This window comes from Sceloporus occidentalis, unplaced genomic scaffold (genome assembly GCF_023333645.1).
Source record: "Sceloporus occidentalis isolate IW3139 unplaced genomic scaffold, rSceOcc1.0.p SCAF_110, whole genome shotgun sequence".
NCBI lineage: Eukaryota > Metazoa > Chordata > Lepidosauria > Squamata > Phrynosomatidae > Sceloporus > Sceloporus occidentalis.
In genome coordinates, this window is record NW_028317090.1 from 1,227,304 (window position 1) to 1,371,482 (window position 144,179).

Below are 144,179 nucleotides of genomic sequence, written 5' to 3' on the forward strand. Positions count from 1 at the left end.
CTGGCTCGGCATAAAGCGATGGAAGTTAAGGTGTCCAGTGCACCTTAACACCTATCACTATATACTGAGCCAGACAGTGATTGTGGTACCACTATCAGTGTCTGGCTCAGTAAATAGTGATGGTAGTTATGCTGTACCACTGCCAGTGTCTGGCACAATGTATAATGATGGTCGTTATGCTGTACCACCATCAATGTTTGGTTCAGCATATAGTGATTACAGTTATGCTGTACCACCATCAATGTCTGGCTCAGTATAAAGTGATGGCAGTTTTGCTGTACTACTGTCAATCTATGGTTCAGTATATAGTGATGGCAGTTATGCTGTACCAACATCAATATCTGGCCCAGTATAAAGTGAAGACTGTTATGCTGCACCACTGTCAACTTCTGGCTCAGTGTATAGTTATCCCAGTTCTGCTGTACCACCGTCAATGTCCGGCTCACTATATAGAGATAGCAGTTAGGTTGTACCACCATCAATCTCTGGCTCAGTATATAGTTATGGCTGTTTTTCTGTACCACTGTTAATGTCTGGCTCATTATGTAGTGATGACAGTTCTGCTGTACCACCATCAATGTATGGCTCAGTATATAGTGATGGCAGTTATGTCAAAGTAAATATATTTACTTTTTCAGATTAAGTATCTGTATGTATATATACATTGCTGCCAATATTATTTAATATATATTTAGTATATTATTTATATGTATTTTTTATTGTGAAAACCACAAATTAAACTTTGTTTTTATTGTTTAAGAGTGTAAAACACTTTTTTATTATTACAAATACTGAAAAATAGATATCACGGGGTGTAACCGCAAGGGAGGCACTTAACCAAGAAGAGGCATGGTCATGATAGGGTGTGGCTAAGGGAGGGTCATCGCCACGGAGGCCTATTACTTTTTGTTGCCCAGGGATCTGGATGGTTTCAGTCCACCCCTGCTCAGTACCTCTCATTAACTTCTTTTGTAAAGAAATGAGAGATTGAACGTAACAATAATTTCCCAATTGATATTTGGTTTAAATTATGGATAATGGAAAAACAGCAGTGCATTAAATAATTTACAGGAAACTTTTTTTTAAATTGCTTTGTCCGTTCAAGTTTAAATAAATTTGATAAGTCAACTTCCAGCAATTGCTGTAGATGTAATCAGGCACAGTGGACACTATACCATACCTGGTAGGAGTATATAAAGCTGCCATGTTTGAGGTTCTAAAGAAAAAAAAAGAAAAAACCTTACATTTTTTATTCATTTTTTTCTTTAGAACCTCAAATATGGCTCTTTCATTTAGAGCTACCAGATAAATAACAAACAAATCTTGTACATATTTGGTAATCAATATTCTACTTGTAAATCTGATCCTTCAGTGTGAACATATCAAGCTAATATAGAAAGCTATTTCTTCTCCCTTTTCAACTATATGGGGATTTGGTTACCCTGGTTTAATTACATGTTAAGCAATAGATAATAAAATATTCTTTTATTTACAGTGGGGCAAAACAGTATTTCGTCAGCCACCAATTATGCAAGTTCTCCCACTTAAAAAGATGAGAGAGGCCTGTAATTTTCATCATAGGTACACTTGAACTATGAGAGACAGAATGAGACAACAAAGTCCATAAATCACATTGTCTGATTTTTTAAATAATTTATTTGCAAATTATGGTGGAAAATAAGTATTTAGTCAATAACAAAAGTTCATATCAATACTTTGTTATATACCCTTTGTTGGCAATGACAGAGGTCAAAAGTTTTCTGTAAGTCTTCACAAGGTTTTCACACACTGTTGCTGGTATTTTGGACCATTCCTCCATGCAGATCTCCTCTAGAGCAGTGATGTTTTGGGGCTGTTGCTGGGCAACACGGACTCTCAACTCCATCCAAAGGTTTTCTCTGGGGTTGAGATCTGGAGACTGGCTAGGCCACTCCAGGACCTTGAAATGCTTCTTACGAAGCCACTCCTTCGTTGCCCGGGCGGTGTGTTTGGGATCATTGTCATGCTGAATGACCCAGCCACGTTTCATCTTAAATGACCTTGCTGATGGAAGGAGGTTTTCACTCAAAATTTCACGATACATGGCCCCATTCATTCTTTCCTTTACACGGATCAGTCGTCCTGGTCCCTTTGAAGAAAAACAGCCCCAAAGCATGATGTTTCCACCCCCGTGCTTCACCGTAAGTATGGTGTTCTTTGGATGCAACTCAGCATTCTTTCTCCTCCAAACACGACGAGTTGCGTTTCTACCAAAAAGTTCTACTTTGGTTTCATCTGACCATATGACATTCGCCCAATCCTCTTCTGGATCATCCAAATGCTCTCTAGCAAACTTCAGACAGGCCCTGACATGTACTGGCTTAAGCAGGGGGACACGTCTGGCACTGCATGATTTGAGTCCCTGGCGGCGTAGTGTGTTACTGATGATAGCCTTTGTTACTTTGGTCCCAGCTCTCTGCAGGTCATTCACTAGGTCTGGTTCTGGGATCTTCTCACCGTTCTTGTGATCATTTTGACACCACGGGGTGAGATCTTGAGTGGAGCCCCAGATCGAGGGAGATTATCAGTGGTCCTGTATGTCTTCCATTTTCGAATAATTGCTCCCACAGTTGATTTCTTCACACCAAGCCTATTGCCTATTGCAGATTCAGTCTTCCCAGCCTGGTGCAGGTCTACAATTTTGTTTCTGGTGTCCTTCGACAGCTCTTTGGTCTTGGCCATAGTGGGGTTTGGAGTCTGACTGTTTGAGGTTGGGGACAGGTGTCTTTTATACTGATAACAAGTTCAAACAGGTGCTATAAATACAGGTAACAAGTGGAGGACAGAGGAGACTCTTAAAGAAGATGTTACAGGTCTGTGAGAGCCAGAAATCTTTCTTGTTTGTAGGTGACCAAATACTTATTTTACCGAGGAATTTACCAATGAATTCATTAGCAATCCTACAATGTGATTTCCTGTATTCTTTCCCCCATTCTGTCTCTCATAGTTGAAGTGTACCTATGGTGAAAATTACAGGCCTCTCTCATCTTTTTAAGTGAGAGAACTTGCACAATTGTAGGCTGACTAAATACTTTATTGCCCCACTGTATATAGCGCCAACAATTTACGCAGCGCTTAATAGAATACATATATTAAAGGGGAATGACAAGACGAGAATTGAGAGACTAAGACAAACTGATACATTAGGTGGCGAGATCCCTGCTCACAAGCTTACAATCTTGAAGTCAGCCAACGTAATTAATCCCACACACTTATGTTAACATGCTTACACATACACATTCATGCTAACACACACATTTCCACATACACACTCATGCTAACACACACTCTGTCTAACACACACACATTTACACCTTCATTAACACATTCTCCCTAACATACATACATACATACTCAATCCCTCACCTCATCCCTTACCTTTCAAAGGCTTCTTTCAACTGCTCTTTTTGGCAGCTACTGCACTTTTACTGCAGAGTCACGTAACATTATTGCGTAATGTGGCCCCGCTGTGTTCTCGCCTCTGTAAGTAGGCCTGGTACAAGTCGGTCCAAGTTTAATGTTGATCACACATTTCAGGAGTTTGGGTATCTGTCTTTACATTTAGAAATATTGCCCTATAATACCCACCAAGATTTTATGTTTTATATAATTTTATATCTGCCGACCTATAAAATGACTCATTCACAAACTTTCAATAAATGTTTTACTATGGTATGTTTTACCATAACTAACTAATCCAGGTAACAGTCCAGGGGTCAACAGCAGGTAGCAGGAAAGAGTAATCCAAGGGTCAGAGGCAGGCGGCAGGAAAGAAGTAATCCAGGTCACGATCCAAGAGTCAGAGGCAGAAGGCAGACAAAAGGCAGAAGACTGGGTACAAACCAGGTCAAAGAAGCAGGGTTCACAAGGACAGGACTACAGCAGCAGGAAGACACAGAATACAACTAAGCAGCTCTGAATACCTGAGCACCGCCATCATGGTTCCAGGGGCTTTTATAGGACAGACAGGCACCTCCCCCGTAGCTCCACCCCTCTCTTGTTCCAGCAACAAAGGGGTTAATGGAGAAACACTGCCCCCTGCAACGAAGGGCAGAGGAAGATAAATACCGCTTTTCCCCCCTTGCTTATTCTTGATCCTTTCTGCTTTTTTATATTCATATAATGTATCCCATGTACAGATATATGAGATTTCATTTTATTGAGCACAGTTTCTTGGGTTGTGATAATTACACTCCAGTTTCAACTTAGTGGTAATTGGTAAATAATTATAACTTCCCCAATTAATACTATTTGTGAAAGAAACCTTTTCAATCATCAATTTGGAAAATTTAACTTGTATTACAATAATTGTAGGGTATATGTTACAAATACAGATTGGCAGTTTCTGTGAATGGAATTATGCAGCTTACAAAATAAGACTGGTAAATTAAAAGCGTTCCCTACACTATAGTAAAACGTGCACACATGAAAGAATAAGAGGCGGAGAGATAGTTAAAGTGCTTAATGAAACATTAATTTTAATGCAATAAAATAAAACGTAAAATAAAAAAGTATTGCTTCATTCTGAAATTTAAATTTTAGTACCGTGCTGAACCATGAATATTTGTGCTTTAATAATGAGGTGTACAAGTGAGAAACATAAAATGCAAAATGTTGTATACTTAATGTTGAGTGGAAACGCATCTGTGCCTATGAGGTGTTAAAAGGGAATTGTAACCGTAATATTTTAGGAACCAGCAGCAAATATAGTCCAAAACTCTTTTCTATAATAAGGACATTTGGCAACACTACATAAAATGCTTTAAACATGCTTAAAATGAAAAGAAAGGGAATGCAATATAATGATGTTTCTCTCAAGATAAAAATGTATGTATAAATATACACTATATGACCAAAGCAAGTGGACACCCCTCCTAATTATTGAGTTTAGATGTTTAACACACACACGTGTCGCTAACAGATGTATAAAATCAAACACATAGGCATGCCCTTTTCATAAACAAACATTGGCAGTAGAATGGGTGATACTATACCCACAACAACAGTTTTTTCTTGGGTATTGTAGGTATATAAAACATCACTGCTATGCCAATGTTCAATACTGGAACGCACAATCCCATTAAAGTTTAAATTTCATCCAAATTAAATTATAGCCAATCTGTGAGGTTTGTCTTACCAGGAGGAATCCGGAATGCAGGAATGGAGCACACTTGCTCAGTACAGAACACGCACAAGGGGCCTGGTGAGGGTAACAGGGAGCTTGGCAGTGTAGCTGTAAGCACGGGTGGTCAGGACGTAGCCGTTTAGCAGACCAGGGTCAGGATGCCGGAGACACGCAGGAGCCGTTGAGATAGCCGGGGTCAGGAAGCCAGAGGTACTCAGAGTCGTTTAGGATAGCCGGGGTCAGGATGCCAGAGGTACTCAGAGTCGTTTAGGATAGCCGGGGTCAGGATGCCAGAGGTACACAGAGTCGTTGGGATAACCGGGGTCAGGATGCCAGAGATACACAGAGTCGTTAGGGTAGCCAGAGTCAGGATGCCAGAAGTACACGAGAACCGTTAAGCGTTAAGCAGACCAGGGTCGGATACCGGATAAACAGGATAACAGAACTTGAAACACGGAGGGGCTCACGAGATACAGTAAGCACCAGTATAATTGAGCACTGATGGAAGGGAAAACAAGGTTTAAATAGCCCGGGGGGGCGTTCCCCGTGATCGCGTCCTGCGTCGCCATAGCGAGACAGCGGAATCCAGTCGGCAGTCAGCCTCATAAATATTCATGAAGTGGCCGCGCGCGCGAGCGGCTGCTTCATGTGCCAGTGAGCGGTGCCGGCGTTTCTGCCGGGAGGAAGAAGAGGACGTCCGGAACTCAATCAAGGTAGGTAGCCTTACAGGATCCCCCCGCAAGACGCGATGTCCGGGGGCGTGGATGACCCGGCTTGAGAGGGTGCAGCCTGTGAAACTTTTGAACACATATAGGAGTATGAACTTGGTTCGCTGGTTCCCAGGTTCCCAGGTTCTTTTTTCCGGGCTACACCCCTTCCATTGTATTAGGTATTCTAGATGCCCTTGATGGATCCTAGAATCCACAATCTTTTGTACCACGTACTCTTCAACTCCGTTGATGTAAGGCACCTACCTTACACAGCTCCCGGTCGTCCTCTTCTCACCCCCGGCAAAAACGCCGGCAACGCTTGTTGGAACTTGAAGCAGCCGCTCGCGCGCGCGGCTGCTTTATGAATATTTATGAGGCTGACCGCCGACTGGATTCCGCAATCCGTGGATGCAATCACGTCCCGGACGTCGGGGAACGCCCCCCCCCGGGCTATTTAAACCTCTCTTACCTTGTCCTCAGTGCTCAGTTATTTTTTTTATTTTTTTATAAATATTTTTATTAAATTTTATGTACTTTCATTACGGACAGTATTACTTTCAGCTAAAAGTAAGGTTCTTCAACCTATACAACAAAGAAATTGTTATGTTACATACTACTTGTTATGTCCTGTCTACACATTGTACAGCGCTATGGAATTTGATGGCGCTATATAAAACAATAAATAATAATAATTTGATTCGTGGAGGGGGTCTGGATTCCTTTTCAGGAATCTGAATGCACTAGTCTTGTATTTAGACATAAGAGCAGAGCTATAGGGGGTCTCAGTGTTGTTCAGAATTAAGGTAAGACTCAGAACTCTGTTAATGCTACAACCTGATTGTGTAAGGCATCCCGGACGTCCTCTTCTTCCTCCCGGCAGAAACGCCGGCACCGCTCACTGGTGCGCGGCCGCTTCATGAATATTTATGAGGCTGACCGTCGTCTGGATTCCGCGATCACGTCCCGGACGTCATGGAACGCCCCCCCGGGCTATTTAAACCTCGTTTTCCCTTCCATCAGTGCTCAGTTATACTGGTGCTTCCTGTATCTCGTGAGTCCCTCCAGTATTCCTAGTTGCTTTCTCGTTTATCCGGTATCCGACCCTGGTCTGCTTAACGGTTCCCGTGTACTTCTGGCATCCTGACCCCGGCTCCCCCTATGACTTCGTGTACCTCTGGCATCCTGACCCTGGCTATCCATACCGACTACGTGTACCACTGGCTTCCTGACCACGGCTATCTCAACGGTTCCTGTGTACCTCTGGCATCCCGACCCTGGTCTACTAAACAGCTTCCTTCTGACCACCCATGCTTACAGCTACACTGCCAAGCGCCCTGTTACCCTCACCAGGCCCCTTGTCCGTGTTCTGTTCTGAGCAAGTGTGTTCCATTCCTGCATTCCGGATTCCTCCTGGTAAGACGAACCTCACAGTCGATGACAACTGGAGCAGGTGGAGGAGGTACCCGATCAGGAAAAAGGTTGGCCACCCATGGTTTGACCAGCGACACATGGAATATGGGATGAATCCGACAGGTAGAGGGTAGTTTCAACCGTACTGTCACTGGATTGATGACTTTGGTGATGCTGTAGGGGTCAATTAACTTAGGTCCCAGTTTCTTCGATGGCACCTGCAGGCGCAAATTACTTGTGGACAGCCAGACTTTGTCACCGCAGTGGTAAGTAGGTGGACTGGAACGACGGCGATCCGCATATAACTTGTAGGCCTTACGAGCCTTGATCAGGTTTTGTTTCAGGACACGAAATTGCCTTGACTAGTCTGTAATTCCGGGGACCATGGGTTCAGTGGGTAGACCAGGAATCATGGTAGGGTGGTAACCATAGTTTGCAAAGAATGGTGACATTTGTATAGAACGTTATTTTTTATTTTTGTAGGTAAATTCCGCAGAAGGGAGGAACTGAAGCCAATCGTTCTGAAGGTGCGTGGTGTAACATCTTAAATAATGTACTAATATTTGATTTAGACGTTCCGTCTGACCGTTGGTTTGCGGATGAAAAGCTGTGGACAGCATGGGAGGAATATGCAGATTACGACAGAAAATCTTCCAGAAGTGTGATGTGAATTGTACTCCACGGTCCAAGGTGATGGTCTGCGGTAATCCATGAAGCCGGAACACCGTATTCAGGAACAAGGTGGCCGTGGTTGATGCGGAGGGGATGCCAATGGTGGGTATAAAGTGTGCCATTTTGGTGAACCTGTCTATCACCACCATAATTGTGTCCTGTCTTTCTGAGGGTGGTAGATCCACAATAAAGTCCATAGAGATTTTAGACCAGGGGACTGAAGGAGTAGGTAACCGGCGGAGGAGACCCACAGGTTTCCTGCGTAGGGTTTTGGTACGAGCACAGGTGGTACATGAGCGGACGAATGAGGTCACATCTTAATACAACAAAGGCCACCAGAACTGGCGTCGGACGAGGTCTGTGGTTTTCTTAACACCTCCATGACCGGAAAGGAGGGAATCATGGCAACGTAGCAGGGGCATTGCATAGCCCGAAGGGCATTACAAGGTACTCAAAATGTCCGTACCGACTTCCACTCGTCTCCTTCGCGTATGCGAACTAGATTGTAGGCCCCCCGGAGATCAACCTTGAAAATACGAGCACTTTTGAGTCGATCCAAGAGTTCCGGAATGAGAGGTAAAGGATATCTGTTTTTAATGGTGATTTTATTTATTTCCCGATAGTCTACACAGGGGCGCAGACTTCCATCTTTCTTTTCCACGAAAAAGATTCCTGCACCTGCTGGAGAAAAGGATGGCCGGATGAAACCTTTTTCTTGGATATAGTCCTTGAGGTGATGCAATTCGGGTTCAGATAGTGGAAATATTCTGCAAAAAGGAATGAGAGCCCCTGGGAGGAGATCAATGGGACAATCATAAGTCCTTTGAGGAGGAAGTGTGTCAGCTCCCTTCTTGTCGAACACATTGCTGAATTCTGCATATTGTTTAGGGATACGTGGATCAGGAGGAGAGGGCGAACAATCAGGAATCAGCAGGAGTGATGGGTGATCAGAAAGACAGCGATTGCGACAAAACAGAGATTGGAAGGAGAGGGTGACCTTGGACCAGTCTTTTGTAGGATTGTGGAGTCATAGCCAGGGTAGGCCGAGAATAATCGGAAACATGGGTGATGGGATCAGGTCAAAGTTCAGATGTTCCGTATGATTATTCCCCAAAAGTGCATGAAGTGATGATGTTTCTTGTGTAACGGGTCCTGAAGATAGAGGAGACCCATCTACCACTTGAATATGTATTGGAGCCGACTTGATCAAAGTTGGTATGTGCAGTTGATGGCGAAGTCCTGATCCATGAAGCAACTGCTGGCTCCAGAGTCGATGATGGCGAAAACGGTAGTAGAGTTATTGGTCCACTGTAAAAACAAGGAGATGTATAGGTGAGGAGAACCGCCTTTAGGAAAAGAACTTAAGCAAACTTTATCGTGTGTAGGCTTACCCCTAGGAGGGCGTCTTGGGCAGGAGTAGATCAGATGCCCAGGTTGACCACAGTATAGGCACAAATTGTTCTTCCTGCGACGGGCTTTCTCGGTCTCCGACAATGGACCACGTGCCAACCCGATCTGCATTGGTTCTTCTGTGGGTACGGTAACAGGAGGTTGGATCATTGGAGCAGCGGGAAGGAAGTGGCGCCTTGGGATAGGGAAGGCCAAGGCAGCGCGTTCCAGGCGTCTTTCCCGAAGTCTGCGGTCTAACTGTATGACCAGATATATAAGGTCTTCCAACGAGTCAGGGATGCCCACGCGGGCCAGTTCATCTTTCAATCCCTTGGACAGACCCAGACGAAATTGATCCACTTGCTTCCACATATTCTTCCACCGGTCTTTTCCCTTGACGTAAAGCATGTATGGCAGCTTGTGCAGAGGTGGTGCGAAGAGGGTCGTCAAACAGGGTGTCCATGGCATGACTGAAATCAGCCCATGAGTTCAGGACAGAATTGTTGGTGTGCAGTAAGTGATGGGCCCAGATTTGCGGTTCACCCGAGAGTAGGGAGATAACAGTTCGTACCTTAACATGGTCGGAGGCATAGGTTCTGGGATGGAGTGAGAACAAGATTTGGCAGGATGTCATGAAGGCACGATAACGAGTTCTGTCCCCGGAGAAACGTTCTGGTAGAGGTACCTTGGGTTCAGGAGCAGCAGCAGCAGAAGCCCCCTCCATTGGTGGGTGCGGAGCGGTACCAGAAGATGGTCCCCCGGAAGTAGGTGGATTTGTCTGAAGTTCATGAAGCTGGCGCTGCATATGCGTATGGCTGGTTTGGAGGTCTTGAAATGAACGAGTAAGTGCGGCAATCTGTCCAGAGAGCGCTGAGAGGGCATCAGCAATTCCTGCGGATTCCATGTCTGGGCTCAGTTATTCTGTGAGGTTTGTCTTACCAGGAGGAATCCGGAATGCAGGAATGGAACACACTTGCTCAGTACAGAACACGCACAAGGGGCCTGGTGAGGGTAACAGGGCGCTTGGCAGTGTAGCTGTAAGCACGGGTGGTCAGGACGTAGCCGTTTAGCAGACCAGGGTCGGGATGCCGGAGATACGCAGGAGCCGTTGAGATAGCCGGGGTCAGGAAGCCAGAGGTACACAGAGTCGTTTAGGATAGCCGGGGTCAGGATGCCAGAGGTACACAGAGTCGTTGGGATAGCCGGGGTCAGGATGCCAGAGATACACAGAGTCGTTAGGATAGCCAGAGTCAGGATGCCAGAAGTACACGAGATCCGTTAAGCAAACCAGGGTCGGATACCGGATAAACAGGATAACAGAACTTGAAACACAGAGGGGCTCACGAGATACAGGAAGCACCAGTATAACTGAGCACTGATGGAAGGGAAAATGAGGTTTAAATAGCCCGGGGGGGGGGGCGTTCCATGACGTCCGGGACGTGATCGCGGAATCCAGACGGCGGTCAGCCTCATAAATATTCATGAAGCGGCCGCGCACCAGTGAGCGGTGCCGGCGTTTCTGCCGGGAGGAAGAAGAGGACGTCCGGGATGCCTTACACAATCAGGTTGTAGCATTAACAGAGTTCTGAGTCTTACCTTAATTCTGAACAACACTGAGACCCCCTATAGCTCTGCTCTTATGTCTAAATACAAGACTAGTGCATTCAGATTCCTGAAAAGGAATCCAGACCCCCTCCACGAATCAAATTATTATTATTTATTGTTTTATATAGCGCCATCAAATTCCATAGCGCTGTACAATGTGTAGACAGGACATAACAAGTAGTATGTAACATAACAAATTGACTTACAGACACAACAGTTGAGGAGGACCCTGCTCAAACGAGTTTACAATCTATGAAAACTAGCCAAAAAAGGCTCTTGCAGTGTCGTCCTCTCCCCTGATTGGAGGATCAGCAAAGGACGTCACCTCAAGCACTACCAGTTGGCACTTTTGGAGAATAGGAAAGGACGTAACCAAACCGCAATTTTGGCAGAAGTTTCCGAGTTATGTCTGCGGAGAAAGAAGATACCAGATTAAGGATGGAAGATTGAAGATATAGAAGAGAGAGTAGAAGAAAGAAGGAGAAGTGGAAGAGAGTAGAAGAAAGAAGGAGATGTGGAAAAAGATGTAGAAGGGGAAGTGGTCGGCAGAGATAGTAGAGAAACATTTAGAAAGCATGAGAAAGTTAACAAGAGTGAGAGTGTGGGAGAGTGAGTGTGAATGTGGGCATCAAATTTTCATAAGCTAAAAGTAGCAGAATTTTGTTTAAGGTTCTTTTAGTTAAACACAGGGCTTGCAAAATCATTGTTTTACGAGATTAAGTAACAAACACCCTTGCCCGCTGATGCCCACCTGTGCACCTTGTCTCTGTTGCTCAGTGCAGAGATTATCTCTAATAGTACAGGAGACATATGTGTCCAGTGCTGTTGTGCCTCACTTGCATACTTTTACCAAGAATCTCCAAGTTAGACCATGCCTTCCTTATTCTTTCACAAGGTAATGGAGCATTGTTTGGCCACACCTACTCTCTGTCCACTTCCCACTGCTCTTTGCCCACTAAACGCTGTGTATTGCAACCCCGCCCCATCACAAAGCCACTTCCCAGAAGAGGGAGAGCTCTCGAAAGCCCACTCTGGAAAGATTCCATGTATGCCCACTTGACAGCGACTAATAACATCAATAAACATTTACTTTATGCACCTAAATTGGAATAATTGGAGTAATTTCAATCAATTCATTTATTGTTGCTAATAAACAGTTCTCATAGTTACATGGACAAGAGTCACAGAACAGCAATAAGCAGTGTGGTTCTCTGCTGTCTTGAAATCAAATATTTTACTGACCAGTGTTTAGTTGGCTTGTAATTATTTAGAGACATATAAATCAATTTTTAATAATACATTTGACAATGTGTCATGTTGAAGATTGCACTATTATTAATGGTCCTGTCGTGTCTCACTCTGATGGAAACAAACATTATATTTTATTACCTACTGTGAACTGATATTGTGTTGAAAGTATGTCAGTAAAAGTGACACTTACATAATTCAAACACAATAGCTCTTCTAAATACTACACAATATAATTTGTGCTTGAACTTTTCAGTTCAATTAGCACTTGTAGAAGGCCAGGTTAATGTAAAACTAAAATGTTTCACACTAACAGGTCCATTCACTGTAAAAAAAAGGCAAAGAATTAGCAAGTTGAATCTGTTTGTATTGTGAAAATGGAATGTTGGAATGATTGTAAAGTATTTAAAAAGAAATACAAAAAAGAAATACACCTTTAAATGTCAATAACTTCATTTGCTAGACCATTAAAGAGAGAAAATATTAAAACTTATTTTTAACCCAAAGGTTAAAAATTTCATATAAACAACATAACAATGTCCTATATTTTTCTATATTGATCCACAAACACAGAATTATACTTAAGTGTGTTATAACTTATAGTACAATTTATTAAGATGTTACATTGTTAATTAGATTAAAAAAGTCCATCAAGTTCAGCCATTCCACAAATCCATATTAGTTGATCCACAGGGGCGTAACTAGACGCCTCAGGGCCCGGGTGCGAGAATCTGTTAAGGGCTTTCAGCATGTACTGGCTGACTTGGCATGATAGGAGTGTGATTGCTAACAGCAATCACAGTCCCATCATGCCTAGGTTCCAGCACTTACACATCCATCCAGTAAATGCTGGAACCTAGGCATTATGGGACTGTGATTGCTGTTAGCAATCACAGTCCTATCATGCCAAGTCAGCCAGTACATGCTGGTACAGGGTGGCTGTAAGTGCAGACCCCATACTGCTGGCAGCATCACTACACAAGGGGGGCAGCTGGCCAGGTTTCAACATGTACTGGCTGACTTGGCATGATTGCTAACAGCAATCACAGTCCCATCAGGCCTAGGTTCCAGCACTTACACATCCATGCTATCACACACACACACACTCATTTATTCATATAATCATTCATTCACAGATTCATTCCCTCAATCACACAAACTCATTCAAACACCCTCCCCACCCCCTTACCTCGATGCCGCTCACAGACTTCAGCAGGGGGCGCGGCCTCCCTCTGCCTTCTCTGCTAAAGCACAGAGGAAGTAGGATGTCACGTGAACTCCGCTTCCTCTGTGCAGTCCAGAAGACCCTCCCACAAGTAAGTAGCAGGGCTTGAGGTGCGGCTCGTGTAAGATCGGTTGCCCTGGCTGCCGATCTTACGCGGGCCGCACCTCGAGGTCTGCGGGCCGCATGTTGGACGCCCCTGCCTTATTTAAAAAAAAGGAAAAAAGATTTCGGGCGGCCCCTTGGCTTGGGCCCCCCTGCCGCCGGGGCCCGGTCGCAGTCGCGACCCCTGCGACCCCGGTGGTTCCGCCACTGTTGATCCAGAAGAAGGCAAAAAAAACCCCACTGAGATAGTAATGGCAAAGGGGGAAAAAATCCTTCTTGACTTCAAGGCAGTCGGACTCAACCTTATTGCTCATGACAACTGTGTATGCATTTCACATCTAGAAAAACATCCAAGTGTTTTCTGAATATATTAATTTAATTGGTCAAAATGACTTCAGATGGCAGTGAATTCCATAATTTTATAGGTAGAAAAGCATTCTTTATGTTTAAGGCGAAAGCTTCTTTTTTCCAATCTTAGGAGATTCCCACGTGTTGTCTGAAAGGTACAATTTAAAATGAAATCTCCAAAAAAATCTTTGTATTGACCTTGAACATACTTGTAAAGGTTTATCATATCTCCACAAGAGTCTCTTTTCTCCAGAGAATAAAAATACTAATTTGGACATTCCTTTAGTCATTTTTGTAGCTCTTGTCTGAATCATTTCTATTTGTAGTATGTCCTTTTTTGTACTGTGCTCAAAACTGTGCACTGCATATTGTAGATGATGTATAAAGGAGAAAAACTATGTTTTGGTCTCTTAAACCTATTTCCCTTTTAATATGTGCCAACATCATGCTTGCCTTAGCAACAGCTGCCTGAGATTATGCACAGCTGCACAGTCTTTTGTCAATAAGAACACCCAAATCATTTTCCATAGAGGATTTACCCAACACACAACCATTTAGAATATAATCAGTATTTTTGTTTTTTATTACCCTAGTGCATAATTTACATTTAGCTATAAAAAATGCATGCCAGTTTACTGCCCATTTCCCTATTTTGTCTAAATCCCTTTGCAAAGAAATCATATCCTGCTCAGACTCTATCACCTCACATAAATATGTGTCATCTGCAAACATTGATAAATTACTTTTGGTATCTTCTTCCAAGTCATTGATAAATTAAAAAGAATCGGCCCAAGGACCGAACCTTAAAGCACTCCATTTCAGACCTTTGTCCTGCTAGAAAATGTGCCATTTACAACAATCCTCTGTAACCTGTATTTCAGTCAACTCCCTTTACAAGTACAAATGTTTTTTTCCCTCCAATCTGTTATGGCTTAATTTACTCAATACTCTATTGTGTGGCACACTATCAAAAGCCTTTGCCAAGTTTAGGTATATTACACCCAATGCTTTACCTTGGTCTATATTGAAACTAACTATTTCATAGAAAGCTAGTAAGTTAGTTTGACATGACCTATTAGCCAATTTTCTGAGAAGATAATTGTCCAAATTGGTCTCTTCTACTCTTGCAGTATATGTTTATGTGTATCCATCTACACTGAGGCATTCGATCTGCCACTGCAGAGGCAATAAAGGTAAGTATGCAGCACCATCAGCCACTGGCCCACTGGACATTTGTCTAATATGCCTGATGGTCTATCCAGGTTTAAATGGAGTGAATTTAGAATGCATAAATGGCGCCTCGCTCAGTCATCTAATTTAGACTCAAGGACAGAATTTTCTTGAACCTTTTGGGGATATTGTTATCCAGTAGGTCTTTTCCAACTCTAGGTATAATGACTACCATTCTGGAATATTGGGGACCCAGAGAAAGATAAGCTATCAATATGTCTACAAATACATGATTACAAGGAGCCATTCCTGGCCCTCCATCTGTGAGTGCAATCATAAAGCATAGCATAGAGCACACATTGTGTAAGCACAGTGTACATTATGATTTTTTTGTGTTCTCTTTTATTCTTTTTTTGCATATTTGAGAACCATATGAAAAATCAGTTTATTACAAACTTTCTATTTCTTTTTGACATTGACAATAGTATTTGGTTATTTATTTGTTTATTTTCTAAGTGTGTTGTGGGAAAATGCACACTAGTCCTTATAGCAGCTGGTGTATTTCACTGGGCGCTGTGTTCTCACAATATTTATTGTTTTGAATCAAACAAGTCCAATTTGATATAGCTTTTCTTGCAGCTTGTGCTTACATTGTTTTATGGCAATCTTTTTACAATCTCACGGATTTCTCAAGGTCCATGGTTCTTTAAACGTTCCTATGCAAGGTTGTTATATTCCCATAATTCATGTTATACTCTGTAAACCATTGTATGCTAAACTCAAGGAATACAACTGAGTGACAGCCATACCTGCTTAATTTGTACCACCAGTGAAATGTTCTGAAACAGATTCATCAATGTACAAATAATTGACATATAAAAAGAACTGGGAGTGTTATATTACAATTGGCTACAAAGGGTAGATAATTGCATGCAGGTGAAGTTATGTGACCATACATGCTAATGAAAAGAAAACACTTTAATGCCAAATTAACCCACTGAGACTATTAAAACTAATTAAGAACACAACTCAGCATATATAAATATTATATGTGAAACAGAACATTAGTTTTACAACATGTTAATAAAATGTGCCGAACACATGTGGCTTAAACTAATAAAAAGTCCTCCAATCACTCAAAAAGAAAAGAATCTGTTTCACGTGAATAATTTATTTTTGAGACAGATGATGGAAAATTGAATGCACTTATATATACTTAGATATTATATATCTGAATAAACTGTGTATATGTAAGAGGACACAAGCAATTCATGTAACCTAGCCTCACCACCCTTCCGCCGCTGTTTACCTCTCTCCTCTCTAGCAGTTTCCTGTCCAGCTGCACCGTGGTACGGTTTCACCACTAGGTCACGTCACATAACCTGACCCCGATAAGTTCATGTGTCCCCATGCCTGTACAAAATAGTTTAGAAAGGTCGGACGGGACTTTTCTAAACTATTCTGAGCCGGTACGAGGAGACAAAAACAAGGAGTCGCACTGGGTCTCCTAGAGGCACGGGTCCCATTGCAGTTATGACCTCTCTCTATGTTTCCTACAACAAATAAAAATGAATAATATACTTGAAATTTGTAATAGGTCACGGTCTGGTGAGGATGTATGTCAGGTGGGGTACTGGGGCAACACTCTTACAAGTGGCCAGAATAATTATAAATACACATAAATATCATTGTTACATTAGAAAAAAGTTTTGCAGTTACGTTAGCATAGTAACAAATGTCCTTGCTTTCTATGAATGCATTAGCAAGCCATTGGTTGCTCAATGAAGCCCAATTACTACATTTCCTTTTAAACATAAACATGGATTAACTAACACAACATGTCATTGAAACACAGAGTGATGGTTAGTACATTGCCCTTATATATGTTTTTTCACCCATAGACAGTCACAGCACAATTCAACCTGGAAAACCTCCAGACAATATCATGTGCGGACTGGAGGGGGCAAATAGAACATAGGGGCAGTATGCAAAGCAAGTATTTTTTCCCACAAAACTGCATGAACGCTTACCAAGCAGCCATCAGGCAAGACAGTATTAAAACAATTCTTTTCGGATTTCATGGAGGCTGCTTCTGTCCTTTAGTTGATATATAGAGACACACAAAAGGCATAATGCACATGTGTGCATCAACACACAGACATACCGGTAATATTGTTATTTATTGTTTTAAATAGCTCTGTGCAATAGATAATGATATAAACTACAACATAACAATTTGACTTACAGAAACAAGAAGTACGGTACAATAATCACAACCTCATGCATTCCTACAGAGATATCCTCAAATACATACACACACCTGCATACACACTGACTGCCATAAACACAGATCACAGCTCCTACGTGCAGGGTATCTCTCTTCCTGTAGCTACAGACTAATGGATGGAGGATCCTCACACAGTAACCATAATTTTGCCTTTCCTTTACATGCAGAGTCATGCAGTTCCTACTAACTAACTGCAACAGTCAGCGACTGTGACTACAAAAGGAGCTTCCTACATCTCATCACATCACACAGGGAGCAGGAAGCTGACTCTGCCATCACTGATGCCCACAAGGGAGTCTGTCTGTGTCTCTGCAAACACATATGCAGCAGGAGAGGAACCCCATACACCAAGTGAGTCTCCATTTGGGCTCCCATATCGCCCAGCACATGAATTATTGCATGCATGCAGTGTACTGCAGACACATGTATAAATTACACTGCAAGTAAGTGGCCACCAGGTGTTCTGGGGCAACTGCCCCCTTTTTAACTTGTCCCCGGTCACGGTAGGTCACAGGGGTGAGGGTTTAACTAGGGGTAGGCACCACCAGGCTTTGTGACATACATTATACTCTGTACACCATAGGCACCAACAATGTAGTGAAAGTCTGGACCGTTGTACAATAACGTTTTACAGGTATTACATTTCCAAGAGGGTAAGAAAAGTATGGATGACCTCTCCTTTTCAGTTTTTACCATGATCTATATTGGTAAAACATTTTTGTGTTTAGGGGTGGATCAAGTTTAGGCTGGACCATGAAGCTTCTATGGTGCAAGGGATAGTGACGCTGAGTCTTGCCTTTTCCTTACAGCGAGAGAGCCATGTAGTTTATATTCCACATACAGATTATAATATGCAATTTATAGAAGGAGCTTCTTACTGGCAGATCATGTCATTTGGCAGGAAAAAGAAAACCTTCTCTGTCATCACTGATCATACAAATTGAGTCTGTTTCTGTGAATACGTCCGCTGTATAAGGGGATCCCATGTACAAAGTGGTGCCCATTTTGCTTCCCATATTAACTGCCATTATAAGTACTGTGTTTCTGATGTTCAGGGCAGAAAAATACAAAAATTACACCGCAGCATGTAAGCAGCAAGTAGGAAGCCCTCGCCACCAGGACAGCTGGGGCAATTGCCTTATTATTAATCACCCATTGGTTGTATTTGTGCACAACTAAATTGCAACAAAAAATACAGTATGCGACAATAAATTATATATAGTATAGTAGATCCATGCTAGGTTATCCCTGCAGAGGTAGCATTACATTTATTTGCTCAAGTCATACAAATGTAATCAAAAAATTTCGATTTCTGTATAAACACACAAAAAAATTTTTTTGTAAATGTAAGATGTACCTGTTTATATTGCTTTATTTTTTAAATATAAAAATGAGTCATTCCATCTATGGTAAGTATAATGTATTTTTATATTCTATAATACGTATTGCATTTGTTTAACTGAAACATTTTCTCTTGGCTTGTTAAAATTATTACCAGATGTTCAAAGGCCTGTCACAGTAAAGAAAGCATGATAGTTTATGAAACCAGGCATTCACTTTACACTTTGCATATTGTTTTATTGAGGTCAGTAAAGGTTACACTGAGTAGGTGTAGATAAAGCATCTACCAAATTCTCACCAGACCCGTATAATGCTAAGTCTGCAAACTGAGGTTTATACAATATTGTAAAGTGGAATATAGTTATAATTTTATTTAAAATGCTTTTTTCCAAAAGCAGATTTTTTATAGGTGTACAGGGTGATATCAAATTAATTCCAATGTTGTACTGTGACTTACGTTTGCTCTACTGCTCTAAAACATCTGCAAAAAAGGCTACGTTTAATAACACTGTATGATACAATAATAATAGAACATGTTTATGAACACTGTCACTTACAAGACAAAACACAGAACAAAGATATTTACACTGAACAATGACACAGACTTAACAAAGTGCATCACAGCAAAGATAGCAGAACATTGCATTTACGTCTGTGTTTGGGTACAAAATTGAATATTTATCAGTCTAAATGATTTATGATTTTTATTCACTATTTTGTCTGTAAAGCTTAAGTAGGGTTGTGTGCCTTCTGAGAGGGTTTTGTGCCAGATGACTTGGTAGTCACAGCAATGAGCTATGATACTGTTATATTGTTCTGCCGTGTACATAGTCACGCTTAGATGATGCTCGTTATAAAATAGGCATTTTGGTTAATCAATCATTTTCTATTCATCTATACTGATTTCTGCATTTCTTCAATTTAAAACCTTGTTACAAACACTTTCAAGATAGAAACTGAACAACCACAAATTAGATATATGATTGTACTTTTAGTTTGTCAATTAGCGCAGTTGTTTTGGAGATTTAGTTTATAGCATAATAGATTTATTTATTGAGGAACCTGAGAGGAGCCAATATCCTCTAGTGATGCTATTTTCTTTTCCCACGTCCTACCATTACAAAGGTTGCCTGGTCCATTCAACAGTAATGCCCAACTTAACAATACAGGATCAATAATTTAATAGGAATCAGATGATGGGCTACCACTACTTTTCAAATAAATCATCCAAAAGTCTTACTCTCGAAAAAAGGATTCCATTACATTCTGTGTGCTAATGTGCCACGTTTTTGTAAGTACTTTTAATTAATGTTTGTTGCCAGTGCTAGAGTTTAGTGATGCTTCAAATGGAATACAAATATAATACCATGAAATAAATATATCTCATGAGTCTCTGAAAATGCCTAGTATCCAGAGAAAAAGAAAATGTGTCTGCCAATTAGATATTTAATATTAGCTGTTTTAGTCACTATAGCCTTGATTCTGATACAGCTGAAATTTAATAATCCAGCACTGTCTATTCAAAAGTAATAAATGTGATTTTGGTTTATCAATAATAATTTGATAATTTGTATATATTTGAAAAAGTGGAACATGCAAGGTCATTAATAATCCCATTACAATTAAATAGACATATTTCTAAAAAAAAAAAAAAATAAATAAAAAAAGGGATTTTTTATTTTACTTATTTATCATCTTATCAAATATTCTAAGATCATTTTTAAATGCTGTCTCACAAAGGCAAAAGCCTGCAGTAAAATTTCAGTTTCAACTCACTGACTACCTTGAGCATCATACAAAGCTAATCCTATACTCGGTGGTGTGGCATTGTACAGAGTTAACTCAAATATTCTTTATGTATAAATATATATATATATATATATATATATATATATATACCGTATTTGCCTGAATATAGGCCGCACTATATTCGGGTGTAGTGCCCAACGCTCGGGACATGCAGTTCCGGGCGCCGGGCAGGCAGCAGGGTTAGGATACAGATCCCCCGCAGCGGTGCAGGGGACCTGCATCCTACTCTCTGATACGCTCAGACTGCCTCCCCTGCCAGCAACTACCTCAAACTTAATCTTTCTAAAACTGAACTCATTATCTTCCCTCCTTCCATCTCCACTCCACTACCTGAATTCTCTATCACCATTAACAACACGACTATCTCTCCTACTAACCAGGCCTGATGCCTTGAGGTCAACCTTAACTCAAACCTCTCCTTCATCCCTCACATTCAGTCCCCCTCAGAACCTGCCGCTAGCATCTAAAAAAACATCCGCCCATTTCTCACCCAAGAGTACACAAAAACTCTGGTTCATTCACTTATCATTTCCCGTCTTGACTACTGCAACACTTCGACTCTCTCCTCTGCAGTCTGTCCTAAATGCTGCTGCTATGCTTATCTTCCTTGCATGCTGCTCCTCTTCTGCTTCCCCACTCTTTGAAATCCTCCACTAGCTCCCTATTACCACCATACTACCTCTCACCCTTATGTTTGTCCCCCCATTCCCTCAAGATTGTAAGCTTGCGAGGAGGACTCTCTCCACCTAATGTATCGGTTTGTTTTAGTCTGTCAATTCTCATCTTGTCATATCCCTTGAATATATGTATTGTTAATTGTTGCCGCTATATAAATAAAAGATAATAATAAGCTCTGCTTTTACTCTTGTCGCTTCTTCTGTTTTCTTTCTTTGTCCACTTCTCCCCGATAGTAGCACTTCTACAAAAGGACAGCTCCTCCATGCACTCTCTCCCCCAATTGGAGCAATGTCTGTCCACTTGGTGAGCCCATGGTTCCGCCCTTTTGCCGAAGTACTCCATGAAGCCACAATAAGGCAGACGGATTATTGGAGACAGCCTCACCAAACACCCGCAACTGCTGATTTCTCGGGACATGTCCCAGGACAGTTGTCAACTATGTAGCTAGAATTGTTATTGTTACGTTTTTTTATTCACTTTTATAGTCTACTGGGGCTCAGTCCAAAAATAGCAGCAAGCTAAGAAATGAATACAGACAATGTATATACTTAATATGGTAAATCATTTGATTGATCCCAGAAACCTCAAATAATTGAAAATCTTTCCACTTATTTATCAAGCATATTTGTTGTAAATGTTCTTCTAATCCAACAATACCATAAAATCACCTTCCTGCAAAAATCAAATGTGGGATGTGTTGTCTTGATTGACACGTTTTATTATTATTTATTATTTGGACCATGACATTTTTTAGAAAATGAGCTTTTTGAATTTTATTATTACATATTAATTTAGGATTTTGTAGCATGAGTACACAAATACTATTTTGTTTGCTGAACTATTTTCCAGAGCTTCCATAACAGTATTTATTTATATAGCAAAGCAATCATTCCCTGGATGATTAAATGTAAAATGTTATAGTGTTAGCACAACCTTTTATGTAAATGGAAAACCAATGAAAATCTGCTTGAACAAATAACACATTAAAACCACACATTCACCAAGAGAATATACTCATTAATTATTATTTATTATGGGAAGCGTGTACATACAATTTATCAGAATGCATGATTTGAATGTTTTTTTGTGTCAACACACGTCTTTGGGTATGTTTGCACAAGTGTGTGTGTGGGTATGGTAGTGTGTGTGATCATGTGTATTTAGGGATGTAATAAGTGTGTTTCTGGATATTTTAGTATATGTCACATGTAGTTGGGACCCGTTGCTGGCAGGCAGCCACATGTCTACTAGCGTGGAGGTCCGGAGCGAACTATAATTACACGGATTAGGGGATAAGTGTGCCGAACCTGGCTACCTGAGTATGTGTGGGAGTATTTTAATGTGAACAGGTGTCTTATATATGTTGGTATATGTGTTTGTGAGTTTGGGATAGTTAGTGTGTGTGTGCATAGGTATGTCAGTGTGTGAACATGTCTTTGGGTTAGTTTGTGTGCTTGCATAGGTATGTCAGCGTGTGAACATGTCTTTGGGTTAGTTAGTGTGTGTGTGAGTGAGTGTCTGAATGTTTGGTTGTGTAAGTTTAATTGTCTGGGTATGTGTGTGAGTGTCTGTGTGTGTTAATGTTGAGTATCTGTGTGTGTGTCTGGTTATGTTAGTGTGAATCCTTTGGTATGTTAGTGTGAGTGTCTGGGTGTGTGACAGTGTTAAATGTCTAGTTGTGTCTATTTGCATGTGTGTTAACATGCATGTCTGGGTGTGTGTGGGTGTGTACTTGTTTGAGTGCCCCTCTTGAGGTGAGGCTATAGAGCTGCCCCTCTTTCTCGCTCTTTCTTATCCTATCTCACTCTTTTTTCCTTCTCTCCTTCTCCCATTTCATCTCTTTTTACCCTCTTTTCTACATCTATCTTTCACCTACTTTTTTTTACAGTACAGTGGGCTAGTATGCTAGCATAGCTGGGAATTTCTAGGACTGTCTAGAACTGTTTTTCTCCTGAATCCTACAATAGACATGAGGATGTGTGTTTGAGATAAAGGAGCAGGTAAATCCCTTGGAAAGGAGGCAGGAAGAGAACATGGTTAAATGCCACTACCCTGTCTAGAGATTAAACACACAGACCCAGAGCTCTAATTGCCACAGCTACCAGTTAATATTTTGGAGAGTTTCCATGTATGTCTACTAGTTAATGGAAAATTATTGATCCTATATTTTATTTTGGGCATTGTGGGTCTTTTTAAAAAAAATATTCCAGGTTTCATTGGAACTCACAAAGGTCCCAAGAAATATCCTAACATTTAACTGTATCCCAAGGTTGATGGAGAATATGATCGTTATGATGTCCTTAAATAAATCATCTATAATAACAAGAACAGTAATACTACCACAAATAATAATATTAAGGGGAATGAGGGGATATTAAACATAATGTGTTACATATGCTAATTATATTTATTAGTTTAGATATTTTATTCTTTTAATCTAGAGGGAGAAAAAAACCTTCTAAACGATTACTTATATGGTCATTGTGAGTGGGTGACTTACTTATTATTATTCTTATGACAACAAATATAAATCATTAGAACATTAATTTTAAAATTATTAAATCACTTTATTCTCTTCTCTGTTCCTGCTTGCATCAATTTCTTAATGATATGTTCATATGTATAGGGTGATGCAGTGCCTGATGACAACTAGCTTACATGACATAGTTTACATGTTAGTGTACATGATTAATGCAATGAAGTTGGTAGTGTGTGGGTGTGGTATGTCATATGTTTTCTGTAATAATGGAATCCAAGCAGGAAAATTGTGGTAAATCATATGTCAGTAATATACACTATATGACCAAAAGAATGTGGACACCTAACCATCACATATATAGGATCACTAGTCAGTAAGGGGTTAAAGGAATCTAAGTCTACATTTTATACTTTATAATTATTAAAAGTCACTTATCTCCTGCAGTATGAGGAAGGCATGGGGTTGTTTATAAACAGCAATTCTGGTACAGAGTCTTAAAAGTGGTCTTAAAGGCAGTCCGATAGCAACCTATGGAATCATCCCATGGCATGATCTAAGCCGGCAGGGCCATTAGTTGGCATGATGGTTAAGTAATATTGTACAAGAACTTTTTTCATAAATAAAACCGAGCACCACAGCATGTTTCAAAGTATGAAAATGCACAAAAATGTGTTCTGCTCTGTTAGCTGGTAAACCCGACTGCAAGTGAAGAATGTGTTGGGAGTGTGTGAAAACTAGCTCCCAACTGCGGTGCAATACTAGCACATTCATAGTAACATAGATGTTTATCTTTCTCAGACATCCGTGTAACAAGCATGATCACCCCTTTAGCAGCGCAAAGTTAGGGAAAATAAAAATAAAACGGAAACAAAATTTACAGCTGTTTTCTTTCTCCTAACAAGTTAACTCATAAAATTTACAGTAATTGCTTTTCCCATGCCTCGCTCCTATACAAAGACCTAAAGAGAAGTCTGTTTTAAAATGTTCTCACTTTTAAGTGTTATGTTCTAGCCACTAAATCCACATAAATTCTTTAGCCAAGAATGACTGCCCAAATCATAATATTTGATTGTAATTAAAAGATCAAGCCATTTGCACAACACATATGCAATGTTTAGGTTTACACAAATATCTCATTTTAGAGCTTCTGCCGTGTATTAAGTATTATACTGTACATTTTTTCTATTGTCTCAGCATTAATAGCTTTCAAATTCTTTGCTACTCACTCATAAAGCCATTCACAAAGCTGCATTAGGCACATTTAATTAAAAAGCAATAGGAGTTCAATGGTAACTATGGTTTTGTGTATAAGCCATTGTAAAGTCTGATGGCTGTTACACCTTTTTATGGATTGTATGACCCAGTGTGTCATAAAAGAAATATATTACTAGAATAATCTGACTTTAAGCTCTTTCGATTGCAAAGGATGAAATATAAATGTATGCCTTCCATACAATGATACTAGAAGTGCAGCCCATTCTGCATGGATGCAATTGGCTACCTCCAGCTGTCTCTTCTGAAACCAGTGAGCATACTGTACCATAAATCCCAACATCTACCCCCAGTGAATCATGATGCGTGTGGCGGAGATTGGGAGGTGTCATTCAAACATGCGCACAATTCTGTGTATGCGCAGCATGCATTCTTCCGTATCCTTCTGTCCCACCGAGCTCTATCTCTGGCCAGAAAAGCTGATGTAATGACCTAAAAACCAAGGAGATTACCTCTAGCTCTATAGTAGGTTTATTATGGCATGCATCAAAGGCTATAATGTTTTAAAAATCACCAGCAAGCGTGCACGTACTGTCCACAAGCCTGAATTTAAAAACATTTTGTTTGCTTACTGTCACAATACCTAATATCACTTTAGCTTTTGCTAAATAAGCTATTAGGTCACACAATGATCTCAGTAAATTTGGTTTTCTCCAAATTGAAATTGCAATCCAATCCTATATCAAACAGTGTTTAGTTGTACACATCACCAAGTTTGTAGCAGCACAACAGTTTAACTATTATCAACATTATACTGTATTTATCTTTTTTAATGGCTAACTGCTTTCTCTTTTGTATCTAATCTGCACTTAAAATACTTCATATTTTAATTTTTGCTCTCGAAACTCTTCTGCATGGGTTGTGTACCATGGTGCATCTCTGGTCGTGCTGTGATCTCTCAGTGCACTTATAAGTTATATGAATTTCAGTTTTTGGAACTCTTTCAGTTAATGTTTCAATGAACAAAGCTTTCTCTGTTTCCAAATCAGTTTACGCTCTATAGAGAAACATCTATGAAAACTAATGAATTAACAAAACTTCCTGAGAAAATATATGAAATCTTTTCCACCTAAAAGAGGGAAACTGAAATATGCAGCAGTATAACTGAAATAATAATCATGTATTATTTATTATAACGGCAACTGAATTGGGGAATTTGTTACATATTACATGATACTTACTAACTCTAAACAACTAATGTACTTGTCCTTCTTTATAAAATATATTGGCCCATTTATATTTTGTTTACCCTTTTGACAACATATTTCACGGTGCAGTATATAAGCCATTCTTATTTGTGTATACGTTGTGTGGATTTTATTTCCTAGCATGCATTTCCACTTCCAGCTTCTACAATAACCCTTACTTAGCGTTGCAGAGTTGTCACTTCTGCAAGATTTGTACATGTAAGTGTATAAAGCTGCTTTTACTATCTGGGTATAACAAGCAAATTAAAAAATGTTTTTAGCTATTAAGGGTGGAGTATGAGTGACAATGAGTAGAACAAGTCTGTTTGTGGGTAGAGCTCACATTATTTGTGTCTTCTTCCAATGGCTCTATTCGAGATATCCTAACACCTGGAAAACGTTAAGAGCATTCTATCCAAATGAACCGCTTGCTAAACGACTAGATCTTCAATGTGCCATGGTCCTAAACATATCTGCAGTGACTTATGTGAATGCATGGATTCCTTTGACCTTGTTTAAATATTTACATTTTTCTGATATTTCAAATGTCTTTGTAAAATGCCGGATACTAAAATTCTACTTTGCTGTGCAATATGTAATCTCATGCAGTTGCTGCTTTAGTATGTGTTTTCATGCAGGGCTATTCTGCCATCTACTGGATAAAGTGATTTTCTATTAAACAATCACCTGTTTGTGCAAACATTGTTTTGGTAAAGTTACAGTAGGTAAGTAGATGTCCTGAAATGCAATTAAACATCAAATATTTCCCAGTTATGTTTTCAAAATACATCTAAAATAGTTAACATGGACATGGATGGAAAAAGTGTAGCACCTGTGACCAATTTCATTTCATATTCTGAGATACAGCAGACCTCTCGTAATTCATACAAATGTATTGCATTACATACATATGGACATCTGCAGTGGAATGCAGCCATGCATTTTTAAAATCTTTAAATACCTTAAGTATCTTTGGGCATTGGTACATTTGAGCTTTCAAGCACAGGCATTACTGCTTTACCTCTGTTCAAATTCAGTATTATTATTATTAATTCTGAAGACAAACTAGTATATTTTAAATCAAAGTATTTCCTCTATCATACTATTTTTGTTATCCAATTGCTCTTCATCTGCTGCTACACTGTGCAAGTCCTTTCACTGGTTCTCCATACCTTCCAGAATTAAATGTTAACTCTTGGTCCTTGGATAACACTTATATACACTATATGGACAAAAGTACTGGGAAACCTAGCCATTACACCAAGGACTGTGACGACAGTGCATTCTTAATACAGAGACATTAATATGTAGTTGTCCCTCTTTTGCAGCTATAACAGCTTCCACTCTTCTGGGAAAGCTTTCCACAAGATTTTTGTAGTGTTTTTATGGGAATTTTTGGCTATTTGTGAGGTTAGACACTGATGTCGGATGAGAAGGCATGGCTCAGTTGAGGTCAGGGCTTTGTGTGGGCCAGTCAAGTTCTTCAACACCAAACACATCCAAACATATCTTTATGGACCTTGCTTTCTACACAGGGGCACAGTCATGCTGAGATTAAAAGACCTTCCCCAAAGTGTTCCCACAAAGTTGGAAGCATTCAATTGTCTAAAATGTCTTTGTATGCTGTCGCATTAACATTACCCTTTACTAAAGGGGCCTATCTCAAACCCTAGTAAACAACCCCAGACCATTATCCTTCCTCAACAAAGTTTGCAGTAGGCACTATGCAATCCATTACTTAGCATTCTCCTGGCATCCGCCAAACCCGTATTCATCCATCAGAAATGGTGAAGCTTGATAGATCATTCCAGAGAACACATTTCCACTGTCCCAGTGTCTAGTAGTGGTGTGCTTTACATCACTCCAGATAGCGCTTGGCATTGCAGTTTTCTACAGCTTGTGTGCAGCTGCTCAGCCATTGAAATCCATTTCATGAAGGTCCTGACACACAGAGCTTGTGCTGATGTTGCTTCCAGAGGCAGTTTTGAACTATGTAGTGATGCTACAGATCATTTTTACACACTACGCTCTTCAGTATTCCGCAGCCCTGCTATGTTAGGTGCGTGGTCTGCTGCTTTGTAGCTGAGATGCTGCTACTACTAGACATTTCAACTTCACAATAACAGCACTTACAGTGTACAGGGGCAGATTTAGCAGGGCAGACATTTTATGAACCAACTTGTGGCAAAGGTGGCATCCTATGCCATCTTAAAATTCACTGAGCTCTTCAATCACCCTTACTGCTTCCATATGAATTAAGATGCTAAGTAAGCAGACAGGTGCTGTTAATCAAATGCCATTGATTAATTAATCATCATCAAGTGTGACCACGTTTATAAAAGCCAAAGTATTAGCAGTTTGCTGGTCTGGAGCATTCAGGTGTTTGTCGCAATGCCAAGAAGGAAAGACATCAGTAATGTTCTTAGAGAAGCAATTGTTGTAATCTGGGAAGCGTTATAGGGCCATTTCCAAACAATTTAAAGTCCATCATTCTACAGTGAGGAAGATTATTCAGAAGTGGAAAACATTCAAGACATTTGCCAATCTTCCCATCTGTGGACGTACCAGCAAATTCACCCCAAGTCAGACTGATCAATGCTCAGAGAAATTGCAAAAAACCCTAGAAATACATCTCAGATTCTACAGGCCTCAGTAAGCTTGTTAAATGTTAAAGTTCATGACAATAAAGCCTCTTTTCTCTCTAAAAAGAAAATGGCAGCATGACCTGGGAACCTTGCAGTCAGTCGACCATAAACTCCTCTATATCCCAAAGTATTGTAGAGTCAAATTTGAGGTCATCTGTCCGACAGCTAAAGCTTGGCCAAAATCGGATCATGCAATAAGACAATGCTCCCAAGCATATCAGCATATGTACAACAGAATGGCTGAAAAGGAAAAGAATCAAGGTGTTGCAATAACCCATACCAGGGCCCTGACATAGCAGCAGATATCCAGTTCAAAACAAAGTGATATCCTGCAGCAGGCATGAGACATAGCTCAACAGAGAAATGAGCAGGATGCTGCAGGCTGGAAGTAGGGAAGCTAAGCAGAGTAACAGCAGAACATAGCAAGCAAGGGACACAGAGCAAGGAACAGGGAGACTGAGTAAGGAATATAGCCAGATAAGACATACATGGTCCAGGAAACAACAAAGGACAGGGAGAACACAGGGGACGGAGTAAGTAGCCGAGATCCTCAGACGCTTATCCTTTAAACAAGGATAGGATATCTTAAACTGGGACATGGGGAGAGGAGAGAGCAACCGAAATCCTCAGATGATTCAGGGAAAAGAGGGCAAAGGCACATAAAAGACACACATAAATACAGGACTAGCCTAGGACTATATGATAACTATTGGAGATTTAGTCACATCTTATGGCCATAGTATGCTTAGCCCACCACTACGCCAAAGTACTCCAATATATCAGTGGGTCCTAACACCAAACCCTGCCTACTGAATCACTAATTAGCTGAAACTATGCAGTAAATCTAAACACAAAACAGAGAAGGACATACCTTTAGATTGCAGACTGAGACAAACATAACAAACGGGTGGGGCACACCTTATAAAGAAAACAGGAGCTAAAGCTAAGAGCAGGACTGGAATCAAAGAATCAGAAGTACAGGACAGAGCATAAGGAAATCCAGGAATGGATTACCGCAAAGGGGGAACTGTAGCGAGACAGGGGAACTGTAGCGAGACAGGGAAAACCAGAGATATGCAGCTCCGCAGCATGGATGGGGCGTGACACCTCTCCCACTATCCTTGCAACTCACACAGTTCCCCTTCTCTCCCCCTTACCTCAAGTAGAGCTCTGTCTTCACTGCAGCTCACAGTGTCCGTGCAAGATGCCACACTACCAGGCGTCCTGGGTGCTCCTGAGTTAATATGATACCTAGTCTAATATTCTGTGATTGAGAGTGTCTGCCATTCATCTAGTTATTTGTGACAAAAAAAATGCATTTAGGAAAATCAACAGACATGTAAATCACACAAATCCAAAACCATTACGTCACGTAAACTGGTACCATGATTTGTGAATATCTTTTCTGTTTATTTTATCAATGCAAAAGTATGGGTTCTCAGATTCAGTACATGGTATTATTTTAGTTTTATAAATACAATTTCATATGTAATATGATAATAACACTTCATTCCAGAGAGGCAGGTGGTGAAACACTGACTGTTGCTTTCACTGATTTCCTGTCTCCAGCTAGATTCTTTTGGAGACGGTTCCTCAACGGTGAGGCGGTGGTACGCCTCAGTAAGTTAGTGTATTGTTTTCACTAGGGAAGGGTCCCTTTGGAAACGTAATCTGAGTTACGCCAGTCCGCCTGCTAGTGTAGGCTTATGGCAGGCAGAAGTAATGTCGGCACTGGTTACAGTGGCTTGTTGCCATATGTTTTATGAATAATTTAAGGTGGTCTTATGACCAAAAGTTTACTGTTTTTACAAGGTGTATTGCTTGACAGAGATAGCGTCAAGCAGTGTTTGACAAGTATTAACATTCAAGTGCAGTTTTGTCACAGCGTACAATAAAACATCTAACGAAGCGCTGTGGCCATACACTTTCCAACTAAATTTCGGTCTCCTGTGTGTTTTATTATTATTATGTGAACTCAATAAGCGGTACACGGTCATGTTTTCTCAGACAAAATTTGTTTTTGATCTTCTGAGTCTTTGTTTTTTCTTAATGTCTCTAAGTCATATGCCCAGACAGTGTCCACTCCTTCTCCAGAGATGTGGTTCGGGATCCACTGTGGAAATGGAAAACGGCAGGCTATTACTCTAGCACTTTTGTGTAATTCCATCTCTAGCTTCTTTTCCAACTGAGGCATCTGTAGAGACATAACAAAGCTGTTTTATTAAAATCTGAAAGATCCTATTCTCCAAATATTTTCTAAGGAAAAAAAACAATTTGCTACTACCATTAATAACACAATAGAATATTCTTGTCGTGTGGTTATAGCACTACATATGAATTTATAGAAAATCAGAGGATTCCATAGTTCTGTTACAAAAGGGAAGGGACAACTGATAGCATGAAACTGACTATAGTTAAAATACACAATAATATTACCAGCCCGGTAAGACATACTGGTACAGACAAAAAAGATGACTGGTCAAAGGATATGCAATTTTAACCTATATATGTCCTACTGATACAGCATCCTAAAACTCTTCTCAAGTCTACGAAGCACATAAGCCTTTCTGCTAGACCCTGTCATATTTAATAAGGCATTCATAGCATTCATAGGAATAGCAAATAACAGATGAACTGACTGCAAATTGACTATTTTATTATTGACTCTAAAAAAAAAGATGTGATATGTTATCTCAGTTAAGGAATCTGGCCAAATATATCTGGTTTTTTATCATTCAATTCCTATTGGAGACCAAGGCACAAATTCACTATAGCCTACTCCTGAAAAAATAACCCTCAGCTCACTTGCACTCACCTAGAATAGAAAAGGGCCTTCCCATAGCATTGTCCAAAATGTCTTGGCATGTCCCATTCAGCATATCAAGACTTTTTGGACAATTCTATGCTTCCAACTTTGTGAGAAGAGTTTGAGGAATGCCCTTTTACATTCCAGCATAGCTGGCCAGCACAAAGCCCTGACCTCAACCCCATCGAACACCTTTGGTATAAACTGTTAAGGAAATTTACAAGCCATGCCTTTTCTTCCAACACCAATGCCTGATCTCACAAATGCTTTACTAAATGAATTGGCAAATATTCCCACAGAAACACTCCAATAAAGGGGGGGGGGGCAATACATTTTAATGTCTATGTATTTTGGAAAGCAATGTCATTACAGTCCTTGTTGGTATATGGTCAGGTGTCCCAAAACTTTTGTCTATATAGTGTGTGTGTGTGTGTGTGTGTGTGTATATATATATATATATACCGTATTTGCTTGATTATAAGACAAAGTAGAAGATATCCCTCTCCACTTAACAACATGGTGCTTTTGACATGTAGTGTGTAAGATAGTTGAGAGGCAACATAATAAATAATTGTTTAATTAAAAGGTATTATGGAAGGGATAACTTTTCTAAAATTCTGACCTTTGAGAAAATTCTGTATTCTTATTCCCACAAGTCTGATTATTTTGGCATTGTATTTTACTTTGTTTAACAGTATTGTATATCTGCTATATAATAGCAATAAAACCACTGAGCTTGGACAGCAAGCGAGAGTTCAAAGACTTTAATTAGAGCATTCAATGAGGCATATGGTACATGGTTTGATGCAGATTTCATGTGCCCCATGAAGCAGAACTCCAAGGAAAACGGCCAAAAAATATTTCAGACACAAATTATATTATTCGATGCACAATGTAATGAAACCAGATACCTAGGTGTTCATTTATAATAGACACTAATAACCACCCTATTACATATTATTGCACCAATTTTAAAGAATACAAAAATTGTCTGTAACATAAGGATGGGAAACAATATTACCGTATTTGCCCGAATATATATATTTTTACCCCACTTTAAATCTTTAAAGTGGGGGGTGCAGCCTATATCCAGGGTCTAGCACAGGAATGCGCAATTCGTATCGCCTAAAACCCGGGACATGCAGTTCCAGGCGCCGGGCAGGCAGCAGGGTTAGGATACAGATCCCCCGCAGCGGTGCAGGGGACCTGTATCCTACTCTCCGATGCGCTCAGACAGCCTCCCCTTCCCACGGCGGAAGAGCCGGCACCTGAAGTTGAATACGCATACTGCGTATATGTCCCCCGGCGGCCCCGCAAGACCCCGGGAAGTCTGCACCGGTAAGTCTAGAGGGGGGGCACATCTTGGGGGCAGAGTGTCAATATATCTCGGGGGGGGTAGCGTGGCAGCATATCTCGGGGGGGCACATCTTGGGGGCAGAGTGGCAGCATATCTCGGGGGGGGTGGATAGAGTGGCAGCATATCTCGGGGGCAGAGTGGCAGCATATCTCGGGGGGATAGTGTGGCAGCATATTTCGGGGACACATCTTGGGGGCAGAGTGGCAGCATATCTCGGGGGTGGATAGAGTGGCAGCATATCTCGGGAGGGCACATCTTGGGGACAGCGTGGCAGCATATCTCGGGGGGGGCAGAGTGGCAGCATATCTGTCCCACTAAGTGTTTTTTTTTTTTTTACTTAGAAAATGTTTTCTTTACAAAAGCACCTAACTTTTAGGGTGCGGCCTATATTCGGGTAAGGTGTATAATCGAGCCAATACGGTATTTCTCCATTGAATACAGTAATACATAAATAAATAATAATTTTACCACTGTGCTGTACAACGCTAAAGAACCACTTATATTGGGTATGTACCATATATCCCTGCAGGGGACACCAGGCTAAATGATACAGAAGATGGCCCTATGAACAGGGCAGGCCCAAGGCAAAATGCCGCCTGGGGCGAATTTTAAAATGCCGCCCCCCCCCTTATCTACCCTTCCTCTCCCTCCGTCCTTGCCAACCCCCCCCCCCATTATCTACCCTTCCTCTCCCTCCCCCCCTTGTACTTACTTTTCAGCAGTCCTGCGGGGAGTCTCCCTGTTCTGTCTCGGTGCCGGCTTGTAATGCTGAGCGCCGGAAATCTTCCGGCACTCAGCATTACAAGCCGGCACCGAGACCGAACAGGAAGACTCGCCGCAGAGGAGAGAGAGAGGAGCGCCGAGTGGGTACTGACAGCTTGGTAAGCGAAAACCACTCGGCACCCCTTTCTCTCTCTTTCGCTTTAAAAAAAAAAAAAAAAAAAAAGGGCTTGGGCTCGGTTGCCCCACTCGGCTCCATTGTCGGGCCGGCCCTGCCTATGAAGCTGACTCATCAATAGCTTTATTTATGACACATACAGAGGTGCCACTGCTCAATCCACCCTGCACAACCTCAAACAAGGAACAAGGCCTGTGGAGTAATATGTAACCAAATTCAGTCAGCCTGCTGTTGAAACTTTGTGGAATGAAGTAGGGCTGCGACAACTTATCGATTTAATCGATAATAATCGATAATGAAAATCGTTGCCAATGAATTTCATTATCGATTATTTGAATCGATTTTTATTGATTTATTGCAAACGCTCTGAAAAATACCCCTCGTTTTATAATCCGTTTGTGACTCACAGCAGTTTCTACTTACCAGTACCTCCCTGCAGTCACTGCCGACTGGCTGTAAGGAGGGACAGGGAGAAAGAAAGTGGCAGGGCCAATCGGCAGTGACTGCAGGGAGGGACAGGGAGAAAGAAAGGGGCGGGGCCAAATTACAGATATGTAATTACTATCTATGTGAGTATAAAATACATTTTTGGGCTGCTGAAAGGTGGGGGTTAATTGAGGGGCAGTTATGGTTAATGGGGTGTTTAGGGTTAATTTAGGGGCAGTTATGATTGATGGGGTCTTTAGGGTTAATTTAGGGGCAGTTGTTATTAAATAAAAAGTTAACTTAAGGTGCAGTTAGAGGTAAAGGGGGGCAAACTGACGGGAATCTAAATCCTGGGGGCAGTGAAGATTAACCCTGTATTTATTTATAAAAGTATTGTGTTTGTGAACAAGTCTGTGAACGGGGGGTATACGGCATACCTGGGGAGGACGGAGTGACATATCTGGGGGTATAAGGCATATAGGGTATATAAGGCATATGGAGGGTGGAGTGGCATGTCTAGGAGGCAGTGTGGCATGTCTGGGGGTATGTGGCATATCTGGGAGGCAGTGTGGCAAGCCTGGGCTCAAATGTTCATAACTGGGGGGCAGGTTGGGAAATAAAAACAAGAAATGCATTTTTATCAAAGTTTTTTTATTCTGCCGTTTGTTTTTAACATCCTACGTTACTTTATTAAATTAATTTTAATAAATGAAAAATTAAAAAATTTTATCCGATTAATCGATTCATCGAAAAAATAATCAGCCAACTAATCAATTATGCAAATAATCGTTAGTTGCAGCCCTAGAATGAAGTTGCCCTCCTTGACTAGTTCCGTTAAGGTCTGTCAAACTCCTTGAAAGATGAATTAGCCTGTGTGGGAGTAACTCCCCACACAGGTGGCATTTGTCGACTTTTGCGTGAACGCCGACTTGAGCGTACCTTCACTTTATATCACACAAATAGCTACGTTGCAGGGGACCGGGATCCTTCTGCCGGGGGCTCCTATGACGGAGCACCGGCGTTTCGTTACCTTTCGGTGCTCAGTCAGAGAAGCCCCGGCGAAAGTCCGGGTAACAGCGGAGGTTGTCTGCACGCATGGTGCAGACATCCACCGGCTGCCCCACTTGACACCAGGGAGTTTGGAGCATGGGGGACAAGTCTAGGGATGCATCGGTATGTCGGGGGGCATATAGGAGGCATATGGCATATTAGGGGGGAAAAGTGGCATATAGGGAGGGGAAAGTGGCATATCAGGGAGGTGAAGTGTCATATATGGGGGTATAAGCCATACCTGGGGGCAGAGTGGCATATAGGGGGTATAAGGCATATCAGGGGGCAGACTGGCATATCACAGGGGGCAGAGTGGCATATCAAGGTTGAATAAGGCATATCTGGGGGCAGAGTGGCATATAGGGTGGTATAAGGCATATCTGGGGGGGACAGTACCAAGCCTTGGGGCAGATGTGTATAACTGGGGGGCATGTTGACAAATAAAAGGCAATAAAAACAAAAAATGTATTTTTCTCAATCATAGTTTTTATTAAATATGAAAAAGTTTACATGTGAATTAATATTTACTAATAAAACTTTTTTCCTATAGGGTAGCCTTATATTCAGGCTTTTTTTTCTAAATTAATATTCAAATTTTGGGGGGTCGTCTTATAATCGAGCAAATACTGTAGTTTCCCATGGCAGAGATTAGTATCTGATGGCCATCTGTGCCAACTGCAGTGACAAACAGGTACCTCTCTAGTAGTGTGCCTTTCGCTTGGCTGGATTGCTACCTGTTGACATACCCCGTACTTCAGTGCATAAGAGATCAAACATAATTATATTACTGATTTTTTGTCTGAGACTAGTTCTACAGTTAAATAAAGGTGCAGGTGCCCAACTTAGATATAACATGAATTGTGTTTTCTAGTTTGCTGAGCAAATAACCAATAATAGATAAGAAATTTATTTTTTCTCTGAATTTTTAATCACATAAAAACAATCAGAGCTTGTTTTAGCACCAGGCATCCTGTGCAGTTACTGGGACACCTGAATCAGTTGGCATCTGAAACAGGTAAAACATATTCCTCTACAAATTGCCATTTTTCATTAAAAATGTATTCAATATTGGTTTAATATTCTGTGATGTTTTTTCTGTTAGTTTTTTTTAAATAGTTAAAAACACATCATTGTATATAACTTACCATCTGTGGCACCCCAAATATGACAACATCCATATATCCAGAAAAGCGGACCTGTGAAAATAATGACAGCTTCTAAGACTATTTGAATTGCACTTTTAATTTTATATGTTAGTTAAATTAAGTTGTGAGGTTTCAACAATTGCATAGTCTCATATAGAAGCTCACATATGGCATCAATAAAGGTCACTAGCTGAAACGGTATAGCTGATAATCGAGGGAGATAATAGAGCTAATCTTTGGTCCAAGCGCACAAAGACAATTACTATTTCTGAATCCCTTCTTTAACTATTGTGACTTTACGATTGTATATTGTGAATGTTGGCTGGGACTATTTATTCCTAAATTTCACGTGAGCCATAAAAAAACATGTCCATTATCTCCTCTGGGGGGGGATGTCAATTATATATAACATTCAGTGAATGTTATATATAATTTCTTTTTCACATTGCACATATTTGTTTGTCAATCTGCACATATATATATATTTTTTTACTAATTTATAGCGCTCCTTCTTTATTCCTTTTTTTCTTGCATCTTTAGTGTAAAGTGGGCTATTTTTACACAAGTAGTAAGCAGCTAGAAATGTATATTAAATTCACATTTCAGTGCGGAGCAGTTTCTTTTGCGCTTTACTGATTTTTGTCAATTGTTTCAATGTAGCTTTCTTTTAACAGTCATGATCTGGAAGCTTTGATTGCTATTTGGGGATTATTCAGATTTTAAATTGAAAAACATATTTTCAACAGCCATTAACACCAATTAAAATTTTGACACAAATCAATGTACATTGTATTTATATACACTATACGGACAAAAGTATTGGGACACACCTCCTAATTATTGAATTCAGGGTTTGGGCTAGGCCCAGTGAAGGAAAATTTTAATGTTTTATTATACCAAGATACATTAGACAATGCTATGCTTCCAATTTTGTGGGAACAGTTTGGGGAAGAAGCTTTTCTATTTCAGCATGATGATGCACAAAGCAAGGTCCATAAAGACGTGGTTGGATAAGTTTGGTGTGGAAGAATTTCATATTAATGTCTATGCATTTAGAATGCAATAAAAGCCCCTTTTGGTGTAATGGCCATGGGGCCCCCAATACTTTTGTCCATATAGCGTATTATACATATATACATTGTGGGTATTTCCTTTTCTTTAACCCCTTAACGACAATCCACGTACATGTACAGGGTGACGATGCAATGTGTTAGTGACAATGCCCGTACATGTACGTGGTCGCGATATTTGCCGGCGATCGCCACGATCACAAGTGAGGCTGTCCAGGCAAACAAAAAAAAAAGTTTTTCAAACCTTGCGATCACCGAGATCGGCGGTTGAAACAGACCGGTGATGTAAATCACCAATCTGTTAAACACGCCCCCGAGCCCGATGCAAATCGGGTGAGGGTCATTCCAGGCTGCCTCTTCATTGAGGCAAGCCTGCAATGCTCCAGAGGGGGCTTCACAACCTCCCGATCCCCGTGATCCACAGTGAATCACGGCGATTGGTGGGTTAAACGACAGACCAGTGACTGAAATCACTGGTCTGTCAACCCCCCCATGCAAATCGGGTGAGGGGCCTTCCAGGCTGCCTCTTCATTGAGGCAAGCCTGCAATGCTCCAGGGGGGGGCTTCACAACCTCCCGATCCCCGTGATTCACAGTGAATCACGGCGATCGGTGGGTTAAACTACAGACCAGTGACTGAAATCACTGGTCTGTCAATCACGCACCCCCCCCCCTCGAACCAGCCTGCCTCTTCATTGAGGCAATTACGTTTTTTAACTATACACTGAGGTTGTGTAGCCTCAGAGGGGGCTACACAACCTCAGTGTATACTAAGAAAATAAAAAAAAGTTAAAAAATTGTCAAAAAATATAAAAAAAATTTTTTTTAATATATATATATGTATATATATATATACATGGTTACATGTCACAATAATTCCCTACTGTCACGAAAAAAGTGCAAATGGATATATGTATATAAGTTTTTTACGCACAAGTAACAACAATTAGCGCTATATCTTCCCAAAAAATTCCCAGACGGAAAGAGTTAAAATATTGGCATTATAAATGCCCATAGGGCGCCTAGTTTAAAAAAATGTATGATTTGATGGGGTAAATCGAATTGGCCGGCTTCAAAGATGTCCCAAGTATGGGACGTCGGCACAGAGTGACCAGATGTCTAAATGGCAAAAAAATACACACCTCACAAAGGTGGCCTTTTACCTCCCAAATAACACAACAAACCATGCATGTGGGGTATCACTGCGCTCAGAAGATGTTACTGAACACATATTGGGGTGTTGTTTGACACGGACATATACCAAGAGCGGTAAATTTATACCTGAGGAACAACGTGTATAAAAAAAAATACAAAAAAAATTTACTACCATAGAGTTTGACAAAGGCTAGTGGTAGAATTAGTGCATGGAAAGGGTTAAAATACCAGCATTTGAAATACCTTGGGGTGTCTAGTTTTCAAAAATATATGGTTTGATGGGGTAAATTTTATTGGCCGACATCAAAGATACCCGAAATGGCACATGGGGGGCAGAATGACCAGCTTTGGGGGAAAAATAGTTTTGAAATAGCAAAACGCTACTGGTACTTATTGCCCCATAACGTACAGAAAAAAGCAAAAAAACATAAAAACATTGGCTATTTCTAAACTCAGGACAAATAGAATCTATTGAGCAGGTTTTTTCATTAGTTTTTGCAGATAAGTAAAAGTTTTTTGATTAAAAAGTGAGAAAAAGTAATTTTTTAACAAAAAATCACCATATTTTATAATTTTTTTAATAGTAAATTACATGATCTGATAAAAATAATGGTATCTAAAGAAAGCCCTGTTTGTCCTGAAAAAAACAATATATAATATGTGTGGGAGCATGAAATGAGAAAGAAGAAAATCACAGCTAAACAGCAACACTGAAAAATGTTAAAAGAGCCATTGTCCCATAATATACTACGAGTAATAACCCCTATTGTCTTTAAGGGATAAAAAAAACCAAAAATAATACGGACTATGCCTTTAATTCTAAATTAATTGGTAGGAAAATAATTATTACAATATTTGTCACATTGAAAATACTAGCAGGCTAAAGAAATATCAATTAGGTTTATAACTTTTTCTATGAAAAAATGGTTTCAAATATACACATTCTTTCCATACCTTCCATAAATCCGTAATATAAAATTTGGCATTATGATGAACACCTTCTCTCCATGCTCGATATCGGGAATACCACACTAACCAAGGATTTAACTCATAACCAACAGCTTTGAAGCCTTCTTTTGCTGCAGCTATTACCTTCAGCAGAGAAACATAACATTTAGCTATATGCATGTTAAAAAAAATAAACCAACATGTCAAATTGTTGGGAAATCAAAAGGAAATGTTAGCAATACACATGGAGCGGTAATATATAAATATACTCTTGAAGCGAAATTCAGTTTGCATGGCCTTATATTATCTATTGCTTTTGTTTGCATTATTCCCTTAAATCTCTGAACCTTTCACAGATATCCCATTGAACATTAAAGCTGTTACTTTAACAAGATCCCTGCATTTTTTTTAACCATTTATTTAAATGCTGCAATGGTTTAAACAACCAGTTATTTTCAATGCCAGTTATTTTCATTTAATTGTTCTAAACTGTCTTGAACCGCCACAGGGAGTGTGCGCAGAAGCCAGAGGGAAAGCTGCAGGAGCGGTGAGAGGTAAGCGGGGATGGGAGAAAGGGAGGTGGGATGTATGTATATGTGCATGTATATATGTATGTAAGAATGGATATGTACTTTGTGTGTATGAGCATGGGTGTGTAATTGTGTGTATGCGTGAGCATGGATGTGTAATTGTGTGTGTGTGAGCATGGATGTGTAATTTTGTTGGTGTGTGTGAGCATGGATGTATACTTTTGTGTGTGTGAGCATGGATGTGCGTGTGTGTGAGCATGGATGTGTACTTTTGTGTGTGTGTATTTTGGTGCGTGAACATGGATGTGTAATGGAGTTAGTGTGTGTGAGCATGCATGTGTAATTGTGTGTGAGCATGGATGTGTAATTGTGTGTGAGCATGGATGTGTAATTGTGTGTGTGTATGTGTGAACATGGATGTGTAATTGTGTGTGTGTATGTGTGAAGATGGATGTGTAATTGTGTGTGTGAGAGCATGGATATGTAATTGTGTTAGTGTGTGTGTGTGTGTGTGTGTGTGTATGAGCATGGATGTGTAATTGTGTGTACATGAATGTGTACTTGTGTGTGTGAGCATGCCACTAAAACACTGGCAACCGTGAACCTTTAGCCATCAAGATGGCCTTGAAGGAGTGGAGACGCTTTTTTTTTTTTAATGATATTCCTTTGTAACATGGAAAGACCCTAACACTTGTCATAGTTGACTTCTTTTCCAAACAAGCCCTACAAAAAAAGGCTGCAGACAAGACTCTCCTTTTCCTGTTTTTACAACCGGAGACTCTGCATACAGCACGGCTCCAAAACTCTGTGACCCAAAAACATCAGTCCCCAAAAGGTTCGAGCCAAAATCAATGAGGTTTCCTACACTCTTGTTATCCAACCTACTGCGCAATCACAAGGCTTGTCACGTATCACTATTGAAACCTAGTGCAAACCCATTTATCTATGCCTTGTTGTGCACCTGATTTGGTGATTGTCCGTGGTACTGACAACTATGAAATTGAAACCATCTTAAACTCTAGGTTTCACAGAGGACGATTACAGTATCTCGTCCATTGGTTGGGTTACAGTCCAGAGGAGCCCTCCTGAGTAAATGCTTCTGATGTTCATGCCCCTCTCCGTCTTCCACCAACGATATCCCTCTAAACCAGCCCCTGGCCGCTGAGTCAGCGCCCATCGAGGCGCATGTACTGTCACTACACTTACTTTCCAAACTGCTGCCGCAGCCAGAGGAGCTCCTTGTGTCACATTTATTGCCAAAAAGCTCTATTTCAGTTTCATCTGACCATAGAACCTGATCCCAATTGAAGTTTCAGTAGTGAAACTAAAGACGGTTGCGTTTGTGTTTGGGTGAGAGTAGAGGCTTTTTTCTTGAAACCCTTTCAAACAACCTCTGGTGATGTAAGTGACATTGGATTGTAGTTTTGGAGACTTTCTGACCCCAAGACACAACTAACTTCTGCAATTCTCCAGCTGTGATCCTTCAAGATTTTTTGGCCACTTGAACCACAGTGCGTTATAGACACATATCCTCTTCAAAGTTGATTCGTAACATTTAAAGTTGGCTAGAACTTCTTAATTATTGCACTGATAGTGGAAATGGGCATTTTCAATGCTTTTTGTTTTTTTCTTATAGCCACTTCCCATTCAGTGAAGCTCAACAACCTTTTGCTGCACATTACAGCTATATTCCTTGGTCTTACCCATTGTGATGAATGACTAAGGGAATTTGGTGTTACCTAATATCTAACATTCATAGTTGAAGAATTTCCTGTTCCTAGTCACCAAGGTGTACTACAAAATGTAAAATATCAATGGAAATATACTTCAAATATATCTTTCTCATGAATTCATAGGGGAGCCCATAATTGCGCCACACAGACATTTAACATTTTTTCTTTTCTTTTTTTATAAACCTGTATTGTGTTTTGCAAACTGTTTGATATCCCTGAGAGCAGAGTATTTTTGAAGAAAAGTTCAAAAGGTTAAACAATCAAGACAATTTTTCACAACCTTTTTTCTTCATATTTACAAAGGGTGCCAATATTAGTGGAGGGCACCCTATGTGAATATTCTTTGTTTACGGAGGGGTACTTTGACAAGGAAAGCTGCTGATTGTTCGTGACTGATCAACAACATTCTCCCTACAGTCTAAGACTAATGTTAACGCAGAGCATTATAACGGGCAACACTAAAAAAATAATATATTAATTGTTAAAACTTACAATACGTCCATCGCCACTCCCAATATCGACAACAGGTCCTCTTCTAGACCGAAGCATTTTCAGTACATTTTCAATCTGAGTGGTAGTTGCTGGTACATATGGAAGGCAAATTTTTCTTAATGCTGGTGCTACAAAGGGAGTGGTCACTGCGTACAGTGCCACTAATGTCCCTCCAACAACACCAGTGATAACCAATCCCCATTTCTTTTTGTTTGCTTGTTCTGTATTAGATGTTAAATGGCGTTCCTCTTGCATGAAGGTAGCATCGTAAGCGGGTTTTGACATGGCAGGAATGCCTGTAAAGTAAATTATTAAAGTAAGCAGTTATAGTTCTAAAGTATGCAAATGTAATGTTTGTAACATAAAGGAAGAGTAGAGCAATTCAAGATACATTTATAAAACACAGAATATACCAGTTTTAACTCTATGACTTCAACTACTATGGTCCCCAGATAAAGTTCTGGTGGACAGGCATCATTTAGCAGAACACTTTAGGGACATTAAGTGACTAAAGTGATTTAAAACATGAACACAATGACATGGAAGTTATTTTTTCAAAAACACAACTGAAACAGCCATTGATTGAAGACCTAAGCCAATTATTCTAAAGCATTTATATGCTCATGATCTTACTTCACTTCAAGTGATTCCATAATTCTGTAAATGTTTTAATCTAAAAATCAACAGACTACGGTATTTAAAGTTTTGGTATAAAAAGTCATCTATTATTCAGTTTACTCCTGCTTAAATAAACAATTGGTTTTATTTCAGCAATTCAGTTCCCAGGCAACACAGTAAAGTAAAACTATTTTCAATTTAAAGTCACTGTTTTATGTTAGCAGATACAACATAAATATATAGGCAGATAAAAGTGATCGAAGAAATGGAACACTTATGCTCAATTAAGCAAACTAAGAAGTTAAAATGTGTCCAGATCCCACTGAAATTAACTGAAACTGAAATACAGCCTTACCATGTATAACTACTTAAAACCATGCACACAAGCTTCATATGTATAGCTGTTTTGCATATATTTATATATATAAGTAGAACGTGTGGGGGGAAAAAAATAATTATACAATTTGATCATTTTACTAATAACAGCATCAGTGCTGATAATCATTAATGCATTAATAATTATCTGGATTTCATTTTCTACCAAGTAAAAAGGTACCAGCAATGCAAGGGTTTTTGTTTACTGTGTTTTCTACTCTGTGCAGCATGTTGTTAAAATGAGGCATAGAGGACGACAGCCGTGGAGGTAAGTGGTGGGGGGGGTCGGCTGGGGCACTACCTTGGGCCAGATATATGCCATCATTTGCATTCTGGGATTTGTGGCAGAACTGTGTCAATCATTCTTGGTGAAAATCACATAAAGGAAAATAAAATGTTTGAACTTGCTACAATGTTTCAAAGTTACATAAGAGAATGAACATTAGCACAATCCTGGTGGTGTGAGTCCCAGAAGAAGATTATTTTGCCTTTCCCTGCCTCAAGCAGGATTGCCCAACACATTGCCAGCAGCTTGTGTCCATGTGGTGTACTCACTTCACAAAATGGGTTTCAATTGCCGAGTAGACGGATGCAAGCCGAAGATCACAATGGCCAACGCCAAGCATCAGCTGGTATGGTGTAACCTACACCACCACTGGTAGAGCATTGAAAACGTGTTCTCTGGAGTAATGAATCACGCTTTACTATCTAGATGCCTGATGGGCACATCTGGGTTGGCAGATGCCAGGAGAACGCTATCTACTGGAAAAACAAATGATTAATGTAAAGTTTGGTGTAACAGGTATAAACGTCTGCTGCCGTTTTTTTAGGGTTTGAGCTAGGCCCCTTTGTTCCATTAAAGCATCCAAATACATTTTATTCCACTGTACGCTTCCAACCTTGTGGCAGCAGTTTGGGAAAGACGGAAGCAAGGCCCATAAAGACATGGTTGATTCGTTTGGTGTGTAGGAATTTGAACGACCTGGACAGAGCCATGACAAAGAACACCTTTGGGGTGAATCGGAAGCTTGATTGCAAGCCAGACCTTCTCATCCAATCCAACATCAATGCCTGACCTCACAACTGATTCTGTCTGAATGAGCACAAATCCCCATAGACTCACTCCAAAATCTTGTGGAAAGCCTTCCATGAAGGGTGGAGGCTGTTATAGCTGCAAGGGAGGAGCAATTCCATATTGATGCCCATAGTTTTGGAATGGAATGTCAAACAAGTTCATATAGGTGTGTATAAATCTATCATTCCTGCAAAGCGTTACGATTGTTTTAAACTAATTTTAAAATAAGGAATCAGCATCTTGGCTTGTAATAAAATGTAACTGATTTACTGGATGATGATATCAACTTTCTACATTTTAAAAACGAACACTTAATTTACAGAAAATCCTGCTTTCAAATGACTTTTTGTTTTACAGCTTAAGAACAAACAAGGACACTGTCAGCGTCACACAGCTGGAAATGAAAGTCGTGAAAACATTTTTTTTGCAAGGATCATTATTACAACTACTTTGTTTTCAATTAGTGAGTTAACACGTCATTGTGATGGGCTATTAATGAGTTAACACTTGAACTCTCTGAGTGTATGTCAAATAAAGATTAATATATTTGGAAAAAATGCACTCTCGCTTGTAAGCTACATATCATTAAGTGTATCGTTCTGCAGCGATGAGATCAACTAACCTTTGTTAAATCTACAGTGAGTGATCAACGCTAAGGAACCGCATTAACTCTCCAAAGGTGACAGGAAACGGACAGCTTTCTTTGTAACAACAGAACTAGCGGGAAGAGGCGGGGCTAAATACAGAGCACATGGGCAGTGAAAGGGACCGATTTAGATCATAGCCGGGGCTCTATATAGAACTGCAGAATAATCTTCTAAGTAGTTTATTCATTATAATGCAGCGGATGTTTACAATCGTTATAAACACATTCATCAAATTCAAATATCAATTTCACACACGAGACGACGTATCACGATCCTTTATAGCTTTGAGCGTATTGGAGCCCTGGAAACCGCATATATTACAAGCGTACTAGAGAGTGATATGCACTTGTATAGGATTGGATATCCGATGAGGGTCTAGTAACCGTCACCTTCGGTAACTCAGTTTAGCCGTTACATACACACGTCGGAACGATGTGTGGATAGAGACATTCCGTACTTTAAAGCATACTTGGGTTAAACCTAACAAGCGCCATCAATTATAAATGCAGTGGCTGTAGGGCGGGACACCGTTGTCAAGCCTCCTCTGACGTTCAAGTTCAGGCTGTCAGAGGGACTGTTTAGAATATACCATCTTAGAATAAGAGGGTGAGGGTGTTTTTTACATTAATAGAGTTTCCACATTGTGCGATCCAAAACATTTTAATATGACACAATTTAAAGTGTGCAAGCGATTCATTTCCTTAAGGCATTTCTAACGAGGTGCACCCTGCGTCTATTTGACAATGGTACCTTCCTGCCATAGAGGCTTCCAGAATCAGTTCAAGGCGTGAAAATTCAGTTGGCTGCGCGTGCGTGCAACGGAAGCCGGGTGGGTCTCTGAGCCAGCGTGCTGTACGCGGTCCGTTGGTTCTTTTCAGTCCATCCTTTGTCGCAATCATGTCCGCGATGGGGACCCTCGCCTTCGATGAGTACGGGAGACCGTTTATCATCATCAAGGACCAAGATCGCAAGTCTCGGCTCTCTGGGCTGGACGCTCTTAAGGTAGGGCGAAAAGGGCCAATAAGCCTCGTGTGTCGGGTACCGGGCAAAGTAGGCAATGATACAGCGTCAGGCCTCAGACGGCATTCGCGCTGTGCTTTAGGCCGCAATAAAGTAACTTTTTGAAAGAAAAACAATGGGATGGTACAATAATGTAAAAAAAACCAAAAACTTACAAGACGTGAAATTACCCCCGTACGGGGGAAAAGACATCTGTCATGTCAGGGTTGGGTTTAACCCTTTCAGCTTTTATATGTAACCCTGTTACCTTTTTAACATTTAAACACGTGTTTTGTTTTTTTTACACTAACAGATTTGAACACATGCAGCCTATATTACCTAGTTATTGAATGGATTTTATTTATATATATATATATTATATATGCTGTGAGTTGGCTTTGGGATGGCATTGATCATCTTCTGGCGGTCTGAATCTTCACTTCCATATTTGGCTAAACCTCACTGAAGGAGTAAATCTTTTGGTAACACTCATGTACACTGTGCCTGTATCCTCTGTAAAATATATGTATGTTATATACATTTTAGTAGGGCACCTTACAGACTATATTAATGTATAGATGAGATATGCTACGCATACTAAGCATTGAGCACATGCAAGTATTTGAGCAGGTTGTGAGCGTGCTGGAGAGTTGGGATTCCTGAAAAATAATAATGCTTGTAGTAGTATTTTCTTATATTCTATGAAGAAGGTATGGAAAAAAGAATATACAACTTTCCTGCCACATTAAGAATGCTACATGGCAACCACACTGTAGAGTTAACATTGTAGGCAGCCGTATGATAGTTTTTTTTTTTGTTTTTTTTTTGAAGAGCTGACCTGTAAAAGTCTTTTTTTTGCCAAAATATGTTATCCCCTTTCGGTAGAAAAAAAATAAGCAGTATGTCTCCAAAAGCTTAAAGTGTGTACTTCTCTCCAATTATATTTCAGTCTCATATCATGGCAGCAAAGGCAGTTGGAAACACTCTGAGAACATCATTGGGACCAAACGGTGAGTAAGGTTTTTGAGATACAATCGCCATTTCTTCATCTTCTATTGTATTTTCTATTATCAGAACTGTTTTGTTCTTACTCTTACTCAGGTCTTGATAAGATGATGGTGGATAAAGATGGCCAGGTCACTGTGACCAATGATGGTGCAACAATCCTTAGCATGATGGATGTAGATCACCAGATTGCCAAACTGATGGTAGAGTTATCCAAATCACAGGATGATGAAATTGGTGACGGAACCACAGGGGTTGTAGGTAAGGATAATTTAGGGAATATTTGTTTGCATCATACTTTGACACCACTAAATTATAATTTATAATGCTTTGTGCCCATGTTATCTAGTAATTAGCTATATATTTGGAAACTAAAAGAATACATTTCATTTTAGGGGAATGAGCATGACAATTGGCATATAGATAAGGGTAGAGGCAATTATGATTTTCTCCTATACATTTCCTAGCCAATTGCCCAGCATAATGTATAGGTTAAATGTTACCCCCTATAAAGCAGCACCTTGTAATTTTTCAATGACTCGTGCACCTTAAAGAAATATTTAAGAGTGGTTGCACAAAAGGGAGCTTTACTAAAAAAAAAATCAGACCATGTATTTCCTCCCCATGATTTGTCACATTTGTCTCCTGTTCAGTTGCTGCAAAAAATACATTTTAAACTCTCATAGCAAAAAAGTATCCTTGGGTATAGTATACAGTGATATAGGATCGATTAAAAACCTGCCCTTGTTCTCAATCATGTAATATCTACCTTTACTGGATCAACCACTACACTGAGCTGATTCTTTATGGTAATACAACTGAAGTCTGTTTTTCCATGTACTTCCATTAACCCCTTCATTCCCAGGGGGTTTTGGTACCTCAAGTCACCGAGCAATTTTGCTGTTTTTTGCAGTATGTCTGTTCAGCAATTATTCCGCTTTCCTGTGAATAGTGTATCCATGTAAACTATATATAGTTTACATGGGTACACTAGAGAGAGGGCTTTCTTTTGGTACCATAGTTAGGTTATTTTTATAATTTTCGCTAGTTTCTACTAAATTTCTCATTCTAAATATTCAGCTAATAATCAATTTTTATAAATATATTTTCCCAAACAAAACTAGGTAAAGTGATGGAAAATCCCCTCCAAATTTGTCAATTCAGATGTCCTGATTTCGGAAATACCTCATTTATATAGCCTTAAAGGGATGACGGGGCTATATTCGGGCAAATACGGTATTTCGGGAGTATTTGGGCACTCTGCATGCAGTTATTTGGCCACCAATCAAAGGTGGCCGCAGAAATTATTTCCTACACTTTTTTTCACCAACGCTTTTGTGTTGCTTAGATTTATTTTTTTGCACAGGGTATGTGTTATAGCAGAGAAACCTGTCCACAATTGTTTAGTTGCATCTCCTGATTACATCCCTTACATATAGAACCCTATTTTATTTTATTTTTTACGTGCAGTATGGTCAGCGGTACAGTAGCTAATACAACTGATGTCACAATTACATCACTTAGCTCACTTTTTTTTTTTCTTCAGCTTGTGAGAAACAGGGTTTCTCGCTCTTCTCCCTGCGTTTCCCCGTGCACCAAAACAGAGAGACAAAATGCAATCAGTTGTATATTGTTCCTCTGGTCTCTCGTGGCTTGTACACGATTTGACTAGGCAAAAATGCTTTTCTAAGGAAGATTGGTGCGTGGTTAAGGAATAGTAATGTTTTCTGTTCTTTGAGAACGTCAAACAGGTTCGCATACAGATTATTTGGCCCATCTTGACCCTAGAAGTTTCCAGAGATTTATCCAGCCCTTTTCTCCAATACTTCTTGGTTTCATAACAGTAGCTTTCTGCAATATCTCTTCCCTCAGATGATTTAATAGTGTTATTGAATCAAACCGTTTTTATTGTGCTTGCAGTTCTTGCTGGGGCTCTTCTGGAAGAAGCAGAGAAATTGTTAGACCGTGGAATTCACCCCATCAGGATTGCTGATGGATATGAACAAGCTGCACGTATTGCCATTGAGACCTTGGAACAGATCAGTGACAGTTTTCCCTTTGATCCAAATAATGTGGAACCACTTATTCAAACAGCGATGACTACACTCGGATCGAAAATGTAAGAATTTATGTAGTTGAATTTAGTTGAGATCCTGGCAACTCACTAGTTAGTGTCTCTAGATGAGGTTCTGGTATGTTTAGGTGCCTTGTTTTTGGTGGTTTTTATTTTAAGTCAGAGAAGCAAACTCTTTTTGGCTTGCCACACCTGTCTTCTGGTAAACAAAGCAATGTATCTTATAAAATATTATTGGTTTGCTATTGCTAGGCTGTGTCAGTTATCTGCTTTACCTTCAGTTAGGTTCAGTTCAACGCATCGGCTTTCCGTGTGTGTTGTAGGCATAAGTGACTTGGCATTCCTGCAGAAGATTTTGCATAAGTTAACTACAAGGGGACATGAAGTCCAGAAAGACTTCATTTTATTTAATACAAAAGGAACGTTAAAGGACAACTGCCATTTCATCAGATATTGTATCTAGTTGTAGTTAAAACAACCCAGTTAGCAGCTGGACTTTTGAGGGAAAATTTCATCTGTAGTTAAACTTTTTTTTTTTTTTTTTTTTGTGGTGACATTCTCCTTCTAATTAAATCTACTTTTGTTTCTATTTGTCAGAGTCAACCGTTGCCACAGACAGATGGCAGAAATTGCAGTAAATGCAGTTCTGACTGTTGCAGACATGGAGCGCAAAGATGTGGACTTTGAGCTTATTAAAGTGGAAGGAAAAGCTGGAGGTAAACTTGAGGACACCCAGCTGATCAAAGGTGTAGTAGTGGACAAGGACTTCAGCCACCCTCAAATGCCAAAGGTATAGCTTCCCCATCTTCAAAGCACCATTGAGTTGTATGCAGTTATTACAATTGCTGTAATACGTAGTCCTTCAACATTTTGTCATGAGGACAAACTACATGAAATAAATTGTTAATGTCTTTTCTCCATTACTATCCCCTATAAAGGCTAGTCTATCCATTATATTAAGGTGTTTTTGTTAACTTAAACTTTTTATTTGTAGGAAGTTAAAGATGCTAAAATTGCTATCCTCACTTGTCCATTTGAACCACCTAAGCCCAAGACTAAGCATAAGCTTGATGTAACATCTGTGGAGGACTATAAATCCCTTCAAAAGTATGAAAAAGAAAAGTTCCTTGAGATGGTGAAACAAGTGAGTATGAAATTAGGCTTTATTACTGTAAAAAAACATACATGTTATATGGTGTGAATGAAATTCTTGAATAATGTAATACTTAAAAGGGACAGTTTACTGTTCTTGACAGCCCCACCAAAGAATAACTGACTAACTTGCATGCTTCAAAAACAAAAATCTTAAAATAAGAGGTAAGCTGCAGCTACTCATTTCCTCCTGTGGTCTGCTGATTCCAGCCACTAATTCTGCTGAAATCTGTAAGTGCTTTCAGCATGTGTGTACAGGGATCTGGCTCTAACAACTTTCGACAAGTTAACGCTGGAGCTTACTGACAGTAAGTATATCACATGTAAGATGTTTTCGACCAAAAACAGCTCCTGGGAAGGAAGTGGCTGGGGCAAAAATGGGCTGTTACATGGTGGAATTTTGAAGAATTCCTCATATGCATTTGTCAGAGGCAGGAATGTAAAGGGTCTCTCAGCTATTATATGCTCTCTGTGCATTTTTAGTGCATTGCAATGTTAAAGGGATATGTTTGGCTAAAAAAACCCAAAACTTTTTGTTTTTAGATAAAAGATACTGGAGCAAATCTTGCTATATGCCAATGGGGATTTGACGATGAAGCAAATCATTTATTACTGCAAAATGAGCTACCTGCTGTTCGTTGGGTTGGCGGTCCTGAGATAGAGGTAAGAGTTTCCAAAATTGATGACATGCAAATGAAAGTGATAAATTCATATATGCATGTATTCATTTTTTTTTTTCTCTCCTAGTTGATTGCTATTGCGACTGGAGGCCGCATTGTTCCTAGATTCTCTGAGTTAACACCAGAGAAACTTGGCTATGCTGGTCTTGTCAAAGAACTTTCATTTGGAACGACCAAGGACCGAATGCTTGTCATTGAGCAATGTAAAAACTCTAGGGCTGTGACCATTTTCATCAGAGGGGGAAATAAAATGGTAAATATAAAGTAATGTAGATTAGTTATTTTTATTTATAATCACATTGTTGCCTTTTAATTTTTTGGTTTTGATCTTTTTTATTTTAAGATTGTTGAAGAAGCTAAGCGCTCTCTGCATGATGCTTTGTGTGTCATTCGGAACCTGGTCCGTGACAATCGTGTTGTGTATGGTGGTGGAGCATCTGAAATCTCCTGTGCACTAGCAGTAAGCCAAGCTGCTGATAAGGTATTGGAGTTCATGATTTGTTTTAATGCTAAATTACATATAGACTGGGCAATATTACAGTGTGTCTATTTATGTGTGTGTGTATGTATATATATATGTGTGTGTGTGTGTATATAACACACCGTATTGGCTCGGATATAGGCCACCCCCGTATATAGGCCGCACCCTAAAAGTTTGGTGCTTTTTTTAAAGAAAAAGTTTTCTTCTTTAAAAAAAAAAAGCACCAAAAAAACATGCTGCCACTTCCCCCCCGAGATATGCTGCCACTGTCCTCCTCCAGTGTGCCGGCACCGGAAGTTGTATACGCGTATTGCGTAGATGTCCCCCGCCGGCCCCGCAAGTCTTGGGGGCAGAGGTAAAACGCATCGTGCGGACGGTAACCGGCTGCGGCGATGCGGGTAAACAACCTCTGCAGCCGGTGACCGTCTGCACGATGCACTTAGACAACCTCCTGTGCCGGCACACACCCCCCTCCCCTCCCCCGTGGGAGGCTGTCTGAGCGTATCAGAGAGTAGGATACAGGTCCCCTGCACTGCTGCGGGGGATCTGTATCCTAACCCCGCTGCCTGCCCGGTGCGGGGAAAAAAGTGCGGCCTATATTCGAGCCAATACGGTGTGTGTGTGTGTGTGTGTATATGTATGTATGTATATGTGTATATATATATATATATATATATATATATAATATATAAATTTTGCTTAACAAGTGTTTTATAAACGTGCTTGAATGTTTCCCATGTTTCTCTTAATGGGAAATTAATGAAAACAATAGGTAAATGAAAGTATGTCTCAAGCATTTAAAAAAAAAAAAAAAAACTCCTGAAAGCTTGGTGCAGCTTAAAGCATGCACACAGCCATCATACTTGTCTCTGAAAGTGTAACTATGTCGTTCTTAACACGAACAGTCTAACTTCCCTGTTAATGATTTTGTACTTGCGTTTTTGTTTTAGTGCCCATCTTTAGAGCAGTATGCAATGAGAGCATTTGCTGATGCACTTGAGGTTATTCCGATGTCGCTTGCTGAGAATAGTGGCATGAATCCCATTCTGACAATGACTGAAGTACGTGCAAAGCAAGTGAAAGAAAACAATCCAGCACTTGGCATAGATTGCCTGCACAAGGGCACTAATGGTAAGTTGATACTAAAATATATCTGAATATCTGCACTGTTTGGGCACACTGGAGCTGCAAACTGTAGTTTGTAGTTCTTGTTTACAGTTGCTATCTGCCAGTATGCTATATTAATAGCCATATATCCACTTTGTGATATTTGTGTTCTACGAATCCAGCAATAATTGATTTATGTTTAACAAAGTGTTTCCTAAACAAATGTTCCCTTTATCTTAGATATGAAGCAACAACATGTCATAGAAACACTGATTGGTAAAAAGCAGCAAATTTCACTGGCTACACAAGTAGTTAAAATGATCCTGAAGATTGATGACGTCCGTCAGCCTGGTGAAGTAGAAGAGTAAATGATACCGAACAAAGCTGTTAAGCCAACTCCTATCACGCTGAATACTCCTCTATTTATTGTTTAATACAATTTGTTTCCTATACTGTAACTTGTCTCCCAAGCAGACAATAAATTGATGCTCTGTTTGACAAGGGGCTGTCTTAATTTTTTTCAGTTAATGTTTATTATCATAAACCTAATGAAATATTAAAGCATTGTTCCAAGTAGCTGCAAAATGGACTTTCTCCCCCAGCAGAAGTCTGTTACATGCAAGACTTCCATTAACCCTTTCGGGATGTACTGGTGTGTCCTTAAATCCTTTGCCAAGAAGTCCATTAGGCTGTACCAGTACATCCTGATGTTGTGGCAGCGATGTCCCTGTAGCTACACAGGAGTTCAGGCTGTCTATTGACAGCTTGGATTGTCCCCTATCCGCAGAACATAACATCACTGGCATCCTGCCAATGTAACACGCTAGCTGTAATGGCAGATCCACAGTCATTCAAGGCATGCCCAATCACACAATTGGGCATTCCCTTCTGGTAGGTGTGTACAGGTGAGCCTCGGCAGGGTCTTTCTAGACCATGCTGGGCTCTCACATTGCTCCCCCTCAAGGCTATAGACCCCTGTTTGGTGATCAGAACAGGTGGGTCAGGAGGAGCAGAGGAAGAAAAAAGTGTTCCTTCCAAAAAATGATGTGGGGAAAATAAAATTGATGTCACTGCAGTGAAATTTGAATATAATAAAAACAAAGGGTCCCCTTTTGCCTTTCCACTGGAAGTAAAAAAAAAAAAAAAAAATGTGGAAAGCAAGTATGTTTTAGGAATGTCTAGTTGTGAGATGTTGCTGAACATAAACTGGGTCAGCTGTTGCACTTAGTGGCAGTACAGAGTGGTGTTCTTCCCAGGGACAAGGAGCTGAAATAGGGTTAAACCTTCCCCCTCCAACTACTCTTCCTTACCCTGTAAGAACATACCAGACACCACGCAGTCATTTCCTACAAGTTTACAGACAAGTTTAGGCTGGTGGGAGACACGGATTGTGTCCAAGGGGATCCCTCCTCCGATTGCTCCACAGGTGGTGAGCAGAGCACAGTAGTAACATCCACGTTGGCAGATGTTATGGAACAGAATGTTAGTGGTTTTTTTTTTTTTTGGTTTTTTTTTATGCTGGCAAGGGAGGAGCGTGCACACACCGGTACAACGCATGCCCAGGAGGCGTTGCGTTCCACCGAAGATATGTTCGCGCTACGGAGCATGTGTGGATCAGATCTTCGGGGCGTGAAATTCAAAAGCTATATAAGCTGTGCAGTCCAGTCTGACAGCAGTGAGGCTTGTCGGTACTGGATATCTGTGGCACCAGGCCCCCTGCAGGGATTAAGGAGTTCTAAGGTAGAATTTATTGATTTAAACCTTAACAAAAAATGTCTGCATGGTCATTCAGCACGGGGGCGGGGCGTCCTCTGGCGGCAGGTTTAGAAACCCGCCCTGAGTATGACTCAGTGCTCAGTTATTGTGCCTGTAGAGAGACTGGGAGATCTGATGAAGTTGATTCTGTATCTGTCTGCAATGATCTTTAGGATCCAAGTGTTGCTTGTATTTTGTTTCCATTTCTGTATGAACCATTGCAACACTGTCAGAATTTTCTAGTCTTTGTTTCTTAGGATGTTCCTGAAACTTTCTGTCCTGGCCTTGTCTATGAAAACCTTATAGCACTAGGCTATTCTCCTTTAGGAACAAGTCATGGCCTATGCTCAACAGATCCTAGAGGATTCAGCAGCTGCACATATCAGGGGAAGGGACAACTGTATTGCAGATGACCTCAGCAGATCCCGTTGGTCCCTAGACAGAGGAATCTTCTCTATCCTAGTTCTAAAATTCAGCCTTCTAGAGATCGACCTTATGGTGACCATAAAAAACAGTAAACTTCTGTTTTTTGCCTTTCTGTATAGTCGGGACAACCCTCAGGTGTTGGACGGCATGTCAGTGAAATGGAGGTCCGAAATGGCTTTTGTTTTTCCTCCGGTAGCCATGATACCTCGTGTCCTCTTCATGATTCGACCGGACAAAGCCAGAGTCTTGGCAATTATCCTGTATTTGCCAAATCAGAGTTTGTTCTCAGAGCTCAAAATTATGACCGTTGAATTTTGGGAGCTGCCGGTTTCAGCCCAGCTGGTGGAGAACAGGGACCTTCTTCCAGAAGTCCTTCAGATGTCTCAATTGACTTTCCCATGACATGGCTGATGTCCTCCTTAATTCGGTACGAAGATCCACCTCTAAAATTTATTTTTGAGTTTGAAATAAATTCCTCTCCTGGTGCTACAACAAGGGTTATGATTTATTTTCACCAGCTACTAGCTCCATCCTCGAATTTTTGCAAGAGAGATTCTCGGCAGGTCTTAATGTCTCAACCCTAAAAGTTCTCTCATCCCATCTTACGGCTCACTCCACAAGAACTATGTCTGTGTCATGGGCTGAAAATGCGGCCGCATCTCCTGAAGAAATATGTAAGGCAGCTACCTGGTCTTGAAATGAATCTTGAAGCGCACAGGCAGCAAAGGAAGAGAGTGTAGAGGTGTTAGTAAAGCGATGGGAGAGGAAGATAAGTCTGGCAGCAGCATTCAGGGTGGATTGTAGAGGGTCGAGACGGGTGAGAGGGAGACCAGCTAAGACAGAGTTACAGTAATCAAGGCAGGAGATAATGAGGGTATGGACAAGAGCCTTAGTGACATCCTGTGTTAGGAAGGGGCGGATGTGGGCAAAGTTTTTAAGATGGAAACCGCAGTTTTTAGAGACAGACTGAATGTGGGTAGTGAACGAGAGGTCAGAGTCACGGATGACAGGGAGCATGAGGAGACAAGGAGATAATATCACCAATAACATTAAGGGAAACCTTAGATTTGTAGGGAGGGAAGATGTGAAATTCAATTTTGGAGAGATGAGTTTCAGGAAACATGCAGACATTGTCAAGGTTCCACCCTGTTAGCCTGGACTCTGTATTTAGTTATACAGTGGGGCAAAAAAGTATTTAGTCAGCCACCAATTGTGCAAGTTCTCCCACTTAAAAAGATGAGAGAGGCCTGTCATTTTCACCATAGGTACACTTCAACTATGAGAGACAGAATGAGACAACAAAGTCCATAAATCACATTGTCTGATTTTTAAAGAATTTATTTGCAAATTATGGTGGAAAATAAGTATTTGGTCAATAACAAAAGTTCATATCAATACTTTGTTATATACCCTTTGTTGGCAATGACAGAGGTCAAACATTTTCCGTAAGTCTTCACAAGATTTTCACACACTGTTGTTGGTATTTTGGACCATTCCTCCATGCAGATCTCCTCTAGAGCAGTGATGTTTTGGGGCTGTCGCTGGGCAACACGGACTTTCAACTCCCTCCAAAGGTTTTCTATGGGGTTGGGTTCTGGAGACTGGCTAGGCCACTCCAGGACCTTGAAATGCTTCTTACAAAGCCACTCCTTCGTTGTCATGCTGAAAGACCTAGCCACGTTTCATCTTCAATGCCCTTGCTGATGGAAGGAGGTTTTCCCTCAAAATCTCACGATACATGGCCCCATTCATTCTTTCATTTACACGGATCAGTCGTCCTGGTCTCTTTGCAGAAAAACAGCCCCAAAGCATGATGTTTCCACCCCCATGCTTCAACGTAGGTATGGTGTTCTTTGGATGCAACTCAGCATTCTTTCGCCTCCAAACACGACGAGTTGAGTTTCTACCAAAAAGTTCTACCTTGGTTTCATCTGACCATATGACATTCACCCAATCCTCTTCTGGATCATCCAAATGCTCTCTAGCAAACTTCAGACGGGCCCGGACATGTACTGGCTTAAGCAGGGGGACACGCCTGGCACTGCATGATTTGAGTCCCTGGCGGCATAGTGTGTTACTGATGGTAGCCTTTGTTACTTTGGTCCCAGCTCTCTGCAGGTCATTCACTAGGTCCCCCCGTGTGGTTCTGGGATTTTTGCTCACCGTTCTTGTGATCATTTTGACACCACAGGGTGAGATCTTACGTGGAGCCCCAGATTGAGGGTCCTGTATGTCTTCCATTTTCGAATAATTGCTCCCACAGTTGATTTCTTCACACCAAGCTGCTTGCCTATTGCAGATTCAGTCTTCCCAGCTTGGTGCAGGTCTACAATTTTGTTTCTGGTGTCCTTTCGACAGCTCTTTGGTCTTGGCCATAGTGGGGTTTGGAGTGTGACTGTTTGAGGTTGTGGACAGGTGTCTTTTATACTGATAAGTTCAAACAGGTGCCATTAATACAGGTAATGAGTGGAGGACAGAGGAGACTCTTAAAGAAGATGTTACAGGTCTGTGAGAGCCAGATATCTTGCTTGTTTGTAGGTGACCAAATACTTATTTTACCGAGGAATTTACCAATGAATTCGTTAGAAATCCTACAATGTGATTTCCTGTATGCTTTCCCCCCATTCTATCTCTCATAGTTGAAGTGTACCTATGGTGAAAATTACAGGCCTCTCTCATCTTTTTAAGTGGGAGAACTTGCACAATTAGTGGCTGACTAAATACTTTTTTGCCCCACTGTAGGTGTCATATTTTGAGGCTGCCTGTCTGATCAGAGCACTCTGTGGACTAACGACCTGACCAGCTGTATCTCCTTCTCTGGGTACAGCCTTACCCCTTAAGTACCGTCTGATTCCTCCATTCTGGGCCTTTGCATTGTGATGTATCTGCCTGGCCCTGTTCTCCTGTTGTGACCCGGCTTGCTTCTGACTCTTCTCCCGGATTCTGATTTGGCATTGATTTTGTTGCCCTGGCTCTGACCCGGCCTGCCTGACTATGTCTGTCCTGCCTGGGGGCTTCCTGCCGTGTCTACAACCTGTACTTGTCTTCCTGGCTTCTTCAATACAGACCATCTCTTATTAAGATCCAGCCGGTTGTGTTTCATTTTGCCTGTTTGTACCTTCCTCCTGGCAATGATGCATCCTGGAGTACAAACTGAGCCCCTGCAACTGAGCTCCTACCTGACCTGATTACCTATGCCCTGACAGACATCCAGGTAGAGACAGATGCGAGACAGTTGATAACACGGTCTAAGACAGAGGGAGAGAGAGATCGGTAGAGGATAAATAGATCTCGATGTCATCAGCATAACCGTGGTGGTATTGAAAGCCAAAGGATGAGAGAACAGAAGGGGTCCTAGAACTGAGCCTTGGGGTACCACGACTGAGAGGGGGAGGGGAAGTGTTACTGGAGATGAAGATGCTGAAGGTACGATCAGAGAGGTAGGAAGTGAACCAGGAGAGAGACCAAGAGAATGAAGAGTTTGAAGGCGAAAGGGGGTAGTCCACAATGTTGAAAGCAGCAGAAAGGTCCAGTAGGATTAGCATGAAGTAGTGGCCCTTGAATTTATCAGGGAGTAGTAGGTCATTAGTAACTTTAGTAAGGGCGGACTTAGTAGAGTGTTGAAGGCAAAAAGCAGAATGAAGAGGGTCCAGTAGGGAGTTGGAATCAAGAAGCTTAGGTAATTGAGTATAAACAATTCTTTCAAGAAGCTTGGAGAGAGATGGTACAGTAACTGGACAGATCAGGTCCAGGGAGGGCTTTTTCAGGATTGAAGTAATGGTAGCATGCTTGAAGGAGGTTGGGAGAGGTTGAAGATGTGAGCTAGAGCAGGTACAGGAGTAGATGAAAGAGACTGGGTGAGATGGGAAGGGATCGGGTCATCATGTGGTTGGACATACTCATTCATAATTACACACTTACATTCATCAATGAGCATCAACTAGCTCATTGATACACCCATACAAAATGGCTCCCAGAAAGCACAAGGAAACAAATCAGAACTCTAAATGTATAAATAATTATTGTTCACCTAATGCCTCTCGAAATACATCTGCTTATGAACCTATAACTGAAGAGATCAAAGAAATGTCTTATAATGTTACTCAAGCTACATCGAAATCAGCTCTATTATAATCTTTAAGCATCAAGGTGGATTTTTAGGACAAACGTATCTGAACTAAAATTGGAAATGTCTCAAATTTCATCTGATCTTATGACTCAAGATAATGAATTTCAGCTCCTTATGCAGGAAATGTAACTATTGCAGCACTAAAATTGAAGAAGGATATGTTTAAGATTTAAGAAAAAATGGGGTTTGAAAATCGCTCCAGGAGGAGAAATTAAAAAATTAGGGAAATTCCTGAAGATATTTCAAATGATATGCTAGAAACATACTGAATGGAACTTCTGTTACATTTCGTATATAGCAGAGCCGGTGCTACCTATTCGCAAGGAAGGTACTGGCCTAGGGTACACAAGGTTGTTGTTGTGTTGCGTGACCCCGTGGGGGTAGCGCAGCATCACACAGGGCGAGCTGCATCAAAGACAGGCTGAGGCTTTCTCGGGTAAGTGAGCTGCGTGTATGTATGTCTGCCTGGGTGTGTCTGTATGTTAGCATCTCTCTGGGTATGTATGTTTGTCTGTCTGGTTATGTGTGTTATGTGCATTTGCTTGTGTATGTTAGTGTGTGTCTGGGTATGTTACCGTGTTAACATTTGGAGCAGTGTGTCACAAGGATCTTGAGAATACAAATGAGGAACCCAGTATGCAGCAATAGCACTGATGAATTGTAGGAATCGTCAGCAACGGAGATGGTAGTCATACAAGCCGGATCAGGAATGGAGAAGGTAGCAAAAGTCAGGGACAGGCACAATTCAGCAACGGAGAGACAATCAGGTAAGTATTCTGTGATAGGAACTGCTCAGCCAGAACAATAACCAAGCACTGAATGGAAGTCAGTGCTCGGCTTTTGAATCTGCCGCTTCACCCAAGCTCCGCCCCCAACGGATGACGTAACGCTAGTTACGTTACGTTGCCTCCAGGGAGGCATACTATAAGAGAGGGGACGTGGTTCACCCCCGTGCGTACCGCCCATCACTTGTGACGGGGATACTGAGGAGGACCTGCCCCGGGTGCCTGCTGGATCCTGGCACCTCGAAGCAAGGTCCCGGAACTGCGGGAGAGGTAAGTTTCGAGTACCCGCTAAATGCGGGTACTCGGGTGAATTACTGCGTTGCGATCCGTGACGCGGACCGTGACAGGCCCCCCCCCCAAGGAGAGACCTCCGGGCTCTCAGGGGACCAGGCTTTAAAGGATGATGCGAGTGGAACTCATGAACCAACTCATCCGCATGAACTTCTTCAGCATCCTCCCAGGAGTTCTCGTTGATCTCGTATCCTTTCCATTGGATGGGATATTGGAGGCGACCCCGAAATCTCAGAGAATCCAGAATTTGTTCGACTTCATATTCTTCAGCATCATCAATAGAAATAGGAGCCGGAGGATCAGCATGTCGGCCCGGGAAAGGATTGGTGTTCCAAGGTTTCAGGAGAGAAACATGGAAAACGGGGTGTATTCACATTGAACCGGGTAGTTGCAATTCTACGGCAGCAGATGAAAGGACACGAGTAATAGTATATGGACCAATATATTTAGGTCCCAATTTCTTAGTGGGACACAACAGTTTCAGATGAGTAGTTGACAGCCACACCTTGTCCCCAGGTTTGTATACAGGAGCAGGAGAACGATGTGTATCAGCGAACCTTTTGTATCTTTGTTGAGCCTTGGTAAGTGTGCTGTGCAAGGATTTGTGGATAGCAATCATCCTTGTGACCTGTCCAGTGACAGAAGGGACTGAGCTGGGTATCGGAGAACCGGGTAGCATGGATGGGTGGATATCATAATTGGAAAAGAAGGGTGATTTCTGTGTTGAAGAATGTATGTGGTTATTAAATGCGAATTCTGCGAGAGGAAGAAATTGGTACCAGTCATCTTGTAAATGCGAAGTAAAACAACGGAGGTATTGCTCAAGGGTTTGATTTGTTAGTTTGTCCATTACTGTGGAGATGAAAGGCTGTAGAGAGAGAGCGATGTGTGTGAAGCTCATCACAAAAGGCTTTCCAAAATCTAGATGTAAATTGAGTCCCTCTGTCGGACACAATACGTTCCGGTAGCCCATGCAATCGGAAGACCTCTTTTACCAACAACACCGATGTTTCGTCTGCTGTAGGTATGTGTTTAGCGGGGATAAAATTAGCCATCTTCGTCAATCTATCAACTACGACCATAAGCGTGGTGTGTTGATTTGACGATGGTAAGTCTGTTATAAAATCCACGGATATATCCGTCCATGGTTTTACGGGAATTGGCAGAGGACACTGGAGGCCGGCAGGTTTAATATGAGAGTTCTTTGCTCTGGCACATATTGTACAAGAGATTATGAACTGTCGTACATCTTCTTGAAAAGTAGGCCACCAGAACTGTCTACGTATAAGGTCCGTAGTTTGAGTGATACCTCCATGCCCAGCTGCAGGAGAGTCATGGAATTGTTGTAGCACATGAAGGCGGACCCCAGGAGGAACATAGAGCAAATCATTTTAGTTGTAGGACTCTCCATAAGGGTGTAGCTGCGAAAGTTCAGAGGGATCCATGTTCGCACAATGCTGAAGGATGAGGTCCCACAACGATTGTGTGATTGTCAAGAAATGACCTGCTTTCAATACAGTGTCTTTCACTTGTGGATGTGCCGTAGGTATTTCGAACATGCGTGAGAGAGAGTCAGCTTTGGTGTTACTGGAACCGGGTCTGTAAGTTATATGAAGCTGGAATCGAGAGAAAAATAAAGACCATCTGGCAAGCCTGGCTTGTAGTCTCTTGGCAGTTCTGAAGTATTCCATATTTTTATGGTCGGTGTAAACGGTTATGGGATGAAGTGCACCTTCCAACAAATGTCTCCACTCGTCTAAGGCCATTTTCATGGCCAGCATCTCTTTTTCTCCCACACCATAATTTCTTTCGGCAGGGTTCAGAGTTCTGGAGAAGAAGGCGATTGGGTGAAGTTGGTTGTCAGTGTCATCCCTTTGGGACAGGATAGCCCCCACAGCAGAATCAGAGGCGTCCACCTCAAGTACATAGGGCCTTTCTGGCACAGGAAGAATCAATATTGGTGAACCATTCTTTAACCCCTTGATGACAATTGCCGGTCCGGGCACGTCACAGAAAATCATGTCGTTAACGAGAAATGACGTGCCAGGACCCTCTAGAGAACTCTGGCTCCACTTGCAGGTTGAATACAGGTACTGCATTCAACCATGCAAGTCAATGGAGCTCAGCTTTCTAATCACAGTGTGATTAGAAAAAAATAAATTAAAAATAAAATAAAATTAATAATCATTAGAAAAAAAATAGTAAAAAAACCAGTAAAATGTAAAAATAATTTCCCTCTGATGTCACTATCAGGGGAACCTTCAAGTTGAAAAAAAATCTTAAAAATGTTTTAAAAAAGGCAAAAAAAATTTAAAATATATATATAAAAAATATATTTTTGTGAGCAAGTCCTAAAATTAGCACAAAAATGACAAACCCATGCATGTGGGGTATCACTGTACTCAGGAGATGTGCTGAACACATATTGGGGTGTCGTGTGACAGCGGCATATACCAGGAGCTGTAAATTCATACATAAAGTAGGTGTGTGTGGGAAAAATACACACACAAAAATACTACTGCAAACTTTGAAAAAATGCTGGTGGTAAAATGTGTGCATGCAAAGAGTTAAAATACCAGCATTTAAAATACCCTGGGGTGTCTAGTTTTCAAAAATATATGGCTTTATTGGGCACACTGAAATGGCCCGGCTCAAAGATGTACCAAATAGGGCATGGGCAGTGGATCCCCAAATGCCAAAGTTCCAAATTGAAAAATGTGCACGCTCCAAATGTGGCCCTTTTGCCCCCAAACAGCCAGGCAAAATCATTCATGTGGGGTATCACTGCGCTCAGGAGATGTTGCTGAACACATATTGGGGTGTTTTGTGATAGTGACATATACGAGAACTTTTTAATTCATACCTGAAGTAAAATGTGTGTGAAAAAACAAATGCAAAAAAATGACTACCACAAAGTTTGACAAAGACTGGTGGTAGATATGGTGCATGGAAAGAGTTAAAATACTAGCATTTGAAATACCCTGGGGTGTCTAGTTTTCAAAAATATATGACTTGATGGGGTAAATTGCATTGGCCGGCTTCAAAGATACCCGAAATGGCACATGGGGGGAAGAATTACCAGATTTGGAAAAAAGGCTTTGAAATAGCAAAACGCTACCTGTACTTTTTGCCCCATAATGTGTAGAAAAAAGCAAAAAAACATAAAAACATTGGGTATTTCTAAACTCAGGACAAATAGTAGAATCTATTTAGCAGGTTTTTTCATTACCTTTTATAGATGAGTAAAAGATTTTTCAACTAAAAGTTAGAAACAGTCATTTTTTTCTAAATTTTTCACCATATTTTATACTTTTTTTAATAGTAAATAATATGATACAATCAAAACAATGTCATCTAAAGAAAGCCCTTCTTGTCCTGAAAAAAACAATATCTAATGTGTGTGGGTTCAGTAAACGGGAAAGAAGAAAATTACAACTAAACATGAGCAGCGCAGAAATGTTAAAACGGCCATTGTCACGAAGGGTACAAAAAGTAAAATCAGCCTTTGTCACGAAGGGGTTAAGGAAGTCAAATGCTCTCTGAGCAGCTTCCGACCAACAAAACTTATTTTTAACGGATGTGAGAGATGTAATAGGTTGAATAACCTTTGAAAACTTCCTAATAAACTTCCGATAGAAGTTAGCAAATCCCACAAATCTTTGCACACCTTTTTTGTCTGTGGGAGGTGGCCATTGTAGGATGGTAGCTATTTTCTTCGGATCCATCATTACTTTAGTAGGTGTCAGGATAAAGCCCAGAAACTCCACCGATTGAGTATCAAACACACATTTCTCTGGTTTAGCATATAATCCATTTACTCTTAGTCGCATCAATACTTTACATACATGTTCTCTATGTGTTTGTAAAGAGGAAGAGTATATCAGGATATCATCCAAGTACATCACCATGAATTGATCCAACATGTCTCTGAAAATGTCATTCATAAAGTGTTGAAAAGTGGCTGGTGCATTACATAAGCCGTATGGCATCACCATATACTCGAAGTGCCCATATCGTGATCTGAATGCTGTTTTCCACTCATGACCTTCTTTGATACGAACCAGATTGTATACTCCTCTTAAATCAATCTTTGTAAATACTGATGCTGAGTGAACGCATTCCATCAATTCCTGTATTAAGGGTATGGGGTATCTGTTTTTTACAGTTACATTGTTCAGTTCTCTGTAATCTCTGCAAGGTCTTAATCCACCATCTTTCTTTGGTATAAAGAATATACCTGCTCCAGCAGGAGATGTGGAGGGTCGTATAAACCCTTTGGCAAGATTTTCATCTATGTATTCCTTGAGGGTGGTGAGTTCTGGTTCTGACATAGGATAAATTCTACCGAATGGAATGGGTGCACCCGGAAATAATTCTATGGGACAGTCATATTCCCTGTGCGGTGGAAGACGGTTTGCTCCTTTCTTTTCGAACACATTGGAGAATTCGTGGTAATGAGATGGAATCTTGGGAACTGGCAGAGAACTGTAATCGTGAGCCACATTAATACACATAGAGGAGTTGTGATAAACAGAACCTTTATTAGCACAAAAGCGAACAGAGCCCCTCTCCCAATTGACAGCAGGATTATTGGTTCTTAACCAGGGGAGTCCCAATATGACATGGAAAACTGGAAAAGGAACCACATCAAACACAATGTCCTCAATATGATCGGGAGAAATATACATGCGTAAGGGTATAGTCTCTTGGGTGATAGGGCCTGTCTTCAGAGGGCTTCCGTCTACTAGTTGTATGGATATCGGGGTGGTTTTCTTCTCGGTGGTTATTCCTAGGTGTTGAATGAGCTTGGCATCCAATATATTGCTGCTGGCCCCTGAATCAATTATAGCTGCAAAGGCGAGGGTTCTTTCCTTCCACTGTAAGGATATGGAAAGGGACAGATGGTTTGAGAAATGTGGAGGTATTTTGCTGGTATAGGGAGAAAACAGGGGTTTGAGCTTACCCTTTGTAGAACGTGCTTTAGTTCTACATTCGTCGACGTAATGGCCCTTGTTGCCGCAGTAGAGACACAGATCAAGGTTTCTACGACGTTCTCTTTCAGCTGTGGATAGAGGACCTTTGATGAGACCCAATTGTATGGGTTCCTCAGGAGGTTCTTTAGGACTTGTCTTTATGGGGGGTCGCAGGGTAGACCATGTAGAAGAAGCAGTTGTTAGCCGTTCAGCTTTTCTTTCCCGTAGTCTCCTATCAATTGGAGAGTCTAGCAAATTCATCGAGGGAATTCGGGATGTTGGTGCCAGCCAATTCGTCTCTGATGTTTTCCGATAACCCCAACCGGAATTGATCATGTAACACTGATTCATTCCATCTGGTTTCCATGGAAACACGTCTGAATTCAGCTATATATTCTTCCACTGGTCTTTTTCCTTGCTTGAGGGCTCTTAATGTGCTGGTAGCAGAGGTGGTCCTAAAAGGGTCTTCATATAGAGCGTCCATGGCTTGGCGGAAAGAAGCCCATGTCTCCAATATGGGACTGTTGCTATGCAGTAGATGGTGAGCCCAGAGCTGGGGTTCTTCTGCCAACAGAGCAATGACCGTGTGAATTTTAATATAGTCTGAAGTGTACGTTCTTGGTTTCAAATTAAACATTATTTGGCATGATGTCATGAACGTGGTGTATTTCTTGCAGTCACCAGCAAATTTTTCAGGCATAGGTATCTGTGGTTCAGGGGCGGACGCTCCCTGGAAACCCATATTTTCTTGACTCATAGAGGGATCCTGAAACGGATCTCCTGGAACCAGAGCCGGCCTTAGGCGTTGTGGCGCCCTGTGCGGACTACTCCTCTGGCGCCCCCCCTCACTACCCCCCCTCTCTGCCCCTTCAAACTACCCCCCAATGCCCCTTCAAACTACCCCCCCTGCCCATTCAAACTACACCCCCCTGTCCCTTCAAACTACACCCCCCCTCTGCCCCTTCAAACTACACCCCCCCCTCTGCCCCTTCAAACTACACCCCCCCTCTGCCCCTTCAAACTACACCCCCCCTCTGCCCCTTCAAACTACACCCCCCCCTCTGCCCCTTCAAACTACACCCCCCCCCCACTTACCTTGTTGCCGGAGTCCTGCGGTGAGAGCGGGAGGCATCCGTCTTCTCTCTCTGCCGCGGTGCCGGCATTTCATGTTGAGAGCCGGAATAGTCCGGCGCTCAACATGAGATGCCGGCACAGCGACGGAGTCACGGAGAGTAAGGGGCGCCGAGCGGTTGCCGAGAACTTCACGAGCAACCGCTCGGCGCCCCTGACCGGGACTTAGATTTAAGCATCGTTTTTTTTTTTAAACTTTATTTAACATGAATGATGTTAAATAAAGTTTAAAAAAAAACACAAAAAAAAAAACCCGGTGCTTTAATCTAAGTCCCGGTCAGGCGCCCCTGCAACCATGGCGCCCTGTGCGGTCGCACAGGTCGCACACCCCTAAGGCCGGCCCTGCCTGGAACATTAGGATTGGACAGTAGGTGATGCATCTGTTGTCTGAGCTGATTTTGTCCTGTCTGAATATCTTGCAGAGACTGAGTAAATGTAGTCATCTGTTGGGTAAGCGCTGCAACAGCTTCAGCCAATCCTGTGGGTTCCATACTGGCTCGGTTATTATGTCACAAGGATCTTGAGAATACAAATGAGGAACCCAGTATGCAGCAATGGCACTGATGAATTGTAGGAATCGTCAGACAAGCCGGGTCAGGAGTGGAGAAGGCAGCGAAGTCAGGGACAGGCACAAGTCAGCAACGGAGATGGTAATCATACAAGCCGGATCAGGAGTGGAGAAGGCAGCGAACTCGGGGACAGGCACAATTCAGCAACTGAGATGGTAGTCATACAAGCCGGATCAGGAATGGAGAAGGTAGCAAAAGTCAGGGACAGGCACAATTCAGCAACGGAGAGACAATCAGGTAAGTATTCTGTGATAGGAACTGCTCAGCCAGAACAATAACCGAGCACTGAATGAAAGTCAGTGCTCGGCTTTTGAATCTGCCGCTTCACCCAAGCTGCGCCCCCAACGGATGACATTACGTTGCCTCCAGGGAGGCATACTATAAGAGAGGGGGCGTGGTTCGCCCCCGTGCGTACCGCCCATCACTTGAAACGGGGATACTGAGGAGGACCTGCCCCGGGTGCCTGCTGGATGTTGGCACCTCAAAGCAAGGTCCCGGAACTGCGGGAGAGTTAAGTTTCGAGTACCCGCTAGACGCGGGTACTCGGGTGAATTACTGCGTTGCGGTCCGTGATGCGGACCGTGACACAGTGAGAGAGAGGCCTCTGGCTCCCACTAGAGGAAGGTAATTGATGGAGAGAAAAGGGGAGAGATAGTTACAAAATGGGGAGATAAAGAGAAAGATATAGGGGAGTGATGGAGAGAAGGGGGAGATAATGAAAAAGAGATGGGATGAAAGAGAGAGAATGAGAATTAGAGATAAGGAAAAGTTGCAGAGACAACAAGAAGGGGGAGAGATGTGGACAAAGGGGAGAGATAAAGTGGAAGGAGATATAGGAGAGGAAGAGAGGAGAGATAAAGAGAGATGTGATGATGGGGAAGGGGCTAATGAAAAGGGAGTGATAAAGAGAGTCGGAGGAGAGATAAAGAGAAATAGGACAGATGAGATAAAAAGAGAGGAGCGCTAATGAGAAAGAGGGTCTCAAAGAAAAACTGAAGAGATAGAAGAAAGGAAAAAAGGATGAGGTAGAGAGAAATAAGAGAAGTAAAGAGAAAAATGAGGCCATATATAGAAAAGAGAGAATGAGGGTCAAATAGAAGGGGAAAAATAAAGAATGTGGAGAGAGGGAGAAAAAGGAGAGATAAAGAGAGATGGGAGGACATCTGTATGCTGAAGCAAGTCCTATGTGTGCAATCTGGGTGCTGGGTGGCCTTTGGCATGTGCAACTTGTGATCTATGCCTGCAATGTAGGTGCCGTCAAAGTACTGGGGGTTATGTGTATGATGTGCTTATATGACTCTGGCCCAAGGGCGATATACAATCGCTAACAATACAATAGTAATGCTTGTGCTAAATATAAATTTCTTAATTGAGGTCAAAACCTAGATCAGAAACATATAATGAAATTATAATTTCAATATGTAATTACTCAATTATGATAAATATATTTATGATACGGGTGAAATTATATTAATACTTCTTAATGAAACTTAATAATTAATACATTTAAAACATTGAATAGAATCACAATATAGAACTATAAATTTGAGTGAAAAGACTAATTATGATATGGATGAAATTATTGATACTGATAACAGTATAATTGAGGATTCTATGATTTCTTTTCCACATGGGATTATTAAATGTCAGCCATTTCTTCTCCTCTTGACATCACCGGCACTTGTTTGTGCTCCAGATTATTTTCTTCCTTTTGTTTTGGTCTGGAGCAGAGCCGTGAGACACAGGTTCTCTACATGGCTTTTGAGTGAGGAGTAGATTGTATGATTGATTTGTCAAGATGGTTTTTATATGTTTAAGAAACATTTGTGTAGATTTAGACTATGGAAGCCAGGCCTCTCTTCTCTTCAATTGGTTTTTGAAACATAGGGAGTATGGGATGGTTGTAATGGATCTACCCAGTGTTTGAACATTTTCTCATTCTTTATTGAATCAATGTATTGTTAAACATAGTAAAAAACATATCTCCAAGGTGCTAAATCAGGTAATTGAAAATATTTTTGCAATTAAAACATGGGAAAGGGATTACATAACGATTACATAGGTTTCAACATAATGTCTACAGTCAGTGCTGGAGATGTAATAGGCAAGAGGGCACCATTCTCCACATATGGAGTGAAATATAGTTTGAAAAACTTGATGATATAAAAAAGAGACTCTAGAATATTTTTAAACTTTTGTTTAAAATAGACACTTCCTTTGAAGTGCCAACATTTTCTGTTCTATTTGGAACTACCCATATTTAAAAAAATCCCTTTCTTAATCTGGCCATAAGTATCCTTCTAGCAACTAAGATATCAATGGCCAGAGATTGATTTAAGTCAGCTTTTGAATTCATGGAAATGTAATAATAAAAAACGAAGCCAGAATATTTAAGGCCAGTTAATGTCCCTGACATCAACACTACAGAAGAATGTATATTACATTACTTTAATGGGCTTTCTTCCAAAACAACAATACATTAAAAATAAAGAATTTAACTGATCTAGTTAAGCTGCATCTTTAAGCAGTTAATAAACTACAGGAAAGTGTTCCTATTGAAATCAATGGGATGACTTGCCACATATGTCTGAACAGACCCCTGCCTGCAGCATTCTCCAAGCCAGAGTTGGAGCTGACTGGAGGGGAGTAGATTGCGTGCAAGAAAATGTGTTTGGCTGAACACATCTCCTGCACAGCATTTAGCTGAGGCTAAGGAAAATGACAAATGCATGTGGGGGGATCCTGCAGAATCCTCCACGCAGTTGCAAAATGGACCAAACGAAAATTTAGAAGGGGCTATACAGCAACCGTATGCATTAAAATGCAAATGATGACTGGAGTGTCCATTTAGTACTTTTTGTACAAATTATTATGGTTCATGTGTTTTGATAAAGATTGTAATTGAACTTCTTCTTGAATTACTTTTTTTTTCTATCTGCCACCTGCAATCCACACATATTCACATGCTCTGTGCTGAGATTACCCTGAAGAAACCATACACACCTCAACCAATATCAAGAGGATACTCAGTTTCAACCAGGAGCTCCTTATGGTCCTGGAGTAAAAATGCCCAGGATTCATGACAGTTTGTTCTAGTGTCCACAAATATAGGTAATCCGTCTTTGCCTCTGGAGCTAATATTGTATTTTACATAGTTTACATTTTATATAGCTTACCGCTTTTGTAGGGATGTGTGCAGTCAACATCAATACATTAAAGCCAAGATATTTGATGTCCTGAAGGCATAATCTGTTTTTGTGTGATATATCGACTAGTATCACTATTCATACTGTAAAGTATTTTAATCATAAATACGACACTTTTTGGGTTTCTTGAAAATATTGTGGTTGCTCGAGGAGCTGTAATGAAGGTCTTAGGGTAAGGTAAGGATGTCAGGTCGGAAGTGGTGTGTGTGATAGGTGTGAGATCTGATTAATAGATTTGATGGGAGTGAGTTGTGATGGGAGTGTGTTATGTGTGACAGTTGCAAGGAAGTGAGTTGTGATGTGTCATAGGAGCAATCTGTGATAAGAGTGATCTAGCATAGATGTGAGGGAGTGAGGTGTTGTGTGGTGGGAGTGATGTTTCATTGCTGTGATCACAGTGAAGTGTGTGTGTTCTAGTGTGTATATTAGTTAAAGGGAGGTGGGCACTTGGCTTTACCTGCTCCTGGGGCCAGAAGGTACCAGCTCTCCCCTGGCTCTTAAGGGGACAACAAATTGAGACAGAAGCCTAATGTTTTAACTCCTGTGAAACAGAGATTCATGCACCTATTTGACTCCACCACACTTTAATGCATGCAATGAAAATGGATTACACTATTAAAATTACTTAATTGGGGGAGCAGTGTTCCTTTCACCTTTTCAGTACACCCACATTTGTGATACATGGTTGACAACGTGACCCCCGCTTTGATAAATGTAACTTGCTTTCTCTTACCAAAGTGATATTACAGGATGGTTTGGCAACAGCCATACTCTCTTGTGCATTCTATAAAAAGCATGAGACTTGTTGGGGGGCAACCTTGTAATTTCTCAGATATAGGTAAGATAGTATTAAAAGGGGATGCAGTAGGTAAATATAAATTAGAATATATTACATATATACATACATAAATTACAATCTAAGTGGGTTTTTAGGATTCAATATCATAAATCAAATGCTGCAAAGTTCTACAACATTAGATGTTTGGCATGTCCATCATCACTCAGCAAAAAGATCCATACAACGATGCTCTGTCCAATGATGCCTGACCAATTAGAGGTGCAGTTTCAGAAGGTTCCAAATTAGGTGTTTTCAGGCGTGTCCGCTTAATTCCAAAAAGTCTTAGATGCCAGGGCGAAAGGACATCCCTTGGTGGCTTGTTGCACGTGCTGTTAGTCTTATCTCTGTGTTCTCCAAAGAGTGTTTTCAGAAGTAAATTCAGAGACATGCTTAGCATGAATGGTGTTTCATTGGTTTGTAGAACCTTTCTTTTTCTGTGTTTTTATTGCAAACCAGGTACATTTGTACCTAGAATGGTAAGCTGATAAAGCTGTCCAGACTGGAACATTTAAGACAATTCTTTCTCTGGTCAAAAAGCATTTTCCCAAAGATCTGATAACCTGCATAAAATATAAATGGCATGACAATGGGGCAGATAACAGGGAAGAGAGATTAAGTGCAGCCAACAAGTAGAAACAGTGCTATGGAACCTACTGGCGCTATACAAGTAAGTGTAATATAGAAAGCCCTGAAGAGCTTAAAGGCTATTCTACACATATATCCTTGACCTAAATCATAAATCAACATTTCAGAATATATTGCAGGTTTTGGTATATAATAAGGTCTCTCAAAAAAAAAAAAGTATAAACATTTTCTCTGTATTACACCCCAGGTATGTTTATAGGTGTACATTTTTTTAATAACCTTTTATATCTAACAGCACTCTTGAGTGACAGGACACTCCTACGTCTCGGGGACACCCTTTACCTCATCTCTGATGTGGGGCCTTGGTGCCCAGCCGTGGTCAGCATGGAGATGGGAGGCACTTGCTTAGTGTCGGCACACGTGTGCACACACGGTGGTCCACACTCTGCAGTCTGCATGAGCTGGCGGGTGCGCTCAGTTTGGCAGGGTGCACACTCCCCCCAACATGCACATCAGGTGGAGGGGGTGAGGGGGCCACGTCCACAGATCACACTGCTGGGGCTGGGGAGACTCTTGCTTTGTTACCTTAGCAACAGTGTCATTCAGAGACCCAGTTTTTTCTTCTGCTTTCCTGTTCTTTTTTTCCTGCACCCTATTTTGGACTCCTGGATTTTTGACCCTCAGCTTGTTTTCTGTACCTCTGCTACTATACTGCTTCCCCGAACTCAGACTGTTTGACTACAGTTTTTCTCTCTCCCTTTGGATTTGACACTCTTGGACTTTTTTCTGATTTGTTTGTCACTCCTTGCTATTGGGTTCCAGACCAACCCCCTTACACACCTTGACTTTTAATCTATTTTTGTGGCTTTGGCCAAATTTTTGCAATTGGGGAAATAAACAGGACATAAAAATAGTAACAAAAAACTACAGTACAGTATAAAAGTAAATAATGATACAACTAAATAAAATTACAAAACATCTCCACGTGTTATTTGCCAAACACGATGGGCAAGCACAAGTCACCACACAGTATTTGGGAACTATTAAGCTAAAGGTCCACATATAATATATTGATAAATATAGTTCTCTTTCATGTGTAGGATACACAAAAAAGCACCTGGAGCTTGTATAATATCCTGCTGAATCTTTGAGAGGCTGGGCAAGCTAGCATGGACCAAAAGATTCATCTTCTGTGCTAATATAAGCTGAGGTATACCTGTGCCCAGGGGCGTACCTAGAGTATTTGGCACCTGGGGCGGATCCTGTGTGTGGCACCCCCCCACAAACACTTTAAAACTGCATAGCTTCTATCGTTATATACTGGTGCAGACATTGAAGGTGGTACAGCATTACTGTTATCATTATATACTGAGGCAGACATTGACAGTGGTACAGCATAACACCTATCACTATATACTGAGGCAGACATTGATGGGGGTACAGCATAACACCTATCACTATATACCGAGGCTGACATTGACAGGGGTACAGCATAACACCATATACTGAGGCAGACATTGACGGTGGTACATCGTAATCCCTATCACTATACATTGAGCCAGACACTGATAATAGTGCAGCATAACTCCTATCACTACTACTATATACTAAGCCAAACATTGATGTGGTGTAGGCCTACCACTTCATTGTCTGGCTTAGGGATGCACCGAAATGAAAATTCTGGACTGAAAATCCAGCATTTACCTGTCCGAAACCAAATACAACCCCCCACCATAAAAAAAATCTCACACTTTTATTTAAAGTAAGTAACACAGCAAAATAGGACAAAATAAAATTAAATAACAAAAATATATATATATATTAGGGCTGCAACAACGAATCGATAAAATCGATAATAATCGATTATGAAAATCGTTGTCAACGATTTTCATAATCGATTAGTTGAATCGATTTTTATCGATTTATAAAATTATGTTTTTCAGAGCAAACGCTCTGAAAAACTCCCGTCCTTCTATAATCCGATCTCAAATAGAGATCGGATTATAACTGTAGAATCCAGACCCCCCGCAAAGCTGCAGGAGACCTGGATCCTCTCTGCCACCCGGTGAGGGTCTGTGCAAAACACACAGACATCCTCCGCTTCTCCCCTTCCGCTTCTCCCCTCCCGCTTCTCCCCTCCACTTCCGCCGGGGCTTCTATTACTGAACCCGGCGTCATGTGACCTTCCGGTGCGGCTTCCATCATGGAAGCCCCAACGGAAGCGGAGGGGAGAAGCGGCTGTCTGCGCGCATCACACATACCCCTACCGGATGGCTTATCAGTCTTTCCCCCTGCCTTTGGTCCTTCATCTTCCTTAGCTCACCATTCCTTTTTCCTCTCCTGCCTTCAGACAATACTTATACTAGTGTGGCTGGTCCTTCCCTAACAGCGGCACTTTTACCTCTTGTGTAATACGTCCTAAAACCCTTTATATTGTAAGCTGTTTGAGCAGACCTCCCCTTACCTCTTGTCTCCCCTTTTGTTATGTTATATACTACTTATGTCCTGTTTACCCATGGTACAGTGCTGCCTAATATGATGGTGCTATATAAAATAGTAAAACCCATTACACAAAAATCACCTGGTTCCCATGTCAACAGCAAATCAAATCCATATGGCACCAGTGTCACCTCCACTCTGTTTGGACCTGTCAGCACCACTGACAATTCCGAAGGTGACAAGCAGGGCCAGCCCTGCCATGGAGCAGAGTGGGGCAATTGCCCCAGGCGGCACTTTTGAAGAGGCGGCAGTTGTCAGTACCCGCTCGGCGCCCCTCTCTCTCCTCTGCGAGCCCTCTAGCTCGGTCTCGGTGCCAGCTTGTGCTGCTGAGCGCCGGAATATGAAGTCATTTCCGGTGCTCAGCAGTGAAGCAGCACGCACCACGGCAGAGCAGGGAGACTTGCTGCAGGACTGCTGGAAGGTAGGTGAAGTACAAAGGGGGGGGGGGGGATAAGGTAGATAACAGGGAGGGAGGTGGTGGGGGTAGATAATGAGCAGTGGCGTCGGCAGGGAGGGGGCGGCATTTAAAACTTCGCCCCAGACGGCACTATTTCTTGGGCCGGCCCTGGTGACAAGGCTTTTATATGTATTGAGATGAAAAAAGAAGGAAGCTCACCTAATTTAAGGCACACTATGGAATGTTATGAAATACAAATTAAAATATATTTTAATAATTCATTAAATTAATGAGCTTCATGTTTTCATGCATGTTGACAAAAGGCAAGACAAAAAAAAAGGCACCGCTGGGATTCGAACCCAGGATCTCCTGTTTACTAGACAGGCGCTTTAACCAACTAAGCCACGGCGCCGACCTATGCCGTAAGAGGACCGGCCTCTAAACGTACACTAAACAGAAGGTCTACTATACAATACACAGTTTAACTTGTCATAAAGAAAGGACAGTGACACAAGTTGGTTTGCACAGCCTGCAAAGTGTAGGTGCCTTACTTCTGTGCGCTATTCCGGCGTCTGCCAGGAGGGGGGCGGGGTTACGTACAGTTCGCAGCGTGTTGGAGAATATTGTATCCTAAGCAGGCATTTCATTAAAGCGTTGGGAGTTTGCATAACGAGACTTAACGTGCGTATTACCATTACTTCAACAGGGAGCGCGGGAAGTCACTTAGGAGACGCCGTTAACGGTGTTGATGTGCAGCCACTGCGTAGCTAAAGTGCTCGGGAGAGCAGAGCCATGAATTGTCCTCGGCCTTATTGCATCTTCTCAAGAACATTTGCTTCTTTTGTAGGGCAAATGTTATCTCAAGAGCCACGCCTCTCGAGATAGCATTGCTATTGGTTACTGGTCGCCTTAATTTCTAGTAGTTTTTCTACTGCTTTTTCATTAAGTCTGGTGGGCTGTGCTTAATTGTGAGGCTTTGGAGCTAAACCCACTTCAGATAACAGCAGGAAAATCTACTGCTTCACAGACAAAGGTGGGCCAGTGGATACATAATCTATTTTTTCTGTGTGTATATTAGTAGATCTAATATGTGAGTCTGAGTGTCTTTGTATTTATATACAGTTCTATGCAGATTTTAAGAGCCAGCTTATGTTTTTAGGAGCCGGACAGTGATGCTGTCACATATAGTAATATAAGATGGCATAGCAAAAAAAGGGATATTTTCTCTTAAAATGTATGGAGAATAAGGTACTCATATACTGTATATAACATCGCCTTATGTATCTAACCTCACATCACAGCTTCTCTTCTCCAAGTTATTCTTTTAATCATCATGATTATTTGTAATATGATCATTTTTAACCATTTTAAGAAACATTCATTAAAATCTGTCCAGAGTTTCTATATGCCTCTCTGGACACCTTCCACTTTTGTCATTTACTTAAATTGTTAGCCATTTGGCATATTTCTCTAGAAATGTCTACACAAATGTTTGTATTATTGTTAAAAAGACATACCTCACCTTCCATACCTTTTGTAATATTGTTAAAAAAATAAAATAATGATAATCATTTTAGATATGCCACTAGGAAGAAGACCTCCCTCTAAATATTCACATTTAACTACAATCTCGTTATTCAGCTATTGCTTTGTCGGTTCTATTAATTTCCCGTCCTAACACAAGCATTCTATTTATGAGTCTTCTATGATGGTGTCAAATGTTTCACAGAGATCTAGTTATGCTGTGCCTCTTTGTCATTTCTAAACATGTTGTGGGACACAAGATTTGTGCACGCTTGCTGCATGACATGCCAAAGTGCTGATAGAAGAGCTGATACATGGATCAGCACTGTCATAGTCATAGGGGAGAGTTCCAACAGCATAAATGTGTAAAAAACAAAAAAATAATAATTTTTAAAAAAGTAATAGACTTAACTATGTTAAACAGTTTGATCTTTAAAATGAATAGGTTTTTTTAAAATTCAGAACATGGCAGGTCATTGTAGAAAACCAGTAAAAGCTGGTTGTTACACAAGCACACAAAGGGCAAGAGTTGATTTTACCTGATTATATTACCTAGTAAAGGTCATTATTCTTATTGACTTAATGAATTAGGACACAGTCTGCATGGCAAAGTTGTATTTGATCATCAGCAAATATTTAACCTTGAGAACTATCAATGTTGAAGTTGGTTGTATAATAGTCGAACAATGAATATAAGATTCTTGTTTATTATAAAATGTATAATTGTATACATTTGATTCATTCCCATCTTAGGCTTTCATCAACGTGAAACTCCTCAACACCTGTATACCAGAATTATATTTACCTTAAAACTTCACTTGTGGTGTTAGATCACTAGGTAGCTCCTGTAAGTCAGGGTAAAGTCCTCACAAAGCGATTGTCTTGACTTGAGTCTACTTTACATCACTCCCTCTTTAGCTGATCCTTGGACTTTAATATGATTCTGCTGAATTAATGAGTAACTACAACATGCCAAAAAATAATCCATAAAGATTGAGTGGCACCCTGGACATTAGAAAATCTAATGTAATTTAGTGGTAAAGAAAAATGTTGTTTCATTTTAACCTGATGACAAGGATCTCCACTGTGATATTTTGTTTCTTTCTTTAATGAAGAATTTCTTAGTATTTTCACCTTAGACCTACATTGTTCCAAACTGTCTCCACTGGAATTCTGGCCAATTGCAAGGTTTCTTTAGACAAAGAGAAATATTATTTCATATTGTAGTTTCTAACTATAATATAATATATACACATACAAATATTATAATGAATAATAATTTTAAAGAAAGTTGAAAGAATTATGGTTTTGGTGAAATGGTGCAATTAAGGGGTTTTCCAGGATATATACTTTTCCCATTTTACTGCCCAGCAAGTGCTACAGTGTAGTATGCATGGTGTGTACATTCTCAGAAGGAAATCAGTTACACAGTTATTCATCTCACATACTGTAGGGTAGTATGTTACATGTGATGGTCAGCAACAAGTGAAATGTATGTGTTCTGTGAAAATGGCTGATGCAGTCACCTTAGTTCAACTATAGAAACTGGTTAGACTGCTAAGCATTCCATCCAAGTTTTCATCTCATAGAACATTGCTTTGTTTCCATACAGCTTCATAATGGCAAATGAGGCACGACCCTGCCCATGTGACATTGGCGATAAGTTTGAACATGAAGGACAAGGAGAAGAAATACAGATTGAACACATAAAAGCATATGTGTGTAAACCTAAATCCAGCACTGACAAAGCAATCATTGTAGTCCAGGATATTTTTGGATGGGAGCTTCCTAATACAAGATTCATTGCTGATCTACTCTGTGCTCATGGATACATGTGAGATATATAAAAAAAAAGTTGCTTATATCTAATATTATATGACCATGAATTCCTCAGTATCCTCAAACATGGAAATCTTGACTTCTTACTGTACATATGTATACATATGACAGGGGAGGGCTGGCAGTCAGACAAAAAATCACACTCATACTCGCTACTACCTTGGGGTCACAGAACACAGTGTTAACTTGCCCTGCTGAGTCCTGCCTCTGTGGGCCAGCCTTAATTTTCCAAACAGGGCCAGACTGCCCTTGATATGCAGTTCCCTGCCAACAAAAACCCCCTACGGAGGGGCATTGATATGGATTATGGCTAGTGGATCTCTGTGTGTATACGGTGTATATATACACTGCTCAAAATAATAAAGGGAACACTAAGATTATACATCCTAGATCTGAATGAATGAACTAATCGTATGACATACTTGTGTCTTTACATAGTTGAATGTGCTGACAACACAATCACACAAAAATCCTCAATGGAAATCAAATTTATCAACCCATGGAGGTCTGGATATGGAGTCACAGTCAAAATCAAAATGGAAAACTACACTACAGACTGATCCAACTTTGATGTAATGTCCTTAAAACAAGTCACAATGAGGCTTAGTAGTGTGTGTGGCCTCCACGTGCCCGTCTGACCTCCCTACAACACCTGGGCATGCTCCTGATGAGGTTGCGGATGGTCTCCTGAGGGATGTCCTCCCAGACCTGGACTAAAGCATCCGCCAACTCCTGGACAGTCTGTGGTGCAATGTGGCGTTGGTGGATGGTGCGAAACATGATGTCCCAGATGTGCTCAATCGGATTCAGGTCTGGGGAACGGGCGGCCCAGTCCATAGCATCAATGCCTTCCTCTTGCAGGAACTGCTGACACACCCCAGCCACATGAGGTCTAGCATTGTCTTGCATTAGGAGGAACCCAGGGCCAACCGCACCAGCATATGGTCTCACAAGGGGTCTGAGGATCTCATATCGGTACCTAATGGCAGTCAGGCTACCTCTGGCAAGTACATGGAGGGCTGTGTGGCCCCCCAAAGAAATGCCACCCCACACCATTACTGACCCACCGCCAAACCGGTCATGCTGGAGGATGTTGCAGGCAGCAGAATGTTCTCCATGGCGTTTCCAGACTCTGTCACGTCTGTCACATGTGCTCAGTGTGAACCTGCTTTCATCTGTGAAGAGCACAGGGCGCCAGTGGCAAATATGCCAATCCTGGTGTTCTCTGGCAAATGCCAAACGCCCTGCACGGTGTTGGGCTGTAAGCACAACCCCCACCTGTGGACGTCGGACCCTCATACCACCCTCATGGAGTCTGTTTCTGACCTTTTGAGTGGACACATGCACATTTGTGGCCTGCTGGAGGTCATTTTGCAGGGCTCTGGCTGGGTTTTTGCCCTCCTACGGCCTCCTCCACGTCTCCTGATGTACTGGCCTGTCTTCTGGTAACGCCTCCATGCTCTGGACACCACGCTGACAGACACAGCAAACCTTCTTGCCACAGCTCGCATTACCTGAGCCACTTGTGTGGGTTGTAGACTCCGTCTCATGCTACCACTAGAGTGAAAGCACCGCCAGCATTCAAAAGTGACCAAAACATCAGCCAGGAAGCATAGGAACTGAGAAGTGGTCTGTGGTCACCACCTGCAGAACCACTCCTTTATTGGGGGTGTCTTGCTAATTGCCTATAATTTCCACCTGTTGTCTGTTCCATTTGCACAACAGCATGTGAAATTGATTCTCCATCAGTGTTGCTTCCTGAGTGGACAGTGTGATTTCACAGAAGTGTGATTGACTTCGAGTTACAATGTGTTGTTTAAGTGTTCCCTTTATTATTTTGAGCAGTGTATATATATATATATATATATATATATTGTCACCCTATATATATATATATATGTATAACTTCATTGTGTGTGTCTATATGTAAAATAGTCCCATAGCAAAGAAAATCTTTACGTGTTTATCTGTTTCATCTAATAATTCAGAGCAATCTGCCCAGATTTTTTTGTGGGAAAAGACCCTTGGAAACCAACAGATGACTGGTCTGTTTTCCCTGAATGGCTGAAATCTCGACAAGCAACAAACGTTGGCAAGTAAGATGATACATGGTATTTTTAAATATGTTTCTTTGCACAATGAGAAAAAAAATAGCTTCATAGTTATACAATGTAAAAAATGTAAGACTCGATAAGTGAAATTTAAATCAAGATGGCAATTTTTGTATCCTAGAAGATTGACTCTGTCTACATCATAATATTCTGTCAAGCTACTGAAAGTATGTGATAAAAGCTATTGTTATCAATGGCCCTATCAGTTAGGTGACAAGCAAACTTAATCCCTTAAGGATCAGGCTGTTTTTTACTTTTTGTACCCTTTGGGACCGAGGCTGTTTTAACAATTTTGCGGTGCTCGTGTTTCATGTAATTTTCTCCTCACCCATTTAGTGCACCCACACTATTATATATTGGTTTTTTTTTAGAACAAGAAGGGCTTTCTTGAGATACCATTGTTTTGATCATATCATCTAATTTCCTATAATAAAATATGATGAAAAATTGAAAAACAAACACTTTTTCTCACTTTTATTTGAAAAATCTTTTACTCATCCAAAAAAGCTAATGAAAAAACCTGCTAAATAGATTCTACTGTTTGTCCTGAGTTTAGAAATACCCAATGTTTTTATGTTTTTTTTATTTTGCTTTTTTCTGCAAGTTATTGGGCAATTAGTGCTATTTTAAAACCATTTTTTTCCAAATCTGGCCATTCTGCCCCATGTGCTATTTGGGGTATCTTTGAAGCTGGCCAACGCAATTTAACCTATCAAACCATATATTATTGAAAACTAGACACCTCAAGGTATTTCAAATGCTGGTATTTTAACCCTTTCCATGCCTGAGATTCTACCACCAGCCTTTGCCAAAGTTTGTAGTAGTAATTTTTTTGTATTTTTTTCACACAAATTGTAGTTCAGGTATAAATTTATAGCTCTGGGTATACTTCACTTTCAAACAACACCCCAATATGTGTTCAGCAACATCTCCCGAGTACAGTGATACCACCCATGCATGGGTTTGTCTGGTGTTTGGAGGCTAAAAGGCCACATTTGGGAAGTGCACTTTTCCCCCCATTTTGGTCAGTCTGTGCCTATGCCCTATCTTTGACCACTGCAATTTACCCCATCAAACCATTCTTTTTTTTTATTAGACACCCCTTCAGTATTTGAAATGCTTTTACTTTAACTCTTTCCATGTCAAGACTTTTGGGAAGATACAGCACTAATTTTAGCACTTGCTCATAATAATACACTTAATTTTTTATTTTTATTCTTTTTGGACTTTTTTACATTTTGCTGGAACTGGATGGTTTTTCTGATGCATAATTATTTTACTAGAAAGCTGGGCTCCATTGACTTGCATGGTTGAATGCAGTACCTGTATTCAGTGGCGACTCTAGAAACAATATATAGGGGGGGCACACAAGATACCACAGTCAAACTGGGGGGGGATTAATAATTTCCACCATTAAATCATACCACTGAAAAAACATATATATATTGCCAAAAGTAATGTGCTATGGAATGATACTTTTGTTATTGGACAATACAATACTTGATCATTCAACATGGGAAGCCTGAAGCCACAATTTAGTATGACTAATCCTTGAAATCCTTTAAACAACACAATACCTTAACTTTTGCACTAAATGATTTCAGGGCCTAATATTAGATCCTGCTGCTGATATGTATATATATATATATATTAGCCCCTGCTGCCCATATATATTAATATTAGCCCCAGTTGCCGACATATATATATTAATATTAGTCTTTGCTGCCGATATATATATAAATATATATATAAATATTAGACCCTGCTGCTGATAGGTATAGATCAACACATTAACACACAAACCCAGCTTTGCATGTATAGATCAATTGAAATTCACTTGTGATCTCAGCACTGAAGGTATATATCAAATCAACAGAATCAGACATACAAATCCTGTATTTGCAGGTATACAATAATAATATATGAAACGTAGCATTGCAGGTATAGATCAAATAAATACAAGGAAACAGCATTGCAGGTATTAATCAACTGAACAAGACATACAAACCCTGTATTTGCAGGCATACATAAATAATGTATGGAAACATAGCATAGCAGATATGGATCTACAGAATAACACAGAAACCCAGCTTTGCAGGTGTAGATCAATTGGAATTCACATAAAAACACAGCATTAAAAGTATATTTAAAACCCCCTAAATTACAGGCACAGATCACAGGTTTAGGGCTGAAACAACTAATCGATAAAATCGATAATAATCGATAATGAAAATCGTTGTCAACGATTTTCATTATCGATTAATCTAATCGATTTTTATCGATTATAAAAATTATAATCCAACCTCAAACAGAGATCGGATTATAACACTAGAATCCAGATCCCCCGCAACGCTGCAGGGGACCTGGATTCCCCTCACTGTCGGCCGGTCTCTCACTTCCGTCTCTCTCCCCCTCCCATACACCCCTCTGACTCCTCCCCCCTCCCATACATCACTCTGCCTCTCTACCCGGCTCCGTTACTGACTTCATAGAAGCCTCAGCGTAAGTGAAGGGCAGTAACGGAGGCTGTCTGTGCGCATCGTTTAGACCCCCACCGACTGACAGAGGATCATCCTCTCTGTCAGCCGGTGGGGGTCTGCATCGCACAGACAGCCTCCGTTACTCACCTTCACTTACGCTGAGGCTTCTATGAAGCTGCAGTGAAAGTTCCTGTCAGTAACGGAGCCAGGTAGAGAGGCAGAGCGGTGTACGGGAGGGGGGAGGAGGCAGAGTGGAGTATGGGAGGGGGGAGGAGGCAGAGTGATGTAGGGGAGGGGGAGGAGCCAAAGTGATGTATGGGAGGGGGAGGAGGCAGAGTGGTTATGGGAGGGGGAGGAGCCAGAGTGGAGTATGGGAGGGGGCAAAGTGGTATATGGGAGGGGGAGGAGGCAAAGTGATGTATGGGAGGAGGCAGAGTGGAGTATGGGAGGGGGGAGGAGGCAGAGTGGAGTATGGGAGGGGGAGGAGGCAGAGTGGTGTATGGGAGGGGGAGGAGCCAGAGTGGTGTATGGGAGGGGGAGGAGCCAGAGTGGTGTATGGGAGGGGGAGGAGCCAGAGTGGTGTATGGGTGAGTTATAGTGGTGTATGGGGGGGTATTATGAATTTCAGGGCATATAGGGGGTATAAGGCATATCGATATTAGGCATATCATGGGGGCATAAAACATATCTGGGGGTAAAAGGTATATCAGGGGGCTCAGTGGCATATAGGGGTATAAGGCATATCGATATTAGGCATATCAGGGGGGCATAAAACATATCTGGGGTAAAAGGTATATCAGGGGGCTCAGTTGCATATCACTGGCATATAAGAGGTATAAGGCATATATGGGGGCAGAGTGGCAAGCTGGGGGTCAGATGTGCATAACCGGGGGCAGTTTGGTAAAAATAATAAATTTTTTCTCATAGTTTTTATTAAATATGAAAAATAGTTAACATATGAATTAATATTTACTAATAACTTTGTATTAAAACCTAGTTTGAGAAACACTGTGTTTGGGTTCTTGTAGCTTTTATTATTATGTCAGTAAAATAAGAAGGTGAATAGAGAGAGAGAGAGGCCAAGTGTAAATTGTACGTTTTTTATTACATTATTTAAAATTTAAAAAAATTAAATTGAAATTAAATTTTTTTATCCGATTAATCGATTAATCGAAAAAATAATCGGCCAACTAATCGATTATTAAAATAATCGTTAGTTGCAGCCCTACACAGGTTGCAAACCCCAAAGCCAGCCCTGGCATCCACACTGCCCACATAGAACCTGGCCAGCACCCAGATAACACACATAAGATTTGCCATCTTTGTCCCATATACACCCTGCCTGTGCCATCTTGGTCCCTAAGGCTCAAACATCATGCTAGTGCCATCTTTGCCCTTCCACAATTATACATCTATGATACACACAAACACATTAACTCATGCTCTCCCTCATTCAGACAAATCATCCACATATTAACTCATGCTCTCCCTCATTCAGACAATTCATCCACATATTAACTCATGCTCTCCCTCATTCAGACAGTTCATCCACATATTAACTCATGCTCTCCCTCATTCAGACATCTCATCCACATATTAACTCATGCTCTCCCTCATTCAGACAATTCATCCACACATTAACTCATGCTCTCCCTCATTCAGACAATTCATCCACATATTAACGCATGCTCTCCCTCATTCGGACAATTCATCCATTTTAAGAAACTACGCTCCTTGGAGCTTCAAATGAGGGGCTACATGTATTTCTAGGACAAAAGTTGAGTGCACAAATAATGATGGAATATGTCGCTTTGGCTAGAAAATATGTTTTTTCTAACCATAGCATAACCATGTTCATTTGTGTCTTGCGCACTCCAGGTTTGTACTAGAAACACATACACCCCCTCATTTGATGCGCCAAGGGGTGTACTTTTTGTGCCATAATTTAACTTCTTACGTGAGCAGTAATGCCACGTCAGGGCTTCAACCCTAATTACTGACCATTCACACGCCTTTCATATCTCCATTCACTCGCAGAAGCACACACCATACTTTCCATACATTCACTCACAGAAGCACACACCATTCTTTCCCTTTACAATCCCAAAGAAATTATGGTAAAGGGAGAAAAAAAAATCACTTTTACAGCAAAAATAAGTCTTGCAGTAAAAATGCAAGGCGCTGCAGGGATGAGATGGTTACTCACGTACCGCACAGGCTAAATGGCTGATTTTAATAATATTTGCAGTTCATCAGGATTTCAAAAACTTGCTTCCCTCAACCGTTGGCTAAATTTAACTCCATGATCAATGGGATCGTGGGATAAAAAATTAGTATCGGCCATTTTTAAAAAGGGAATGTGACTTTTTATAGCTATATGATCACTGTGGTAACATTGGCTACCACAGTGATCATTTAGCTAGAATACTTAAACTTTTTTTTTTTAAATTTAAACTACTTTATGTTTAAATAATTTAATATGGGGGTCTCTAGGCAATTTTGATCTTTTTTTTAATCTGCCTTTAGAGACCCCCAAATCATTTTTTTTACATTTTTATTTTTGTAACTTAGTATTTTTTATTCTTTTACAAGCTATATACCATTGGAAAGGTGAGGTAATTACCTTTCCAACGGTATATGTTGGGGGTCTGTAGCTGCTTAGATGCCTGAGATACAGGCATCTAAGCAGCATGCCCCCATACCTCTTTAACTGACAATTGTCAGTTGTTAATAAAGTTGCGCGGTGACGTCATCGCGTCATTGCGCGAGACGTCACCGGCCGGATCGGGTGGCCCCGGTGATGCCCTTCAGTTTGAGGGGCAGATCGCCGGGGTAGGTGGTGATGGAGGTCCACAGACCTCCATCAAGGTAGGGTAGTGCTAGTGACGGCATGGTGCCGTCGTTAGCACCTGACTGTGACTGCTAGCGACGGCACCATGCCGTCGTTAGCAGTCAAGGGGTTAAAGTCCCATTGCGGGACTGTCCTGGGTGGCTTCAAATTCGGTGGGGGGGCAAGGAATATCCTAGGGGGGCCAATTGCCCCACCTTGCAACGCCCCTGTAGGGACGCCACTGCCTGTATTCAAGCTGCAAATGGAGCCAGAGTTCTCAAGAGGGTCTGGAGACCCTCTAGCAAACTTTTCCAACTTTATTTTTTTAAAGGATGCGCCGCCATCTTGCGAGTGGCAAAATCACTCACGGTGGCGGTTGTGACCGCTCTCTGGGACAGTCACAGAGCGTCCTGGGGTGAGTGTTTGGTGTTGCTGAATGCCTCGTTATCAAGGCATTTCAGTGACACCACTGAAGTTTAGGAGGCGATCGTTGATCGCGTCCTAAACTCTTTTAAAACAGGCGTCCGCTGCAATACAGTGTATGGTGGATGTTGACGCCCCAGGGAGGGCCTCTGATGCCGATCTCGGTGTTGCTGAATGCCTCGACATTAAGGCATTACAGCAACACCGTCTAAGCGAAGAAAGCGATTGTAGATCACTTTCTAAGCTTGTTTAATGAAATGACGTGGCCAGGCACGTCATTGGTTATCACTTGACTGTTTTTGCGTGACGTGCCTGGCCCGTCAATGGATGTTAAGGGGTGAAATATGCTTTGTGGTTTTTTTTTTGCAAATGGCATGTTACCTAATATGCTTGTTTAATGACCGTTTTTGCATGACGTGCCTGGCCCGTCAATGGACGTTAAGCGGTTAAATATGCTTTGATTTTTTTTTTATAAATATTTTTCTTGCAAATGGCATGTTACCTAATATTTTAAATAACAGAGGAGAGACGCTTAATATTTTATTATATTTATTATAAGAAGAGCTCCTAAAGGAGGACAACTGGCAGGTATAGTTAAGTACATTGTATTGTGTAGTCATTACTCTCCATTTACAGCACACTCATGTCCGTTTAGTTAGCATCACAACAAATAAAATGTTTAGTTGCTATTGTAGAAACATGTGAAACCTGACATGTCTAAAAATATACCCAAATTTAAAGTATACCAGGTAGCATGTGAAAGCTGGGGGCTCTAACACTTTGAATCTTTTTTTCTCTTTTTTAATGTTTGGGGCGAAAATAGACCCCAAATTTGTCTTTAATTGTATTTACTGTGCCTGTGCATTTGGTTACAGAGAGACAGATGTAGTTCTGAAGTATCTCAAAGAACAGTGTCATGTCAAAAAGATTGGAGTAATTGGCTTTTGTTGGGGAGGAACCGTGACTCATCACCTGATGTTAACTTATCCAGAACTAAAGGCTGGGGTTTCATTTTATGGTAAGTAAGGGTAATTTATTGTTTTAAAGAGCCCTAACTAAAACAACCTGAGGCACTGATCTCTTGCAACAGCAGCAAACTTTAATATTAATGGTCTCTGGGCCAACCTCTATTGTTGGCACCCTAACATACTTTATGTATTTGCGTGGACCATACTTGTCCATGTAATCGTTATAAGAACCTGTTATTTTTAGGTCAACTCACCCTCATCTTAAGCTGAAGCTGTGGCCAGATTTCACTGTTGATGTTGCAGAGACACATAGCAGACATCCATGTGTTTATTGAAATATCTATACAGTATATTTATGCTTGTGATTATACCAAATACATTTTTAATCAATGACATATCTAATTATTAATTACATCAAGAGGTGTTTTTGTTCCACACAACTTAAAATACAAGATAGACTTCATCATCACTGACAATACCAACTCAGAAACATATTGTATTAGTAATAAGGCCAGTATACTGCCCTCACTCACCTGCATTTGAAGCACAAGGTGTTCAATCACAGCACAAGAAACAGTCCTGTCCTGTCTCACAACCCAGAGAGGATATGCCAATTGAACATATAACTTAAGGCAGGGGGTTATTGAATCTATTCCCCTCAGTTTTATTCAATTTTCCCTTCATTTTCTTTGCCTGTAATCACACTGACAAACGGGCGTCAGCCAGGGCTTTGAAAAATTATTAGTGGAGAAAGTGGCATCTGTTGGTCTCTAAAATGTTTGAGCTTGGGGAAGCTGCTCATCTTGCTCTGTGAGAAAGACTCCTCTGGTAAACAGCTATATAATTACACACAAAACAAGCAATATTACCCATTTTCATATGTGGGCTTTTTGAGTTTTTATTCTTGTTTCTTACGTGGATTATGCATGTCAAAGCCCCCATGAGCATACCTGGGAACTTGTAGGCTCTGGCTACCTGGGGTCCTCCCTATTTAAGGGGAATTGCTTGGCAACATGTGGGGTTAGCCACATGAGGGAGTGGGGGCTATCTGTGGTGGATGGTAAGTGGACATGCCTAAACACCATTCCTCCAACACAATGATTTAATGCTGCAACCAAGAGTCTTCAGATGAAACCCAGAGAGGTCCCAGGTATCCCCATGAATTAACAGAGCCCTAAGTATCTACTTGTGTAAAAGCACCATTTATAATAGAGTATTTAGCCTATTGTAGCCCAACATTTGATGAATGTGGAATGATTCCTAATTATGCCATAGTATTTTGTAAATTTTCTATCCAACTGAATAAAACACAAATAATAGTGCAAAATGCTCATGTTAACTCTTTTGTGACACATGATGTATTACTACAGCTTTTGAAACATGATATATGTGACAGAGGTCACAGTACGTCCTATGGTTTTTGCACTGCCGAGGATGTTTCTCTGGCATCTCCCCAGTTAGCAGGAACTAGCATCGTTAGCTTTCTGCTGACTGATCCGGTGTAAAAAAAAAAAAAGTATTAATGTAGCGCCGACCGGCGGCATCAGCAGCCGTTTAGATTAGATTTCGTCCGGCCTGGGGGGCAATTGCCACCTGCCCCTGATTGTGGTTGTCAGGAGAGTTGTGGTTTTACCTGTCTCACTTCACTATTCATTATGGCCCAACACTGGCAGGTTTCTCAAGAAAGACTGGCTGTATTATATATGATTATGGCTGACAGTATAGTTTAATATGTGAAAAAGAAATCTCACTCATTTAACTATGCATTATACAGGACCAACCACTATCCTCCTGCATTAGAATCTTTATAGGAACAGACCTTCATAGTGTATCATGAAGTCAAGGAGTTGAAATCACCATTTTACCGTAAACTCTCCTGAAAATTCTCCTTGTAGTGAATAACTACCTCTTTAGTGTTATTCATAACTTTAGCAGTGTGGCTTTGTATGCTACTATGGACGTTATAGAATACCAAACTTATGTTAAAAATAATTTTACTTGTTTACTTTCTCTTATCTTAATTTACATCTGTTTTCATTATCATAGGTATAATGCTTGATCAAGCTAGCAGATATAATTTGCTAAACCCAACCTTATTTATTTTTGGTGAATTGGATCCTGTCATTCCACTTGAACAGGTAACAAATGTTTATATATTTATTTTTGAATTATTTTTGTCTTGAATGTCATCTACTCAAAGGAAATATAAATCACCCTCAAGGTAGATGCCCACTGTAACAAATACACAGCACATAACAGAAGTAAAAAGGTGCACAACAAGAAATTAAATAAATGCAGTGGAACATGTTATATCATATTACCGTATTTGCTCAATTATAAGATGACCCTGATTATAAAACGACCCCCCAAAATCTAAATATTTATTTAGGAAAAAAAGAAAAAGCCTGAATATAAGATGACCCTATAGGAAAAAAAGTTTTACTAGTAAATGTTAATTCATGTAAACTATTTTTTTTAATAAAATCTATGATTGAGAAAAATATTTTTTTTGTTTTTATTTCCTTTTATTTTACAACCTGCCCCCCAGTTATGCACATCTGCCCCCATATGCCACTGTGCCCCAGAAATGCCTTATACCCCTATATGCCATTGTGACCCATGATATACCTTTTACCCCTCTAAATACCACTGTGCCCCATGATATGCCTTTTGACCCCTTATGTGCCACTCTGTCCCCAGAAATGCCTTATACCCCTATATGCCACTCTGGCATTTAGGGGCAAAAAGGCATATTATGGGGCAGAGTGGCATATAGAGGGTTGAAACGCATATCTGGAGGCAGAGTAGCATTAAGGGGGTTAAAAGGCATATCATAGGGCACTCTGCCTACAGAAATGCCTTATGCCCCCCATTTAACCCCCTCCATGCCTCCATCGGGCATACACCCTCCGGCTGTAAGAGAGAATTTCCCGCAGCGTTGCGGGGAACTTTCCTGTCTGACAGCCGGTGAAGGTCTGCGCAATGGAACGCAGACAACCCTCGCTGCTAACGGCACCTCCTTCCAGCTGCAGCGGAAGTTGCCTATGCGAAGCTCGTAGACGTCTACCCGCTGCCCTGACTACACACCAGGGAGTCAGAAGCACCGGTAAGTATGGGGGGGGCATAAGACAGGAGGATCCAGGTCCCCTGCAGCGCTGCGGGGGATCTGGATCTTAGTCTCATAGTCAGACCTATTTGAGGTCTGATTATAAGATGACCCCGATTATAAGACGAGCATTTGCTCTGAAAAAAATCTTGTCTTATAAGCGAGCAAATACGGTATTAGCTTGGTTAGCTCAATCTACCATACATACATACACACTGACACCTTATAATACTGCCTGTGATAAGCAATAGGATGCCTCAGTTTTCATTACTTTGTCTGACCAATGAAGTTCTGTTAAGGGAGTGGACTGTATTAGCATTGCCAGAAATAATCGGCTCCGTGTGGTGTTTGAGCAAGTCAATCAAAGTATAAAAGGACTTCTTATAATGGCAGCCTCCAGATCTCTAGATAAAGGAAATTTATTGAAACAAAGAAGATAAAATCAGTTTTTAAGGATAAAAAATATTGTTGTCTATGGGACTTCTCTTTTAACAATGACGTGAACACACAACGTTCTGGTGCAAAAGAGGAAGAATGCCCTGCTATTACAAGTTTAAAAGGTGGAATAAGATTGAAATAGTTATGTCTTTTTGTAGGTGTAAAGAATATAAAATCGTATGTAGGAAATTCCAAGGAATAGGTATATCAATGGTAAAATGCTGAAGAAGGAAGTGGGAACAAATGATGATGGTTGATAAGAAATGTCAAAATAAAGTCATGGAGAAAACAAAGTGGGAGTTTAGGAATGTATTAAGATAAGCAAAGATAAAGGTGGTGCAGTGTTAAGGCCTAACTAGGTAAAGGTGAGGAGTTATACACAAATCCAGTGGGTTAGCAACACTGCAAATCAGCCACCAAATAAACTCTGAAGTGAATATAAAATATTTTTTATTCAGACTTTCATAAACAGCAGGACAACAAACTGGACACGTTTTGCACGTAAGTGCTCCTCATGGTGACACGTTTTGCACATAAATGCTCCTCATGGTGAAAGTTTATGCTGGAAAGTATGGGAACCCGATATGGGGGGGACTGGCACAATGGGCAGCAAATGAAGAGTTATGAAAATAACACAATTCGCATGGCAGTGGTTTTCAGAATGGATTGGAGTGGTGAAAAGCAGGAGCATGAGGCTAGTTAGTGTGGAGATGCAGTAATCTCACTCAAAATAAACCACACATTGCCAAAGAGACTTGTTCCTGTGCTTTGTTACTCTAGAGAACTGTACATATGATCCTAAAAGGTGGCCTCCAGGTACAGAGACCAATGGGTTTTGCCACAGGATAGAGTTTGCTAGACATAACTAGTAATAAAAGAACAAGAGGACAAAAAGACTAAAGACATTTAGAAAATCACAGTATTATTATAAAGTTTGTAATTTTGGTCACTGAAATCATTGGTAGCTCAACCAAAGATTGTGAGGATTGTGGTTTTATGATTGTTAAGTGTTGAATAAAAAAGTGCTTAGAACAACTTAAAGTATTTGGTGGAACCATCACTGGGGTACAATTTTGGACCCATAAAAGCATAGGAGAGGGGCTATGGAGATAAGAATAATTTGCAGTAATGTAGTGATAACAATATAGATTCTACAGCAACAAGTAATGAAGTACATTGTAACTGATAATTATCTATTTAATTCAATTAATAATTGACTCCCATAATCTATAAAAGGCAAGCAGGGTGCTGCGTTGTACAGCTAGAAGCATTAAAAGCAGAACGTGAGAGGTAATTCTGTCACTTTAGGTGAGGTCTGACCAGGGGTATGTAGAGTATTGTGTACAGTTCTGAAGACCCCATCTCCGGAAGGATATTGAACTTGAGACAAACGGAGCTCAAAGTGTATAGCTTGGAGGAAAGAAGAGAGAGCGGAGATGTGATAGAGACATTTAAATACATAAATGGGTTAAACAAAGTACAAGATGGAAGTTTATTTATAAGAAGAAGAAATGCTAGAATAAAAGCCCATAATCTAAAAGTAGATGGTCAGACGTTTACATGCAATGTAAGGATGTTTTACGTTACCGAGAGTGTGGTAGGTAAATAGAAAAGCCCCCCGTTAGAAGTGGTAGAGGCTAATACAGTGAGGGAATTTAAATATACATGGGACAGGTATAAAGCTATTTTGAATCTAATGAGAACAAGGATTGATTAAGGTCTGGATCCTAACATCAGGAAAAATATGCAGACCTGAAAATGAAAAGCAGCCCTGAAAATATTTGGACACCAACCCACATGCCACCAAGAGGGGTGTAACTAGAAAAACTGCACCCCAGTTTCACAAGCAACATGTCCCACACTGCCCTCTTAGCCCCAAACAGCTTGTCTGTGCCATCTAGTAACTCTCTCTTATAGTAGCAATTAGGGTTAAGGGTTTTCAGGATGACTAATAGGATGTATAAATAAAATGAAAAGAGAAGTTGCCGGGTTAGTGCATGCATGGTTTTAGAAGGTGGTTGGCACACAGCTTGGGATGTAACAGGAAGGCTACGAGAAAAGGAGAGAGGTGAAATAAGAGAAAGTTGTTTTAGGTAACAGGGGCAGCATTTTGGCATGTGGGAGACGAGCAGGAATCAGGACAAAGGAGTGTACATAAAAAAAATTCTCAATCATAGCTTTTATTAAATATTAAAAAATAGTTTACATAATTTAATATTTACTAGTAAAACTTTTTTCCTATAGGGTCATTTTATATTCAGGCTTTTTATTTTTTCTTATTTTTTTTTCTTATAATCGAGAAAATACGGTATATATTTCTTTAATGATTGGACTGTGTTTTTTTTATTTCAGGTAACTGTACTAGAGGAAAGATTAAAAGAACACACAAAAGTTGATTTTGAGGTAAAGATATTTCCAAAACAGACACATGGATTTGTACACAGAAAGAAAGAAGACATAAACCCTGAAGATAAATATTACATTAATGAAGCAAGAAAGGACATGATAGATTGGCTTAACAAATATATCAACTAAATTGCAGATATTCACTTGATGTTAAATTGTGATTTCACTTTATTTCCACAGTTAATAAATAACAAGAAATTCTCAATGCTTATAATAGCCACACCAGATGACTAAAATGCCTCTCATAATTTTAGAAATATTTTGACTACTAATACTACTGCTGGAAGTGAACACATTTTAAGAGGAACTGTGTTTTGGAGGAACATGTAATTTTTACTTAGCTAAAATGTCTTGAAAATTGATAATTTCTCTTGATCTAAAATACTACCATGTGTTGTTTTTTTTGTTCTGCAGTAATCAAATTATGCTTGGGATAAGTAAGTTACTATTTTTGTAATCATAGTTTCTCATTAATAAAATACATATGGTTAATAACTCATTGACATCATCTTTGGTTATGACATTCTATAAAATAAAGTGTTGCAAATGGTCTTGCGGAAGAATGCAAATTTTCTGCCAGTATTTTCTGATAACATGCTGCATTCATCTGTGCCTTTAGAGTTCACACACCCCAAAAACATCACTGAACCAGCACAATGCTTCACAGTGGGGATGGTATTCTTTTTGCTATAGGCCTTGATGACCCCTCTCCATACATAGCGCTTATGATTGTGACCATAAAGCTACTTTATACTTTATGGTCTCATCACTCCAAATTACAGTGTGCCAGAAGCTGTGAGGTGTGTCAAAGCGTTGTCGGGCATATTGTAACCGGGCTTTTTTGTGGCATTGGTGCAATAAAGGCTGCTTTCTGGCAACTTCACCAAGTGGACAGTTGAAAGATGTCCCAACTATAATTGCAAAGACCGCTTATTTCATTTTTGGTCCACTAAATTACATGTTGGTGAGGTTTACTTTCTGGTAGCTTATAATTGCACAAAATTGGGACTGTCCAGCAACAAAAAAACAGGGCATTTGGCAGGTATGCTAAAGGTACAATTTGATCCCAAAGACAATATTATCCCCAAACAGCTTGTCACTTGCCAGTACCATTGTTGTCAACAAAAACAGCTTTTTCAGTGCCATATTTACATCAACACAGGTAAACTCCCATCTTTATATCCAAACAGCTAATCAGTGCCAACTAGGTCGCCAAACAGGACCAAAACAGCTAAATGGTGACATGTTGCTTCCCAATGTCAGAACCCACGGCGGGGTCCTCGCCGGCAGTACTCACCTGCTCCGGGTAAGCGGTCCCGCGCCGCGGCTGTCCCGTCCTCCTGTCAGGACCGACGGCAGGGTCCTCGCCGGTATCACTTACCCGCTCCGGGTAAATGGTCCCGCGCCGCGGCTGTCCCGTCCTCCTCAGCCGGCCGCGTGGTGGTTCCTAAGCGCGCGCGCGCCCTCACAAAACTTTATGTGTTCCTCGTCGTTGCCGGCGGGGAACACGCGCGAGTGACGTCACGTCTATGGGCGTGGCGATCACTGGCGGGAAGTTTAAAAACTGAGCACTGAAACTCATTCAGTGCTCAGTTACTGTGCCTTATACCTCGTTTTCCTGTTATCCTAAGTGCTATCTCGTGTACCAGACCCCGGCTATTCCTGATGTGCTATCTCGTGTACCAAACCCCGGCTATTCCTGATGTGCTATCTCGTGTACCAGACCCGGCTATTTCTGGTGTGCTACCTCGTGTACCAGGCCCCGGCTATTCCTTTCGTTCCTGTTTTTTCACCTATATTTTCTCCGTTCCGGGCAGCTCACGCCTCACATAATAACTGAGCCCTTCTGGAACCCGCAGGCTTATCCGAAGCCATCACGGCTCTGACTCAGCAGATGGCGGTGATGAACCAATCTATGCAAGAGATGCATGCTAGCCAGCATCAGCTAAGACAACAAGTTCACCATCTTCAAATGCAACAGAACGCTCCTTCCGACCAAGCGGCTGCTGCCCCTGAACCTGCTATAGAAGGGGCCTCTGCTCTGGAACCTCAAGTACCTCTCCCTGAAAGATTCTCTGGAGAGCGTAAGAAGTACCGTACATTCATCACCGCTTGCCAGATTTTGTTTAATCTCAAACCACGGACTTATTCCTCAGACTATGTCAAGGTCCATACTGTAATTTCGCTGCTATCTGACGAACCTCAGCTATGGGCACATCATCTGTTACATAGTCACAGCCCTCTCTTGGATTCCTGGTCCTCGTTCTGTCAGGCTCTCGACGCCCTCTATGAGGACCCATACCGTGTTTCTTCAGCTGCCTCTACCAAGCAAGGCCGTAGGCCTGTAGAGGAATACATTACTGAGTTCCGTTGCGTTGCTCTATAATCTACTTGGAACGACGCCGCGCTTCATGATCAATTTCGCTGGGGACTCTCTGACGCCATCAAGGATGAACTGGCTCGTACCAATATTCCTCCTGTTCTGGAAGACTTCATCAGTTTAGTCACCCAAATTGATCGTCGTCTGAGAGAGGAGACAGGAACGTCTCGTTTCCCCTTCAGTCTGGTCTCGTGCTCAAACCGCAGTTCCAGTACAACCAGTAGAGTCAACGGAAGAACCGATGCAAATAGGTATCGTTCGTGGACCTCTATCACCTGCTGAAAAACAGCGACGCAGAACACTGGGACTCTGCATGTACTGTGGCCGTGCAGGCCATCAATTCAAGGACTGTCGTACCCGTGCCCGGTATTCTAAGGGTAATGAGACTGTCGGTCATTTATACACTCATATTGAGAGAGCACCTTGTTCTTCATCTCATCTCTCGCTTTCTGTATCATTACAATGGAATAAGAGCTCCATACCCCTACAAGCTATGGTGGACTCCGGAGCCAGTGGAAATTTTATGGATGCTGACCTTGTCAAATCACTATTCATCTCTACCCGTCTCAAGAAACATCCGGTTGCTATTCAGCTGGTAGATGGCAGTCCCCTGAAATCTGGTCCTATCCGCCCAGAGACTACTACCCTCACAATCAGAATAGGAACCAGCCATGTTGAAAGCCTACGATTCGACGTAGTTCCTTCTCCTATATCCCCTATCATTCTCGGACTCCCCTGGTTGAGGATCCACAATCCCGTCATCAACTGGGAGACCGGTGTTTTTAAATTTTCTTCCGCGCATTGTACTCAGACCTGTCCATTTCGGACAATATTCCGATACCTTACAGGAGGTTCAAAGACGTGTTTGAAAAAAAAAGCGCATATAGACTTCCTCCTTCTCGTCCATATGACTGTCCTATTGACTTACTACCTGGTTCTGCTATTCCTTTCGGTAGGATATACCCCCTGGCTGAACCTGAATTGGCTACACTTAAAGAATACATCGATGAAAACCTCTCTAAAGGGTTTATCCGCCCTTCTACTTCCCCAGCAGGGGCCGGAATATTTTTTGTCAACAAAAAGGATGGGGGTCTTCGTCCCTGTATTGATTACCGCGAACTGAATAACGTGACTATCAAGAACAGATACCCCCTACCACTCATATCGGAATTATTGGAACATGTACGTTCAGCCACTGTATTCACGAAAATCGATTTACGTGGTGCTTATAACTTAGTCAGAATAAGAAAGGGGGATGAATGGAAGACAGCTTTTAGATGCCGTTACGGTCACTTTGAGTACTTAGTAATGCCTTTCGGGTTATGTAATGCTCCCGCCACCTTTCAACATTTCATCAATGACATTTTTCGGGACTTTCTGGATCGGTTTGTAATTGTCTACCTAGACGACATCTTAATTTTCTCTTCCTCTTTGGAGGCTCATCGAGACCATGTGTGCCAAGTTTTATCCAGACTACGTTCCAATGGATTATATGCTAAATTGGAAAAATGTGTCTTTGAAGTTCAGACTGTCGAGTTCCTGGGATACATACTTTCGCCCACCAGTATACAGATGGACCCCCGTAAGATCTCCACTATACTCCTATGGCCTCCACCCATTGATCGAAAGGGGGTACAAAGATTCGTGGGATTTGCTAATTACTATAGAAAATTAATCCGTGATTTTTCTAAGCACATACATCCTATCACTGCCCTTACTTCAACTAAAAATAAATTTTGTTGGTCCACAGCTGCACAGAAGGCTTTTGAATTTAAAAAAAAAAAATTTATTTCTGCACCGATTCTCAAATTACCGGTTCCCCACAAACCTTACATCCTCGAGGTCGATGCTTCCGACACAGCTGTGGGTGCTATTCTTTCCCAAAGGCAAGATACTGATGGTCACCTACATCCAGTTGCTTATTTTTCACGGACTTTATCCTCCGCAGAAAGAAATTATTGTATCGGAGAACGCGAATTACTAGCAATAAAGTTGGCCTTAGAGGAATGGCGGCATTTACTTGAGGGGGCCTTGTATCCCATTACGGTATATACTGATCACAAGAATTTAGAATATTTACGTACCGCCAAAAGACTTCAACCAAGGTTAGCAAGATGGGCTCTGTTTTTCACAAGATTTCAACTCCATATCACTTACCGTCCGGGATCACGCAATACTAAAGCGGATACCTTGTCCTCTACATCTAGGGTGGATCACGACACTGTGTTACCATCCCAACACTTCATTGCAGGGACACATACGCTATGGGACTCTATCCGGAATACTACCGGTCGGATGAACCCTCCTAATGTTCCAGGATTACAAGTTCGACAAGGATTTTATTATCACCGAGATTGTATATTTGTTCCTCCGGAGAATCGTATCCAAGTTATGCAAGCTTGTCACGACTCGCCCCTTGCTGGACACAGAGGGGTGAAGCAAACACTGGAATTGATTCAACGTTCCTTTTGGTGGCCTAATATGACAGAAGGGGTCAAAAACTTTATATCCTCCTGTCCTACATGTGCACGATCCAAGGACTCGCATCATAAACCCGCAGGCCTGTTACAACCTTTACCGGTCCCAACTAGACCATGGTCCTGTATCTCTATGGACTTTATTACAGACCTCCCACCATCCAATCGTTTTACTACACTATTAGTCATAATAGATCGATTTACTAAAATGGCTCATTTCCTTCCTTTTGATCATCTCCCCTCAGCTACAGAGACTGTACATTCCTTTGTTAAAGACATTTTTCGACTCCATGGGTTACCAGAAGACATTGTTTCTGACCGTGGATCCCAGTTCACTTCACTTCACATTTTTGGAAAGCTTTCTGCAAGCAGTTACACATCCAACGTTCTCTGTCAACAGCCTTCCATCCTCAAAGTAATGGTCAGACGGAACGAACTATATCTTCGACATTAGAACAATATCTTCGTTGTTATACTACATACCTACAAAATGACTGGAGTCATTCTCTACCTTTGGCGGAATTCGCCTATAATAACCATTTTCACCATTCTATTAAGATGTCGCCTTTCTTTGCTACTTACGAATTTCACCCATCGATGTTGCCTGGATCTCCACTTCCGAGCTCTGTCCCATCAGTCACCGACCATGTCAAGAATCTTACCAAAACCTACCTGCTCTTACGCAATACCTTACGTACGGCCCAACTCCGTTACAAATCGTTTGCCGACCGTCATCGTCGTGTTGCTCCTTCCTATAGGCCTGGTGATAAAGTGTGGCTCTCTACTCGTCATATCAAACTCACGTGCCCTACGAAAAAATTAGGGCCTAAATTTATCGGGCCTTTTTCTGTTGTCCATGTCTTTTTCTCATCTGCTCTGGAATTGAAATTACCTGCTTCTATGACCGTTCATCCGGTATTCCATGTCTCTTTGGTCAAACCGTGGACAGCTAACCCCTACCCTGGTCGTTGTTCTGCTCCTCCTCCTCCTATCCTTGTCAACAATGACACAGAGTACGAGGTCAAGGACATTTTGGATTCATGTCTTTTTCGGAGACGTTTGCAATATCTCATCCGTTGGGAAGGTTATGGCCCTTAGGAGGACTCTTGGGAGTTTGCCTGCGAGGTCCACGCTCCTCGTCTTGTGTCCTCTTTTCATCGTCACCATCCTAGTCGCCCAGGTCTGGGAGTCCAGAGGCCTCTCCTTGGGGGGGGGGACCTGTCAGAACCTCGCCGGCAGTACTTACCCGCTCCGGGTAAACGGTCCCGCGCCGCGGCTGTCCCGTCCTCCTGTCAGGACCGATGGCAGGGTCCTCGCCGGTATCACTTACCCGCTCCGGGTAAACGGTCCCGCGCCGCGGCTGTCCCGTCCTCCTCAGCCAGCCGCGTGGTGGTTCCTAAGCGCGCGCGCGCCCTCACAAAACTTTATGTGTTCCCCGTCGTTGGGCGTGGCGATCACTGGCGGGAAGTTTAAAAACTGAGCACTGAAACTCATTCAGTGCTCAGTTATTGTGCCTTATACCTCGTTTTCCTGTTATCCTAAGTGCTATCTCGTGTACCAGACCCGGCTATTCCTGACGTGCTATCTCGTGTACCAGACCCCGGCTATTCCTGACGTGCTATCTCGTGTACCAAACCCCGGCTATTCCTGACGTGCTATCTCGTGTACCAGACCCGGCTATTCCTGACGTGCTACCTCATGTACCAGGCCCCGGCTATTCCTTTCGTTCCTGTTTTTTCTTGGTGTGCTCCAAGTTGTTACCTGCATACCGGGTTCCCACCTATATTTTCTCCGTTCCGGGCAGCTCACGCCTCACACCCAAACAGCTAAACAGTGCCATCTTTTTCCCCAAACAGCTAAACAGTGCTATGTTTGTCCCAAGCTTCCCAGTGCCACCTTTGTCACTAAACAGCTTCCCAGTTCCATGTGTCACTAACCAGCTTCCCAGTTCCACCTTTGTCCCAAGCTTCCCAGCGCCATCTTTGTTACTAACCATCTTTGTCCCCAGTTGCATTTTGTCACTAAGCAGCTTTGTCATCTTTCTCCCCCGTTTCCCATACCTGGGAACTTCTGGGCTCCGGCTAACCAGAGCCTTCCCTTGCGGGACGCGGCCAGGACTGCCCGCTGACGCCAGTGGGAAGTCCATCTGACGTTGGGGGCGTTTCCGCTGACGTTGGGGGCGTTTCTGCTGTCAACGGGAAACACCCTCAAAGGGAAAATGGGCAGGGAGCGGGGCGTGTCAAGACCCTGCTCCCGGGACCCGGAGGATTCGGGTCTTGACCCGGAGAACCAGAGAAGCGGTGCTTGACCTGGCAATCTCCGGGCAGACCCAGAGAGTTCTCAGTTATGCCCATAGCCATATTTGTCACTAAACATGGGAATAAAGGAAGCCGCTTAGCGACAAAGATGCCTATTGGAAACTGAGGACAGGCACTGGCTCCACTCACGAAAATTATTGAGCAGTGCTGACGCCTACCAGGAAAATGATTGAGCCGCACCGGTGCTGCCCACGAAAGTTATTGAGCAGCGCTGGCTAGCTCAATTCCCTTTACGATAGAGGGGGGCAGCTTCGTAAAATGCCAGCCCAAGATCCACCTCCACGGAGAGCTGCTTGGGACATGAAGTCCCATTGCGGATGTCACAGGCAATCCAAGATGTGTGGTCACCCAAAAGTTCCCAGGTATGCTGATGCGATCGACCTAATCTCCACAGAGGTTCTGAATGAAAGGCATTAGAATAACTCTGTTGCTCTCTGGGTACAGGTTAAAATACTAGGCCTTCACAATTATATAAGTTTACGGAGAAAGGTTAAAAGTCCCATGAAAAGTATGCACCAAGAGATTTTTTTTTTATTTTGTTCCTTTATATCAGATCAGGAGACTGCAATTATAAGCAGTCATGTGACATTTTGGGCGTCTGCCTAATATGACGTTGTTGTCCGTCAACATTATATAAAAAACTTTTTACATACTTTTTATAACAACATAATATTTCGAATACTCATTTTTAATGTGATACTAGTAATTAAAATAGTAGGAGTTCTTCTTTAAGAGACTACATTGTGTCTTTGATGTTTAGAACTCTCAAGATAATCATTTCCAGGTTGATCACATGACATGCATCCCGCGCCACAGTCCTCTCGCTCCGACAGAAACATTTCCCGTGTTAGCGGCCTCACGCGCAGCGTTTCCGTGTTCTCGTGTCGCAGTAAGCCAGCCAATCCCGTTCAACGTTTCTGTTTCCCGTTTTGTCGGAAGGTTGGCTAACCGCGCGGGGGCGCGCGCGCCTGATATTCGGCCTGTTCTGTTTTGGGACGTAGGCGGTGCGTCAGTGGAACGAGCTTGAGGGACTGAGTCTGCGTCACGGGTCGGACAATATGGAGACCACGGAGGAAGGTAAACGAACCGTGTGTGAAATGTGTACATGTATTAAATGCACGGTCAGTAGTTTGACTCTTTATCAGTATCCGGTTACTCCATTATACCTATGAAAATGCTGTGATCTGTGGTTACTGTCACCGTACATCTCCGTGTTTTCATTCTCCTTATATGTAGTAGGAATTATTATACGTCTGTGCATAGGTAGTACGCCCCTGATGTAAAACTGTCACTGTGAAGATGTCCACTCGTGCCTCTATGTGTAAAGGATAAGGATCACATACAGGAAGTGATCTCCTCAGCGACTCAACATCAGTGTAATACTGAGCACTGAAAGCTGGCAACAAAGCAAGAGATCTCCAATGTATCTGTGGTTTTTTTGTAGTCGGCCTGAGTGGCACTGACCCCTAAATGGGATGCCTACCTTTATTTATATATGTATGTGTGTGCTGGTGGTTGTCCCTGCCAAACAGCATTATCAATAATCTCTTATCAATATAAATAATATATAATTAATATATATGTTATGCTTTACTACAAATAATATATATATATATAATGTATATGTATCTAATTTAATAAATCAGAAGAACTGTAATTTTAGGATCTATGGATTTGTCACCTTATCCTCATATGTTCATACACAGAAACATCGCGTTTAATGGTATAGAATCAAGTTAACACTAGGAAAATCAAATGGCTATTTTTTTTCTTGATTTTTTTTTTAGTACTTGGGTACACAAAATAAAAACAGTAATGTAAATAGGGAAAAACCGACCGGACTACATTTCTAGATTTCTGTCCATTAATTTTGTGATATAAATAGTCCAGCCATCTATCGCCGTTTTTATGTAACCATTGGGCCTCCACTAAGTTATCTTCTGTTTCATCTAAGACGTTTTTGCCTTTGATCCTACTTTAACTACTTACAAGAATTTTGAGTTTTATGGTTACTCACTTTCTTTTACCACCTGTAGACGGTATTTATAGGTTTATTCACAAACTTTGAATGTAATTATTGCTTGCACATTTATATAGCTCTGTGGTTTGAGCTGTTTGTAATGTATAATAATGTTCTAATGAATGCATCTCTCTATACTGGTACATCCTTGCTTACTGTTGTTAAATTGGCATCATTTGTTGTTGCATCATATGTTTAGTTACTTTATGGTTGCATCATGAATACCAGACTTAAATTTAAAGCGATGCAAATATGCTGTGCTGTTTGAGTGACTAATGTGAATATAATTGGCTTTGATCACTGGATACCTAGTCAGAAATATTTCTGCAGATGTGCGCATTTTCAGCAGACTACCGATATACATTTTTGGACATGCATGTACAATTTTATCCCGTTTGTGGTTTACAGAAGATCTGTCAACCACATGCAAATGAATAGCAGGTGCGCTTTGTGGCGAATACAAATCAATATATGTACATTCTTTTAGAAATTTTACTAGCATGTTTATGGAATAAGAGGTATTATAAGTAAGGCAAATCAAACTTTCCTCAGTACCCCGTTTCAACGGGAATGCATGCAAGCTTCCTTCTGACGTCACAGTGTCGTTGAAGAAATCAGACACTTTGCACCAGACTTAATGCATTTTTAGCACCAATGTGTATATAAGTACACAAATTAAAGGATCAGTCTTTTCCCCATTTTACTACTATAATTTGGAGTCTAACTTGCATGTGCTTCGTTCTTCAGTAATTGGCGTTCAAAAAAAAAATGAGTAAAGTCTGAAAACAGAAAAAACATTGTTCCCACAATGCTGTGGCTTACTCACTAATTTTCAGCAATGCTGCTTATATAACCTTATTTAGAAAAAAAGAAGAGCTATAGTGAAACCCTGCTTATTATTGATTGTTGCTGTTTGTAACATAATATTTAAAATGCCAATTCTATTATGTAACTGAATATCAAATAGTATACTAAGCTTTTGAATGAGTGGATTGAATATACTCTTGTATGTACACCTTGGGGAAAGTGACAAAAGATAGAGGCTAATCAAATTTTTAGTTAAATGGACTTGCCATCCTACTCATGTTGGCTTATGATTTTTTGGATAAGGTAGAATTCATTTGATAACGATTAAAATAGACATTTGAACAGTTTTGTTTTTTTTGTAAAGTAATAGGCTCATGTTGTAAATAAATTGAATCTGAATAATGGCAGTTTTTCCCCTTTCATGGTTCAGCTTTTTATACTGCTTATGATGGAAGAAAATTGATTTTCTTGCTCATCAGTTCAGGATATGAATTTTCTTTTTTCTTAATCTCAATATGACAGCGTGTTAAACACAAATCTAATCAAGTACTGTGGGTATATGAAATATGAATTAGATAAATTAAAAAAAAAAATTGATAGCACAGTAATGTCACCATGACATCACTGGCATAAAAAATGTATGAGAGCCCCAAAAAGGATCTCGAACAGCTCTAGGAAAATAATAAAATTAAGGAATTCTACTAAAAGAATGTGCCATCTTAGCCCTTCTACTGTAAGCAAAGAATATTAAAATAATCAGTACCCCAACCACCTTACGCTAACAGTATTAAAAATATGTAAAACTTTTTTCTGTTTTTCTATATGTTTTTATTTTTCACCAATAATTTGTTTTGTGTATTTGAGGTTTTAAAAGAACCTGCTTTTCCTGAACAAAATTTTGTATAACTTGTGTGGGGTCATCAAGTAATTGAAAAGGAGATCTGGGCTTGACAAACATACGGTAAAATAGCAAAAAACAAAATAAAATTGAAAAAAAAGACCTATGACTTCCCGCAGCATATATATCTCCTTGTGTATTTGCATTTGGTGGAGAAATCACTGATGATTTCCCCACGTTTTGGGGACAGGCTCAGGCACCCACAGTAAGGGAATGGGTTACGTGAGTAGACTGAATTAGGCAAATTGGGGAACTTATACTTTCCATCTCTGATTATTTTGGGAGATACACAACCACCTGCTACTATTGGCTTGATTACCACCGTTTCCTTGGCGTTTACTAGATATGTGCGCTAGGACTGCTAAGGGATGTGGACATGCACTATATTTGTGGGTCAAGTTCTTCTCTAACATTCTTTCTCTCCTTTTGATTTCTGTATAGTGCTTTCAAACATTTTAAGGTTTTGAAAAGAAAACTGCGTCAATATGATTGACAGATGATGTGATACTGCAGCTTTTTGATACAGTTCTTTTTCGAATCTCCTTGGCAATATCCTAATTGTATCACATCTTGCGAATCACACTTAACACGTTTTGTAATTGTTACATGTATGCTGCTATTCTTTCACATATTTGTTGGCACAAACTGTGGCAGTAACTATATTGAAACTACTGTTGCTGCTGTGACACCCCACCTTTTCCTCTAATTCCTTTTGTGTTAATAATGTGTAATCCTTTTCTGTATACTACAAAAAGACACTGTCTTATAACATATCTGCTTTTGCCCAGAAGATATATGCAGAGTGTGCCGATCAGAAGGGACCCCCGAGAAACCACTCTATCATCCGTGCGTTTGCACTGGCAGTATTAAATTTATTCATCAGGAGTGGTAAGTTGCAGAATTGCCTACAATAACTGTAGTTATATTTTGTGATCTGTCAAATCTGTAAACCTATATTCACTTGGAATTGCATATTTTGAACACTGATCTGCACTTTGCTTTTGTAGTTTGGCTTACAAATAAATACACATAATTAGGGCTGCAACTAACGATTATTTTAATAATTGATTAGTTGGCCGATTATTTTTTCGATTAATCGGATAAAAAAATGCAATTTTATTTTAATTTAAAATAATGTAATAAAAAACGTACAATTTACACTTTCATCTCTTTATCGCAATGGCCTCTCTATTCACCTTCTTATTTTACTGACATAATCATAAAAGCTACAAGAACCCAAACGCAGTGTTTCTCAAACTAGGTTTTAATACAAAGTTATTAGTAAATATTAATTCATGTTAACAATTTTTCATATTTAATAAAAACTATAAGAAAAAAGCCTTGTTTATATTTTCTTTTATTTACCAAACTGCCCCCAGTTATGCACATCTGACCCCCAGCTTGCCACTCTGCCCCCAGATATGCCTTATACCTCCTATATGCCAGATATGCCACTGTGCCCCCTGATATGCCACTGTGCCCCCTGATATGCCACTGTGCCCCCTGATATGCCTTATACTTCTTATATGCCAGTGATATGCAACTGAGCCCCCTGATATACCTTTTGGCCCCAGATATGTCTTATGCCCTCCTGATATGCCTAATATCGATATGCCTTATACCCCCTATACGCCACTGTGCCCCTGATATGCCTTATACCTCCCTATATGCCGCTGTGTACCCTGATATGCCACTCCGCCCCCCCATAAATGCCCTGTACCACCCTGAAATTTATTATACTCCCTGATTCATCACTCTGCCTCCTCCAGATATGCCACTCTGAAATTCATTATACCCCCCCATATACCACTCTACCTCCCCCTATACACCACTCTAACTCCCCCAGATATGCTACTCTGCCTCCCTGAAATTCATTACACCCCCATACTCCACTCTGCTACCCTGAAATTCATTATACCCCCCCATACACCACTATAACTCACCCATACACCACTCTGCCTCCTCCCCCCTCCCATACACCACTCTGCCTCCTCCCCCCTCCCATACACCACTCTGCCTCCTGTCAGCAACGGAGGTTCACAAGACACCAGGTAGCCGGGTAGGGAGGCAGAGCTGTGTATGGGAGGGGGAGGAGCCAGAGTGGTGTATGGGAGGATGGCTCCCATACACCCCTCTGACTCCTCCCCCTCCCATACACCGCTCTGCCTCTCTCTCGACTCCCTGGTGTTTTGTGAACCTCCGTTGCTGACAGGCACTTTCACTGCAGCTTCATAGAAGCCTCAGCGTAAGTGAATGTCAGTAACGGAGGCTGTCTGTGCGCATCGCGCAGACCCCCACCAGCTGACAGAGAGGATGATCCTCTGCAGGTGACCTAGATTCTCTGTCAGCGAGTGGGGGTCTGCACGATGCGCACAGACAGCCTCCGTTACTCACCTTCACTTCCGCTGGGGTTTCTACATCATGTGATGCTGCCACTGCATCGTAGGAGCGGAAATGGAGGGGAGAGGCGGAAGTTGTCTGTGCGCATCGCACGGACACCCACCGGCTGACAGTGATGGGAATCCAGGTCCCCTGCAGCGTTGCGGGGGATCTGGATTCTAGTGTTATAATCCGATCTCTGTTTAAGGGCGGATTATATAAGGAGAGGAGTTTTTCAGAGCATTTGCTCTGAAAAAAAACTTTTTATAATCGATAAAAATTAATTCGACTAATCGATAATGAAAATCATTGTCAATGATTTTCATTATCGATTATTATCGATTTTATCGATTAGTTGTTTCAGCCCTACACAATGAAGCTCCAAATTAATTTCTCAGCAGCACTGGAACTCTCACTGGTATATTCACATGCCCATAATTTCTGAATTACTTTTTGGCTGCCAGATCTATAACGTTAATATACTGTGTCAAAATGGGTTTATGTATATTCTATTGCATGTTTGAGTGTATGCAAGCTGTACACGAATATCTATTTTTGTGAATGTGTGTGCTAATGTTTGTGACCTTTTGTATTGCAGCTTAGTTCAGTGGCTTAAACATAGCAGAAAAGAATACTGTGAATTATGCAAACACAGATTTGCTTTTACTCCAAGTAAGTTTTTAAGTATTTTTTATTTTTTTGTTAATGCCTTGTTTGTTTGATTGTGTAATTGTTTTTTCCAAGTGTTATCCCTTCTCACCTGTAATGATATTCCATGGTGAAGCCAGCTGATTCCTGGTGCAGGAGACTGCCTTGCAGTCATTAGTACAGTCCTGGGATTCACCAATGATGTAACGTTTAGCTGATATATTTCATTGAGCCAGTATAGAAAAAGATGTGCAGTCACATAAGCTTTCAGGACATTAGGGCTCTAGTCTTCTGATGAAAGAAATCTGAGGTCCCAGAATGTTATGCCACTTTTTTCAACATAGAAAAATTATGTAATCACTTTTAGCTAAAGACTTCTTTTGGACCAAAATTGCCATATTTGTGAATCCTAGCGATCGGCACTCATGGCAAGGATTCCTAAAGGGGATCATTAACCTGTTAGCCTTTAACCTCTTTATAGGCACAGACCCACAAGGGATAGCGGATCCCTTTGCGTAGCCTCAAAATGCTGAGCGCTAAGATATGCCATCGTATCCCGGCGGCTGCAATATTGTGCTGTGCATATCACTAGAGAGCTGTACATTCTTGACAATGAGATCTGGATACTAGTACTTGTTTAACCCTGGGTATATTTATATAAAAAATAAAAACATTCAGATTCGTGTTGCAGACCACATTTTTTGGAAGCTGGATAAAGATTATCATGTTTAGCTTTGATACAGTAAACCAGACTTTCTGGTAGTTTGTTTATTTTATAATATTTGTGATTCATTTACTGTGACCTTGTCTTCGCGAGATAAACATACATAACATACTTCTAGCTATGTTAGAGGTCACAAAATACGTTGTCATTTTTTTCAGGCTGACATAGTGGTTTACTGAATTTCTTTTTCTCTTGAAGTTTATTCCCCAGATATGCCATCGCGGCTTCCAATCCAGGACATCTGTGCTGGATTGATCACAAGTATTGGCACAGCAATCAGATACTGGTTTCATTACACACTTGTGGCCTTTGCGTGGTTGGGAGTTGTGCCCCTTACGGCATGTAAGTATCGGTCATTAGGCTTCAGGTTTTGAGCCATCTTTTATACCATTTGGTATTAACTTTGGTTAATTTTGTACCCCAGCGAGGTGCAAATGTTTATTATTGGACTTAACTCCCCTTTTTCTTGCTGTGTTCTCCATCAGTCCACACAAATGGTTTATTACTATTATTCATTTTCAGTGTCACACTCTAAATCCCACCACGTACATTTTCTAGTGACTACTAGAAGCAAAAGGCCAGTCGCCTAATTTTGACTGTATCCCATCACACTAATGCTTTGGCTGTTTCCCATGTTACACAATTCTTCTATTATTATTATCTTTTATTTTAATAGCGCCAACAGTTTATGCAGTGCTTAATACAATACATATATCCAAGGGGTATGACAAGACAAGAATTGACAGACTAAGACAAACCGATACATTAGGTGGAGAGAGCCCTGCTCGCAAGTTTATAATCTAATTTATATATCTTATTGTGTTTGTATTTGTATCTTCCAATGCATTCAGAAGTAAGTAAGGGTAGACACCGCAAGTCAATGTTTAATATGGTATGGTTGAGGTTGGCGGCAGGTGCTTGGTTTTTTGTTTTCACGTACAGGGAAGCATTTTAAAAATAATTCTAAACTGTAGAACAATGGAGACATGTTCCCTTTTCTTCCCCCTTCTCTTTAGGTCGGATCTATAAGTGCTTGTTTACTGGCTCTGTGAGCTCTCTTCTGACGTTGCCCTTAGATATGCTGTCTACGTAAGTATAAGTTATATAACTGTAGCATTGTGTCCCTCATCATTTTTACATTTGTTCTATTTCAATTAGAGGACTTCTTCCTAATTTACGTTTTTCTTTCAGGGATAATTTATTGGCTGACTGCTTGCAAGGCTGTTTTGTTGTCACGTGCACTCTCTGTGCGTTTATAAGTCTCGTGTGGTTAAGAGAACAAATAGTTCATGGAGGAGCACCCCAGTGGCTGGAGCAAAATCAAGCACAACCTCTTAATGGTGTAGGACAGCAGAATGAGGTAAGAGTCAGATTATTGGCAAATCCCCAACACTGAGTAATTTCTGATTATATTTTTTAAATAAGGTTTAACAGTTTTGTTTCAATGAGAGAATAGTCGCTATTTGAAGTGCCAGAAGTTATGTAAATCTTCAATTTCTCGATCAACCCGAGCCAGTTGGGTAGAGTTTAAAGCATATTTAGTAATTAACCCCATGCGTTGTCTGCTTGCAAGCAGTATATTATTGTATGTATTTGAATGACCTTATCAATGACTGCTTTATCTATTATTTAGATAGATTATAGTGTTAAAGCAATACATTGCATGTATCCATTTAGTGCCCAAATACCATTTGACTAAATGTGTTACATGAGTGGCAGTAAGTGACCGATGTCGTCACAGCCCGCCAGGCTTGTTTTTACTCTGCCTGCTTTCATGAAAATGTTGATCTCTGTTTTATATGCTTGTTTTCTTTAACCCCTTAATGACAATTGCCGGTCCTGGCACGGCACGGAAAAGCATGTGCTTTACGACAATTGACGTGCCAGGACCGGCACGTCTTTAAACGGGTGCAGAAAGCGATCTACTATCGCTTTCTGCACCCAAAAAGCGTTGCTGAATGCCTCGACCTCGAGGCATTCAGCAACGCCGCGATCGGCACGAAGGGGCCATCTCTGGCCCCTCCACGGGGCGTCAACATCCGCCATACTTTGTATGGCGGCGGACGCCCGTTTTAAAAGCGTTTAGGAGGCGATCGACGATCGCCTCCTAAACTTAAATGGTGTCGCTGGAATGCCTCGATCAGGAGGCATCCAGCGACACCAAACACTAACCTTTTGATGGGCTGTGACCGCTCCGGAGAGCGGTCACAGCCGCAGCTGCCGGCAATCTTCGCCATCAAGGAAGATGGCCGCCGTCCTGTAACAGGAACCACAAATTTTAAAAGTTCGCTAGATGGTCCAGACCATCTAGAGAACTTTAGCTCCACTTGCAGGTTGAATACAGGTACTGCCTTCACCATGCAAGTCAATGGAGCCCAGCTTTCTAATCACAGTGTGATTAGTAAAAATAAATTAAAAAATAAAATAAAATTAATAATAATTAGAAAAAAATAGTAAAAAAACAGTAAAATGTAAAAATCATTTCCCACTGATGTCACTATCAGGGGAACCTCCAAGTTGAAAAAAAATGTTAAATTTTTTTTTTAAAAAAATTATAAAAAAAATATATATATATATATATAAAAAATATATTTTTGTGAGCAAGTCCTAAAATTAGCATATTAGCTTAAAACAATTCTCGCATGGAAAGAGTTAAAATACTGGCATATTAAATGCCCGTGGGGTGTCTACTTTTAAAAAATGTATGATTTGATGGGGTAAATTGAATGGGCCAGGTTCAACAACGTCCCAATTAACACGGGGGGAAGGATGGCCACACATCTAATTTCCAATTAGAAAAATGCACACGTACCAAATGTGGCCTTTTAGTTCCCCCCAAAAATGACACACCCATGCATGTGGGGTATCACTGCACTCAGGAGATGTTGCTGAACACATTATGGGGTGTCGTGTGACAGCGGCATATACCAGGAGCTGTAAATTCATACATAAAGTAGGTGTGTGTGGGAAAAATACACACACAAAAATATTACTGCAAACTTTGAAAAAATGCTGGTGGTAAAATATGTGCATGCAAAGAGTTAAAATACCAGCATTTAAAATACCCTGTGGTGTCTAGTTTTGAAAAATATATGGTTTTGTTGGGCACACTGAAATGGCCCGGCTCAAAGATGTACCAAATAGGGCATGGGCAGTGGATCCCAAATGCCAAAGTTCAACATTGAAAAAAGCGCATGCCCCAAATGTGGCCCTTTTGCCCCAAAACAGCCAGGCAAAATCATTCATGTGGGGTATCGCTGCGCTCAGGAGATGTTGCTGAACACATATTGGGGTGTTTTGTGATAGTGACATAAACTAGAACATTTTAATTCATACCTGAAGTAAAATGTGTATGACAAAACAAATGCAAAAAAATGACTACCATAAAGTTTGACAAAGACTGGTGGTAGATATGGTGCATGGAAAGAGTTAAAATACTAGCATTTGGAATACCCTGGGCTGTCTAGTTTTCAAAAATATGACTTGATGGGGTAAATTGCATTGGCCGGGTTCAAAGATACCCGAAATGGCACATGGGGGGAAGAATTACCAGATTTGGAAAAAATGGCTTTGAAATAGCAAAACGCTACCTGTACTTATTGCCCCATAATGGGTAGAAAAAAGCAAAAAAACATAAAAACATTGGGTATTTCTAAACTCAGGACAAATAGTAGAATCTATTTAGCAGGTTTTTTCATTACCTTTTATAGATGAGTAAAAGATTTTTCAAATAAAAGTTAGAAACAGTCATTTTTTTCTAAATTTTTCACCATATTTTATAATTTTTTTAGTAGTAAATAATATGATACAATCAAAACAATGTCATCTAAAGAAAGCCCTTCTTGTCCTGAAAAAAACAATATCTAATGTGTGTGGGTTCAGTAAACTGGAAAGAAGAAAATTACAGCTAAACACAAGCAGCGCAGAAATGTTAAAAAGGCCATTGTCACAAAGGGTACAAAAAGTAAAATCAGCCTTTGTCTCGAAGGGGTTAAACTTGTTGAAGTGGCAACATGCAAACAAACATGCATAGTTTCTGGTTTTCAGATAGTGTTCTTGTGATGTTTACCTTAAATAGTAGTAATCTTTTCAGGTACCAGGACCTGAAAATGTTGCTGCTGAAAATGTGGCTCTTGAGCAACCTGCCAACCCACCAGGAGACAATGCTGTTGTGGGAGAAAACCCTGAAATTCAAGAGGAGCAAGCTGAAGAAGAAGAGGAAGAAAATGATGATGAAGATGATGCAGTTATGGAAGATGTTGCTGATGCAAACAATGGAGCTCAAGGTAGTACATCATGGTTGTCAGAAGTCATGTAGAGACGCTTATGTTTTTTCTGTTGCTTTTTAAGTTTTTAACCATCAACTGGGCAATATATCGGAATGAAAACATCATATTTTTGTAGGCATTAGTGAGTCAAATTTACTTGGCCATTGCCTTGTTCGTCCTACCCCACATACCAGAACATAAAACCGCAAAAAAAAACACCTAGACACCTTAGGGCATATGTATAAATGCATAATTTACTTTCCACAGTTTGCCGAACACATACACAAACATGATATTAACGAACAGGCCTACAGAGTAATGATGGACAGGGGAAAGTCAATGCAAAGTGTCTATATAAACAAAAAAAAAAAAAAAAAAAGTTATGTAATCTTGTGGGTTTATTTTCACAAAACCAGTTACTTTCTGTGCTGTTCAGGTTAGATCTCTTAAATGATTGTAGCATTCAGTAGCCTCTGTTAAAAGAATATATGAGTAATATGACTGAGGATAAAGATCTAGCTGACTTCCTTAATAAATACTTCTGTTCTGTTTTCTACAGAGCTAGATACATGGATATAAATAAACTCCACTGTTTTGGGGTTAGATGTTAAAATAGATGATTGGATAAGGAAGTGGTTTACAGGAGACAGAATGTTGTTGTTAATGCTATATGTTCAGGAGAGGTGCCTCGGGATCAGTATTGGGACACCTCATGTTTAATATTGGCGATGTGGCAAAAAGGTATGGTATACATTTTTACAGATGATATAAAGGTCTGCAGCAGGGTAGACGTTCCTAGTGGAACAGGCCAGATGATTTAAGTAATCACAAGTGTGGCAGCTGCAATTTATTGTTGATGATAAATGTAAAAACCCCCCAAAAAACATTGCACTCTTAAGAGGCTTAGAGGTAATGTAAATGAGTTTTCATTTACTGAGAGTGTGGTAGATAAGTGAAATGGCCCCCCATAGATGAGGCTAATTCAGTGAGGGAATTTTACGATGCAACCTGACAAAACTGTGCACTGATTTAACGTCTGTACATAATTCAAAATGCGCTGACTAGATGAGCCATGAAATTTTTCCATGAGGCATTGTACGAGTAAGGGAACAAAGCCCTCACTAATATTCGTAGAGCCCTTTAATTTTGACGTTTTTATTTTTACGTGTTAAGTATAATCTGCATGATATGCTTGTAGATCGTTTCTGTTAAAATTTCAAATGAACAAACTAACGTTTTACACGTGCAGATGATATGAATTGGAATGCATTAGAATGGGATCGAGCTGCAGAGGAACTCACCTGGGAACGGGTGAGTTTATTTTACCCCCTTAAGGACCAGGCCTTTTTTACACTACAGGATTAGAACAATTTTCATGTTTTTTACTAATTACTGTTCAAATGTAAGTTTTCTTCTCAATTAGTGTACCCGCACAAATCTTATATTTTCTTTTCAGCACAAGTAGGGCTTTCATAAATGTAAGACATTATTTTGTATGCAAAAAATAAACGATAAAAAATGTTCACCGTTTTACTTGTTTAGAAAGTGTACACACAGCCAATGGTAAAATATACCCAACACCGAAATTATATATTTATTAACTTGCTCTGATTTGGAAACCACCCCGTATGCCTAGGATTTTCATCTACTATATATATCACTGAAAAAGAAGACAACCCAGGGTGTTTTACTAGGTCTATTTTGACGTTTCCGCCAAATTTGGCAATAACCCCCCCCCCCCTCCAGCTTTCACTCACCCTTTGCCATTTTGCATTACATTTCTAGCCTAGAAAAAAAACTGCAGAAAGCCCCCATTTTATGTTTAACAATCTCTCCTAACAAAATATATATATATATTTTTTATTAATTTACTATAGATGCTGGGACTCGATGGATCTTTGGTTTTTCTGGTAAGTCATTTTTCTCTCTTTTATAGTGTGGTGATTTTCTTATTTTATTTCTTCATGTTCTTGGGGAACCACTGTTTATTTTTCATATGGTGCACTATATTAATTATAACTGGATAATCTGATGATATAAAATCATTGTTCTAATAGTGTTACTTTTCGATCTCTCACCTGCTGTATAAATCTACCACTATATGTTTTAGCAAAATAGCTGCGCTATTCTTGTACTGTGTAACGTCAAATGGCAAACTGTGGAATGCTATGCATCTTTACAGTTGTATTATTAATATATACATTATTGAGGTCAAAGAAAAGTTGATTCCTCTGTCCTTTACAATTGTGTGCAAAGAGCAAGAAGCAGGACAGTTCAAGTGTCCATTATATGTATGGTAGGAATACCTTCGCGCGTGTGTGTGTGTATATATGTATATATTACACACCAACGATTCTTATTACTTAATTACTGATGGTTATTTTAAAACACTAAACTCAAAATTACCATGAAAGGCTTTTCTTCGAAACTCGGCACTCAAAATAGGATACTTGTGAGTGAAGCTACAGAAAGGCCAACAATCACTTGGAAGGAGCTGTAGAGTCAGTGACTGAGAGAGGACTAATGGTGCACCAGTCATTAAAGAAGGGTCACATGTATTTTGGCATGAAAGAAGCACTGACATGACAGTATGTCTGGCCTATTTCAGCAAGCATTTGAGTGCCCCAGCTGCAGTGTAGGAAAAAAAGTTTTGAGGTCACATCTGATCAAAATCTTGATGAAATGCCTCCCTAAATATACCATCCCTTCTGTGAAGTATGGTTCTGGCAGCTTCATGCTGTGACGATGTCCATTACCAGGGCACATGTATTTTCTTACAATTGAAATTAAAATGGATGGAACAGCATCCAGGGAAACACTACAGGAGATCCTGCTAGCAAACTATATTTTGAGAGGAACTTAACTTTTTGTGAGGGCAGTGACCCCAAGCTCAAGGCTAAGGCAACATATGAAGGAAAACGTAAATGTCATAGAGCAGCCCTGACAAAGTTCTGATATTTGTCCCATTGTGATTTCAGAATCTTGGCAACATCTGACCAACTTATAACAGAATATATAATTTTTTTTAGTGGAAGTAGTGCTGCTTATCCTGTTGCATATATTACGAAACAGACATGTAGACTATTCCCAATAGTTTTTATTATTAACATGATTTACACTTGTATTCTCTCCCCCCAAACAAACACAAAAAGCCGGCTGCAGAACGAGTAGTAGGACATGAAAGTAGATGTTGACTAGGTGATCGCCATTTGCTTATTTCCACCATAATCGGTGAACCCTTCATATTAATGTAATGATTCACCTGTCAATTATTTATATAATCTTGTCTATTGAAGAATAGTTTTTCTCGGTTATCCAAGAACCCCTGACTATATTGGTGTCTCTTTGTATACAGTCGTGTGCTTCAGGCTTCTCTGCTTTGGAGTGGTTTTCATATCAAGCCCTACCATTATAATCCATCTTTGTGATTAATTGCAAACTTATATTCTTTAAGTGTATGCCATTGAAAAGTTCTAGGCAGTTAAATACTGTTTACCACCAACAATTTAGCTTCTCTTCTTGGTTTGTTGTATTGTGTGTATGTGCTTCAATTTGTGGTGTAACACTGTGCAACACAATAAAACACCACATTTTAAATATAATATATATAATGTTGTAATTTTACAAATAAGCATTGCATAATGTTTAATTATAAATGACAGTAAACATATTTTTTCTTATATTTAGGAGCATGTTTTCTGGGTGGTATCACTAAATACGCTGTTCATTCTTGTTTTTGGTAGGTATAAAAAGGAATGTTTTAAATCCTATATAAACTATAACATGGTTAATGCATTTTAACATAAATTATCATGGAGTGGCTTACGTCATAAAATTGTATGCTTATATTCTTTAGTCTATCTTAAGTACCTTTATTACCTTTTTAATAGTACTATGGTTTATTAATGGTTGCTAGTTATGTTTTTATTGGTAATTGTCATGTCAACAAGCTTGATGCCTCACATAAACAAATATCATTTTATTCACATACTGCCGTTTTGCCTATTAGTTAACAATTCCATTATTTATTTATTTTTTACAGCGTTTTGTCCATACCACATTGGCCACTTCTCTGTTGTTGGTCTGGGATTTGAAGATTATGTAAGTGTGAGTGGTAAACACTAAACGACATTACTTACAGGAATTTAAGTATCGTATTTAGTCAGTTGAATAGGAGGTTTCTTGAAGAAAATTAACATGATGTAAAATTTTTCATATACCTATTTTGTATATATTGTATTTTTCTGTAGTTTCCTTTTGTATGTTATCACATAAGTCTGACGAATGAGGCCTCTTTTGCCGTTAAGTACTTTGTTAGTTTTGATAGAAGGAAATAGAATTTAGAATAAAAAGGATACTGAGGGATGTCACCATGTAAATACTAACCATGGAATAGATTTGTTTACTCAGAATCCATTCTTGCGGCTTTCACTGATATAGTGGCATGCGTTTAACCCTTTAAGTGCAACAGCAATTTTCCGTTTAGTGGACCCTGAAGGCCGTTTTTTTTATTTTTTATTATTTTTTTTGTGAAAGTGTCTGCATGCTGACAGACGATCTATTGATCAACCTCCCAATATGCAGGAAAACTTCTAACTTGCAGTCATACCCTCTGTTTTTAAGTATAAACACAAGACTTCTAAAGGTCCGGTAAGGAGAAGGATGTGTGGATAGGCCCAAAAGGGAGGGCCCTCAGACTGCCATCTTGTATACATCTCCTGTGTCCATTTGGCCAGCCACATATCCTGTAGATCACTTGCACTCTAAACATTAATACAAAATGTACCAATCCTTTTGAAGCTGCATCTTATCAATGAATTTATGCAGAAACAAAATGATTGTTTCTAATAGTAGTCTAAATTACTTTATATGTATTAATATTGAAATAAAAACCATTTTATTATACAACTTCATTTTATTGAATGTTTATTTAAAAGTTTGCATGTATTTACTGTGAAAATAACTTTTTTTTTTTTTTTGCAGGTACGAGCATCTCATTTTGAAGGTCTTATAACAACAATAGTTGGTTACGTTCTACTAGCAGTCACTTTAATTGTATGCCATGTATCCTTTTCTTTTTACTGTTTTACCTGGAAAATTGTATAACTTAGAGATGTAAACTAGTCTGTAAAGGATATTACAGAGAATATTAAGCATTTTATGTGGGGGGGGTTTTTCACCTTGAAAGTGAAGAGTGGGGAACAGGTTAATCACCGTTATACCAGATATATTTAGTGCTGGTTCACGACAAAACGTTAATTGCCCTTTCCAGTATGTTAAAAAAACCTGCAAAGAGCAATTGTTTTGCATGTTACACTCTCCTATTGTAATATAGTTTTTTTTAAGGTTACTGAGATCCACTGCCACATTTCAATATTTTCTTTTTAGAATATGGAAAAATGTATAGACCTTCTTATGTGTATACGTTAGTAAACTGACTTGAATTCTGTTCTGAATGTATTTTGATTAAATACATATTATCCTTATACAAATATTCCAGGGTCTGGCAGCTTTCGTTAAATTTCAGCGTTCCAGGCGTTTATTGGGCATTTGCTACATTGTTGTTAAGGTAAAATTTTCTGTAAAATAAGCTAATTTGTTTTCTTGAGGGTTTCAGCTCATTCTAGTTCATGTTGCTGGTTTACTATTGACGTTCTAAGTGACATGTACTTCCTTGTAATTTATACATGAAAACGTATCGCATTAATTGTTTTAATGCTTAAATCAAATTTTGTTTGTTCTCAGGTATCTTTATTAGTGGTTGTAGAAATTGGTGTATTTCCTCTGATTTGTGGATGGTGGCTGGATATTTGTTCATTGGTAAGTATCCCTCGGTGTGCAAATAAAAATCTATTTACCTAGGGCATATTTATGGAGAATATGCAAATTCAATGCCCATTTAGAATTGCTGTGTCATCCCACCTCTAATAATTTATATTCATTGTATTTCAGTTGTGTGTTTGTATATATATATATATAACTGACTTGTTAACTGAGTGACAGTCATCGCATGGTAAAGGTAGAGCTTATTAATGGCTTCAATGACTTTTACGTGGTTGAGCCGCCATTACCTCTGTTATACCGTCATTAGCCGGATAGGTTCAAAAATGTTTGGTTGTAAGTACGTAACGTGTATTGTTGCAAATGTCAGGTGATCTTAATTCAGAACCTTTGGCCGTCAACACTGTTGTGTACAAAAGCATGGTTACCATGTCGATTTGGTATCGTCAGGTTTTCCTTTTATTTTCAAACAAAGGCAATTTCCAGTACATTTATGTTTTGCAATGAGCATAAACCAAAGTCAGGGTCAGACTTTAAGTAAGGCTGAAATATGTGTCTCAACCCGTACTTGATCATGGACGATTGTATGTCAGTTTTTCTACAGCTACAGCTGAAAATGCAGTCAAGGGGGAAAAAAACTTCATACTCTCATCCAAGGTTGCTTGGTACCCTCAAGTAAAAATGTTTACAAATGTTTTTTTACAAAGAGATTTTTTGTGTGCAACAATTATCCCGTCCACTATGTCTGTGGTAGCACGTGACTTATAATTACAGGTAGATTTGTTGCAATTCAAAGTATTTTAATAGATCTATTTAATGTATTTCTCTCTTTCAGGAAATGTTTGAAGCCACATTGAAAGACAGGGAACTAAGCTTTCAGTCTGCGCCTGGCACCACTATGTTTCTGCATTGGCTTGTGGGAATGGTTTACGTATTTTATTTCGCATCTTTCATACTGCTATTAAGAGAGGTAAATAACAGCAGAAGTAAAAACCTATTTTGAAGTATCTTTAGGCTTTTTCTGTAAGTAGATATTTTCATCGATTTTACAGTCGTGCATTTTTCAATTACAGAGTGGAATTATGTTTTGTATAGATACTTTACTACGTTGCTACTTTCCAAATGTGATTTATAAGTGGAAATGCGGTTTTTAGATTATTTTAGTTCTGTTTTTCAGCTTATACCGTACCATTGCTACGCACTCATCTTTCCAGAGTCTTATATATTCAAATGGTAGCAGCTAGATGTTGCTCATTATTTCAAGAATGAATTACTTCACACTGGCATAGAGCACTTGAGTTAGGTATGACAATGCTTGCTGCCCAGTGACCTCTGCCATAATGTGAACAAATATGAAGGTTGTTGCTGTTAGTGATGGCTCGGGTGAGAAGAGGCATATGGCAGGGTCGATTTCAGCTCTGCAACAAAAAGATGCGGGATAGGACTTGTTCAGAGGCAAAATGTGGAGAATTCAGTTATATGATGCATTGCTATTGTGACACATTTTAAATCTTTTCACCCTTCTGTGGTTTGTGTTGCTGTCATCACCCCAGGTGTTTGACGCATTATTATTGTTTATTGCAGGTCCTGAGACCTGGGGTTCTGTGGTTTCTGAGGAATTTGAACGATCCAGATTTTAATCCCGTTCAGGAAATGATTCACCTGCCAATTTATCGACATCTCAGGAGATTTATTTTATCAGTGGTAATTACTTTAAAAAAAAAAACTGAAGCTTTTATTTTTTTCAGACTAATGTAAAGGTATTATATAAACAAAATGATTTGTATATAATGAATCTTAATTAACGTCTTTTTTAAAATTTATTTTTAGATTGTCTTTGGTTCAATTGTACTGCTGATGCTTTGGCTTCCAATTCGTATTATTAAGAATATGCTGCCAGCTTTTTTACCATACAATGTCATGCTATACAGGTGAGTCAAGTTTGTACTTTTATGTCTTCAAAGTACTAGGGCACACTTTACATCCCATCTGTTCCTGGTGTAAATTCTGGTTTCCATAATGACAATTTTGCTGGTTCCCTGCTAACACCAGACTTTGACATGACACAAGTCCTCTATAAGTAGTATGTACTATCTATGTATGTATAAAACAACATATTTGATCTATTACTTTGATTACATTACTTGGTTGTTTGGCCTGACATATACTAGCAAATTATGGGGACAAATATATTTTATAGTTTTTGGGAGGTTTTTTGCATTTACACCTTTAGATCATATTACCCAAAGTTTGCCTTAGACTAGGTGTATATCAGTAGCTTAACTTGCAACAAATGCATCTCATCATGTAAAATGTAAGCTGTTTATAAGGTTGTCAATATAACCTTTAGAAAAATGGCCAGCCTCTTAAGGAATAATATCTCTGGCCAAAAATAAGGAAGTTCTGGAATATACCACCAGTGAACTTCTAATTGCTCTACGTAGTGGTTAAAAACGTAACTGCTGTGGGGAAATACTTTCAGCGTTATTCAGTTTACTCGAGTGTTCCTTTATAATTCTTATATTTTGTCACCGTTCCCATGTAGTGATGCTCCAGTGAGCGAACTGTCTTTGGAGCTCCTGTTGCTGCAGGTAGTACTTCCTGCCTTACTGGAACAAGGCCACACAAGACAGTGGCTGAAGGGTCTTGTCCGTGCATGGACTGTGACAGCAGGTTACATACTGTAAGTAAGCTTTTTATAATATCAATATCACTGTTTTTGCTGACCATCTCATGATCTATCTATTGCCAATAGAAGACAGGTGTGACCAGGTGGAGCCTCTAGGGCAAAACTCCATGGGTATTATGGTATAAGCATTATTTGTAAAGCTGAGTGGTGGTGTGAAAATGAGTGCATTCCATACATATCAATAAGATATACAGGCAGCAGAAAGAAAACACTTGAAGTTGACATCCAGTCATCTTGAAAAAAGAGTTGTTAAAGTAACATTAGTAGACATTGGTTATTGCTGTTAATGTTTCCTTCCACTTGTTTCAGGGATTTACATTCGTACCTTCTTGGAGATCAAGAAGAAAATGATAACAATGCTAACCAACAAGCTGCCAACAACAACCCACATGCTCGGAATAACAATGCTGCACCAGTTGTTGGGGAGGGCCTTCATGCAGCCCACCAAGCCATACTCCAACAAGGAGGGCCTGTAGGGTTTCAGCCATACCGAAGGCCTGTCAAATTTCCTCTCAGGGTAAGTTTTATTAGACAGGCACAAAATCTTCATATTATTTCACCCACTTTTAAAACTATCTTATACACTGTCTATATTGTCCTCAACCATGTGGTCTTATTTTGTTAGTTACTTCAACTTCATGATAGATGGGAGGCTTAGGCTTTTAACAGATTGTGTTGGCAACACTATTCCATTTTTGTCTTTCAGATTTTTTTCTTAATAATCCTTATGTGTATAACACTATTGATTGCGAGTCTTATCTGCCTTACATTACCAGGTAAGTGTGATTTGTAAATTTCCTTTAACGTTTAGGAAGAAAGCTTATACCCTGATTGCTAGCTTAAGAATTTTTGTCTTACTTTATGGTTTGCTTGTATTGAGTTACTGTATCACTCAATGTTTACTATAATTGCCAGAGAACAAGAAGGTTTAAGTGTGGTGTTCCTTTGTGTCTTGATTGTTGGTAGGCAATACACTATATGGCCAAGTAGTGTGTTGGAATCCTCAATATTTATGCCTTAGGTGTCTTAGATTTCCTTGTATTCAACACAATTCTTGTTTTGTGTCTTGTTTAGTGTTTGCTGGTCGATGGTTGATGTCTTTTTGGACTGGCACAGCAAAAATTCACGAACTGTATACAGCTGCCTGTGGCCTCTATGTATGTTGGCTCACCATTCGGGCTGTAACTGTACTGGTGGCGTGGATGCCACAGGGTCGTCAAGTTATTTTATTGAAAGTGAAAGAATGGTCCCTCATGGTGAGTCCTATGGAGGTAAAAAACAAAGCTAATTTCTTGAATGCTTGTTAAAAACTGCAGTGATAATTTTTTGCTGTGAGATCCTGAGCTGCATGAATAACGTCATGCCACTGAAAGAATTTCATGTCACACATATTCATAAAATGTCTTTTTCTGTCCATACTAGATAATGAAGACATTGATTGTTGCTTTTCTTTTGGCTGGTGTTATTCCACTTTTGCTTGGACTTTTGTTCGAACTGGTAATCGTTGCTCCTCTTCGGGTCCCTCTGGACCAAACACCATTGTTTTATCCGTGGCAGGTAAATACTTTGTTTCAAGATTTTGCTGTTTATTCCCAGATCTGTCATATATGTGGATTAAGTGGCTGCTTAGTTGCCGCTTTTATGTATGTGTAGCACTGCCTGCACAAATACCTGGGTGCTTTCTGAGTGAAATGCTGCATCTCTGGTACTTTGGGTGTTTTTATGTACCAGGCTTGGGGGGGCTAGCCCTGCGTGCCAAATGGAAGCATTAAGCTACTCCTCTATAAGAACGGGAGCTCCAGGTAGCCTACTCTGCGAAGGTCCAAGATATAACCTCACTGCAAATCAACAATGTCAAGTTAGAAAACTTTTAATGTGATTCTAATTCATCCATCAGGTTTGTGCGTTTGGCCCTGGGCCCAAAATACTTGTTGACCACATGGGCAGAAACAGTATCCATGCTTTACTTGTGTGCTCCTTGTACTCATTTTACCTAACATGAAGCCAACATGAATAAAACTCCCGTGAGGCTTAGCGGTTTCAAAAAGAATTTTCAGTTTGTAGCTTAGTATGAGATGTGAGTTAAGATGTGGTGCTGGTGAGCTATGCATTCATCCTCTCAATATATACAAAAAATCATTCATTTAAATGTGCAGCCTTCCTGTGATCTACAACAAAAGGTTTACTTGAGTAAACTATTGAGTAAAGTTTATGCTTTTTGAACTTTTCAAATATTTTCTTGTTCAGGATTGGGCTCTTGGAGTTCTACATGCCAAAATAATTGCTGCTATAACTCTGATGGGTCCTCAGTGGTGGCTGAAAACCGTAATTGAACAGGTAAGTAAAAAAAAAAAAAAAGAAACGGTAAAAGGTGTTCTCCCTAGGAATGCACCGAAATGAAAATTCTGAACCAAAATTCAGGATTAACATGGCCGAAAATTACCCCCCCACACACCTTTAAAAACACAAAAAAACCACCATGCTTTTATTAAATATTTTATGTGTGTGTGTGTGTGTGTGTGTGTGTGTATGTATATATATATATATATATATATATATATATATATATATACATACACACATACCGTATTGGCTCGGATATAGGCCGCACCCGAATATAGGCCGCAGCCTAAAAGTTAGGTGCTTTTTTAATGAAAAAAGTTTCTGCCCCCCCGAGATATGCTGCCACGAAGATGTACCCCCCCCGAGATATGCTGCCACTCTACCCCCCCCTCGAGATATGCTGCCACTCTACCCCCCCCCCCGAGATATGCTGCCACTCTGTCCCCAAGATGCCCCCCCCCACCAGATGTCCTGATGAAAGTCAGTAATGACTGAAACGTTGACTTTGAATAAAATGAAATTGTCTATTTAAAGACCTGAAGTGCTGACCATCTTTTTGAAAGTGTTTTACATGGAAACTGCTGGTTACTAGCACCGGGCATGGAATATTTGGAATGGTGTGCAATGGACTCTGTGAGTAAATACATGTATATAAATATACATGTGTATATATATATTATACATATACATGTATATTTATATACATGTGTATATATATTATATATATTTTTTATTTTACAAGAACAGGAAAAAATTATTTCAGTTTTACGAGAGGCTCTGTATAGTTTACGTAAAAAAAAAAAAAAGTTTAACAGCGTTTCCAATGCCGGGACGGTTTTGCTTGGTTACGAGATGATGGTCTTTTTTGCGTGCCTTTTTTATTAAAAAAAAATGTTAATAAAATTATTAAGTGGTTGCTGGGCAAGTTGAATCTGGCCGGTTGCAACTTTTACATCAGGTAAACAGGTTCTATTCAGCCTCCTAAATTGTCCTGCAGTACTGGTTCCCCACCAGATCGTATTGCGTCAATAGTAACATATTTAAAATAACATTAAAGATGCATCTTCTTGGTCCGTAGTAAGTTAACGTTTTTTCTTTTAGGTATATGCAAATGGGATACGCAATATTGATCTTCACTTTATAATTAGAAAATTGGCGGCTCCAGTCATCTCTGTTCTGTTACTGTCACTGTGTATACCATACATAATAGCAACTGGCATTGTACCATTAATTGGTAAGTCTACCTTTACAAGGTCTATGGTGCTTGCCCTCTTTATACAAGAACTGCTTTATCACCTGTTTTGATGTTGCTTTTAATATTTATTATTTTTTTGTGTTACAGGAGTCACACCCGAAATGCAGAATCTTGTGCAGCGCCGCATTTATCCATTTTTGTTAATGGTGGTAATTTTGATGGGTATCCTCTCCTTTCAGATACGCCAATTTAAGCGCCTGTATGAACACATCAAGAACGACAAGTGAGAAAATATATTGGCTCATTTTTTTTTATTCATTGCTTTATAGATTATGTATATACAACATTTTCTTCAAAGGATAATGTGCTAACTCCCTTGTATATCAACAGTTTGCTTTTAGAACCTTATTTGCTTATAACATACCACAGGGAACATAAGAAAGCTAAATTGAGCCATTCATTTGAACTGTATATTGTGCTTTAGCTCGCATTTGCCCCAAAGTATTACTATAGCTCAACAGTGGTATATATTTGTTTTTCTCATTTTTTGTTTTGCTTTTAAACTCCCAGGTACCTTGTCGGACAACGACTCGTAAATTATGAACGCAAATCCGGCAAATCGAACACGTCGTCACATCCTTCTCAAACAATGGAATAGACTCGATGTTTCTTGAATTAACTCCTAATCACCATCTTGTCCCTTTTTCTTAGACAGCTGGTTCTCTTTTCCTCTGTCTGGGCAATTCACAGACAATGTCTGTTATCTCACTATAACTTCAGAGATTGGTCAGCTCAGATACTTAAAATGATTTGCTATTGGTGGCACAGTCTCGTCTATGTATTCATGAACATGTAAGGACCTGGTGCCGGACAATGACAAAAAAACACCTAACACAGAGTCATATGGAAAATCTTAATTGTAAATCTTAAAACAAACAAATGTATATTAATTTATTAAATCTGGTTGTTACTTTATTTTTATTTTTGTCAGATGTTTTCTGTTCACAAGGAAAGATAATAGTGCCGTGAAAGAATTACTGCATACAAATATCCGGTGATCCAAATTTCAAATTTCCCTGGTTCAAAGTTAATTTGTTTGTGAAATGTCTTCTCTCAATGCTGTTGCTGATGTGAGGACAATAACACTTGCACAACCAGCATATCTAACAACCTAATGAGAAAATGTGAACATTTTGTACAGTACTTTTTTGTATGACGCCAAAGTTTCTTTTTCATTTTTATTTTCTTTTATTGTGGAACAATTATCCAGTTCAGAGAGCTACAGTAGGAATATGTTGGAAGCAGTCAAATATTTCTGTGACCTTGGCAAAGTGTCATGAATTAGCTATATGGAATGTCTCTCGCCATCTATGCAGCTGTTCATAAAAGGTTACATAGATGTAAAAAAAATGGGATTTACAATGTTAGTGTGAATGTTCAGTGGAATTTGCAATTTTCACTTTTGCTCTGGGAAAATAAAATGGCAGAAATTCAGTGATTGGTATAATGTAGTATTTAGACAGTGGAGTTTAATAGCTAAAGTGGTACACGACAGGGTACTTTGCAGTATGAAGGGTCACTTCTGGCAAATTCCTCTTCAGGAACGGCTGAGCTGGCCATGCATAATGCATGGTTCAGTCAGACAACTGTCAGGAAACCTCAGATTTAAGCTTTTTTTCCCCCTTTTCTTTTTTTAATGAGATGATCACTGGGGTTGGCCCTTCATAATGTGAAGTGACATCAATGATGAGAACCTGGAGTTACCCTTAAACCCCAGTGATGGTAAAATGCAGCTTTGTGTTCATTTAGACTGTCCTCTTTTGCAAAGTAAATTGTAAACAGTATGGTTTATACAAGCAGTTTTGTAGTTTGTATAAGATGTGTGTGTGTGTGTGTGTATAATATATAAATATATATACACAAAATTGGATTATGTAAATGCAACTGCTGTTTGGTTTATGTGAAATTTCTAATTATGAACAACTACAAGTTACTTTTACTGATATTCCCCAAAAGCCATTATCTAACAAATGTGTTAAACTGGAAAGGTAAATACGGTTACGTATGCAAAAGGATGATCTAGATCACACACCGTTAACAGATGGACATTTGCTTTGGTTTACTTGTGAAAACTGGTAAACTGCATTTACTATGTAAGCAGAGGAAACAGTTTCTGTAGTAACGATGTACAGTATTGGAAACAGAGCTAGAGAAGGCCTTCACAATACAGTAAATGCTAACCATAGTAGAAAAAGCCTAAGATTAAAACCTAGCAGTGGTAGAGAGACCATAGAAAACAAGAGTGACCATTTTTTGTTTCGCTTTGGTCCTTTAATCAATGTGAACACCCACTGCATAGGGTACAGTGTTTGGAGGCTTTTACTCTGTTCTAATACCAACTTGAAAAATAAACGTTCAGGATACAAGATTTGCATGGAGCTCACAATTTCTGTAATTTACTTGAATAAGTTTGCACAGTTCAAATGTATTATTAAACTGAAATATTTGTAATAATTGTGTAACCAAATATTGTCAGACCTTACTTAAATGAATGCCTACAGTTTTCTTTGATGTACTGGTAGCTTATAGGAACAGGTCCTGGGTAGATTCTACATAATAGGTAACTTGTCACCAGCTTTTGGTTAAAGTGTGCTAGCAGGCCAATTGTAAATATTCGCATTCTCTATCAAACACAATCCATTCTTTCTCTTTGTTGCGGGAAGTTGTATTTGTGAATGAAAACCTTGCGTGGAGAAATCAAAATAATGACAGATCTGCTGATGTTTTTTTATCCATGACTTGATTAGGCTCTGGCATATAGGGGGGTTAAAAGGCATATCATGGGACAGAGTGGCTCAGTGGCTGCAAACGGGATTGAAAGCATCTTCCGGCCGCCGGTATCCCGGTGGGCCAGCCTGGGCCTGGCCTCACCCTTCCTCTGCCCCTGCAAAGCAGGCTAGAGGAAGGGATAGGCGGGACAGAGACCCAAAATCGGGACTGTCCTGCCTAAATTGGGACAGTTGGGGTGCATACGCTAACATCATTTCGAAGACTAACTAACCAGATCCTCGCGGTTTTCAAGGTACACATCCATCTTGCTGGCTAGCTGGTAGACCAATGGGATTACCTCGGTCAGACTGGCAGTCCTCGGTCTTAAATTTTCAGTGGCATCCCTGAATGGTTTAAGAACTGCCGCTAGTTGAGCACTCACTGTCCAATCCTCCCTATTCAATGGACATGCAATACCAATGTTGTGCTCTGATGAAAGACTATGGATCGCCCTCTGCTACTCAAAAATCCTCTCCAGCATATCTTAAATTGAGTTCCACCACGTACTAACATCTTGTCATAGACAGCGTATGGGAAGATCTGCCTTCTCTTGCTCCTCCCTCAAAAGCTGGCTAGCCTTAACACAGTGGTGGAAGTGCACAGCAATCTTGCTGCAGTGTAACAGAACTATCTACTAAATGTTGCTTCCGGCAGTGCTGACTTGACTATAAGATGGATGGTGCATACTGCACAGCACACACCAACAATACTACCATTTTGCAGTGCTTTAACCACGCCTTTTCAGTAGTAGCCTCAGTGCTACCCTTAAACGTCAAAGCTGGTTCTTGTTTCTGTTTTCTGTAGAAAACCCTAATGCTGGCGGGCCTTGCATCACTACTATTATCTGCTATTAGTGCCTTCCCTTTATTGGATGTGTCATTAATAAATATATTAAAACGAATAGGACCCAAAACTGACCCCTGTGGTACCCCACTAGCAACAGTCACCCACTCAGAGTATGTACCATTAATAACCACCCTCTGTTTCCTATCACTGAGCCAGTTACTTACCCACATACACACATTCTCCCCCAGCCCAAGCATTCTCATATTATGTACCAGCCTTTTATGTGGCACCGTATCAAATGCTTTGGAAAAATCAAGATATACGACATCCAGCGATTCACCCCGATCCAGTCTTGAGCTCACCTCCTCATAAAAGCTGATCAGGTTAGTTTGACAGGACCGATCCCTTGTAAACCCATGCTGATATGGAGTCATACATTTATTTTCATTGAGATACTCCAAAATAGCATCTCTTAGGAAACCCTCAAACAGTTTACACACAACAGAAGTTAAACTAACAGGCCTATAATTCCCCGGGTCACTTTTTGTCCCCTTTTTGAATATTGGCACAACATTTGCTATGCGTCAGTCCTGGGGAACAGACCCTGTCACTATAGAGTCCTTGAATATTAGCAATAGGGGTCTGTCTATTACATTACTTAACTCCCTTAGAACGCGGGGGTGAATGCCATCTGGACCTGGTGATTTGTCTATTTTGATTTTTTTTAGGCGGCACTGCACTTCTTCCTGCGTTAGACAGGCGACATGTACTGAGGCATTTATCTCATCCTGCTGTATATTACCTGGCATTTCATTTTCCTCTGTGAATACAGCAGAGAAGAATATATTTAATAGATTAGCTTTTTCCTGATCCCCATCTATAACTTCTCCCTCATTACTTTTTAAGGGGCCAACGCTTTCATTTTTAACCTTTTTACTATTTATATAGTTAAAGAACATTTTGGGGTTTGTTTTACTCTCTTTGGCAATGAGTCTTTCTGTCTCCAATTTTGCTGCTTTTATCTGATTTTTACATATTTTATTTTTTTCCCGATAGCTTTTTAGTGCTTCCTCACTGCCTTCCTGTTTTAGTAGCTTAAATGCCTTTTTTTTGCCATTTATTGCCCCCTTTACATTTTTATTTATCCACATTGGTTTTCTCTTGTTCCTGACTCTTTTATTCCCATACGGTATGTACCTTTCACAGTGAGAATTTAAGATATTCTTAAAAATCTCCCATTGAGTGTCTGTACTCTTGTTTTTGAGGACATTTTCCCAATTTACAGTGTTAAGGGCTTCTCTTAGTTGATCAAACTTTGCCCTCCTAAAGTTCATAGTTCTTGTGGCTCCTAAGAGTTCCCTTATTGAAGGACAAGTTATAATGCATCATATTGTGATCACTATTTCCTAGATGTCCCCTGACCTGCACATTAGTTACTCTGTCAGGTCTGTTGGTTAATATTAAGTCCAGTAGGGCGCCCCCTCTGGTCAGGTCCTGTACCATTTGGGACAGATAATTATCCTTACTTATAGTCAGAAACCGGTTTCCTTTATGAGATTCACAGGTCTCGCTTTCCCAGTTTATGTCGGGATAGTTAAAGTCCCCCATAATAACCACCTCATTGTGATTAGCTGCCTTGTTTATTTGCTTTAATAATTGATCTTCTGCTGCTTCCATTATATTTGGTGGCTTATAGCAAACCCCGATCAGTATTTTATTATTTTTCTTTCCATATATTTCTACCCATAATGACTCCACATTATCATTTCCCTCACATATATTCTCCCGCAGTGTGGCCTTTAGGCTGGACTTTACATAAAGGCAAACTCCTCCCCCTTTTCGTTTTTTCCGATCCTTCCTGAATAGACTATACCCCTGTATGTTAACCGCCCAGTCATAGCTATCATCCAACCATGTCTCTGTTATACCCACTATGTCATAATTTTCTTCAGACATTATTAACTCCAGTTCGTCAGTTTTATTGGTCAGACTTCTGGCATTAGTAAGCATACAAATTAGAGGTGTATGGTTTTTTTCCCTATGAAGCCTATCCCTATTAACTATTCTAACCCCTCCCTCCGCTCCACCCCCAGGTACATTTGTAAGCCCCAGTTCTCTATCTACACTATCTTCCCCTTCTATATTGTAGTTTCCCTCCCCCCCTTTCCCTAGTTTAAACACTCCTCCACCCTTCTGACCATCTTCTCCCCAAGCACAGCTGCACCCTCCCCATTGAGGTGCAGCCCGTCCTACCGTAGAGCCTGTATCCGACAGAGAAGTCGGCCCAGTTCTCCATGAACCCAAACCCCTCCTTCCTACACCAGCTTCTGAGCCACTTGTTTAGCTCCCTAATCTCCCGCTGCCTCTCTGGTGTGGCACGTGGTACAGGTAATATTTCAGAAAATACTACCTTGGAGGTCCTTGCCTTAAGCTTGCTACCTAAGTCCCTGAAATCATTTTTAAGGACACTCTGCCTCCCTCTCACTTTGTCATTGGTGCCAATGTGCACCATGACTGCTGGGTCTTCTCCAGCCCCTCCCAGTAATCTGTCAACCCGATCCGCGATGTGCCGAACTCGAGCGCCAGGCAGACAACACACTGTTCGGCGATCCCGGTCTTTGTGACAGATCGCCCTGTCTGTCCCCCTAATAATTGAGTCCCCCACTACCAGCACCTGTCTGGCCTGCCCTGCGCTCCTCCTTCCCTCCTTACTGGAGCAGACACCCCTCTGGTGGTCAGAGGCAGTGACTTGCTGCAGTACTGCTAACTCTGAACTAACATCCCCCTCATCTGCCAACCGGGCAAACTTGTTGGGGTGTGCTAGATCAGGACTAGCCTCCCTGGCGCTTTTCCCCCTACCCCGCCTTCTAACTGTAACCCAGCTAGCTGCCTGACTGTCCTGTACCTCCATCCCACTATCCTCCCCCACCTCTACCTGCGAGAGAGCTTGCTCAGTGAGCAGCAGACTCCTCTCCAAGTTGTCAATAGATCTCAGTGTTGCCAGTTGCTCCTCTAGACTCAGGATTTGTGCTTCCAAATGAGCAACCCGCACACATCTCGCACAGCAATATGCACCCTCGAAGCGCGGCTCAAGGATTGCATACATTGAGCAAGATGTACACCTGACCGCATTGTCAAACATGGAGGACATCTTGGCAATGGGGATAGCTCAAATAACTGGCAAAACCAGACAGTAAGGCACAAAATATATATAAATATATTATATGCAATCACAAGGATTTATACTTTACCCTCCTTCTTGCTTTTTAACTCCTTTTTGCTTTTTAACTCCTTCTTTGCTTGTAACTCCTCACTTAGAGATGTCACTTAGGAGATTCGCCCCAGCTCAGGATTCGCTTGTGTGTCCAAGCTAAATGCAACTGCAAAAGCCAAGCAGAACTCACAGAGAAGGTTACTTAATTAGCAACACACCTGAAATAGCCCTTACCCTTTTTTTTTTTTTGCTTTTTTCAACAAAACTTTACACTGAACACAACACAAACAAACACAGTGCTCCTCCTTGCAATAGTAATGAATATACTCTCCTTCTTTGCTTGTAACTCCTCACTTAGAGATGTCACTTAGGAGATTCGCCCCAGCTCAGGATTCGCTTGTGTGTCCAAGCTAAATGCAACATTAGAAATGTTATTTTAGGATGTGTGGACTGTGTGGGTTTTTTTTGTTTTTTTTTAAAGTAGGAGAAGTTGTTTAAATGTATTTAAGAATTAGATACAAACAACAAAAAACAGGAATGAAAAAAGGAAAACAAAAGAATTTAGAGGAAAATTCTATTGTGCTGTCATGTGCAGTCTGCCAAAAAGTGTTCTCTGTGAAACTACTGCAGTGCAAACAGAGACGCAGGCTATCCAACAATTTACACAGGATAGCAAGGTGCATCGTCCTTCAGTAAGTAAGTTAACCTTAAAAAATTTTTGGAGGGGCTAATCCTGTACACAGTAACCCTAACCATGTAAAATACAACATAGGCCTGGCCTAATAGGCACTCAAGGCCAGGCAGGAGGCCTGCAGAGGTGAGCAAACAAGCCCAGGCAGTTGGCCTGGCAGAATAGGCAGGTGGCCTGGCAGAATAGGCAGGCAGCCTGGGGAAATACGCAGGCAAGCGGCCTGGAGAAATGGGCAGGCAAGCCCAAGTAGGTGGCCTCGCATAATAAGCAGGCCAAGGCAGGAGAACTGCAGAGTTAGACAGGCAAGCCCAGGCAGGAGGCTGGCAAGGCATAGGTAGGAAGGCCATAACATGGGCCAGAGTGGAAACGGGTCCAGCATACAGTAAGTAATCAGCCCACCCAAGGGCTGTAAGGCTCTAGAGATCCCAAGGATCCTGCCCCATCACCAGGTAGTTGATTGATACTCCCAAGGACCGAAGTAGGGCCGCACACAAGGCTCCCCAAACCAACCCAGATAGGTGACAGAGCCTAGGAATAGAGTTCCTCCATGTAATAAAGATGGTGAAAAAAAACCCTTTATTTTTTATTTGAAAAGTCTTTTACTCATCTAAGAAAGCTAAACAGATTACACTATTTGTCCCAAGTTTAGAAATACCCAATGTTTGTGGGGGTTTTTTTGCAAGTAATTGAAAAATAAGTACAAGTAGCGTTTTGCAAGTTCAAAACCATTTTTTTTTTTCAAACCTGGTCATCCTGCACCAATGTCCTATTTGGGACTTCTTTAATGCCGACAATTTCAATTTACCCCAATCAATCCATATATTTTTGAAAACTAGACACCCCAGGGTATTTCAAAATACTAGTATTTTAACACTTTACATGCACTAATTCTACCACCAGCCTTTGTCAAAATTTGTTGTACTTTTTAGTTTTTTTCCCCACACGCATTGTACTTGAGGTATAAATTTATTTACACCCCAATGTGTTCTGCAACATCTCCTGAGTACAGAGAAACAACCCATAAATAGGTTTGTCAGGTTGTTTGAGGTTAAAAGGCCACATTTGGGACATGCAAAATCCTAGGACAGCACAGAAGGTAAATGCATCTGCATATTACTGTATGCACTCCACTGCAATGTCATCCACTGGAATCTTGGGTGGAATGCAGTCACACAGTCGCCATCCTACCCCAAGTGGAGCATTCCTTGTTTTTTGTTACTAAATGTTTATTGATCTTCTTGAGATTACAATAAACAAGTAGCAAAACCAGAAATAAATAAGGCAAAACAGATTCCAATCACATTGTTAACTCCTTAGCGACCAATGACATGCCTGGCATGTTATCCTTTGCGGTCCTGTCGTCATGTATCCGACAGAATATTTTACCGCTTGTGGTACAATTAAGTATTTCCTAGTGACCACTAGATGTCGATATTATAACCCCTTGGCTGCTAAGCCATTTCCCACCTGGGTGCTAAACTGGTTTTCGGCATTTTGGTGCATCTCACGTTTTAAACGCCTTTAGACGTAAATTTCTTGGGAATAAACTATATGGTTTTTTCAGCACAGCCAGCAGATTCCAAATATACCATATTATGTGTATGTCTCATTAGGTTTGTAAAATAAAGCCAAAAATGGGAAAAAAGTGTATTTTTTCACTTCTGACTCAATAAAAACTAGTTTGTAATTTTATTTTTCTAAACTCTAATATCAAATCCTGTGTTGCTAAATATTTGTAGTAGGTAACCGGTCTAAAATAAACAGAAATTGAGAACAGTAGACTGTGTTTTTTCTAATATTTTATTGCTAAAAGTTCAATTTACTAGACTATCACAAAAGTCATCTGTAAATCTAATGTATGGCTGCCGTCAATTAAACAGCTCTAGCTTTCTGGGATGTTAAAATATGTCAACAAAACTATGTATTTTTAAAAACTACACCCCCAGCTGCAGCAAATTAAGTCTTATTTGTTTTTGTATCACAAATCTGACGTGCACAACAAATAAGTGAATATCACACTTATAAATTTTTTTCATTAAAAGCGACAAGTTCATTTATGTCTTGCGCACTCCAGTCTTGTGCTACTAATTCATGCAGCCCCTTATTTGATGTGCCAAGAGGTGTAGTTTCTGCAAATGTATACTTTATGTACAATAATTTAACTTTCCAGCTGTCTAGAGCTGTCTAATTGCAGGCATCACCCCTAAATGTTTTAACAATATTTTCAAATCTGCCATATCTGAAGTTGAAGTGGTCTAGACATCTGGGAAGTTAAATTAGGGTATATAAAGTACACATTTTAAGAAACTACACCCCTTGAAGCTTCAAATGAGGGGATACATGTATTTCTAGGACAAAAGTTGAGTGCACGAATAATGATCGAATATGTCGCTTTGGCTAGAAAATATGTTTTTTCTAACCATAGCGACATGTTGATTTGTGTCTTGTGCACTCCAAGTTTGTACTAGAAACACATGCAGACCCTCATTTGATGCGCCAAGGGGTGTAGTTTTTGCAAACATGTACTTTTTGTGCCATAATTTAACTTCCTATGTGAGCAGTAATGCCACGTCAAGGCTTCAACCCTAATTACTGACCATTCACACGCCTTTCATATCTCTATTCACTCGCAGAAGCATACACCATACTTTCCATACATTCACTCACAGAACCACACACCATTCTTTCCCTTTACAATCCCAAAGAAATTATGGTAAAGGGAGAAAACAAAAATCACTTTTACAGCAAAAATAAGTTTTGCAGTAAAAATGCAAGGAGCTCCAGGGATGAGATGGTTACTCACCTACTAAACAGGCTAAATGGCTGATTTTAATATTTGCAGTTCATTTATAGTTCATCAGGATTAAAAAAATTGCCTCCCTTTACCATTGGCTAAATTTAACCCCATGATCAAAGGGATCATGGGATTAAAATTTAGTATCGGCCATTTTTAAAAAGGGAATGTGACTTTTCATAGCTATATGATCACTGTGGTAACATTGGCTACCACAGTGATCATTTAGCTAGAATACTTAAACTTTTTATTTTATTTTAAAGTTAAACTAGTTTATGTTTAGATAATTTAATTTGGGGGTCTCTAGGCAACTTTATTTATCTGCCTTTAGAGACCCCCAAATCATTTTTTTTACATTTTTAACGTAATATTTTTTTTATTCTTTTTTTAAAAACCTTATATCGTTGGAAAGGTGAGGCGATTACCTTGAGGCATCTAAGCAGCATGCCCCCATACCTCTTTAACTGACAATTGTCAGTTAATAAATTTGCGCGGTGACATCATCGCGCGTGATGTCACCGGGAGGATCGGGTGGCCCCAGTGATGCCCTTCAGTGTGAGGGGGAGATCGCCGGGGTAGGTGGTGATGGAGGTCCACAGATCTCCATCAAGGTAGGGTAGTGCTAGCGACAGCATGGTGCCGTCGTTACCACCTGACTGGGACTGCTAGCGACGGCACCATGCCGTTTTTAGCAGTCAAGGGGATAAGGCAGAATTTGCTATATGATTAAGAAAAGTTTCATACAATGAAAAAATATTGAGACTAACATAATATATTGCTTTGTAGTTTCAAAGAAACCTACCCCACTGTGACTGCTCCGGAGTCACAAGTGCCACTGCAAGACATTTTGCCTCTCACTAGATGACGGTGTCCTTTAAAAAAATACGTTTCTCTCTGCGCTCCTCCTGCAGATTGAATACAGGTACTGTATTCAACCATGCAAGTCAATGGAGCCCAACTTTCTAATCACAATGTGATTAGTAAAATAAAAAAAAAAAAAAATAGCTAAAAAAAATTTATAAAGATGTTCCAAACCTGTCCCAGGTTTTTTAATTAACTTTTGTAAATGCGTAAAAGATTTTTCAACTAAAAGTGAGAAAAAGTGCTTTTTTAAAAAAAAATTCATCATTTTTTTTTCTAATAGGAAATTAGATGATATGATAAAAAAATGGTATCTGAAAAAAGCCCTTCTTGTCCTGAACACAATATAACTTGTGTGGGTACACTAAACAGGAGAATAGAGAATTATAGCTAAACATGAGGATCGCAAAAGTGTTAAAACTGCCTTGGTCACAAAGGGTACAAAAAATAGCCTGGTCCTTAAGGAGTTAAATGATACAAGGTTCACAAATTTTAGAGGACATTTTAATACTTGGCTATTAAATTATACAGTGTTGTTCCTTCACAATTAGTGTTTTTTCACTTTTTAAGCAGAACCAAACAATTTTTCCCACCAACAAATACCATGACTGCACAAAATGCTTGGTAGACAACAAAATTACTTAGCTTTATATCAGTAGCTGAAAACTACTCAAAAATGTTTGTGCCCCTACTAAAATATAACCGCCACAAACAACGCTTTACGTCACCGCTACTCCTCCCCACCGTGAAAACCATTTTTTTTGGGGGGGGGGGGGGGTGCGGCGAGAGAGCCACGTAGTGCGAATGACGTACGCACGGTTTCTATGGAAACGTTGCCTTGGAAACGAGACGCTTAGTAGCACAACATCTGCGGCCTGCATGCGTCTCTCTGAACGGGAAGTCAGTGCATTATCGGGAACCTACGGATCGGAGAAGAAGACAGTTTAGTTTAACTTCTGTAAAGGTGATCACACATGGGAAATAAGGACAAATTGCTGGGCTGCAGTGTAATTTGCCCTGAATTAAAGAGAAAGTTGTCGGTTGAACTTGATAGAATTGTTATACTATCTGATGTCATTTACTCGTTTTGTATAAGATGCAATTGCATTGATGCTATGATGAAACTCATGAAATTAGGATGTTTTGCAAGTTGTATTAGTAGTAGGATTGTCATGTTTTATATCAGTAAAACATTGAATAGCAACTGTTCCATTTGCATTATGAGGTATCCAAGGCAGACATATTTTTAATAATATCAATAAGTTAATTATTATTATTAGGTGCATGGTCATAGTAAATTTATTATATATGTTCTCAGGCATCACAGTGAATCGTAACTGCACAAATGCTTATTTTTAGCGTGGCACAGGTAATTTTCCTATGAAGCATGTGCATCCAAAGTGAATTCCACTATTTGCTGCACACGAGTGTCCGCAGACATCAGCAGCAGCAATTAGTATGTTGTAATGCTCCCTACAAAACCATGTTTAATTGCGTAGAATCAATCAGAGACAGTTTAAGGAAATAAGGAACCCGTGGTGTAGAATTAAGTAAAGTAGAAACTGGGAGATTTAATTGGGAAGAGAGGATTAAACCGGAGGGATCCAAACACTTTTCACTATGATTTGGTATTTGCTAAATTTGGGGGGGAATCTAATCTAACATTCAAACTAAAGCAGTGAAAAATATAAGCCCTTAATAGAAATACCTTTCCTGGAAATTTACAGGAACATGCCCACTAGCCTAGACCATTGTTTAAGACTTGTGCCTCCCCTAGTGATCTCCCAAAATACAACATTTTTGGAGTAAAAAAAACCGTGACATGTAAGATTAGCAGTGAGGCGACCTGTATTGTGTTGTAATATTTAGATTTTTAAATAATTCCTTTTTCAAAATTACCAATATTCAAAATAATGTTTTGTGCACTAATTTATCTGATTTGGAGTACAGTTTTCTGTTAACAGTAACCAAATCATATTACTAAGCTATTAAAGAATACATAAGTAATACATCTTGTATTTTAAGTTTCTGTATTGTTTTACAGACTGCCTTGAAGCCATGCCTCTTCCAGATACTATGTTTTGCGCACAGCAAATTAATATCCCACCTGAGCTCCCAGATATCTTGAAACAATTCACAAAAGCTGCCATCAGGACCCAGCCTTGTGATGTGCTCCAGTGGTCAGCTGCGTAAGTCAGACAGAGCTGTAACAGCAGCCAGGATGGTGCTCGTCTCAAGCAGTCTTAGATAGAAAACACAAAACAATAAAAGTTACCAAGACCCCTGTGCAATATTATAGTAATCCAGGGATTATCCACAGATTACATTCATACAAAATGTGTGTAAATGCTCATTAAACATTCCTAACAATAGGAATCTGTAAATTCTAATCCAGTATTTTAAATATTTGCTTAATTTGTATATATACGCTAATGGGGCAGAAAATGCAGATATGGCGTGAGACTTACTGTCTGATTGCATCCACAATTTTAAAATCGCTTCATGCATATGAACTGGCTTTATCAGACTACTGTGCCGAATGTTGAACAACAACCCCACCAAGTATTAATATTCAATTTTCTTTATATAACTCCAACTATCTATGCAGAGCTTCTTACAGTGTGCACATTCAAAGGGTCTGACACAACTAGAGCAGACAGACTGAGACGGACTGTTAAGAGGGCCTTGGTCATAAGCTTGCTATCTAGAGGGATATGAAATGGCTGAACTCCTTTGCTTGTAATGGAGCTTCAGTGAAAAGACAGCAGGTTCCACACAACTAAAACATCAGTAGACTGCTATTGTGATGCAGAATTGCAGTGTTCTCTTGCCACTGTGTTAACCATTATAAACTTTCTAATTAAGGTATAGGGTTACCATGTGAAGAAGATACCTTCATTGGCTTACATGATATATGGCTGAAGAAGAGACCTAGATAGTTTTGAAAGCTTTCAATCTGTTATACTTCAGTTAGCCAATAAAGGTATTTGCTTTTATACCTGTCTAATTAAAGTGAGACCACTATTACTTGGACTGATTTGGGGTTTTGAAAAAATGGTATAAGACACAAAATAACAGAAATGAAGAGAATAAAACCTCACATTGTCAAGGCTATTGTGTGACACATAAATTGGATTGCATTTTGTATTATTTTAAAATATAGATCTTGTCTTTTTGCAGGTACTTCACCTGTTTATCAAAAGGTGAGCCCTTACCCGTAAAAGAAAGGCTTGAAATACCAGTGGCAACTCAAAAAACAGACACTGGGCTAACTCAAGGGCTTCTAAAGGTTCTACACAAACAGGTATGTAACAAGATATTTAATATAGTGCAAGAAATTCCTTCCACTGACAGAAAATTATGAAAAATATGCAGTTTTCATTATAACCTGGAAATACAATATACATATGTGTGTGTGTGTGTGTGTGTAATTTGAATTTAAATATTTCTCTCTGTATAATAGAATAATAGAATAAAAGTTTTTTTTAATTAAAATGATTATTAACTAACATAAAATGCATAAACAAAACACATTCCAAACACCCTCTTGATGTGCTAACTAAACACATAAATTGTTCTAATAGGCAGCTAGCCTGTTTCCCAACATTTAAATATCAAACAATATTATTATACCAGCCTGTACTACATGTTTTGTAGTCTTTAGCAGTGTTGCATGTACCCTCTCAATTTAGAATTATTCTGACGTCTGTTTCTTTGTAAAGGCCACAGCCTCTATTTATTGTCTGCAGGTGAGGCTAGTGGTTAAACAGCACGGACATGTTCTAGCCTTAATAACTTTCTTCTAGGACCGCATTACCTATTCTTAAGTATTTACTGGGTCCTAAACCCCTACCTTATACAATGTTGAATTTGCCAATCTCACAATACTCTTCTGCGGAGCACTGACCCTGCTTATTTAAGTATTATTTTTTTAATATATAGTGTGCCTCTACAATGACTATATTATATATTACTAAATATTACAATTAGATTCTTTATGATATTTAAAATATAAATTGAAAAGCATTAATTATACAGTGAAACTTTGGTAAAATCGTATTTGAAAAAAATGGAACTATGTACCTTATGTAAGTATTCAACATCCACATATTAATGTTTGGTAGAGCAGCCTTTTTCAGCCATAATGGCTTTAAGTTTCTTTGGTTGGACATCACTTGGGGTATGTGTCCAACCGAGCAGAGGACCAGATCAGGTTCTCTTGCAGTATTTCCCTGCAGTTGACTCCATTTTCATTATGCCTCATCTCACCACATGGAGTAAGATTGTACATTTGAGTAGCTGCAAAATAAAGTGACACAGTACAATAATTGAATTCCGATGTTTTAAAATGAAGTATTAGACATCAATACAAAATGTTTATTTACCATTTGTTGTTCATAAACGAGGGATAATTGATAAGGGCTCTGGATTTGTTTGTAAAAAAAACCCCAAATAAATCATATATACACATTTTTTACTTATAAAGACAATGTATAGGCACAGTGTATATTCACCTAATTAAGCATGTTTCTCAATGTTACAGAGTGTTCAGTGCAATCTGTGTACCACTGCATGTAAAATTTCCATTGTTGTAATCATGTATTTAATTGTAGCTATCATCCAAGGCCATTGTAAGTGAAACTGATCTTGAAGAAAAATGGAAAGATCTCTGCTTACCTCAAGAGCAACTGCAATGCATTCTGACACTGGATAACTTTGGAAATGAAGTAGAATGGATGAAATTTCTAGCTCTTGCCTGTAGCACACTTGGAGGGGTAGGTGTTCCATTTTATAAGACTTACCAAAATGATTTGTGTATTAGCCTGCATTATGTGCCCATATCCGATTAACCAGCAGCATTAAAACATTCTAAAATTAGGAACATGGGTCTGCCTATAATTATAAGCCATGAATCCTAATCCTACTAGATAACGTTTTAACTACATGGCATTCAGTGATATATACATTTTTTTAAAATAATGTATTTTGTTCTATATTACTGCATGACAGCATGTCTTCAATATTTCCAAATAAGAGAAAAATATAATTTAAATCCCAAAATGCTTTGTTACTATTATTGTAGTAGTCCTCCAAGATTCATCCTGTATCCCTCCTGAACAATTCTCTCACTGAAGCTCTGAACTCATTATAAAGGCAAATGTTTCATCAAGGTCAAAAACAGAAATGTCACTAAATTATCTGATCAAAGTTGTCAAAAGGAATTTTACAGACAGCTCATGATAAAGCAGATTTCCAGAGGTATATCATGAGCCCCTTGGTATCAGTTAGAGCTGTCATCCTTATATTTAGCTGTTGCAATAGAAGTTTGCAGTTTGTCAGCAGGAGACAAGCCATTTTTGATAAAGAAAAATGAATTTGGAAAGTTCTGTCGTATGTGATGTGGATTGTGGCACAGTTGTAATGCATAAAATATTATCTTCTTTACAACTTCATAGAATTTTTATTCTTATGCTTCATTTTATACTTATGATTCTGTACATGAAAACAATAATGTGGATAAGCCTTTTAACCCCTTCACAATGTCTGGCAAATTTTACTCCAATTGTTTTAGCTTGCCAAAATGAATTATTAAAGCAAACAGTAAGTCATGTGCTATAAGTTCTATCAGGACCGTGAAAAAAATATTGATTGGGCAAGCATTTGCTTGGGCCCCACACTCCCTGGCATGCAATCACACCCACTGCTCCAACACCAAAAAAAAACCACATGCACGGGAGGAGCGCAATATTATGCAGATCGCATTGCAAATTAATGAGGAGTCCTTAAACGGAGTGTGAGTTGTGATCAGTGCTGGCTTTAGGTGTTCAGGTGCTTTATGCGGGCCACCCCCGTGGTGCCCCCTCCTCTGTCATCCTCCCCAGAGTCCCTTTGTCTTTGTCTTTGTCTCCTTCACTGTACCACACCTCTCTTCCTCCCTCATGTTGTTCAGATAAAGCTCAAATTAACACCACATGGAAAAACAACATTGCAGGTAAAGATCAACAGAGTAAGACATATAAACCCTGTATTTGCAGGTATAGGTAAATAAATAACATAGCATTGCAGGTAAAGCGCAACTGAAACATCACAAGCAAACTCAGCACTGAAGGTAAAGAGCTACTGAAAAATCACACGCAAACTCAGCACTGAAGATATAGATCAAATAAATTATGCATGAAAACCCTAAACTGCAGGCATAGATCACAGACCACACACCCCAAAGGCCAACCCTAGCACCCAGATTTCACACATAGGACTTGTTCCAGCACCCAGATTGCATCCACAGGACCTGCCTAGCACCCAGATTGGACGAATAGGACTTGCCATCTTTGTCCCCAAACAACATGTCTCTGCTATATTTGTCTCCAGTTTGTCTATGCCATCTTTGCCACCCACTTACACATACTCTCACACACCCTCCCGCACCCCTTACCTCAACTGCAAGTTTCTCTGTGACGTTCGTAGACTTATGCATGGGCTGGTAGCTTACCTCTGTGTTGCAAGCACACTGTGCAAACAACTTCTCTTTTATCCCAGGGGAAGCAGAAACACAGCAGGGTCAGGGTACCTTGGCGGTACAAGAGAGGTTGCTTGCACAGTATGCATGCAACTCAAAGGTAAGCTGTGCGCACGTGCAGTTGTGACTGCTGCAGCCCGTGGTTGTTGCAGGCTCAAAGGGCTGCTGCTATGGTCTCCCCGGGAACAACGGGCCCAAGGCAGCTGCCTCTTTTGCCCGGTGTTAAGGACGGCCCTCAAAAATACTATATTTTGAGGAATAAAATACACATTTTAGCAACCAAAAAAATCCCACTGTTGAATTGTACCATAATATCTCTATGCATACTACATTTATGATATACTTTCTGGAAAATGCAGTATCATAATTATCATTTTGCATTCACATATAGAGCATATCATCTGCTCTGAAGCATGCCTGTGAAATACTGACAGAGGATCCAGAAGGTGGTGCTGCTCGCATTCCTTTTCAAACATTCACTTTCCTATACAAGTATTTGGCCAGAATAGATGGCGATATTTCACATACAAAAGTGGAAGATGCACTTTTTGCTTTGCAGGCAGATGCGTAAGTACAACACATTTTTGATATATCTAAACACAGAGTACATATATACACCTAACCATTTTGAAAGGTCTGTGTAAAGGTAAGGAATTAAAGTATGTGTGTGTGTGTGTGTGTGTGTGTGTGTGTGTATATATATATATATATATATATATATATATATATACCGTATTGGCTCGGATATAGGCCGCACCCGAATATAGGCCGCACCCTAAAAGTTTGGTGCTTTTTTAAAGAAAAAGTTTTGTAATAAATATGCTGCCACTCTGTCCTCCCCCCTTCGAGATATGCTGCCCCTCTGTCCTCCTCCCCTCGAGATATGTTGCCACTCTGCCCCCCCTGAGATATGCTGCCACTCTGCCCCCCCCCAACTTACTCAGCGGAAGTGCCGGCACCGGAAGTTGAATACGCATATTGCGTAGATGTCCCCCGCCGGCCCCGCAAGACACCCGGGAGTCTGCTCTGGTAAGTCTTGGGGGCAGAGGTAAAACGCATTGTGCGGACTTTCACCGGCTGCGGCGATGCGCGTAAACAACCTCCGCTGCCGGCACGTCTGCACGATGTGCTTTAACAATTTCCCTTGCCGGGACTCCCCTCGTGGGAATTCCCGGTAAGGGAGATTGTTAAAGCACATCGTGCAGACGTGCCGGCAGCGGAGGTTGTTTACGCGCGCATCGCCGCAGCCGGTGAACGTCTGCGCGGTGCGCTAAGACAACCTCCCGTGCCGGCACTCCCCCCCATGGAAAGTGCCGGCAGGGGAGGCTGTCTCAGCATATCGGAGAGTAGGATGCAGGTCCCCCTGCACCGCTACGGGGGATCTGTATCCTAACCCTGCATGTCCCGGGCGTCGGGCGATAGACCCCGAATATAGGCTGCACCCCCACTTTAAAGACTTAAAGCGGGGGAAAAAAGTGCGGCCCATATTTGGGCCAATACGGTATATATATATATATATAATCCCACCATGTGTATATACCATAAGACCAGCCACCCTAACTTACAACTTACTTCATCTGTCATTGTTTCTGGTTAAATATGAATAACAGTACGATGCTATTGTAATTATTTTAATTTTCTTTGAACTTTAGGTAATAGTTTTTTAATTTCTTTGAGTCTCTCGTTGTGGAGGGATTTTGGCCCACTCTTCTTTACAATGGTTCTTCAGTTCCTTAAGGTTTATGGGCATTTCAATTTGGTTGAGGTTTGTACTATGACTGGGCCATTGCAACTCCTTGATTATTTTCTTTTCAGCCATTCTGTTGTAGATTTGCTGTTATGCTTGGAATAATTTTCCTATTGAATGACCCAATTTTTGCCAAACTTTAGCTGTTTGTACTTTAGTATACAGAGGAGTTCATGGTTGACTCAATGACTTCAAAGTTTCCAGGTCCTGTGGCTGCAAAACAAGCCAAATCATCAACCCTCCACCACCGTGCTTGACAGTATGAGGTGTTTGTACTGATATGCTGTGTTTGGTTTTCGCCAAACATGGCGCTGTGTATTATGGTCTAACATCTCCACTTTGGTCTTATCTTGTGGTTTGTTCAGATGCAACTTTGCAAACTTAAGCTGTGCTTCCATGTTCTTTCTCCTGGCAACCCTTCATGAACTTTAACATTTAACATGCTAACTGAGGCCTGTAGAGCCTTAGATGTAACTCTTTGTTTCTTTGCAATTTCTCTAAGCATTGCACAGTCTGACCTTAGGGTGAATTTGGAAAGTCAACTCCTGGGAAGATTGGCAACTTGAATGTTTTCCACTTTTGAATAATCTCTCTCACTGTAGACTGATGAAATTTAAATTGTTTGGAAATGGCCTTATAACCCTTCGCAGAGTGATGGGCAGCAGCAATTGCTTCTCCAAGATCATTGCTGATGTCTTCCCTCCTTGGCATTGTGTTAACACACACCTAAATGCTCCAGACCAGCAAACTGCTAAAACGTCTGCTTTTTTAGAGGTGGTCACACTTGCTGATGATCAGTTAATCAAGGGAAGCAGTGAGGGTATAATTATAAATTAAACAAAATGTTACTTTGTTAAAGAATTATTTCTGGTAAGGGTTTGGGCATTCAACATTAACGCAATGCTGCTTTCTAACATTGCATTTAGTTAAAAACAAATATAAAAAAGTGGTAAAGCAAAATAGGTGCCACATCTTTACAGCTTTATTATTTTTATTGAACTTAAGATAGTTACACAAATATGACATTTTGCAACCGAACTCACGGTTCAGTAGTAAATCTTTTCTCTCCCTCTCTCATATATACACATATACATATGGTACATTTTAGGTAAATTGAACCAGAGATGAACAACAACACATGACATATTATACAGTGTACAGTATTTGTTGTTTATTCAACAAAAATAAAGCCAAAATGGAGAAGCCATATGTGGAAAAAGTAATTTTAGCTGGAAATACTTGTCTTAAAACAAAAACGCATTGTCAGGGTATTCCTTTAGAATGTCAAAAAGCTTTCAATGTTGATAAAATTTGATAGAATACAGTTATATACATTCTGAGGTTTATTTGGGTCACATGTCAGAGAGTGCAATTAGTATTTCATCAACCGTACATGTGACAAAAAAAATCATTTTCATTCCTCATTTATTTAAACTGCAACTCACTTAATAAACCCAAAACGGGGGATGTCAAACTAGTTCCTCAAAGGATGCAACCTTGCCATTACTTTCAAATTTTTCTCATTAAAGTATAATCAACAA

The 144,179-nt window shown here is 40.4% G+C and overlaps 5 protein-coding genes and 1 non-coding gene across 7 annotated transcripts in view; 4 read left to right on the forward strand and 2 right to left on the reverse strand.

Annotated features, from left to right (window-relative positions):
- Positions 1–30,734: 30,734 nt before the first annotated feature.
- LOC149283172 (ATP synthase subunit C lysine N-methyltransferase-like) lies at positions 30,735–45,964 on the reverse strand. The gene is made up of 6 exons (XM_089497901.1): positions 45,816–45,964; positions 45,551–45,657; positions 42,351–42,646; positions 39,602–39,739; positions 36,424–36,474; positions 30,735–30,935 (listed from the first exon to the last, which is right to left on the reverse strand). The coding sequence occupies exons 1-6, from the start codon at positions 45,962–45,964 to the stop codon at positions 30,735–30,737; spliced, it is 942 nt and encodes a 313-aa protein (XP_089354027.1).
- LOC149283173 (T-complex protein 1 subunit epsilon-like) lies at positions 45,963–52,931 on the forward strand. 2 transcript variants are annotated; one of them, XM_089497882.1, is made up of 11 exons: positions 45,963–46,067; positions 47,014–47,074; positions 47,166–47,330; positions 48,990–49,188; positions 49,741–49,933; positions 50,138–50,287; positions 50,839–50,958; positions 51,043–51,228; positions 51,319–51,456; positions 52,407–52,587; positions 52,804–52,931. In XM_089497882.1, the coding sequence occupies exons 1-11, from the start codon at positions 45,963–45,965 to the stop codon at positions 52,929–52,931; spliced, it is 1,626 nt and encodes a 541-aa protein (XP_089354008.1). The 2 variants fall into 2 exon arrangements, with proteins under 2 accessions (XP_089354008.1, XP_089354009.1); XM_089497883.1 differs by lacking the exon at positions 47,166–47,330.
- Positions 52,932–74,485: 21,554 nt separating this feature from the next.
- On the reverse strand, positions 74,486–74,559 carry TRNAT-AGU (transfer RNA threonine (anticodon AGU)). Its single transcript has one exon. It is a non-coding gene; the product is annotated as a tRNA-Thr (tRNA).
- Positions 74,560–77,290: 2,731 nt separating this feature from the next.
- On the forward strand, positions 77,291–92,401 carry LOC149283175 (carboxymethylenebutenolidase homolog). Its single transcript, XM_089497902.1, has 5 exons — positions 77,291–77,505; positions 79,499–79,606; positions 86,230–86,372; positions 88,369–88,460; positions 92,219–92,401. Exons 1-5 carry the CDS (start codon positions 77,291–77,293, stop codon positions 92,399–92,401), a joined length of 741 nt encoding a protein of 246 aa, XP_089354028.1.
- Positions 92,402–100,505: 8,104 nt separating this feature from the next.
- LOC149283176 (E3 ubiquitin-protein ligase MARCHF6-like) lies at positions 100,506–123,857 on the forward strand. The gene is made up of 26 exons (XM_089497904.1): positions 100,506–100,524; positions 103,964–104,060; positions 106,150–106,223; positions 107,122–107,265; positions 107,940–108,012; positions 108,115–108,283; positions 111,017–111,209; positions 112,441–112,502; positions 113,069–113,101; positions 114,879–114,930; positions 115,234–115,292; positions 116,175–116,255; positions 116,692–116,760; positions 116,937–117,011; positions 117,808–117,942; positions 118,557–118,676; positions 118,803–118,903; positions 119,518–119,655; positions 119,971–120,178; positions 120,368–120,437; positions 120,736–120,917; positions 121,084–121,218; positions 121,909–121,998; positions 123,106–123,238; positions 123,347–123,482; positions 123,770–123,857. Exons 1-26 carry the CDS (start codon positions 100,506–100,508, stop codon positions 123,855–123,857), a joined length of 2,736 nt encoding a protein of 911 aa, XP_089354030.1.
- Positions 123,858–136,432: 12,575 nt separating this feature from the next.
- Positions 136,433–144,179, forward strand: part of LOC149283177 (ropporin-1-like protein) — a 22,100-nt gene continuing 14,353 nt past the window's right edge. Inside the window, exons 1-4 of the mRNA XM_089497905.1 lie at positions 136,433–136,563; positions 137,555–137,678; positions 138,988–139,149; positions 141,283–141,458. Coding sequence (XP_089354031.1) covers positions 136,433–136,563; positions 137,555–137,678; positions 138,988–139,149; positions 141,283–141,458 — 593 coding nt within the window. The remainder of the gene's footprint in view (positions 136,564–137,554; positions 137,679–138,987; positions 139,150–141,282; positions 141,459–144,179) is intronic.

Bases quoted from the DNA above. Each gene is read 5' to 3' on its own strand.
- LOC149283175 (XM_089497902.1), top strand. From the start codon at position 77,291: ATGGCAAATGAGGCACGACCCTGCCCATGTGACATTGGCGATAAGTTT. The intron at 79,607-86,229 runs GTAAGATGATAC...ATTTGGTTACAG, and splicing joins CAAGCAACAAACGTTGGCAA to AGAGACAGATGTAGTTCTGA. The intron at 86,373-88,368 runs GTAAGTAAGGGT...TCATTATCATAG, and splicing joins GGCTGGGGTTTCATTTTATG to GTATAATGCTTGATCAAGCT.
- LOC149283173 (XM_089497882.1), top strand. From the start codon at position 45,963: ATGTCCGCGATGGGGACCCTCGCCTTCGATGAGTACGGGAGACCGTTT. The intron at 47,075-47,165 runs GTGAGTAAGGTT...ACTCTTACTCAG, and splicing joins AACATCATTGGGACCAAACG to GTCTTGATAAGATGATGGTG. The intron at 49,934-50,137 runs GTATAGCTTCCC...TTTTATTTGTAG, and splicing joins GCCACCCTCAAATGCCAAAG to GAAGTTAAAGATGCTAAAAT.
- LOC149283176 (XM_089497904.1), top strand. The intron at 113,102-114,878 runs GTAAGTCATTTT...TCTTATATTTAG, and splicing joins ATGGATCTTTGGTTTTTCTG to GAGCATGTTTTCTGGGTGGT. The intron at 117,943-118,556 runs GTAAATAACAGC...TGTTTATTGCAG, and splicing joins TCATACTGCTATTAAGAGAG to GTCCTGAGACCTGGGGTTCT.
- LOC149283172 (XM_089497901.1), bottom strand. From the start codon at position 45,964: ATGATTGCGACAAAGGATGGACTGAAAAGAACCAACGGACCGCGTACA. The intron at 36,475-39,601 runs GTATGGAAAGAA...TTATTTTCACAG, and splicing joins ATATTACGGATTTATGGAAG to GTCCGCTTTTCTGGATATAT. The intron at 30,936-36,423 runs GTAAGTTATATA...ATGTCTCTACAG, and splicing joins TATTTGGGGTGCCACAGATG to ATGCCTCAGTTGGAAAAGAA.